Here is a 135,047-nt window from a genome sequence, read left to right on the forward strand (position 1 = left end):
CTGTCGGTCACACTGTTTCAGGACAGGTAGCAGCTTGCCTCGCTGAATAGCTCCGTTTCCTAGCTGATCCTCAGATCCAAAAGCCAGGTTTTAAAGACGATGTTCTCTGTGTTGGGGGGGAGGGGTGGCCTTTTAAAGTTCAGGGCTAACGCTGCCTTCAAGATAAATGTCTTTAGACTCTGTTCTTGGAAAATTGAACTTCTAAAATTCCTAAGACTGGTATTTCCCCTAGAAGAGCTTCATGTCACTTTATTGGAGGAGAGAGAAGGATCCCAATGCCCAGGTAAGGCCCCCCCTTACCCACCCTCTGGCCTCTCCCCCATTAACCGGACTTGGGGCACAGGACTCAGGGAAGGATGGGAAAGGGAGAGGGGAGCACAGGGCAGAGTTCAGACAGGAGCTGTCCAAAGCAAGAAGGGATCCCCCTTGGAACACACAGCAGGGCTGACTCAGAACAATAAAGGGGGCCTTGAATCTGAAAGGCAGGGGCTCCCGCCCTAAGCTCTACCTCAGAGAGGACGGACGAACATGTACACTCAGGCAGGGACTGAAAATCCTCAAGGTGGCCGCTGCTTTGGCTCACCGCCATCTAAATGAAAGATGTGGGCATTTCCTCTGCATCAAAATTACCAAGAACCATATGCCGTCTTCCAGCAGAGCCCACTTTAATTGCCTCTTTTATAGAATCATCTTAAACGGATGCCCTTCCCGCTTCTCTCCTCACTGGCCATTCTCCTGTAACAAAACAGCCCTGCCAATGCAAAGAAAATGCAAGTGAATTGCCGCCAGTGTCCTGGGTTGTCTATTTGCGGGAGGACAAGAAAGAACTGCTATTCTCCCTGAATAAGCAGTGAATTAGCAAACGTCTTTCTCGATCATAAACATTTGCTGAAAACAGCCCCGGGTGATTGCACGAAGGATGCAGAGCAGCTATTTTTAACTAACAAATGAGAACCCTTGTGGCATCTGATGTTGGATGACTGCTCAGTCTTCGCGCCTGGAGCTGACTCTGTGAATGAAGGGAAATGCAGACGGCAATTTCTTTCTAGCCTGGCCCCGGTCAGCGACTATAACACACTCAGAGATGGCCAGTTCTGAGTCGCGGAGCCGTGGTCATTTGTCCCCCTTCCACGAGGTCATCAGTTGGGGCAGCACTGCTATTGAAAAGCCCCCCCCCACCCACCCACCTTGGTCCCCAGGTGACCTGGAAAGGGGAGTACATATTTGAGGAGACCCTGTGTGGAGACAGCCAGATCACGCACAGAAGGGACCCTGCAGGGGAGAAGGGGAAGGGCTAGGAGACCAGACTTCCTGCAAAAAATCCGACAATGAGCCCTATGCGATGAGAAACTAGACCTTCAAAAGGCTTTAACATAATGATCTGACGTTGCTTTAAAAATATAAATAGAGGGCATTGCTAGTGCTGAAAATAATGACAACCATTAGTCCCCAGAGGAAGCCCCCAGGTCAGCAGTTGTCCCAGAAAGCACTGTCAATACACAGCTTATGGCATCAGACAAATGCCTGGCTTCCTCCTTCCGGCTGCATGAAGCCTTTCTCCTTTGCGGAGGAAGCTTCAAGTCCTGGCCGTTTAGTCTCTTCACTGAAGCAAGAGGGACAAGATCAAGAACAGAAGGAACCAAGATCTAGGCTAAAAGAAACACTTTCCAGGATGAGTCCCCTGCTAAATTCCTCTTTTAAAATATTCAGACCACTTCAATGGCATAAGCTCTGTGATCTGCTAACTGCAGACCTAAGAAGAATGTCCTCTGGAATGTGGCAGGACATCTCTCCATGAGCCTCTGCTGTTTCTGCAAATGCTGATGACTTTTCTGGGTCAGTTGTCTGTTCTGCAGACTGGACACCCTTGGAGGATGGAGGCGTGTCTCCTGCCAGAGAAAAGGAGAGGTATGCCTAGGGCTCATTGTTAAAAATTCGGGTTCCCTAAGCTCAGCACTGCTCCCCTTTAATAACACAGCCGACGGTGCGTGCGGGTGTCACTGGGCCCTCTTTACATCCCTCTGTGGGAACTGGGGCTTAGGCATGGGCAAAAGTGCTGATACTCTGACAGTTGAAGAAGAAATTGCCCTTTTTTTTCTGATCCAAAGATTCTATGTCTTTTACCGGCACCCATGATGTCATAACAAACTAACATTTTAGCTTGCAAGTAGAGCCAATGCCAAAGAATGTTCAAATTACCACACAATTGCACTCATCTCACATTCTAGAAAATAATGCTCAAAATTCTCCAAGCTAGGCTTCAACAGTACATGAACCGAGAACTTCCAGATGTTCAAGCTGGATTTAGAAAAGGCAGAGGAACAAGAGGCCAAATCGCCAACATCCATTGGATCATAGGAAAAGCAAGAGAGTTCCAGAAAAATATCTATTTCTGCTTTACTGACTATGCCAAAGCCTTTGACTGTGTGGATCACAATAAACTGTGGAAAATTCTCAAAGAGATGGGAATACCAGACCACCTGACCTTCCTCCTAAGAATCTGTATGCAGGGCAAGAAGCAACAGTTAGAACTGGACATGGAACAATGGACTGGTTCCCAACTGGGAAAGGAGTACATCATGGCTGAATATTGTCAACCTGCTTATTTAACTTATATATAGAGTATATCATGGAAAATGCCAGCCTAGATTAAGCACAAGCTGGAATCAAGATTGCCAGGAGAAATATCAATAACCTCAGATATGCAGATGACATCACCCTTATGGCAGAAAGTGAAGAACTGAAGAACCTCTTGATGAAAGTGAAAGAGGAGAGTGAAAAAACTGGCTTAAAGCTCAACATTCAGAAAATGAAGATCATGGCATCCAGTCCCATCACTTCATGGCAAATTGATGGGGAAACAATGAAAACAGTGACAGACTTGATTTTCTTGGGCTCCAAAATTGCTGCAGATGGTGACTGCAACCATGAAATTAAAAGACGCTTACTCCTTGGAAGGAAAGCTATGACCAACCTAGACAGCATATTAAAAAGCAGAGACATTACTTCAGTGACAAAGGTCTATCTAGTCAAAGCTATGGTTTTTTCAGTGGTCATGTATGGATGTGAGAGTTGGACTATAAAGAAGGCTGAGTGCCAAAGAATTGATGCTTTTGAACTGTGGTGTTGGAGAAGACTCTTGAGAGTCCCTTGGACTGCAAGGAGATCAAACCAGTCAATTCTAAAGGAAATCAGTCCTCAATATTCATTGGAAGAACTGATGCTGAAACTGAAACTCCAGTACTTTGGCCACCTGATGTGAAGAACTGGCTCATTGGAAAAGACCCTGATGCTGGGAAAGATTGAAGGCAGGAGGAGAAGGGGACGACAGAGGATGAGATGGTTGGATGGCATCACTGATTCAATGGAGATGAGTCTGAGCAAGCTCTGGGAGTTGGTGATGGACAGGGAAGCCTGGTGTGCTGCAGTCCACGGGGTTGCAGAGTCGGACACGACTGAGTGACTGTCTCACAAATTGAGCTGACTGAGAGAAAAATCTTGGGCCACAGCAGTGTGGGAGCTTGGACTCGGTAATGGATTGAGCAAAATGTATTCTTACCCCTGAATTTAGATGACTGTGGCTGACAGTTTTGGAGAATATGCTCTCAGGTATGTAAATAATGCTTCAGGCAGAAGGAGGCCACCAGTGGCCCTCCTTCAAATCTGTTTTCTCCTTTTTTCTACAGAAATAGAGTCAGGCATGGGATATCCAGAATAAAAGCTGCATTTTCCAGCCCCCTGTAGATAGGTGTGATCATGTGGCTACAATTTATCCAATGGGATGTAAATGAAGTATTGAGATGCTTCCAGTAGCATTCCTTAGCAGAGTTGGTGCTCCACTGGGCACCTTTTCCAACCACTTTCTCCATCTTTTGGGTTTGACTATGGATGTCATAGATGATGCCACATCGTTGCTCCTGATAATGAAGACCATGTTTGGCAGCATGAAAAAGTAGCAGTCCAGATCTCCAATATCTTAAGGTATCACTTACTTAAGAAAATTTACTTGTGAAATGGAAATGAATCTTGCTCAAGCTGTTACTGAGTCTAAGTTCATACTGCTGGAGCAAGAAACAGCAAGTTTATTTGGAAAGCCAGCAGTTTGAGAAGATGATGGACTACTGTCCCAAAGAACCATCCTATCTGAGTTAGAATTCAGACTTCTCTCATACTAAAAGGAGAGGGCTGTGGTTGGTTGTTGCAAACTTTTGGTGCTGGAGTCCTTTTTCTCACAGCTCTCCACTGAGATGGAGTCAGTGTTCCTATAAACCTCCAACAAGACAAATGTCATTCTCTCTTCCGAAATTTTTTTATCTCTATACAAATGGAAAAGTGTTATACCTTTAAAGGTACAAGCCTTGAGAATGGGCTGTTCTGTATATTTTGAGTGATAGGCAACATTCTTAACATCTAACAAAAGCAGAATAAAAAAGCAGTTAAAGAAACAGATGCAATATGGAATCAAATTTGTTGTTCCCTATTGGTGTACTCAAAGCCACCATCACTTTGAGCCATGCTGACTCATCCCTAACTGATGCAGCCAAAAGTGGATGCTCCAAGGAAAAGACCCGAACAATGGCTCGAACTATAGATGCCATTCAGGCTGACTCAGGCCCAACAGAGAGACATGCAATGTCTTCAAGAGCCCCCAGCCCTGGCACCTGTGCCATCTCTCTCCCAGTGCTCACCCACCTTCTCGCCCCTCCACACAGAGGTCCCTGGACCCCCACGCCTCCCACTATAGGGTTCTCCCCACCCTGCTCCAGCTTCAGGTCCTCCTCCACAGAGACAGCCTCGTCCCCATGAGATTTATTTCAGTGTCCCTTTCCAGAAGACCGGCTCCCAGTTTCGCTTTGCTGCTTTGAGAGGGCCTAAAACTAAACCAATCTAGAGCCCATTTGCATGGGTCTTTTGTTTGTGGCGTGACCCTTAGTAGTGGAAGGTGAAGTATCTGTCATACTTGGGTGGGAGACATGGGTTAGGGTGAGGCCCCCCCAGTGCCTCTCAGAACCCCCACAAAGATAATTAGTAGGCAGCCCATGGCCAACACAGACAGGTACACAAAGGCCTGATGGAGCAACCCCCACCCCAGCACGGTCGCTCCACCTTGGGAAGTAAAATAGGCAATTTATCACCCAAAGGGAAAGTCTAGAGTCTTAGGAGTGAGTTTTATTAGATGATGTCACACTGGTGACATCAGGGTGGGACCTGTCTTCTCACCTACCCACTCACCCACATCACCTGAAGGTGAGGCCGCTTTGCGTTGAAATCCCCTCATTTATTCACTTGTTCACTTAATGCGCTCTTGCTGAGTGCCTGCCCTATGCCAGGCCCTGCCGCACGTGGGAAATGGAAGCTGAATTTAGCGGGAACCACAGCTGCATGCGTGCAGAATTGAGACAGCCGGAACTCCCCCTGGGCAGAGACTCAAACAGGATTATTTGGAGACCATTGTTTACATTGCAGCAAAGAAGGCAGGAGTGAAGGTGAACCCTAATTAATTCAGAGGAGAGATTTCTAAGACTAATAGCTTAGAAACGTCCTGTTCCAGGATATACATATAACATATCCTATGATCTGTGACAACCTTCAAAACAAATCCGTTTCTGTGCTCTGCTGGCCAGGCAGAAACTCCCATCAAATCCTTGAAACAGTCAGCATTCCCAAGTGTCTGTCTGCCGACCAGCCAATCAGAAGATCAAAAATGGTCCATCCACGTGTTTTTATACTTCCAGTTTCATAATGCATCAGCTATGAATGCTTTAGGCTGCAAACTAGAGACAGATTCAACCAACCGTGCTGTTCAAAAATAGAAATTTATGGTGAAAGCTGAATTAGGTTGTAGTTGAGCTGATGGCATTGTGCCAGGGTTGGCTTCCTGTGAGGTTCTGTTGTTACGTAAGGTCATACACATGATAGATGGAAATTTCTGTACTATCTTTGCAACTTCTTGTGAGTCCCATGTGTTTGTCACTCAGTTGTGTCCGATTCTTTGTGATCCTAAGGACTGTAGCCCACCAGGCTCCTCTGTCCATGGAATTCTCCAGGCAAGAATACTGGAGTGGTTTGCCATGCCCTCCTCCAGAAATTGAACTCAGGTCTCCTGCATTGCAGGCAGATTCTTACCATCTGAGTTGTCAGGGAAGTCCCTTGTGAGTCCTAGACCATTTCAAAATAAATGATATTTTTGAAAAAGCTTTCATCATACTCACAATGAGAAAGCCAGAGGTCACCGGTTTGCTGACGTGGGTTCAGATGTTTCACAGCGCTGTCGATGACTGTGGCCCTTTCTACCTTATTACCCCACCTGCAGTTCTTGGCCCTTCATCCCCTCCCTGCGGTCCTGTGGACCTGCATAGCGGCTGCAGCTCCGGCTGCAATCAGCTCGACAGCTAAGAAGGCTGAAGGAGAAGAGCCAAGCACATATGCTGTCTCTGTCAAGAAAGCAAGGGCTTGAAAATGTGCCCATCGATTGTCTGACTCTCTCCCCTTGAAATGTGAAGCCTCATCCCCTCCCTTGCATGCAGGCCAGACTTAGTGGCTCACTCTGCCTGAAAACTGTGGGACTTCCCACGTGGAGCTAGTGGTAAAGAATCCACCTGCCAGTGCAGGTGATGTAAGAGGCCCCGGTTCGATCCCTGGGTGGGGAAGATCTCCCGGAGAAGGGAATGGCAACCCACCCCAGCATTCTTGCCTGGAGAATTCCTTGGACAGAGGAGCCCCTGCGGGCTATAGGGCCGCAGAGTTGGACACGACTGAGCAAGTCAGCATGCACTATGTGAACAGTGTAGAAGGCACAACAGGAGGACGGTGGAGGCAGCCTTCCCACCGCCCCCAGGGCACCCCACAATCCCACCTCCTGACTTTAGTGCCCCTGCACAATCCTCCCCAACTTGCTTCTAACCCCAGGACACGGCAAAGGTGAAGAAGGTCAGCTCTGTGCTTTTGTTACGTAGGATGTTGGCTTCTGTCTGGCTAGAAGACTCTCACTGGACCCTCTCCCCATGACTTTGATAAAGTGACCTTGCTATGAGGCCCACAGGGTAAGGGACGAGGGGCCCAGAGCCGACCGCCGGTGAGGAGCTCAGTCTTGTTGACTGAACTTGGAAGGTCCTTCCCCATCCAGCCTGAAACCCAGGCTGGCTGACACCCTGACTGCAGCCTCCCAAGAGACCTTGAGTCGGGGGAACCCACAAAGAGTCCTGACCCAGAGAAGCTGGGAGATGAGAAGTGTGTTTTCCTAAGCTGCTACATTAGGGGAATTTGTTACAGACCGCCATGTAATAGTACCGCGCTGCTACGGGCCTACGAAGCCAGGTCATAAAATGGGTAGTCTCTCTCTCTCTCTCTCCCTTCTCCCCACCTCTCCCGCTCCCTGACTCACCTTGCCTGCCCTGGGGGAAGCCAAGCGCCATGTCCTAAAGACCCTGTAGAAGAAGCCCAGGGGCAGGGCACGGAAGCCTCCAGCCAACGGCCAGCACCAACTTGAGAATTAGACCCCTGGATCCTACAGCCCCAGCAAGTCCTCAGGGAACCACAGCCCTGGTCAGCATCGGGACTGAAAGCTCTCAAGAGATCCTCAGTCAGGACCCCCACCACCCTCACCCCCCACCCCACCCAGCCACTCTCAGATTCCCTCCCCACAGAAACTGGAAGAATAACGCCCATCATCACTCACACCACCATGGTGTAGGGCGAGTTATCAAGCAGGGATGATGACTAATACAAGTCCACGGGCCAGAACCAGGTCTCATGGCCACAGTCACTGGAAAAGAGGAGGGGGGTGACAATGGCTAGCTTAGGCCAGTCATGGTCCTTCTCCTGGGACCAGCCTTCCCACAGACCAAGGGTCTTCACCCGCTTCAGATTGGGGTTTTATTAGCAGAGGAGAAGTAAGAGGCAGTAGGGAGAAATGGCTTTTGATAGACAAAAACTGTGTATCTGACACTCACAAGCGCTTACTTGAGGGTTAAAAATACAGGTTTAGACACAAATTTGCCCAATAAACTTTAAAAAAATGAAAGCAGAACTCAACAACAAATTCTGGAGGAAGATAAACTTGAGGGGGAAAAAAAGGAGCTTCTGAATTAGGATAAGTTAGAACCATACTCTCCTCCCTAGCTACCACCCCATCCAGGGCACCATGGAAATACAGTCCCTTAAATAAAGTTTAAGAAGGAAGGCTATGACAAACCTGGACAGCATATTAAAAAGCTGAGACATCACTTTGTTGACAACGGTCCATAAAATCAAAGCTATGGTTTTCCCAGTGTCATGTATGGATGTGAGAGTTGGACCATATGGATGGCTGGGCGCCAAAGAATTGATGCTTTTGAAGTGTGGTATTAGAGAAGACTCTTGAGAGTCCCTTGGACTGCAAGGAGATCAAACCAGCCCATCCTAAAGGAAATCAACTCTGAATGTTCATTTGAAGGTCTGATGCTGAAGCTGAAACTCCAATACCTTGGCCACTTGATGCAAAGAGCTGACTCATTGGAAAAGAACTTGTCGCTGGGAATGATTGAAAGCAGGAGGCGAAGGGGACGACAGAGGATGAGATGGTTGGATGGCATCACCGACTCGATGGACATGGTTTGAGTGAGCTCCGGGAATCAGTGAAGGACAGGGGAGCCTGGCATCCTACAGTCCATGGGGTCGCAAAGAGCTGGACACGGCTGAGCGACTGAACAAGAGCAAGAGCAAAATTAAGTTGATGACGTTACTCGGGAGCCTCATCCAGCAGACTAAAACTCGAGCCCATCCTAACGGGATGTCTTGGTTGCTAATAAACATGCCTCTGTTTTGCCATAACTGACTCGGGACCCCAAAAAGCCAGAGTGAAAGGAAAGTGAATCTGCAGAGAGGCCGCCAGGACATGGTCGGGCCCCCCCACTTCGCTCGAGCCACTTGGTGAAAGGCATGAAATAAAACATTAGAGCCACCATTTATAAAGAGTCCATGAAGAATCGCAGTACCCGAGTTTCAATGAAAAAGCTTTTCATAGACTTTTATGTGACAATCTTGGTCACCAAGGCTACAGACAGCTTGGAAAGAGAATGAGGGAAAAAGCTTTCTTTTTCTGAAGTCTGGCTGGCGGGGTGCTAGAACAATGGAAAGGGGCTGAAGTGAGAGACCCCAAGTCTCAGCCCAAACGTGCTTGGAGGATTCAGCTTCGGGGACTGTTCACATCAACTGTTGCCGCATCAGCGATCAAGAGCCCAAGGTCACAGTCAACGTCAGTGAAGAATGTACTTCCAGGCACATTTATTAAAATCCCTCATCACCCCTCCTCACTCACTGCCTTCATCCAAGCCCCTGTGAATGTGAACACACTCCAAATTCCTTCACCAGAGACCAACTCCACTGACTTTTCGCAGCTTTAAGAATACACATCGAATGCAAGTCATACAAATGCTTACTTGAGGATTAAAGATACAGGTTTAGCTACATATTCACCCAATAAACATAGTTTGGGTTCACAAGCATGTTTTTAAGCCTTCTTTATGAAAAAAAAAAAAAAAGAAAAGCTATCTTTAAAAACCAAGTTATTTGATAATGAAAATTATTTTTCAAAAGTTGATAGTATGGTATGATATTTTTTAAAGGCAATTATTTAAAAGGGAGGAAAAATAAAAATCGACCAGCAGAGAACAGATTTAATAAAGTATCTAAAAGCTGAGCTCTTGTGTTTGCTGCTAATCCTAACCCCTTATTCCTAAGAGAAATGAACACTCGGGGACCAATTTTCAGAAAAGTCTTTCTGAACAGTCATTTTGCTGGAGGGTCTGTGTTCATTTTAAGCCAGTGACAGTCATAAAACCACCCCCCACCCTGAGGACCTTTCAGGGTGGGACACAGCTCAGCAGGACCACAGGCAGTGCATTTAATCCTTGCCAACTGCAGCCACGCTAAACCTGGTAAGACTAGCAGCCTTAGGAGCACAAATGTCAGGCTGTGAAAATCCCCAGCTCCCAGAACAAGAGGATTAAATATTTCTTATGCTTTTATCAGCTCTAATTAATAGTGGCTCTTAGCTTCAGTGATTAAGAGTCTTAACACATGAAGAATCTTCATTAGGCAGGAAAGTCAAAACGCTTTTCTTTCAATCCACCCTGAGCCAGCCTGACTCTACCAAGCTGTGTGCATGCAAAGGCACTTCAGTCATGCCCAACTCTCTACGACCCCATGGCCTGGAGCCCACCAGGCTCCTCTGTCCATGGGATTCTCCAGGCAAGAGTACTGGAGGACGGTGCCCTTTCCTACTCCTGGGGGTCTTCCTGGCCCAGGGATTGAACCAACGTCTCTTCTGTCTCCTGCACTGGCAGGCGGGTTCTTTACCACTAGCGCCACCTACCAAGCTGAGCTGCACTGAAATCACAGGGAGACTCAACACACTTTGGCGAGGGCCCCCTTCACCCCCGGCCACCAGCGTGGTGGCCGCTGGAGCTTCTAGAGCTGAGCTGATGCTGCTGGTCACTCCAATGAGTCCCAGAGGCCCTTATACAAGGAAAATATCTCCTTACCACAGAAGGGACCTGGGTCACGAGCAGACATCCAGAACAAGATGAGTGACATCGTTTGGGTCACCTGGGAGACCAGAGATCCTCCTCAGAATGCGGGAGCCTGGAGGACTCCTCTGGGAAGGAATAAATGGCACCCTTGTGGTCTTAGGACATTAACAAGCCTTCTGAGCTGTTTTTTTTTTTTAACGTGAATATAAGTGTTGCCAATTTTCAATTATCTCTGCTAATGCTGGTGAAGAGAGGCACAGATAATACAAAATTGTAGATGCTAAAGATTGTTTGTATTTGTCCTGGAAAATCAACTTGCAGTGACATTTTTAGGAGTTTTTAAAACTTTTTATTGGAATATAGCTGATCGACAATGTTGAATTAGTTTCCGCAGTACAGCAAACTGAATCAGTTATGCATACACACATATCCCCTCTTTTTTAAGATTCCCTTCCCATTTAGGTCCCCACAGAGCACTGAGTAGGTTCTCCCACCTATTTTATACACAGCGGTGTGTATACGTCAATCCCAATCTCCCAGTTCACCCACTCCCCCATCCCCCCTTGGTGTCCACTCTTTTGTTCTCTATATCTGTGACTCTATATCTGCTTTGCAAATAAGTTTATTTGTACTCTCTCTCTAGATTCCCCACATAAGTGATATTATATGTTGTCTTTTTCATACTTCACTCAGTAGGACAGTCCCTAGATCTACCCATGTCATAGCAAATGGCGCTATTTCATTCTTTTTCATGGCTGAGTAGTATTCCATTGTGCACATGTACCACACCTTCTTGTCCATTCTTCTGTCGATGGACATTTAGGTTGCAGTGACATTTGAATGTCACTGAGCTCTTCATCCTGAGCAGTTCAGCGATCCTGATATAATGGCAAAACCCTCGCTGGAGGAGGACAGCCTGCCACCTTGCAGTCCTCAGCTGAGCCCCAGCACAGACAGCCTGGCTGTGGACCACACTGTCCCAGACACATTGTAAGCACTGCTCTGCACATCTGCCCTCTTCTCCCCGTGTCCTTCCCCTCTGCACCCTCTGTTCCCAGCAACCCTCACCCTCTGCCCGCAGAGGTTCGGAGACTTTCAACAAGTGGCTTCCATTCTCCGAGTTTCCCTATGTCATCTGTGAATAAGGGAATGGTTGTAAAACCATTCTTGAAAGTCATTTTCAACTCTGAGGATGGTGTGATTCCATGTGGCACTAAGGAGTTCGTGTTTCACATGTCTAGAAGCTTCTCTTGCTCTGCAGCTGAGACAAAGAGCCTCCCAGGGAACAATATGAGACTTTCCAGATGCCAAGAAGGTTTTCAGTAATTTAGAGACAAGACATAGGGTACAGTCAAGACAGACAGGTGCAACGCCAAAGTCAAGTGGTCAGATTTCTCTTCACGTCACAAATGGATGTAATCACACGAAGCATTTGGAAATCTAAGAAACAGCTAACCATGGTGTTTCAGAATTCTTCAATGAAAGTGAATTCAACTGTACCTTTTTCAGAAGGAAGGAATAACTCGATCCTTTAGCTTTCTCTACATGACGTCTTGCTCGGTCCATTCTTCTCAGCCCATCATGCAGAGACTTGCTCACGGCCAGAAGCGTCTTTGGTCTCACTTAATGGCACCTGCGTCATTGTGCTCTTACGTCTGAGCCCCAGGAAATTGATTTTTAGGTCTAGCGTACTATCACACGTAAAAGGTTAGCTGCAGAGAAGGATGCTTAGAGAAAACAGTGCCCCTGGGGCTCTAGCAATTCGTAAATGAGATTTCACAACATCCCTTTGAAGAAAATCTTCTAGCAGCAGAACAGCCCAGGGACCGCTTATGGAGAAAGCGGCAGGTGAGAAGTTGAGAGCGTTCCAGGGGGTCCAGGGGCCCACGCGAGGCTGCATCCCACAGCATCTTCATCAGGTGATGACGTGGAAGCAGCTCTGTCTATCTCAAGGGATCCTGAAAGACAGTCTCTGAAGGCTATCTTTTGTACAAATGTGGGAAGTCAGGTTCAGGCTGAAATAGCACGCTGAAGTGTCTCCCACCAGGTCTTCGCTTAACAAAGACTCACAGGCAAGGACGCATCACCAGCACTCGGTACCTGGCAGGTACGATCAGTGCAGAAGCCAAGATGTGCCGGTTAAATTCCCTCTCCCTGGTGGCTCAGATGGTAGAGAATCCGCCTGCCGTGCAGGAGACCCAGGTTCAATCCCTGGGTCGGGAAGATCCCCTGGAGAAGGGAATGGTCAGCCCACTCCAGCACTCTTGCCTGGGGAATCCCAGGGACAGAGGAGCCTGACGGGCCATAGTCCTGGTGGCAAAGATTGACATGACCGAGTGACCAACAGAAATATCACAAAGGACATTAAGTGACACTGACAAACAAACTTGACTCATTGAAAGGGAGGAACAGCCAGTTGCAAAAAGAAAAGGAAAAGGTCAGCTTTCCTCTTCTCAAAGCTTAAAGCTTCTGCTCAGAATCGGCTTCATCTTTTCCTGACTCTTGGCAGCCGACCTTGACAGCAGCTGTTGGTAGGAAAAGTTATATGTTGATGTCCCTGGAATGCTGCCATAAATACCCGGACTTCTGGTGAGTGACAGAAACCCAAGATCAACTAGCCAAAGCCACAGAAGGGCCACATCTGCTCAGCTAAGTGGGAAATCTATGGTGCATTTCCAGTGAATCCAGAGAGGCAAACCATGCTGTCAGGACACACTCCCCATCCTTCCTGCCTCACAGCCTTGCTGTCTCCCTTCCATTCTGCATGTCGGTCTCTCTGTTTGCAGTGAGACAGCATCCATGCAGGTGGGAAGATTGCTCTGACAGCCCAGCCTACATGCCTGGGTCACGTTTCTAGGTTAAGGGCTACCCCCGCCCATCCAACCCCAGGAAGTTAGAGAGAGGCTCCAGTGAGTCTGGCTTTGATAGAACACCTACCCAGAGTGAACACTGTGGATGCTGTCATTTTATTTTTCCAGGTTATTGTGCAGTCAGCACAATACTGGAGAGAGGTGGGGTGACTTCCAGTCCCACAGGTCACGTGGGTTAGGATGAGGATTCCCCAAGGAAGGAATTCCAGGTGGACTAAAGCAAGAAATTAAAAGACCATTAAATTAATAGCAGCCACAAAATTAAAAGATGCTTGCTCCTTGGAAGAAAAGTTATGACCAACCTAGACATCATATTAAAAAGCAGAGGCATTTTTTTGCCAACCAAGGTCTGTCTAGTCAAAGCTATGGCTTTTCCACGTATGGATGTGAGAGTTGGACTATAAAGAAAGCTAAGCACCGAAGAATTGATGCTTTTGAACTGTGGTGTTGGAGAAGACTCTTGAGACTCCCTTGGACTGCAAGGAGATCCAACCAGTCCATCCTAAAAGAGATCAGTCCTGGGTGTTCATTGGAAGGACTGATGCTGAAGCTGAAACTCCAATACTTTGGCCACCTCATGGGAAGAGTTGACTCATTAGAAAAGACCCTGATGCTGGGAGGGAATGGGGGCAGGAGAAGAAGGGGATGACGGAGGATGAGATGGGTGGATGGCATCACCAACTCGATGGACATGAGTTTGAGCAAGCTTTGGGAGCTGTTGATGGACAGGGAGGCCTGGCGTGCTGCAGTCCATGGGGTCGCAAAGAGTCGGACACAACAGAGCAACTGGACTGAACTGAAAGCAAGAAAGAGCTTCAGGGTGGGTGTTGCTGGCCTCCAGAGACAGTGAGAATGGACCCAGATGAGCTGGGGACAATACTCGTTGCATTCAGCATGGGAAAGAACTGACCTGGAGAGACGAGCTCTAGAAACTCGTCAGAATCAATGAGGGAAGGTGTGGAAAAGGGGCTTTCACCAGCATGAGCATCAGTGTATAGGGTGGTGCTGGCTGAGCTCTAGCACACAGGTCTTCTAATCAACTTGCCACAAACACACGCGGAGACACACAGAGGCACCCTTAGACACAGACACACAGCCGGGGTCAGAATGGAACAGCTGTGCCTTGAAATCTCAGTGGCTTAGCACAACAAGAATTTATTTATTACTCAAGTAGGCAGAAGGAGAAGGCAGTGGCACCGCACTCCAGTACTCTTGCCTGGAAAATCCCATGGATGGAGGAGCCTGGTAGGCCGCAGTCCATGGGGTAGCGAAGAGTCAGACTGAGCGACTTCACTCTCACTTTTCACTTTCATGCATTGGAGAAGGAAATGGCAACCCACTCCAGCGTTCTTGCCTGGAGAATCCCAGGGATGGGGGAGCCTAGTGGGCTGCCGTCTATGTGGTCACACAGAGTTGGACACGACTGAAGTGACTCAGCAGCAGCGGCACGTAGGCAGAAGACTCCAGGAGGTTCAATCGCGTAATTCTGCTTTGTTCATAATCCCCGATCGCCAAGGCAAGGAAACGGTGACTGAGGAGGAGCGCTGATGCTGACATGCTTCACGTGGAAGAGATGCTTGCTGAACTGCGAGGGGGCTAGGAGACACAGGGGCCCACAGATAGCCAGTGAGCAGGGTCTCTACTGTGGAGTTCCTGGGCTTGCTCTGTGCTCCCAAGCAAGGATATGATGGTTCATTTTACCTGTCAACTTTTCTGACCCAAGGTGCCCAGATATTTGGCCAAACATTATTCTGGATATTTCTCCGAGAGTGTTTATTGGATGAAATTAACATTCAAATCATGGGACGTTGAGTAAAAGCAGATTGCCATCCATAATGTAGGCGGGTCTCATCCGATCAGTTGATGTCCTGACTAGAACAAAGACTGACCTCACCCCAGCAGGGAGGGAATTTTGCCAGCAGATGGCCTGTGGACGTGAACAGCTGGACTGCCACACTCCCCTGATTCTCCAGGAAATCCACAATCCTGTGGCCAAATTTCTTAATAAAAATCACACCATTGGTTCTGTGTCTCTGGAGTATGCTGACCAATACTCAGACGAAGGACAAAAAGGCAATTTTGAGAAGCACCTTTGCTAGAAGTATTCTCATAAGAGCAGAAGAAGTAAGAGCAAATTTTTCCAAAGCTCTCCCTCAAGCTGTGGGTAACATCTTTCTCAAAATCAAGAGCCTGACAGTGGGCAGCCTTTCTTTTTCTTGCTTGTGTCCATCTCGCTGTCACAAGCTAAATGAACCCTGGACCACTTGAGTGAGTCCAGCACATCACTCCAGTCTATACTTCAGGCACCATCTTTGGGTCATTTTTTTTTTCACCACTCCACACTAAACAAATCGACCAGTGTCTTATCTTATGCTTTTTCAAAGAAAAAAAAAAACTTTGATACAAAATTCTTCTCTTTTTAGCCCTCTTCCCACACTCTATTTGTCTAGTTGCATAAAAAGAAATAGTTGATGCCAAGTGAATTTCCTTAAATGGGGACATTAATTTATTCTGCATATACACCAACACAGCTCTAAGAGAGGAAAAGTTGCTACTCTGATTTAATGGCAGGGATCATCACCAGAAACATCAAACCAAAACTAACCCTGGTCTTATCTGGTACATGAAACGGCCATGAATCCTCTGAAATTCAGGAGATTCTAGACAATAAGGAGCACCTGCTGCCAAGACCCAGAGTTTCTTGTTCAGCCAGTTTGTAATGACCCTGCGGCATCCTATGGTGAGTCGATAATAACACCAAGCCTCAAGACAGCTTTGTCTCCACCTCTTTAAAAACTAGGAATAAACCTACCATATGGCCCAGCAATCCCACTACCAGGTATACACCCTGAAAGTGAAAGTCGCTCAGTTGTGTCCAACTCTTTGCAACCCCATGGACTATACAGTCCGTGGAATTCTCCAAGCCAGAATCCTGGAGTGGGTAGCCTTTCCCTTCTCCAGGGGATCTTCCTAACTCAGGAATCGAACCCAACATACCCTGAGAAAACCATAATTCAAAAAGACACAGGTAGCCCAATGTTCATTGCAGCAGTACTTACAATAGCCAGGAGGTGGAAGCACCCTAGATGTCCACAGACAGATGAATGGATAAAAAAGATGTGGTACATATATACAATGGAGTACTCCTCAGTCATAAAGAGGAATGACTCTGAGCCAGTTCTAGTGAGGTGGACGAAGCTAGAAGCTATTATACAGAGTGAAGTAAGTCAGAAAGAGAAAAACAAATATATAGTAACGCATATGACAGAAGACGAGATGGCTGGATGGCATCACCGCCTCGATGGACATGAGTCTGAGTAAACTCCCGGAGTTGGTGATGGACAGGGAGGCCTGGCGAGCTGCGATTCATGGGGTCGCAAAAAGTCAGACATGACTGAGCGACTGAACTGAACTGATAGAATCTAGAAAAATGGTACTAATGAACCTCTTTGCAGGGCAGGAATAGAGATGCAGACAGAAAACAGACTTGTGGACACAGGGGTGGGGGGAGGGGGAGGGACAAGCTGGAAGAGTAACATGGAAACATATGTCACCACGTGTGAGACGGACAGACAGTGGGAGGCTGCTATGTAACACAGGGATGTCAACCTAAAGGGCTGGGACAGGCGGCGGGGAGGATAGGATGGGGTGAGGGGATTGGGAGGTTCAAGAGGGAGGAGATATATGTATATTTATGGTGGATTCATGTTGTTGTATGGCAGAAATCAACACAACATTGTAAAGCAATTATCCTCCAACTTTAAAAAAAAAAAAGGAAAAAAAGAGATAGCTTTGACTTCTATCCTGGCCCATCAAGGCTCAGGTTCCCCATCTTTACATAAACATAAGACAAAATTTTTCTCCAGTTGCTCACAAGGATGGGTGTAAGCAGCTGCAAAGCACTCAGTGTATGCAAAGTGTCTTACATCACATAACACAAAGTCGATAAGCAAAGTCGTCCCAGAGAATGAGCACCTTCACTAACGCGAACTTGCTTCTTACTTTCAGCCGTCCTCTTCCAACTGAGGACCCTGGTGTTTTGCAAAGGCCGCCTGTGGCCCTCTTCCGTTATTACAGCTGAATGCCTTCAGAAACCCTTCTGTGTCACTAAAAATAAAACCCTCGTAGGACCCAGAAGAACCACTGCCAATTCGCTAGAGCCAAATTTGAGATTTCTTTTAGAGGAGGCCTATAAAACCATCTATAAATAGAAAAGTCTTTCCTGTTATTTTTAATTACTGCGTTTTCATGCAAACACACTCTGCTCACCAGGATTGGAGAATCGCGGGTGGGGCTCACAGCCTGGGTCCCACAGATCAGCAAAGGACCCTCCCTTCCTACCAGGGAAGATCCAGGGCAGGAGGAGAAGAGGGCAGCAGAGGATGCAGTGCTTGGATGGCATCACCGACTCGATGGACATGAACTTGGGCGAACTCCGGGAGAGGGTGATGGACAGGGAGGCCTGGCGTGCTGCAGTCCATGGGGTTGCAAAGAATCGGACACGACTGAGCGACTGAGGAACAGCATCAACTCCGTTCCGATGGGAAGCCTGGCTCCAGCTACAGGAATCCTGGGGATGGGGGAGGCGTGGAAGCGCCCCCGAGTGACCTCGGCTGTTTCTCATTCTGGGTCCCGAAGCTGCCTTTGGAGACTTCCCAGAGTGTTTCCAGCCCTTTAAAGCAAGTGCGGATTTCTAGAAATCGAGTGGAGACTTAATGTACGCGTATTTAAGGTAACTGTGGACCACAAAGCGCTTCTCTGTAGCCGGTGGAGGGCACATGTGTGACGGGCACCAGCTGGATGCCCCAGCTCCAGAGTCGGTTGGCAGACTGGGGTCTGAAAGGGGGTGAGCGGGCCCAGCCCCTGAGAGCCGGGGAGGGGGTCTCCTGCTCTACCCCAGCCCCCCAGGCAGAGGGCTGGCTCCCACCTCGTCTCTCCAGGCTCAGAGAGGACGGGCACTGAGACCTGCATGGGATGTTGAGGTCTGGGGGAGTCCTGCCGGGGCCCCCGGGGCTGCCTGGCGACCCCACTTGCTGCAGGAAATAAGCCCACCTCAGGCAGGTGGGGGAGTCAGGCCCGAGGACTCCCTTCTGCTCACTGTTGTGAAACCTTCGCCCCCTGCGAACCCAGCCCCCGTGGCTCCATCCTCCGATGGGAAGGGGGTCCAGTCGCGCCAGCCAACCAGCTGGCCAGCAATTGCACGAGCGCCATCCGTGCCCCCTGCTTCCTGCTGGGTCACTAACGCCCAACGCCCTGAGGGGCAGGAACCGCTGGTCCAGCAGCAGCTGCTCTGCCAGGTGTGGCCGTGGGAGCCGAAGCTGGTTCTTCACTCCTTCTGAGCCTCAGTTTCCTCATCTGTAAGATGGGGAGGGAAGGAATCATACCTACCAGAAGGGCTTTGTGGGGACTAAGTTATGTAAGGTGCCGGAACAGATCCTGATACCTGGTTGATTCTGGGTTTTGTTCTGGAAGCTGTGGGATTGCAGTTCTTGCATCTTCTATCTGCCCTCTAATGGATGAGGATGAGAGGGCTTGTGGAAGCTTCCTGATGGGAGGGACTGTCACCTGCTTCTCCTTATGCTTTCAATCTTGCCCATTCTCAGGGTCTTTTCCAATGAGTGGGCTCGTGGCATCAGATGGCCCAAGTATTGGAGTTTCAGCTTCAGCATCAGTCCTTCCAATGAACATTCAAAGTTGATTTCCTTTAGAATGACTGGCTTCATCTCCTTGCTGTCCAAGGGACTTTCAAGAGTCTTCTCTGGCACCACAATTTGAAAGCATCAGTTATTCGGCCCTCAGTCTTCTTCATGGTCCAACTCTCACATCCATACATGACCACTGGAAAACTCTCTGGGGAAAACTTGCTCCAGTGAGTAAATCTTTAACCCAATTTTCTGCTGACGGGTGGGGCTGTGCTCCCTCCCTGTAGTTTGGTCTGAGGCGGCTCAGTCCTGGAGTCTGCAGCCTCCATGGCAGGGCTACCATATGGTACAGTCTATGGTAGGGCTAATGGCGAGCTCCTCCAAGAGGACTTACACCAACATGCCATGCCTCCCGGGACAGCTGCTGCTAGTGCCTCTGAGCCCAAGGAGGGCCACTGTAAATCCATGCCTCCACGGGAGACTCCCAAACACTCACAGGCAAGTCTGTCTCAGTCTGTTGTGGGGTCACTGATGCTTGGAAAGACTGAAGGCAGGAGGAGAAGGGGACGACAGAGGATAAGACAGTTGGATGGCGTCACCGACTCAACGGACTTGAGTTTGAACAAACTCTGGGAGATGGTGAAGGACAGGGAAGCCTAGCATGCTGCAGTCCATGGGGTTGCAAAGAGTCAGACGTGACTTAGCAACTGATCAACAAAAAGTCAGTCCTGTGTAAGTATTTAACTAATATAGTCATTAGGATACAAATTAAAATAATGGTGACTATCATGGATCCATAGTATTGTTTGATCTACATAAGCTTTATGAATCTACTCTAATCAACTATGCCCCATCCATTATGTTTTCATGTTCACTGCAGCATAAATTATAACAGCTGAGATTCGGAAGCAATCTAAGTGTCCATCAGTGGATGAGTGGATAGAGAAGGTGCAGTATGTATGTACAACAGGATATTATTCAGCCATAAAAAAGGAAGTAAATCTTACCCTTTGAAACAGGGATGAAATTGAGGACATTGTGATAAGTGAAATATTTTGGTTTGGCCAAAACCTGAGCAAACTTTTTGGCCAACCCAACAAGTCAAAAAGAGAAAAACAAGTACCATATGAACTCATTTATAAGTGGAATCTAAACAAGCAAAAATCTCAACCTCATAGGTACACAGAGAATAGACTGGTGGTTGCCAGAGTGGGGCTTAGGGGGTGTGCAACATGGACAATGGTGGTCAAAAGATCCAAAGTTCCTGTTATAAAAGAAGTAAGTCCCGGGGCGGGATGTGCATCACGGTGAGTGTGGTCAGTGACTGTATGGCATGTTGGAACACTGCTGAGGGAGTAGCTCCTACAAGTTCTCACCGTAAAACCATGTGCGAAGACCCTGGTGGCTCAGGCAGTAGAGAACCCGCCTACAATGCCAGGGACCTGGGACCAACCCCTGGGTCGGGAAGATCCCCTGGAGAAGGACATGGCAACCCACTCCAGTATTCTTGCCTGGAGAATCCCAGGGACGGGGGAGCCCGGCGGGCTACAGTCTGCGGGGTTGCAAAGAGTCTGACGTGACTGAGTGACTAACACACAAATGTGTGAAGACTGGCGTTACCTAGGCTTATTGGGGTGATCATTTCACAATAAACAGGTATCAAATCACTATGTTCCACACCTGAAACTAATACAGTGTTACATGTCAAATTATACCGCAGTTAGAAATCAAGTCCTGTTCTGATAGAAACGAGAGGTCAGAGCCTCCACAAAATATAAACGTGTAGACACGTGCATCCCTGTTTACACAGTAAACGTTAAATAACTTTCAAGTATGATGTTTCACTTCATTTGTTCCCAGGATGGTGATTTTATAATTTCCCTGTCTATCTCACAAGAAGCAGGTAACCGAGAGACTCATTGGTTTGTGTGATAAAAGACTTACCAACCACAGGTGTTTCCACTCTCACTCCTTGGGCCATGTGGCTCAATGAAGAAGACTCACTCTGGTTCTCTGCCAGTGGGGAGGGGGAGCTACCCTGGCCACCAGCTCAAAATAAATATTCTGACTAAGATTAACTCTGCAACCCAGCATTTACTTCCAAAGTTTGTACTGCACAAAGAACATTGCTCAGGCGGAAAAAAAAAAAGGAACAGAAAGGAAAAGAAAAAACGCGTCACCAAACAATGACATTCATGTCTGGGTGACATAAAAACATAACTCAAAGGAAGACCGATGAGTAGAATTTCTTAAACATTATGGGCCAGCTGCTCCCAGGTTTGTGTGTTATCTGCTTCAGTTCAGTTCAGTCACTCAGTCGTGTCCAACTCTTTGCGACCCCATGGACTACAGCACACCAGGCCTCCCTGTCCATCACCAACTCCCAGAGTTTACTCAAACTCATGTCCATTGAGTCAGTGATGCCGTCCAACCACCCCATCCTCTGTCATCCCCTTCTCCTCCTGCCCCCAATCCCTCCCAGCATCAGGGACTTTTCCAATGAGTCAGCTCTTTGCATCAGGTGGCCAAAGTATTGGAGTTTCAGCTTCAGCATCAGTCCTTCCAATGAACACCCAGGACTGATCTCCTTTGGGATGGACTGGTTGGATCTCCTTGCAGTCCAAGGGACTCTCAAGAGCCTTCTCCAATACCATAGTTCAAAAGCATCAATTCTTCGGCGCTCAGCTTTCTTTATAGTCCAACTCTCACATCCGTACATGACTATTGGTAAAACCATAGCCTTGACGAGACGGACTGGTTGTCTGCTTAGATGAGAAGAAAAACACTGCGCAGTCCCATTTGGAGTTGTTGCTTTTGTTGTTGCTGAGTCGTGTCCCCTCTGGAGTGCTGACCAGTCATTTTACAAAAAGCAAAATTCTACTCTGAATCAGTCACGGGTGACTCTTTGCTGGAGCGACAGACGCCCTCCTCAGGTTGTCATCTCCCTGCTCTCCTTTTCCAGGTTGAGCTGTTGGAGGAGCGTGTCCTCCTCTGTAAAGCCGTGGGTCAGCACAGCCTGGGACCTGCCCACCTGAGCAGGCAGAGGTGCCACCACTCGGACAGTGTGGCCTTGAGCAGGTCAGTGAACTCCCAGCCCCACAGTGACAGAGTCAGGGCCTTTCTCATGCATTTGCTGTGATGGTTCATTGAACTGATGCTGGGAAGCACCCCAGATAGTCCCAGAACTACAGTGAGTTCTACTCCGTTATTAGCTGGTCTAATTGTGGTCACTGCCAAAACATGCCATCTGACCATCAGGTATACGGTCTTTGCTTGCCTGGGTTGCATGATCCGAGTAAATAGCCCAGGATATTCCAATTAAGGCTTCAACGCTTAAAGACAGAGACGTAGGTTGCTAATCAAAAGTAAAAGTGTTCCCTAAACAAAAGATGAATTTACTTTCCATTTTTGACGATGTACATGTTAGAACTCTCGAGGTACACAGGGTATGATTTCTTACCCCTTCTGTGATGAGGTTATAAAAGACACAGATTTCTTTCTCCATGGCCTCCTCTGCTTTGTCTCAGCCTGCTCGCCTTAATGAAGCGAGCTGCCGTGTGGCAGAGGACCAGAACAGGGAGCAGACTCCAGCCAACGGTCAGCATGGGAGGGTCCGAGACCCGCAAGCCAAGAAGGGTCCAACTGCTGCCAACAGCCTCCAAGTGAGCGTGGCAGCCGGTCCATCCCCAGCAGAGCCTTCGGATGACCACAGACCCCGGGTCAGTGCCAGAACTTCAGCCTCTGGGACCACACGAAACATGTAGCCACCTGCACTCTGCCCACACGCCTGCCCACACAAACCGTGAGATGAGATGACCATGTGCTAAGGCTGGGGTGACCTGTTACAGAGATAACTGAGACTCTGGCTAAGCTACTGCCACGTCAAGAATAAGTAATGCAATCTTCAGGGAAAAGTGAATCAACGCTAAGCATTTTTTTTAACATGGCTAACTTGATTCTTCATAGCAGTATCTGATACCAAAGGAGAATGGAGGGAATGTTTGTAAAGTAATGAGGGAAAGAAAAGGTGAGCCTAGAACAGTAAATCCAGTTAGATGCTGCTCAACACTGTAAAGAAATTTTTAAAAAAACTTATCAAAGTATACAACTGGTAATTTTGTTGTATGCAAACTACACTTCAATAAAGATATTTTTTAAAGAATTGAAAAATAATAAGAAATGTGTTTGAGGGAATGTTAAAGGTAAGCTAGGTCAAGAATGTGATTTTGTACAGAAGTCAGCAAACAATCCAGTCCATCGTCTGTTTTAAGATCCCCTGGAGAAAGGCATGACAACCCACTCCAGTATTCTTGCCTGGATAATCTCATGAACAGGGGAGGCTGGTGAGTTACAGTCCATGGGGCCGCAAAGAGTCAGACATGAGTGAGCAAGTAACACTTCCACTTCATAGGCTGAGAATAGTTCTTACATTTTAAGAGGATTTTAAGAGTCAAACAATGATTAATGTTTCAGGGCATGTGAAAATTACATGAAATTGAAACCTAAAAATAAGGTTTCACTAGCACACAGCCACACCCAATCTTTTACTCCTTGTCTGTGGGGGCTTTTAAAAATCCTTTTAATTGACAAATAAAATTATAAAATATTTAAAATACAGAATGTGATGATTTCATGTACAAATACATTATAAAAGGATTCTTCCTGCTGTCTAGAGTAACAGCAGCAAAGTTGAGAAGGAAAAAGATCATCAGCTTCAAAAAACGAAAAATACTGACTTTCTGGCTCCTTATGCTGACCCCTGATTTGTTCCTTCTTAACCTGATTCTTAATTTTCCTTTCTCCATCTTGCCAACAATTCCATATACTGAAAGGCTGAAGGGTAGACTCAAGAGACGCAGGTATGAGGTGGGAACACTGCGAAATACTAGTTTCCAAAAAAGACATTCAAGCAAACTCATGAACCACACTCACCTAACTTCTCAGAAAAACTGATTTCCAGTGGAAGCCAGAAAGGGAAATATTAAAGTATAAATTTTTCTGAGAAAGAAAAAAAAACATGGACTAAAAGGGACTTCTTTCCTCTACCCTCACCTGTTCTAGGAGTATTTCAGATGTTTAATCTCTTCCATCCAGGTATATACTCATGAAACCTCAGCAAGAGCCATGGTCAAATGTAAAATTTTTAAAAAACATAAAAACGTTCCTTGGATTTGTTATATATTTTTCAAGCCCAGTACCTAGAGGGTTGTTTTGATTTTTCTTTCAATTTGAATTATTGACATCACTCTTCTAAAAGAATATGATCTCCTGCTTCCCTTACTTCAAAACATCCTCTGGAGGAACCACACATGACAAGACAAGCTCTTTATCGTCAAGCCGATTTACATAAAAAATATACAGTGTGCATGTGTTTGCTTTTTTTTTTAATGAATTACTTTACTTGTTTTGGCTGTGCTGGGTCTTTGCTGCTGTGTGTGGGCTTGCTCCGGCCGTGGGCTTGCTCCGGCCGTGGGCTTTGCTGTGTGTGGGCTTGCTCCGGCCATGGGCTTGCTCCGGCCGTGGGCTTCGCTGTGTGTGGGCTCTGCTGTGTGTGGGCTTGCTCCGGCCATGGGCTCTGCTGTGTGTGGGCTTGCTCCGGCCGTGGGCTTGCTCCGGCCGTGGGCTCTGCTGTGTGTGGGCTTGCTCCGGCCGTGGGCTTGCTCTAGCCGTGGCGGTGGCTCCTCCTGCTGCCGAGCAGGGGTTCCAGGGCGCTCCAACTGCAGTAGTGGCCACACGCGGGCTTCGTTGCTCCGCAGCGTGTGGGATCTTCCCAGTCCAGGGATCGAACCCACGTCTCCTGCGTTGGTGGGTGGATTCTTAACCACCGGAGCACCAGGGAAGTCCCATGGGTGTTTTTATACACTGTTTTCCACAGAGTGTGTTGTTTGTGTCACTGCAAACTCCTAGGTCTCTGAACTGCATGAGAAGGGAACGATTCCTACCATAACCTCCAAGAGTCTGCATTCACGCAATGTATCTTGTGGACAAGGAAGTCGTGGCCGGAGGCTCTCGTGGGTGACGGGTAGAACCACAGCCAATATGCACTTGACAACTATCCGTCTCTGAAGGACAGGAGTCGGCAGCCTGGAGGGCGAGGGGACAAGTGGGAGAGTCTGGAGGAGCTCCAGGAGGACGGGACGCCCCGGGGGTGACAGGTACCAGGGGTCAGGCCTGCATCTGTCGCCCAGCCCCAGTGGGAAAAGCTGGCAGATTTCAGTGGGCTGGATTGGAGTGGTGGGGAGGGAGGTTTAGGAAGAGGGGGCGTATGTGTACCTGCGGCTGATTCATGTTGAGGTATGGCAGAAACCAACACAACAATGTAAAGCAATTATGCTCCAATTAAAAATGAACACATTTTTTAAAAAAGCAAGTGGGCTGGGGTCAGCCTATCACATAGCAGAACACGACTGGAAGGCACATAAGAAGAATCTAGTCCTTCCCTCATAGCTCAGTTGGTAAAGAGTCTGCCTGCAATGCAGGAGACCCGGGTTCAATCCCTGGGTCAGGAAGATCCTCTGGAGAAGGAAATGGCAACCCACTGCAGTATTTTTGCCTGGAGAATCCCATGGGCAGAGGAGCCTGGCAGGCTACAGTCCACAGGGTCGCAAGAGTCAGACACGACTGGGAAACTAAACCACCACCAGTCCTTCCAGCTGGGGCAGTGCAGCTGGTGAGGGACTGCGATAGGAATAGGAAACCTAAACGTATCATTTCAGGTCTTCCTGGGTTTCCCATTCAAGCTGGGAATACGATGCTGAGGGCACCAGCGAGCAGGTATAGTTATTCCAGCTCACGGCAGGTGAGTGAGTTGGAAAAGCCGATGTACTTCCTGCCTGATAAACAATGTCCAAGGACTCAAAAGCTGGAGGGGCCAGGGGCATGGAGCTTTTTGCTGGAATTTATCACATTTTAAATGTGATAAAAAACCAATTCACAGGAAAGTAGTAGATCAAAGAGGTGGACTAAATGAGGTACGACTCTCTCTCCTTGCCCTTGCCCCACACACTTAGAAACGACAAAGGAAAAACACATCTCAAAACAGACCAAATTCACTACACCTACAACATGAGAAAGAAACACAGCTTCAAGGACGAAGCCACTCGTCTTTTTAGATTGTTACATCAGCTCACTCTAATTATCCTGATACAAACCTGACTTGAAAGAGAATTCTTGAAATTCAAAAAAGCAATAAAATCTAAAATACATAGCACTGTTTTAGTAACTGGATGGCGAGAGGTAAGAAAACTGATATTCAAGGCTAGAAGATGAGTCAGCATTATCTCACGGCAAGATACTTGGTAAAATTCTTAGCTTTCAGTTTTTGGAAGTCAGGTCACAAGCCAGAGGATCTTGTAGTTCTGAAGATGAAGATGAACAGAGAGCGTTAATGGAGAGTCCTGGCAATAGCTTCACTTGGAAAGCAATTACAAGAAAGAGATGAGTTCAGAAGAGGAGGGGCTGGTGTCCTCACGGTAATCGTAGGAAATAGAGCCCAGAAATCCCCAGCCTTGCATGACTGGAATGGAAAGACCTTGGCGTGCTGAACACTGCTTGGATGAAGGTGACCCGACTTGTATCAGATTGCTCATCAGCAAAAAGCAGAACTTTCTGGTGCTAAATCACTGAAATGTTGGGCTATTTATTACAGCAGCTAGCGTGAATTACCCCCAAGACAATTTTGTATGTACTATCGCAAGCAATTAGAAAGTCTAATAGGGGAGAAAAGATCCCAGTCACAATAACAATAGGGGAAAAAAACCCTACATATGCCTCTAACAAGAAATATGCAAAAGCAGGACTTCCCTGGTGGTGCAGTGAGTAGAAATCTGCCTGCCAATGCAGGGGACACGGGTTCAATCCCGGACTCAGGAAGATTCCATGTGCCTGGGGCGGGGAGGGAACCCTCAAGCCCCATCTGAGGGGGGAAATGGCAATGCTTATGCTTTATTATAAAGTCTCTGTATGTTTTTTTTTAATTATACAGATAAATTTTACATGTATTTATGTTTTAGTAAACTTGATATTTTAGAACACCAAAACTAGTGGGAAGGGCAGTGAGTTTCTATTACCTCCCCTCATCCCCACACATTCACAGGCTTCTGCACTTTCAACATCCCTACCAGAAGGCACATTTGTTCCAACTGATGGACTCACCCTCACACCTCATAATCATGCAAAGTCCCAGGTTTGAATCAAAGTTCACTCTTGTGTTGTACAATCCGTGAAGAAGTTAAGTGAAAGTTGTCCTGCTATGTCCAACTCTTGATGACCTCATGGACTGCAGCCCGCCGGGCTCCTCTGCCCATGCAAGAATACTGGGTAGGCTGCCACGCCCTCCTCCAGGGGGTCTTCCTGACACAGGGATCAAACCAGTGTCTCTTAAGTGTCCTGCATTGGCAGATGGGTTCTTTACCACTAGCGCCACCTGGGAAACCCTTTATTATTATTGTGCTATCACAAAGGAAAAAGTGGCTGACATTCTGTAACTGTGCTTCCATCTTTCTTGTTAAATACTAACAGCTCATTATTTCCTGGACACCAAACTAGGGTGAAAGTGAAAGTGAAATTGAAGTTGCTCAGTCGTGTCCGACTCTTTGCAACCCCATGGACTGTGGCCTACCAGACTCCTCTGTCCATGGGGATTCTCCAGACAAGAATACTGGAGTGGGTTGCCATGCCCTCCTCCAGGAGATCTTCCCGACCCAGGGATTGAACTCTGGTCTCCCACATTGTAGGCAGACGCTTTACCATCTGAGCCACTAGGGAAGTAGTAAGTCCTAAAATGAGGGTAGGTCATCCAACCTCAGTTACTTTTCAAACTTCATCTGCGTCCTTCCGGCACCCTACCCTCAAACATAAGATACTTTCCCATCTGCGCACAGCGCGCCTGGTCCTGCTCACTCTGCGTCGCTGGCTGAGGCAGCTACTTAGGTCCAGCCCCTGTGTTTTCCACCACCAGGAGGCTAAGCCAGCGCACATTTGCGAAGGTGTAGGCTCGTTTTCTCTGCCCAGCAGCCGTTTTCTTGGACCCCTTACCTCTCGATGTGCCATGCTGTCTCCATCACCCAGCCTCTTCACTCAAATCCCGCCTAACACGCCTGGTCACGACACACACACCCTCCTTTGGGACACCACCCGTGTAGCACAATAGCAAACCCCTAGACATCCCTCCGAAAGCTGGTCTTGGGGCACCTTGCACCACGCACGGTGTCTGCGTGTCCCCGTCTTACACGTCAAGGCAAGCACAGCTGTGCGATCAGCTCCCGCGGGCTGATGACAGGGTTTAAGCGGAAGCTGGGGGAAAGCTCGAGGCTGTGTTCCATTCCCAAACCCCCTCACGCTTGATATGATTTGAACCTTTCCAGCACATCCTGCTTCATGCTTCCCTCAGGGCACAGGACAGTCTGCATCCTAACGAGATGCCCCAAGGAGATGAAAACGATAACTCAAGTAATAATCCTGCACCTCTAGAACCCAGGTGAATAGACAACACTTCACTTCTGCAGTTCTCAGCCTCTTAAAAACTTTCTAAAGGAGAGGTCTTACCCCAGAAACACAGCTTTAATGTTCCCCACTGGTGGCTCAGGCGGTAAAGAATCTGCCTGCAATGAGGGAGACCGGGGTTCGATCCCTGGGTTGCGAAGATCCCCGGGAGGGCGGCATGGCAACCCACTCCAGTATTCTCGCCTGGAGAACTCCATGGGCAGAGGAGCCTGGCGGGCTACAGTCCACGGGGTCGCAAAGAGTCAGACACGACTGAGTGACTAAGCACAGCACAGCACTGTTTAAAAGAAGCAAACTTGTTTTGAAATAAACACACATGTACATCATTCATGTGCATGTATCCTAGTTAATGTCAGGATGTTTCAAAGGAACTTTTGAAAAACAAAAAAATTTTATAGCACATGAATATTTGGCAACCTTTACCTCGAAAGTATTTAGCACCCGCGATGCTTGCATCAGGGCTTCCCTGGTGGCTCAGATGGCAAAGAATCTGCCTGCAATGCTGAAGACCCGGGTTCCATCCCTGGGCCAAGAGGATCCACTGGAGAAGGGACTGGCTAACCATTCCAGTATTCTTGCCTGGAAAATTCCATGGACAAAGGAGCCTGGTGGGGTCCTTTGGGGTCGCATGGGGCCCATGGGGTCGCAAATAGTCGTACATGACTGAACGACTAACACAATGCTTGCATAATGAGCAAGAAAATATTCCAAAGTTGCATTAACAAAAGCTGCCTCTGGGAAGTCACCCAACAATTAGTTCCTATTATATTAAGATTTTGGAGAGTCTGCTGAATTCGGAAAACTTAAGGTGAATGAGGCTTATGCTATTAGCATTTGCTTCGCCTTCTTAAATAAATCTACTTCTAAAATGTTGATACAAAAAAGTTATTATACATTTATCAAATGAAGTAGGAAGGTTACCACTCAACAACATTCCGATGCAAATTATTTCCTAAATCATAGTCATTCCCTGATTTGTGTTTTGCAAATACTTTGGGGTTTTGTTGGGAAAGGAAATATCTTACTTTAGAGGAGAATTTAAACTGTATTCTCTAACTTTAATGTTTAAAACTGCTATGTAAAAAAATTATTTCCAGACTGTAAAAATGACAACAACCTCAGATATTCAGGTTCTTTCTATTCAAACAGACGAGTCCTGTAGTCACCCTCACCTATCCAGAGATGCCCAACAACTAAGCTGTACTAGGGTGATGGCGCCCTCTTGAGGCTGTTACAGAGAACTAACTTTAAGTCAGTTCAACATCTCCAGGATCTTTAGAAGCATCATGGATTGTGACTCTGGAACAATAAATTAGACAAGAGATTTTGTTTCCTCTTCTGTTACTGCTTAAACCCAAGGTATTTCCATCTAAGGCAATCATTTCATCACATTTTCATACTCTAGGGAGAATAATTTTTCCTTTCCTCTCTACTTATGAATGAAAATATGAAAATGACTCTAATTATGCTTGGAATCTGCATTGAGGTAAAAAATATTAGAAAATCGTTAGACACTTTTCTAATATGTTAGAAATTTTCAATTGGTTAGACATTTGAAATGAAATCAAACAGCATCAATAACTGCTAGCCCTTGATTCTCCCCTAAGAAACTCCTTCCCAGAAACTTCACAAATTACATTCCCTAAGCACCAGGATTTCAACTTTGTAAATGGTTATTAAATCATTGATCACCTCTTTTGTTTATGCACTATTTCATTTATTAGTTATTGCAGAAAATGTCTTATTTTCTAACATTTGAATGCTTCATATGTGAGCCAGAATTGAGTAGGTTATCATGCCATAATAAGCTAACCTGGAAATCTCACGGGCTTTATATGGAAAGGTTCGTTTGCCTCCCTCACAAAGCCTTCTGTGATTTTGGCCACGTTATATGGACTCTCATTCTGAACAGTAACTCCAAGATCCAGGCAAATTGTTTCTTAGAGCTACATCATCTGGGTCCCTTGGTTTCCATTTCAGTGCATCAGTGAAGAGAAGTGTAGGCTCATACACCCTCCCTCAAATGGCCTAAAGGTCTAGAAGTGATCCTTCATAATTCTGGCCCATTGCCCAGACCTTGTCTCATGGACCCACCTAGCCCCAAGGGGCTGGGAAATGTGGCTATCATAAGGATAATCCCAGAACAGTAAATGTCTCTGCCACATATTTCAAAATTTTTCTAGCTTGATATTTTTGAGGGGCAAGTGGATCTAACCCAGATTTTCAACCCACTTGTACCACGACCCATGAGAAAATGCAACCTTAATCAGTTGTAAACTTCTGTGTTCCTTGAATAAATACAGAAACGGAGAGGGAAAAGCAGCTTCCTTTGAAACCAAGTCCTAGAAAAGTAATGCTTGGTACCACTTCTCAGATAAAGAGATCATTCTGGACATGTGAAGCCAGGGGCAACCCAGAGGAAAAGCAACAGGCTTTAACAATCCAGCAGGCGGGAACCCCAACAGGGCTTCATGAACTGAGAACAGTGTAACAGGCTCATGGACAGAGAGGAGCAAAAGCCAAGAGTCGGATGGCTCAGCCTCTTCCAGGCTCAGTGGAGAAACAGCACCTCCTAGTGATGCTTCCTCAGAAAACTGGCCGTTCCCTTATAAACACGGGAGCCCCGATCTTGGCTTCATTGCAGTGTTTGAACTCTAATACATTTCTGGGCATTTTAGATCGCTTCCAGAAGAACCGGTGAACTGTGATCTTACCTAACTGTCCATCAGAGATGCTTTTCTAAGTAACTTTCGGAGCTAATTGGTGCCACTAAAAAAAAAAGCTGCCATGAAACCATGTGAGAATCTGTACTGTCGAGATACTCCACGGGGGAGCCAAAAGCAGGGCAGAGGACGGAAGGGAGGTGATGGGTGATGCAGAAAGCATAGTTCGTGGGGATGGCTCGGAAGAAAACTGCTCATGTCCAGAGCTGGCTGGTGTCAAGTCAAAGTGTTAGTCGCTCAGTCGTGTCCGATTCTTTGAGACACTGCGGAGTCCAGCCTCTGTCCATGGGATACTCCAGGCAAGAATTCTGGAGTGGGTAGCCATTCCATTCTCCAGGGGACCTTCTGGACCCAGGGATAGAACCCGGGTCTCCTGCATTGCAGGTGGATTCTTTACCATCTGAGCCACCAGGGAAGCCCCCAAAACAGTGAGCAAATGTAAGTGTAATGGAGTGAGTGTGAAGCTTTATCTCCTGGGGGTTTACATGAGACATGAAATGAGTTCTTATTTCCTTCTTTCTTGCAGCTTCTGTAGACATGCACACACACTCACACACACACTACTCGGGAGAGCGGGCATGTATTTGGGAATAAAAAACTGAATTCCACTTCCTGCCTGGTGATTCCTGAGTGCAGGATCTACCAATGTATCCAGCCAGGGCAGGGGAAGGTTGGCAAGGAGTAGAGGAGAGGCAGAAGTAAGGGGGGATGTAAATATGAATGAGGTTAACTCTGGCCCAATGTCGTGGGAAGAACACATCAGAGAGATGGAAAAATGAGTCAAGTTCGCAACACCTCCAGAGGCAGGAAAATGAGGGGAGAGTCCTTTCATCAGAGGCTGCCTCCTGCTGGGAAGAGGCTGTATCCCCTTGGGCTCATTCAAGCCAGGCAGCTGTGAGGGACTGCCTAGATTCCCAGCAAACAGGACTAGTCCCTGGCTTGGTGGAGCCAAGAAAGCAGCTGGGGCAAAGAAAAGAAATGAAAAGAAAAAAAGGAGCCAAGTATTAAGCATAATTGCAGTCACATCAGTGGACTAAGCCCTCCACTCAAAAGGCAGAGATGATCAGAATGACAAGCTGGGTCCAACTCTATACTGTCCACAAGAGACACCAGTTAGACTTAAAGATGCAGATCAAAAGTAAAAAGAGGATCATATGTATGCCATGAAAACAATAACCAATAAAGAGCTCAAGAGGTTATGGTAATATGAGACAAAATAGACTTTAAGATGAGATATATTAGTGGAGCCAAAGAAGGATGTTTCATAAAGAGGTCAGTTCATTAGAAAGATGCAGCAATTAACAACAAAGCCCCCAAAACGGTTGAAGCAAAAACTGTCAGCGTTGAAAGAAAAAACAGGAAATTCTACAATTATAACTGAAGACTTCAACACTTTTTTCAGCAACTGATAAAAAAAAAATTTTTAAACGAAAATTCAGCAAATTTTAGAACTGAATAGCGCCATCAATAATACAGGATAGAATAGAATAAAGAGAAAGCAGAATGTATATCCTTTTGGAAAATACATGATTTCACTTCAAGGATAGACCATAACCTAGGTAAAGAACTAATTTCAGCAATTTAAAAAGATTGAAACTATACAAAACTTTTTCTCCAAACACAATGAAATTAGAAATCAACACACAAAATGTGGGAAGTCCCCAGACTTTTAGAAATCACACAACAAATACCACATCTCCAGGAGGCCAAAGAAAAAAATCATGAAGGAAAATGAAAATATCTTGAACTGAATGAAAATAAAGGATGTAAAGCTCCTTAACGAAAAAGCTACAAACCAAATACAGCAACACACAAAAGGAATCGTATGCTACGACCAAGCGGGGCTTGTTTCAGGAGTGCAAGAATAGTCTGCCATTTGAAAATCACTTAATGTGTTAATAGCAAACTTTATTAAGAGAACAAAGAACAAAAACATGGTCATCTCGATTCATGCTGAAAGAAAATGTTAGAAAAAATTCAACACCATCCATAGTACAAACTCTAAAAACTAGGAATACAAGGGAACTTCCTCAATTTGGTAAGAAGAACCTACAGAAGCCTATAGTTAACAAGGTAGATAAAGATACCTAGTTGTGAAAGACTGAATGCTTCCCCCATAAGCTCAAGAATGAGGCAACAAGATCTGCTCTCACCATTTGCCATCAATATTGTACTGGATACTCTGGCTAGTCCTGAAAGGCAAGAAAAGGAAATTAAATGCATATTGGGAAAAAAGTAAAATTGTCTTTATTCTCAAGACAAGTTGATCTTCTGTGTAGGCAATTCCAAGAAATCTTTAAAAAAACAGAAAACTACTAGATCTCATAAATGAGTTTAACAAGGTCACCGAACACAAGATCAATATATACAAATCAACTGTATTTCTATATACTGGTCACAAACAATAAAAAGTGAAATTAAGAAAACAATACTTCTAGTCAGTTCTTCTAGCTAATTCAATAGCATCAAAAAAAGAATAAGATCTGTGTCTCTTTTTCTGTCTTGCATATAGGGTTATCATTACCATCTTTCTAAATTCCATATATATGTGTTAGTATACTGTAATGTTCTTTATCTTTCTGGCTTACTTCACTCTGTATAATGGGCTCCAGTTTCATCCATCTCATTAGAACTGGTTCAAATGAATTATTTTTAACAGCTGAGTAATATTCCATGGTGTGTATATGTACCATAGCTTCCTTATCCATTCATCTGCTGATGGGCATCTAGGTTGCTTCCATGTCCTGGCTATTATAAACAGTGCTGCGATGAACATTGGGGTGCACGTGTCTCTTTCAGATCTGGTTTCCTCCGTGTGTATGCCCAGAAGTGGGATTGCTGGATCATATGGCAGATCTATTTCCAGTTTTTTAAGGAATCTCCACACTGTTCTCCATAGCGGCTGTACTAGTTTGCATTCCCACCAACAGTGTAAGAGGGTTCCCTTTTCTCCACACTCTCTCCAGTATTTATTGCTTGTAGACTTTTGGATAGCAGCCATCCTGACTGGCATGTAATGGTACCTCATTGTGGTTTTGATTTGCATTTCTCTGATAATGAGTGATGTTGAGCATCTTTTCATGTGTTTGTTAGCCATCTGTATGTCTTCTTTGGAGAAATGTCTGTTTAGATCTTTGGCCCATTTTTTGAAATTTAAAAACAGGAGCAGAAGAACTGTACATTGAGAACTACAAAACACTGTGGACGGAAATTAAAGATCTAGGTATATGTAAAAATATATCCTGTTCATGGATTGAAAGGCTTAATACTGTGAATATGGCAGAGGAACCAGAGATCAAATGGCCAACATCTGTTGGATCATCGAAAAAGCAAGAGAGTTCCAGAACAAACATCTACTTCTGCTTTATTGACTATGTCAAAGCCTTTGACTGTGTGGATCCCAACAAACTGTGGAAAATTCTTCAAGAGACGGGAATACCAGACCACCTGACCTGCCTCCTGAGAAACCTGTATGGACATCAAGAAGCAACAGTTAGAACTGGACATGGAACAACAGACTGGTTCCAAATTGGGAAAGGAGTACGTCAAGGGTATATATTGTCACCCTGCTTATTTAACTTATATGCAGAGTATATCATGTGAAATGCCAGGCTGGGTGAAGCATAAGCTGGGATCAAGATTGCTGGGAGAAATATCAATAACCTCAGATACACAGATGACACCACCCTTAAGGCAGAAAGTGAAGAAGAACTAAAGAGCCTCTTGATGAAAGTGAAAGAGGAAAATGAAAAAGCTGGCTTAAAACCCAACTGCCAAAAAACTAAGATCATGGCATCCGATCCCATCACTTCATGGCAAATAGATGGAGAAACAATGGAAACAGTGTCAGACTTTCTTTTCTTGGGCTCCAAAATCACTGCAGATGGTGACTGCAGCCACGAAATTAAAAGAAGCTTGCTCCTTGGAAGAAAAGCTATGACCAACCTAGACAGTATATTAAAAAGCAGAGAACTGATGGCAATATTTCCCAAAGTAACTTACAAGTATAAAGTCACTCCTATAAAAATTTCACCAGGATTTTTTTCAGAACTAGAAAAAAAGATAAGAAAAATCCTTGATGACCTTAAGTTAGGCAAAGTTTTTTTTAAATATGACACTAACACATGATCTTTGAAAGACAAAACGATAAATTGAACTTTATCAAAATTAAGAACTTTTACTCTTTATAGAGCATATCAATAAGAAAATAAAAAGATGAGCCACAAACTGAGAGAAAGTATTTGCAAATCACATATCTGATAAAGGATTTTTTCAGACTATATAAAGAACTATTTCAACTTAATAATATGATAAGTAGCCCAATTAAAAATGGGCAAAGGTTTGAGTAACATTTCACTGAAGATAACATACACCATTAGTCATTAGAGAGGTCAAAATCACAATGAGATACTACATATAATCACTAGAATGATTGTAATCACTCAGTCATGTCTGACTCTTTATGACCCCATGGACTGTAGCCCCATGCTCCTCTGCCCGTGGAATTTTCCAGGCAAGAATACTGGAGTGAGTCACATTTCCTTCTCCAGGAGACCGAGAGATCAAACCTGAATCTCTGATGTCTCCTGCATTAGCAGTTCCTCCAGGAAACTCAAAACAGGCAAGCCTGTCAAGGAGCACTCACACCCCTTTAGACCTGCGGGCCTCCGGCTCATAGTTCATGAGTAAGATCCATGTGAATCTGTAAGCCTAACCATCATTTACAAAGCTCCCTTTGATATTTTCTCTGGGATTCTGGAGGGCTTCCCGGGTGTCTCAGTGGTAAAGAATCTCCTGTCAATGCAGGAGATGCAGGAGACTCAGGTTTGATCCCTGGGTTGGGACGATCCCCTGGAGATGAGAGTGGCAACCCACTCCAGTGTTCTTGGCTGGGCAGAGGACCTGGTGGGCTATAAGTCCATGGGGTCACAAAGAGTCTGACACAACTGAGCGCAGGCAAGCAAGCAAGCAGGGATCCTGGAGACTCTCTTACAAAGATGCTCTTGGTTTGATTTCCTTGCAGTCAAGGGTAGATAGGATTTTTCCCCATGACTACAGTGACAGCAAGTTTGATACATAAATTCTGCCATGTGCTTCAGGAGTGAAAAAGTGGGAGCAATGTCCGCCAACAGGGCAATCGGAAGATATTGTGATGCTGGGTCATTCACACCAAATGTGAGAGATCTCAGTAAAGGAATCATTTCTGTCTAGTTGGATGGCATGTGCAAAGGACTGGAGATGAAGTCTCAGCACTTGGAACTCCCTCAGTGACCTACAACTGCCTTCCGGTCACGGGGGAGAGCATTCCCTGAGCACCAGCCCCTAACACCGTCTCTTCTATCTCAGAGGAGCTGCGTACTCCTAGTTTGCAGACCTCCGGCCATCTCTCTATACCTCGCTGTCGCCACCACGGAGCATCACACAGACATGGTCCCACTGTAGCTGGCTCCTTTTCTTCTGCCCAAAAGAACCTTCCCTGAAGAGCCCACCTCGTCACTGACAACACTACTGAAAAAGATGAGTCTACACGCTCTTCTGGGTTGTAAAAATAATCCAATAAGGCTTTCGTTGCTTAAGCCTGTAATCCAGGTGGTGAAATCAGTTCTTCTTAAAGTATTTGAGAAAAACATCCAGTGGACCCCAAAGTGAAGAGTGACATATGATGGTGGCTCAGTGAACAGCCAGTAAAACTGAAAAGGAGAAAGGGAACTCCGAATCGACCTGAAACATTTGGGCAGGTTGGAACTAACTCTTGTCTCTACATTCCCTAGGTCAACACTTACTCCTCCAATCTTCATAAATTGCACAGACCAAAAGCGCAAACCCCAGGATGTCCCTGGTGATCCAGTGGCTAAGACTCCGAGCTCCCAATGCAGGGGGCCTGGGTTCCATCCCCATCAGGGAACTAGATCCCACATGCTGCAACTAAGAGTTCACATGCCGCAACTCAAGTTCCCGCATGCTGCAATGAAGATCAAAGATCCTGTGTGTTGCAACTAGGACACAGTGCAGCCAAACTAATTAATTGATTAAGGAAAAAAAGCTCCAAAACTTAGTCAAATCCCTCCTCCATCTTCATGCCTTAAAAGGAAGAACTCCAAAAGGAGATAACTCCAGGCAGTGATCAATCAAAGGGCACAACCCTGATGGGATACTTCAGCCATGTCATGACTTTACAGTGACGTGGAGAATCTTCCACTTCAGGCCCCAATATGAGATAGAGGACTCAAAAGTTCAGAATGATGTCATAATTCTCATAAAGCTAGTTTCAAAGGTTCCAGTCTTTTAAGGACTATTCAGCTTCACAAAGAAAAAAAATCCTAGTCTGTGACCACTGAAAATGCCACCAATGCAGTAATTTTGCAAGTAAAATTACGGAATCTCAGGAATAAGGCAGAGTGTAGAGTGCACTGATCTGTAATCAAGTCACCAAACTATGGAAATTCAAACCTCGTGCCCTAAACTTCCACTTCTAATTAGGATATGGTAGGTCATAGCCAATGCTCCTGCTCTTAACACTTTTCTTTTAAGGGATAAGAAATTAAAAGACGCTTGCTTCTTGGAAGAAAAGCTCTGACCAACCTAGACAGCATATTAAAAAGCAGAGATCTCACTTTGCTGACAAATGTCCCTATTGTCAAAGCTATGGTTTTTCCGGTAGTCATGTATGGATGTGAGAGTTGGACCATAAAGAAGGCTGAGAACCAAAGAACTGATGCTGGAGAAGACTCTTGAGAGTCTCTTGAACTGCAAGGAGATCAAACCACCCAATCCTAAAGGAAATCAACCCTGAATATTCATTGGAAGGACTGATGCTGAAGCTGAAGCTCCAATATTTTGGTCACCTGATGAGAAGAGCTGACTCATTGGAAAAGACCACGATGCTGGGAAAGATTGAGGGCAGGAGGAGAAGGGGGCGACAGAGGATGAGATGGTGGGATGGCATCACTGACTCAATGGACAAGAGTTTGAGCAAACTCCAGGAAATAGTGGAGGACAGGGAAGCCCGGCATGCTATAGTTCATGGAGTCACAAAGAGTCGGACATGACTTAGTGACAAAATAACAAGCTGCAAAAATCATTTTAAAGCATTCAAGAGCTGTGAAATTAATGAGGACTAAATGAACTAAAATTCCAGAGAGAGAAAAGTAGGTGATTGATACCCATTTTTCCCTAGAGGCATCTTCCAGTTCTAGATATAAGCCTGATGATCACACTTAGGCCAAATAGAGGATATGGCTGGGGAGAGAGAAACAGAGAAACTCTTAGAGGTGGTGTAGGACAAGGACCTGAAATGCATGGATGATTTCACCCACGAGACGCTTGCTCACCTTTTGGGCTAAGTGGTCAGGGGAGTAGAACCTAAAGAGCTAGGTAGAAAGATTTTGAAAGAAAGAGTAAATTTCCAACAGTGTCTTGAGGGGTTTAGGATCAAAGATCTTCTAAGGCAAAGGACTTAAAAAGAAAACAGACAGAAGATGAAAGCTTATGGTGAATTGACAGCAGGAACTATAGCTACCTGTCCAATTTGAGTTATCGCTAGAGGCTGAGAATCAAGGTTCAGCCGCTGGCAAAAATCTACTGCTGGGAAACAGGAAAATCAGCAAAAGATTTTTGACATTCAAGAGGGACAAAATTAGAGCCTGGAGGGCACCACACACATAACCATTCTCTCCATCTAGACATCTGTCAAATCATGATGGATCAAACTCGATCTTCCTCTGCAAGAGGGGGGAACGTCTCTGCTTCCTCGGTTCTCATGCACTGTGGGTGCCTTTGAGAAGTTTCAGTTCAGCCCTCTGCACTCTCGACTCCCTCACTTTCAGCCCTGTGGGTGCTCAGTTGCTCAGTTGTGTCTGACTTTTGTGGCCCCCTGGACTACAGCCCTCCAGGCTCCTCTGTCCCTGGAATTTTCCAGGCAGGAATACTGAAGCAGGTTGCCAATTCCTACTCCAAGAGATCCTCCCAGCCCAGGAATCCAACTCACATCTCTCTGCATTGGCAGGCGGATTCTTTACCACTTTGCCACCTGGGAAACCCTGACACAGCTCAAAACCTGATTAGATTTTGGTAACTGAGGACCTCTCCCAATCTACTTTGACAGTATTTTAGAAATTTCTTACTTTGATACCAGCATGCATTTGGAGAGCCCTTCGCACTTCATCAGTTACATTCACAGTCTCATTTCTCCAGGAGGTATTATTAACTCTGTCGGACGAGTAAGGAAATGGGGACTAGAAGAGGTATGATGGAACGCATGCAGGCCAGCAGTGTCCAACAGCTGAAAATCTCCCTCAATGGCAGGAGCAAAACCCACAGAGTGTGTGCACGAACACGGCCTGAGTAGCTCCTCCACCATGGGGTCCTTCCCGGACGCCGGGACTGCACCAGGGCTTTGGTCTCCATCCAGCAGGATCAGCTCACAAATGGCAAGTGTGTTTCTTTATTCTCTTCCAGTTCATGGAGCCTGCTTCTCTTCCACGCAGCCTGAGTGTCCTGCCAGCCTTTGGGATTACTGGGCGAATGGATGGTCTCTGTGCATCTTAGGTCAAATCTTTGGCACAAGAACCAAACTGTAAGCAAGGGCTCGTAGGCTGGATTCCATCCCTTGTCCTACGGGATCATAAGGTCTACCAGGTGAAGTGACTGGCGTGTCTACCCAGGGTTGCCTGAGACACTAAAGACAGAGAGGGTGAACAGAAATTGGTCTCTGCCCAAGTGGGATTTAGAAAGTTTTCTAAAGAGTTAGTCTTGAATTGAGCAGACTTATGGATTTGGTAGGGCTTCTCTGGTGGCTCAGTGGGTAAAGAGTCCACCAGCAAAGCAGGAGACCTGGGTTCAGTCCCTGGGTCGGGAAGATCCCCTGGAGGAAGAAATGGCAACCCACTCCAGTATCCTTGCCTGGAGAATCCCATGGACAGAGGACCTGGTGGGCTACAGTGCATGGGATCACACACACACAACTAAAGCAAGTGAACACGAACCCATGCAAGGATCTGGTGTGAGGCTGTCACACCATGACAGGCAGCCTAGATTAGGAGTAGGCCTGGTTTCCCGGGGTAACATAATTATCAGGCCACCTGGAGCCAGCCAATCAACATGTGCCTAGCAAGAAAAAGGGAACCTATCAGGGGAAAGCTGAAAGCCCACGAAGGATTGGGCCAACAAAAATTGCCTTGCAACTGTGTAACCAATCCGCTTGCGCCAACTACCCGATTGTACCCAATAAATACCTGAGAGAACTGGGGCTCGGGGCCTTTTCGTCCTCACACCCTTGGTGAGGGCAGGAGGCCCTGGCTCGAGTCAGTAATAAATTCCCCTATTGCAAGTTGCATTGTCTCGAGGAGTCTTCTTTCCCGATCGGGGATTCGGACTACGGGCAGAACACTGGTACCTGGGCTGTAGGGTCATCAGGAGATTAAACCAAGAGACAAAATTGAAGAAGGTTTGGATCTCACACATAAGAAGAAAACTTGGGTAAAATCACTTTAAAGAGAAAAGTAGTTTACTTATAAAGATTTGCAAAGCATCCTAGATATGTTAATACAAAGACTGTCTCATTAATTTTAAAAACAATACAAGATCAGATATAAAAAAAGAAGTTATGCCCATAGATAAAGAAGTGCTTTAAAAAAACATAAGAGAATGCCTCAGGCAACCCTGTGTCAAATTTTAACACTGGTCAAATATAAAAATAAAAATTTACTCAGGAAGAATTAAAATACTTAAATAATCCAGGAAAGTTCCATAACGAAAAAACAACTGACTAGAGCTTGATGGTTTTGCAGCTAAGTTCATTCACTTAAACAAGTATTTATTAACTCCTGCTACAGGCCACTTCTATTCTGGACACTAGAGACAGAGCAATAAGCAGAATAAAATCCCTAGTCTTGTATCATTTATAACACATTCATGGGAGGCCAGGTAAAAGGGAATGGAGGCACACCACGGCAGGTGGCCGTAAAGCTTAGAAGGAAAGCAGACACCACGGAGGGGAGGGGCGTGGATGCGGGAAGAACCTCTAATCTCAGCCTTCCGGGGCTATTTGCAGGTCGACCCCCACCCACTCACTAGATGAAGTGACAGAAGGAGCCGCGTGGGTGACTGAGGGAAGGAGTTTCTATGTTATTATCTAAAAACAACAAGGAGCCCAACATTACCCAACTGTTCCAGACCACAGGCAAAAGCGGAAGTCTGCTCAGTTCATTTTATGAGGCCCACGTGACACCAAAAGTGGATAAAGGGGATTCTAAAGAGAAAACAAACACAGGAGAACCTCGCTATAAATGCAGCAGCTCAGGCAGCGGCAGGGCCAAGCCCCGTGGGAGGCCACGTGGATGGCCGGGGGCTGGTCCCTGGGTGCGTCTCAATGAACTTGACCCTGAGGGAATACAGCCTAACACCCTCTGGACTGGAAAAGTCACCACTCAGAGCGACACATGGGCAACTGGACGACTTAAATAACAGTGAAAAGGGAAAGATTATTGATTACTGAATCCTGATTGAAGGATTATAGAGGTCATCGATAGCCAGGACATGGAAGCAACCTAAATGTCCATCCACAGAGGAATGGATGACAAAGACACGGTCCACATATGATGAAATCTCAGCCATAAAAAGAATGAAATAACACCATTCGCAGCAACATGGATGGCCTTAGAGGTGATCATACCGAGCAAAGCAAGTCAGGCAGAGACAAATATTGTATGATATCACTTCCGTGTGGACTCTTAAACACTGACACAAATGAACTTCCTTATAGAACAGAAAGAGGCTCACAAATGTTGCAAACAAACCTTTAGTTACCAAAGAGGAGAAAAAGGGGAGAGGTAAATTAGGAGTTTGGAATTAAAATATATACACTCCTATTTATGAAACAGATAACCAACAATGAGCTATACTACATAGCACAGGGGACCTACTCCATATCTTGTAACAGCTTCTAATGGAAAAGAACCTGAAAAGGAATATATACATATATATATTATATATAACGTACATTACACATGGGCTTCCCCTGGTAGCTCAGCAGTAAAGAACCCGCCTACAGTGCAGGAACCACAGGGGACGTGGGTTCAATCCAGGGTCAGGGTCAGGAGGATCCCCTGGAGGGGGGCATGGCAACCCAATCCAGTGTTCCTGCCCGGAGAATCCCATGGACAGAGGAGCCTGGCGGGCTACAGTTCATGGGGGTTGCAAAGAGTTGGACACAACTGAGCGTGCACACACACATGTACATTATATATATATATGTATGTTATGTACACATATATGCAACTGAATAACTTTGCTGCATACCTAAATGCTGTAAATCAACTGTACTTCAATTGAAATAGAAAAAAAAAAAGGAACACTACATGCAGTATTACCCACAGCAGTTGGCAATGGGCCCAAAACAAAGCAAGCTCCGCTCTCACATCTAACTAGGTTTCCTCACTCTTCCCATTTTCAACAGGTGACTGAGGATTATACAGTAAAAGTCTCTCCACTTTACCTAACGCAGCCATAAGCCTGGAAGATTTCTAGAAAATAGAGTCATTAGCTTTAACTATACGGTCTTCAGAACTCATCTTCAATCCCTCCTGTCATTTGTCAAAAGGCAAGATTTAGCTTGGGCAGGAGGCACAGTCGGAGAGGTGGGGTTGCCCTCTGGCACTGTGAGATGCACGTCCGTATCCATGTGCATTCCAGCAGTGCAATTTATCTTCCACTTTCGCCCCATCTCACCCGTCACTTCAGACTCCATCCCATTCATCCCCAGGTCAGGAGTAGGAAGAAGTCGTAGCAATGACATGGTTACTCCTTGCTCAATACAAACTCCATTCACCCACTTTTTAGGTAATAAAACTGTGGCCAAGCACATCTTTAAAGACAAGCAGCTCTGTCAAATCCGAGGGTGATGATCATTCTTCATTCTGCAATCTGCATCAAAATCAAACTGGTTTCTTGTGTGTTCATTTCCTATACAATCTTCCTTTAATGTCCAGACCAGCTTTTCGAGTTCAAATGGAACAAATCCAAAGTAATACTATTTGTTAAAAGTTAGAGATGAATACAAGAATGTTCCTAGCAGCTTTAAAATAGCTGCAAACTGGAAACAACCCAAATGTACATCAAGACAAAGGCTAGTCCGACAATGTGTGTGTGCTCAGTCATGTCCAACTCTTCGCAATCCTGTGGACTGTAGTCACCAGGCTCCTTTGTCCATGGGATTCTCCAGGCAAGAATACTGGAGTGGGTTTCCATGCCCTCCTCCAGGGGATCTTCCCCACACAGAGATCAAACTCGCGTCTCTTGAATCTCCTGTATTGGCAGGTGGATTCTTTACCACTTCTGCCACCCGGGGAGAGAGTCAGACAATGGAGTGTGGCATAATGTGTTTGTCAGTTCAGGCTAATAACAGAACACTGTAGACCGGGGCTCTTACCCAGCAAACATTCGTTTCTCACAGTTCAGGGGGCTAGCAGTCCGAGATCTAGATGCCAACAGGTCCGATGCCTGGTGAGCGCCCACCTCCTGGTTGGCAGATGGCTGAGTCTCCCTGTGTCCCCACAGGGTGGAGAGAGTGAGAGCTCTGGCCCCCTCATCTCCCTACAGGGGTACTAACCCCTTTCGGGAGGGTTCCACCCTTACCACCTAATCACCCCCAGAGGCCCTACCTCCTCATGCCACCCCTGGGGAATTTAGGCTCTGACATATGAATTCTGGAAGGACACAAATGTGGCCTGCATTTCAGTAGACAAAGGATGTCTCAGCCATCAACAATTGCAGCGTTCCCCACAGTGAGCCCTGAGGGGACTCGGGATGGAAACAAGGAATGCCGGCCCGCTAACAGCCATCAGACTGCAGCCACCCCTGCCCCCTTGAGGAGACTTGGGGAGGCTCTGGATGAGAAAGCACAGGGAACATATCGAAGGAAAGACTTCAGTGAGCCCAGACTCCTGCATCTTTCCATACACAGAACAGTGCTAAATTCCTTGAGATGTCTGATTCTCTTTAATTAACAATATTCTTTTGCCATTCCAAGTATCCGGTCTTTGTTGCAAAAACTCTTATATATCCTGGCTCCCCCTTCACCTCCTCAGAGCAGCAGTCTTGGGGTTAGTTGAGATGCTGCCTCCTGGGCTTGAAGTTCTAAGAATGTCTACTGAATAAAACATAACTCTCAACTGTTAGGTTGTGCAACAGACACATTCAGTCCATAGCACATCGTGGTGATGAAGACTGATGACTGACAGCTACAACGTGGATGAACCTCAAAGACACAGTAAGTGAAAGAAGCCATACAGTTAAAATCTGCTGTATGGTGCCATCGAGGTCAAGTTCAAGAGCTGGCAAAGCTCATCTAAGGTGATAGAGGTCAGGACAGACAGAGGGGCCTAGTGAATGAAGGGAAGTATGAGGAGGAATTCCAGGGGCTGGCAGAGCTCGAGTTTTGTTCTGGCCACTGGATAGGGACAGGGACCCGGTGGGTGTGAGAAAATTCATGGACTGAATGCCGGACGAGAAGGGAAAGAAGAAACAGTGCATAAACGAACTCCCCAGGAGTTTAGACACTCCCCCGCAGGCAGGGGAGGTTGGAGGCAGAGACGGCACAGCCAAGATTACGGTGCCACTCAGGGAAGCCTTGGGGCCTCGAGCACTCCTAGGATTCCCGCAGCGCTTGAACATCAGGGTCATAAAACACTGGGGCTAGCAGAGCCCGGGGGCTTCCCTGGTGGTTCAGATGGTAAAGAATCTGCCCGCAACACGGGAGACCTGGGTTCGATTCCTGGGTTGGGAAGAGCCCCTGGAGGAGGGCATGCAACCCACTCCAGTATTCTTGCCTGGAGAACCCCATGGACAGAGGAGCCTGGTGGGCTACAGTCCTTGGGGTCAGAGTCGGACAAAACTGAGCAACTACCAGTCACTCACAGCAGATCCGGGAGACCACAGGAGCCAAGATTCTTGGTTTGCAGATTGAAATCCGGGTCCGAGGCGTGGATCAGTGAATGTTATCTGGGAAAGAAAGGCCTTGGATCCGTGGGCTCCACCGCAGAAACGGCAAGAGAGCTTTGACACGCTGACCCCCAGGCTCAGCCCCACCCTGTTCAGTCCTGGTCTCCGGCAATGGGGCCTGCAGCAGTCGCTTCACTGGGTGCCCCGGTGAGTGTGATGAGTTGGGGTTGAACACAGAGGCGTCACATTCTTACAGCCTTAACTTAGGTTCGGTTCAGATCCACCTGCTGGCCCCTTGCAGAGCCCAGAAGTAATGGGCCCACGGGGTGAGTGTAGTTGGAAGCAGAAGAACCCCACCCATACGAAGGCCCTGCATTCAGAGACTCCCCAGGTTGGGGGGCAGGGCGGGGCGCCATCACCCCAGCCCCACCGAGCCTGGAGCAGGAGGAAAGCCCCTCTGCTCTGCGCCCACGGTTTCCTGCTGCCTCTTCCCATCTCACATCCAGAGGACGCCACTTACATAACCCCAGGAGCTGTTTTCTTAAAAGTTCAAAGTCGGAGTGGATCTGGCCCAGCAGGAAATTCCGGATAAATTTCGTGGAGATTGCAGAGGCGAGGCGCCAAGGCAGCTGTGCTGTGGAAGCCGACACCCGGCATTCCCAGACTGGAGATTCGCACCCGGATATCCGACGTCAGCCAAAAACAAGCTGTCAGGCAGCCTCTGGGCCGTTTCCACTGCTCCCAGGATGGAAGGATGGGTGTTGCCCCCGCAGGACACGTCTCCGAGATTACCTATCACACCCAGCCTGGAGAGATTCCAGGGCCAGGGAAGCTGCACTAGGCCATCCCTGGACCGGCTCAGGGTCCTCTCCCTGGAGGGTGTTAGGGGCTCTCCCGTGAGACTGCTGTGGAATCTGGCCTCTGGGTTGGGCTGCAGACCCCTTGGGAGTCCCCGCAGAGCCTGCTTGCTCCTGGGGTCCTGCAAGCACCCCCACTCCTCCAGCAACACCGGCCCTGGCAGGGGGCCCAGCATCCTCGCCAGCCCTTCTGTGGAGCCAGGGGCGACGGGGCCTGGAGGAGCTACCCAGTGCCTTCCGGCTCATCCTCACTCCCTGGAAAAGGAGGGGTGCGTGAGACAGGGTGTCTTTGCCTCTCGGCCATCTCTTTGCAGACCCCACCCAGATGATCTCAGGGAGCAAGGGCCCCCGTGATCCTCCCAGTCCAGCCCCAGCTCGCCCCACACTGGGGGTGGTCGTTACAAAAACCGAAGCCTGTTGGCTGCATGATGAAAGGAAGAACGGGCTCTTGTTGGTGAAGTTACAGGTGTTCACCTGCCTGAGGATCTTCTCTAAAGCCTCCCCGGCTCCCACCCCCATCGCCCACCCCCACTGTGTCCATTTCACAGGTAGAGACAGTGACCCCCCACATAGCCTCCTCTCACAGTCACCCCAAAACCACTCTACTTGGCCCGGTGGCCCTGAGGGTTAAAAGTTAGCAACCATTATCCCTTTAAAGGCTTCCTTGATGGCCCAGTGGTAAAGAAGCTACCTGCAATGCAGGAGCCGCAGGAGACAGGGGTTCAATTCCTGGGTCGGGAAGATCCCCTGGGGAAGGGCATAGCAACCCACTCCAGTATTCTTGCCTGGAGAATCCCATGGACAGAGGAGCCTGGTGGGCTACAGTCCACGGGATCACAAAGGGTCAGACACAAGTGAACGGACTTAGTATGCATGCACCCATCCCTTTAGCACTTGAGCTGAAAAAAAAAAAGAAAGAAACAGTTAAAAGTCTCACAACTACCTCATTGCTATTGTTTAGTCACTAAGTTGTGTCCGACTCTTTTGCGACCCTGTGGACTATAGCCCACCAGACCCTTCTGTCCATGGGATTTTCCAGGTGAGAATACTGGAGTGGGTTGCCATTTCCTCCTCCAGGGGATCTTCCTGACCCAGGGACTGAACCCAGGTCTTCTGCATTGGCAGGCAGATTCTTTATCACTGAGCCACCTGGGAAGTCCCCCCACACCACTGCCTCATTAGCTGATCCTAAATTATAAGGCATCCAAAATACTTGCCTTCAGTCCCAGTTTATTTAAATGGAGGGAAACTTTTCATTAAATTCTAAACTAAGTTATTTCCAGTGCCTTTTTAAAATTAAGCATTTGCTACCTAGACTTCTTAAGATACGCATTTGTTTGTCAAACTTCATGCTAAAATACAGATTCACACAAAACTGGGCTGCAACTACTGACTCTGTAAAATGATTTATATTATAGTTTCTCTCCCTAGGGTGTGTGATTTCTTATGCAATTTAAAAATACAGATTTTTGTCTATATGCACATTGATGTAATAGAGCCTCTATGTAAATCACTGGAGAATACCCTGTTGAAATTTTTGCATATATGAAGCAGCATCTTGATCCAAAAACAGGTCTATAAATCACTGAGAAGACTACACTCAGATGGATATTAAGATAATGGAAAAGGAACCTTCCAGTAATGAATGCCACCGTATCAGGGGCTTGGATCATCGAAATTAACTTAGTCTAACGGACAGAATCTTTTACGGGTGGGTTTTTATCCACTGGACACACAACTGCTCAGCACACATTTTTATTCCACAAACACCTGTGGTCTTCCGGTACCTGCTGGCTCCTCCCTACCGTTTCCCCACCTGTGTACCCGGCTCCTCACCCCCGTCCCGCAGGCGTCTCTGGGTAGCACCTGTGAACACACCACTCACTCACCACCTGCTGATTTCCACTCCTGCGGCCCCCGCACCTCAGCTCCATGCCCTTCTCTGCAGCATTTGTCACTGCTGGGGACTCTCTCTTCCTGGGGCCGGGGGTTCCCAGCTCCTTCCTCTCTGACCCTCCCCCAAACAAGAGCAGCTCACTACCTGGAGACCCCAGACCATCCCTTTCACCCTGAAAGTCCATCCTCATTCACGCCCCCAGCTTCCTCCATTACCAAGACCCTCCATCTCTCCTGGACCATGCTCCTCACTCCGCCTGGGAATACCCAGCGCCCCCAGCTCTCTCCCGGGCGCCTCCCTCACACCCATGGCATGGCCAGACTCAGCTCAGATGTGCCAAGAAATCTCGGAACGAGATTGGAGCTAAAGCTCCAATCCCTTGGCCACCTGACTCTTTGGAAAAGACCTTGGTGGTAGGAAAAATTGAGGGCAAAAGGAGAAGGGGGAGACAGAGGATAAGACGGTTAGATAGCTTCACCGACTCAATGGACATGAGTGTAAGCAAACGCAAGGAGATAGTGGAGGACAGGGAAGCCTGGTGAGCTGCAGTCCATGGGGTCGCAGAGTCAGGACAGGACTGGACTGAGCGACAGCATTTTAACCCCATCTGCAAAGTGCCCTTCCCCTTGCGTGGTAACATGAGTAGGTTCTGAGGATCAGGACATGTGCAGTTGTTATGGTCTGAATCATATCCCCTCCCCCAAATCAAGGGTTGAACCCTAACCTCCAGATCCTCAAAACGTGAATTTATTTGGAAATAGAGTCGCTGCAGATGAAACTGATTGGATGAGGTCAGGCTGGAGCTGGACAGGCCTGAATCTGATGCGTGTCCTTATCAAAAAAAAGAAGTTGTCAGACACAGGGACCTGCAGAGAAGGAGGCATCACATGGACACAAAGGCAGACATCCAGGCGATGCTCGAAGCCGAAGGGCTCCAGCAGACGGCCAGAAGCTGGAGAGGGGCCTGGACCAGAGAGGAACTCACCCTGGCCACTCCGGGATCCCGGCCTTCCAGCCTCCAAAACTGGGAGAAGATGAAGCTCTGGGTCCAGGCCACCCGGTCTGCGGTGCTTCGTCACACCTGCCCCAGGAAACGGACACAGCACCTTTGGGCCATTCCCCAGCCCAGCACCCCGCGGGCAGCCCAAGCTGCCAGCCCAGGGTGAACCAGGGCAGACGACCACCTTGCCCCCCACCCTCCAGATTTTACCCCCCACAAGCTGAGAAGCGGGGGCTCTGCTTCTCCAGCATCACAACCCACAGACTGGGCTCTGACTGCCGCCCGGACCCTGCCCGGACCCCGCCCAGTTTAACCCCCTGTGGTCTGTACATGTGAAGTGATGGCTGGGCTTATAACATGATAGAACCTCAGAAGGCTCCTTCTTTGGGTGGAGAAGAAGCTCTCACTCACCCAGGTCCCACGATTAGAACCTTGAACAGCAATGACACGGGTAGGGAAAAGGACACCTGCTTCATGATTTCCACAGCTTCTCTAGCTTTTTTTTTCCCCCACATCAGTTGTAGATTTTTATAATCAAAGCGGAATAAATATAAAGGTAACATAAGAACATCTCTGACGCTGTGAACACAAAATTTACTCTCTGCTAAGGCAGGAATTCTTAATATTAGTGATAACTAGAGTAGGTTTTGAGTTCACAGAGACTAAGACTTTACTGTATTTTTGTAGTTCATTAGGGTAATCTGGAAGGAATCTGCGGCATCTACATGAAGTGTGGCAAAAAAAAAAAAACTATTCTCTTTTGTATATCATCGTGCGTTTACAGTGAAATACAACATATGGAGATAATACTGAGTTTGTGTCGTTTCCAAACAGAACCCTTTACAATGTTTGTAATAGGAAGTGTGAGCAGATTTCTTTAAACCTAACTTTTTATATCTAGCTGTGTGCCTGAAATGGGTGTGTGAAAGTGAATGAAAGTCGCTCAGTCGTGTCTGATTCTTTGTGACCCCATGGACTGTATAGTCCCCTGGAATTCTCCAGGCCAGAATACTGGAGTGGTAGCCTTTCCCTTCTCCAGGGGACCTTCCCAACCCAAGGATCAAACCCAGGTCTCCTGCATTGCAGATGGATTCTTTACCATTTGAGTCACTAGGGAAGCCCCGAAATGGGTGTGTGATCCCTAATTAGGACATTTTAGCCATGATGTCTTCAAATTCTTGCTGACCCCATGGGTGGGAGACTCTGTCAACACAGTTGGGAAGCAGAGCACGGGAACCTACCCACCCACCCTTCAAATGAAGACCACACCTGAAATAAAGGTTAGTGAAAGTGTTAGTTGGCTCAGTCGTGTCTGATTCTTTGTGACCCCACGGACATAGCCCACCAGGCTCCTCTGTCCATGGGATTCTCCAGGCAGGAACACTGGAGTGGGCTGCCATTCGCTTCTCCAGGGGATCTTCCTGACCCAGGGATCAAACCTGGGTCTCCTGAATTGCAGGCAGATTCTTTATCATCTGAGCCACCGGGAAAGACAAAACTAGGAACCTGACAAGTCTTTCTCCCCCTTCACTGACAAGTGTCACGGATTGCCCCTTTGGTGACGATGGTGATCAGGGAGTCCAGAAGTGAGGAAGTGAGGATTTCATGGGGACAAGGCTGCTCTGTCCACCCAGGTTCCTGCTTGGTTAGGACTGTTCCTGAAGCTGGTTTCCGGCCACCATGAAGACATATCTCCCTGCAACCAGGTACAGAAGCGGGATGGGAGCCCTGGGGGTGTGGGACTCTCAGGAGCCTCGGGGTGTTGGGACCCCCAGGAGCCCCTCCTACCCCCTCCCAAACAGAGCCCTGGGGCTGGGCACCAGCCTGGTGGACATCTGCAACTCACCCCCTGTTTGGGATGAGCTCATAGCCCATGGGCACACTGGACCCACGGACCCCACTCTGGACCAACGGACCTCTCGGTCATCCAAGGAGCCCCCCGGTCAAGGGGATCGGGGTCCCCAGGGTGCCAGGCACTTTGGCCACAGGGGAGGAGGCTTAAAAGAAGCTCGGCTCAAAGGGTCAGGCTACACTCACTCCCCCACTGACAGTTAAGCTCTCTCCCCCAGCTCTCCGCTCTCTCCTAGGTCACCTTCCCAAACGCCCGGTGTCCCCCAGGAACCTGGGGGTTGCGCCCACCTTTGTCCTGAACTGGGTGAGGGAGAATGAGCTCCCCCGCCCAGGGCTGTGGGGGAGGCTAGGAGTCCCGCCCACCCCGATTTGTGACTTTGATACCATCACCAACAACAGGGAGACGCTGGACATACGCGAAGGAAAACAGCTTTCAGTTGTCTGCTTCGAACTCAGATAAACTGGACTCTGGGATGAGCTGGTTTTCTGAGAATGAAAAGCAGGACTTTCTGGAATCCCTCTGGTGGACGTGGATGGGGGCCAAGTCCTCTGGGGAGGGGGGACCTGGCCCCACCTCTGAGGGGAGGGGGGCCCAGGTGTTCGGGAAGAGGGCCGCCAACCTGCCCCAGGACCTAACTAGGCAGAGGAGGGTCACAGTCCTAGAAGGAAATGCAGAGAGAGTAGGAAGCCCTTCTTCCATAAATGGTACTGATGAACCTGTTTGCAGAGCAGAAACAGAGACACAGACAGGAAAAAAAGTATGGACACCAAGCGGGGAAGAAGGGGTGGGATGAGTGGGGAGACTGGGATTGACAGAAATACACTATTGATCCTTGTATAACGTAGATAGCTAATGAGAACCTGCTTTATAGCACGGGGACTCTACTCAATGCTCTGTGGCGACCTAAATGGGAAGGAAATACAAAAAAGAGGGGATATATGTATACATGGGCTTCCCCGGTGGCTCAGTGCTAAAGATTCTCCCTGCCGAGGAAGGAGAGGTGGGTTTGATCCCTGGTTTGGGAAGATCCCCTGGAGAAGGGAATGGCAACCCACTCCAGTACTCTTGCCTGGAGAATCCCATGGACAGAGGAGCCTGGTTGGCTACAGTCCATGGGGTCACAGAGTTGGACACGACTTCCTGCCTAAACAACAACAATACGTATACACAGAGCTGATCCACTTTGCTGTACGCAGAGATGAACACAACACGGAAAAGCAACTGGGAAAAGTTTCTTCCACCAGCCTGGGCTCTGCGTGTCCATTAGAAGAGTATTTTCCACCCTTGCTGTTCTCAGAACAGAACTTGGCCTCAGCCTAAGGACCCGTGGAGTCACCAGCCCACCCCCTCCCATCCTCCCCTGGCAGGCGGGGGCCACGAGCAGCCCCTCCCCTGGGGCTGCGGAGCCGACCCCGTCCCCGAGGTGGGGGCGGCAGCTCCAGGGACCTCGTCCACCCGCACTGTCCACGGGCCCCCAGGACCAGGCCCCTGCCGGGCGGGCCAGCGTCCCCTCCCCGGAGAGGCCTCTTCTTTCCCGCAGGAGATGCTCCCCCGAACCCTCTGCTCCCAACCAAGTGCTGCTGTCCCAGCTGTGGCTTCCCACCGCCCCAGACCTCCCAGCACGTTCTTGCGGACCTGACCCCAGCAGGACCACCGACCCCAGGCCCCACACGGCGGCAGGTCTGCAGGGACGAAGTCTGACTGCAGTGAGTCGGGCGCCCCCTGTCGGCTGCGGCGGGCATCCCCTGGGCGGGGCGGCAGGAACGGCCCGGGCCCTCCTCCAAGGTCACTCCCAGGAGGGGACGTCACCAGTCTCTCTGGTTTTCAACAGCACTTTTCTAAAACCTGGGCACGGGGTTTCTTTTCAGATACTGACTGACCTCGCAGGCCTCCTAAGGGGTCACCTCCCTCGTACACTGCCCTCCTGCCCCGCGATGACTGCAGGGGGCCTGCCCCTCGGGCGGAGGGAGGGAGGGGGTCCTTGGCGGGGAGGGGGCGCGGTGGGGGTCCCCGGCGGGGAGCGGGTCCCCTCGCTGCTCCGCGGGGCGCGGGCCGCAGACAGGGCTCCTCAGGGGCCTGAGAAGAAGCCTCTACAGAAAGGGGGCAGAGGGCAATGCCCACCCCAGAGCCCGGTCACCGCACAGCAGTCTCTCCACGGGCAGGGGCAGCAGACGGCAGGAGGCCTGGACCAGAGACTCGCCAGTAGACACGGCCACCCGGGAACGGGAGATGGGACGGGTGGGGATGGGGTGACGTGGGGTGGGGATGGGGTGTGGGGTGTGGATGGGGTGTGGGGTGTGGATGCGGTGTGGATGGGGTGTGGATGGGGGTGGGGTGTGGATGGGGTATGGATGGGGTGTGGATGGGGTGTGGGGTGTGGATGGGGTATGGGGTGTGGATGGGGGTGGGGTGTGGATGGGGTGTGGATGGGGTGTGGATGGGGTGGGGTGTGGATGGGGGGTGGGGTGTGGATGGGGTGGGGTGTGGATGGGGGGTGGGGTGTGGATGGCGTAGGGTGTGGATGAGGTGTGGTTGGGGTGTGGATGGGGTGTGGGGTGTGGATGGGGGGTGGATGGGGGGTGGGGTGTGGATGGGGTGTGGATGGGGGTGGGGTATGGATGGGGTATGGATGGGGTGTGGATGGGGGTTGGATGGGGGGTGGGGTGTGGATGGGGTGTGGATGGGGTGGGGTGTGGATGGGGGGTGGATGGGGGGTGGGGTGTGGATGGGGTGTGGGGTGTGGATGGGGTGTGGATGGGGGGTGGGGTGTGGATGGGATGTGAGTGGGGTGTGAGGTGTGGGGAGGCGGCAGGGAGGGGTGCCATGGGGTGGGGGTCCAGGTTGTTCCCAGTTATGTAGCTTCACCTGTGGCCCACCCCTTCGCCCAGCACTGACTGCAGCCTCGCTGTCAAAGAACCAAACGAGCCTCAGGACAGGTGGCTCTGCAGTGAGAAGCAGCTCCAAGGAGGACCTGACATTCTTTTGAATCTTAATGTGTATCTAGATTGCAGTTTTCCTACAAAATGTACCTGGAATCTTACTATTTCCTGCTGCATTTTTTCACATAAAAACATTTTTTTTTTTAATTCACCTAAGCTTTGCTCTTTGCTCCTGACTTCTTTACCCCTATGGCTTCCCATGGAGCTCAGTTGGTAAAGAATCTGCCTGCAATGCAGGAGACCAGCGTTCGATCCCTGGGTCAGGAAGATCCCCTGAAGAAGGGAATGGCAACCCACTCCAGTATGTCAGACATGACTTAGCACTCTTTTTCTTTGCCCATGGAACAAAGGAAGAATGTGCACCCGCCCATAAACCAGTGAGATCTCAGCAAAGGATTTCAGGGTGTCTGGAGTGGCACTGAGCCACTGAAGGACACACACAAGCCCCTTAACTCTCTTTCTCTCTCTCTCTCTCACACACACACGCCTCAGAAAGCTCACAATCTCCTGAGTAAAGAAGATAAACTTGAAAAAGTCAAACAACACAGAAGAAAATACTACCTTCTTGTGTGTGTGCGCGCATGTTAGTCGCTCAGTCGTCTCTGACTCTTGCAGCCCCATGGACTGTAGCCCGCCAGGCTCCTCTCTCCATGGGGATTTTCTAGGCAAGAACACTGGAGTGGGTTGCCATGCCCTTCTCCAGGGGATCTTCCTGACCCAGGGATCGAACCCAGGTCTCCTGCATTGCAGGCGGACTCTTTCCCCTCTGAGCCACCAGGGAAGCCCCTACCTTCGGATCACAGTATAGTACATACCAGAAAGAAAGGTGACAGGCTGAGCAGTGGCGATTCCGGGAGCAGCACGGAGGGGACAGGCAGCCCTTGACCCTCTGGGAAGTTCTGACGGGAGGGGGCCCCTCTGGACATGGACTTAGGAGCGGCTCCCAACCATGGCCGACACTGTCCTGCCCCTGTGCCCGAGAGGGGCCCAGGACACCAGGGGGAGGCCAGGGGAGTCAGGGCCCCCTCCGTGGGGAAGGACCCCTGCTCGGCACCAGATCTACCGTCTTCCATACCTTCACCACCAGGTGGAAATTCCGGACCTGAGGAAGCAGGGAGGCCAAGAAAACCTCCCAACCGATCTTTGTTTTACACCTGAAACAGCATTCAGTACTTAGCCTGTGACCACGCAGTTGTCAGCTCCAGCCGGCAAGCCCCTTGGCGCCCACCCTGCCGGCTTGTTTTGAAAGCTGCGGAGGACACTGGTCTGGCCCCAGGAACCCCAGGAAGCAGCTGCACTCGGGCCCACGTCCCACCCTCCTCGTCTGAGGCCGTTCTCCTCCTCTCCGGGCTCCAGAGCTGGGCTTCAGATGACGGTCCAGACCATCACGGGTGTGAGAGGGATGCGGCTTGTGAGCCACCGGCGTTCCGCTTTTTAAAGAAATAGAGCAGGAGAGAATAGAACAGAACAGATCCCACGTGTAAGAGTGGGCAGTGGTTCATCTAACATGTGGAGTCATACGGACATGGCGGCAAAGGAACCTTGTTCCTTTTGGCGAGGTGGTCGAAGGAATGGGACACGGGATGCTTTGGGCCATGGTTCTCACCCCTGGCCTCATGGGAGAATCCCGTGGCTTAAAGCCGGTGGGCGGAAGCTCCATCTACACGGTTAATGCCAGTCTCTGCAGGTGGGGCCCCGGCATCGTCTCCTTCGAGATGCCCAGCAAAGGTGTTTGAATCACTTTGTCCAGAGCAGTGACACTAAAGTGGGCACCATTGGCCACCCACAAGAAGGAATCATTGCAAAAGATGTGTCAAGTGTCACAGGCCTTCCCAAAGGATAAATGCTCCCTGAGAAGGCCACGGGGAGATTCGGAGAATGGGTGGGAGCTGCCATTCGGAGGTGAGGGGCCAGATGGGGTCCCTGCCAGGGCCACGTGGGAGCTGAGACCACCGCTGGGAGCACTTGGATGCCTGAACTCCCGACAGCATGGCTCATGTCTGTCAGGTCCAGTAACTAACCACATGAGCGTGTGTGTTTACATTATCCAGGGAGACAGAAGTGGGGGTCTGACAGAGGACAAGCGGAACCCAGCAAAGGCCGGGCCGTGCCTCCTGTGTCTGTTTACCACCTGGGGAAGGAGCAGGCCAGGCCATGTCTGCGAGGGGAGGTGGGGTGTGAACGTGAGCTGTGTTGGGGGGGTTGAGACCCTCATCTCTGGGAAGGGGGCAAGGAGCCCTGAGGCCACGGGAAGTTGCCTCCCCCTCAGTCCACTCCTGTTAAATGACTCTGGCCGAGTTCCTTGACCTCTGTGCTTCCCCCGACTCACTAGAGGGATGCAAGACACCTGTGCCCGGCGTGGACATGGGCTCAGCCACAGTGCTGGTGGTGTCATGGGTATCGCAGGGGCCCAGTAAGTGCCTAGAGCCTCAGCCTCGTCTCTGCGGGCCCCTGCCCGGCCTCGGCTGCCTCCCCCCAACCCCACTCCCATGATCCTCACCCTCGGAGCAGTGAGGGACCACCCGTCTTACCAGGAGGGCCTGTGCCCGTGAGAAAGCAGATGCAGGGGAAGACCAAGGAGTCAGGCTGGGAGGAGCACGCTTTTCTAGCATCGCCTTTATGAAGGTCAGCATCTTGCAGTACAAACACTGGCAGAGAAAACCAGGGCCAGCTGGTTTGCTCATCACCGGGTGAACATCCACCCAGGTGGCTCCCGGCCAGCCCCCGACACCAGGGGTACGGCGAAGGGGTTCAGCCTGAGCTCAGCAGTGTCTCCAGGGATCACAGGAAACCTGAAGGAGCTGCAGGCTGGCCCGCAGAGGCCGGGATGGCCGCCGAGCAGCTTCCCTGCAGGCGGAACTCGCCTCTCTTCCTGAGAGCCCATTACCACCAGGTTCATCCAGTTCATCCGCCTTGCTCCAGGGTTCAGCCTGCCGCTGCTGCTGCTGCTTAGTCGTGTCCGGCTCTTGCAACCCCCTGGACTGTAGCCCACCGGGCTCCTCTGTCCATGGGGACTCTCCAGGCAAGAATACTGGAGTGGGTTGCCATGCCCTCTCCTGACCCAGGAATCTTCCTGACTCAGGGAGCGATCAAACCCAGGTCTCCCGTGTTGCAAGTGGAGTCTTTACCCTCTGAGCCGCCAGGGAAGCCCCAGAATTCACCCTGGGGCCTTTGAATCACAAATTGGTCCTTCTCCAGGGCCCAGGGATCCTGGGAGATGGACAGTGAAGGACACCACCAGGGGTGGCCTAGGGCTTCCTCATCATTACTGGGGGACTGTCCCATCCCCACGGAGCTATGGAAACACAGTAAGGAAACCTTTTCTTGAGCAGCTCGTAGACGGTGGGAGTTAGCCTCGGGTGTGAGGTCTTTGGGACAGTGTGTGTTTCATGGTAGCCAGTATCCCTTTTAAGTCAGCTTCCTTTGGTCATCTAAATCACTTGAGGATTGGCAGGAGCTTTGCAAATTCTAAAGTGTAAGGATATAAGCATCTCACCCTCCTCAAAGCTTCATCAGGTCATCACACGGTGAATATAGGCAGTATTTCAGAATGACTTTCAGTGGAGCGGGCTTCCCTGGTGGCTCAGATGGTAAAGAATCTACTTGCAATGCAGGAGACCTGGGTTCTGTACCTGGGTCGGGAAGATTCCTGGGCTGGGAGGAGAGCGTGGAAACCCAGTCCATATAAGCTATACAAATACTGAAGTATAATGTTGTGTGTGTGTGGCAGCCACTCAGTTGTGCCTGACTCTTTGTCAACCCCACCGACTGTAGCCTGCCAGGCTCCTGTGTCCTTGGGATTCTCCGGGCAAGAATACTGGAGTGGGTTGCCATGTGCTCCTCCAAGAGATCTTCCCAACCCAGGGATGGAACCCAGGTCTCCTGCATTGCAGGCAGATGCTTTAGCATCTGAGCCACAGGGAAGCCAAGGTGACCTGCATGCCTGAAATTAATATGTCAACTATACTTTAAAAAAATAAAATTTTTAAAAACCCATCACAGTGTGACAACCAAAAACATACACTGGCTTCTGGATTACCAATGTCACTGACCCCGTGCACACAGGCAGCTTGGGGCCCAGGTACAGGTCCCTGGAATGGGCTAAGACAGGACACTTGAGATCCCAAAGCAACTCAGAGACAAAATCCTGGAGCCCCGGCTGTGGGTGTGGGGCACGGGGGTGTCTGGGAGCCTGTGTGTCTGTGCTGACCGGCCCGAGACAACGAGGTGAGCCGACAGAGGGTCAAACTGAGGCCGCGGAGCTGGGCCGCGGGGGCGGCAGGCTGAGGGGCCCCTCCAGACAGCGGCCGCCGCATGCCACGTCCCAGTAGGATGCAGGGCCCCGCCGCGCAGCACTGGCACCCTCTCGCTTCCCTGAGCCCCCCCGAGGCCCAGCGCACACTTGAGGAGACCACAGTCTCTACAGCCCACCCCCCAGGCTCCCAGCATGGCTTACCTACTGAGCCCCTGCCCCCCCCCCGGAGGCCTCGGGCATCTGGAATCCCGCTGTCCAAGCTGGTGCAGAGTGCTGTGGGCAAAGACCCACTTCTGCCCCCGAGTCTTCCAGGTGGCCCTACAGCTCCACCTGCGGGCCATCCCTAGATCCTAAACCCAGCAGCGGTCCTCTCAGCTGGACCACCCAACGCCCTCCTCCAGCCCGCCCTCCAGAGGTGGCCACAGGGTCAGGGGGGCCCTCCCTCTGCTCCTCCAGCCAGATCCTGCACCCCACCCAGGCCGCCTCCTGGGTCCCCAACGCACCCAGCCCCCCCAGGCCACTCAAGTCCTGGCCCAAGGCCACCCCAGGCTCTCTGCTCAGAAAAATGCACCCATCATCTCCAGTGTTCTCGCCCGGAGAGGGCCCCCAGCAGGAGCCTGGTGGGGTCACACGGAGCGGGACACGACTCCAGCGGCTTGGCACACACTCTGCACCCCCAGCCCCGGCTCCCTTCTTCGCTGAGGTCGTGGGCCGTCAGCTGCCCTCGGAGGCTTTCTGCGACCTCCTGGCAATGAGGGTCCCTGAGGAGCCGGGCCTGGCATCTGCAGGCTCCGGTCAGGGCATCTTCGCAAGAAGCCTCCTGGGGAAGGACGTGAAGGCACGCCGGGCCCACAGCACCAGCCCCACAGCGCCGGGCTCCACACACGGCGGCTCTGGGGCATCTGGCTAGAGGCCTCGCGGCCAAGCCAGCAGCTCAGTAACTCAGGGGAGTGGGAGTTTTCATAAATTTCCTTATACGTTCTAATCTAAATGTAAGCTACATTTTAAGCCATGCTATGATTTTCGGTGGTTTCAAACGTGCTATTTTGAAGTCATATAATGCTGGCCCAAGAGAGAGGTGGAACAAAGGATTCTGATGGGAAGTTAAGCGCCGTGTGACATCGGCTTGTCAGAAACAACACACGAAAAGCGTCAATAAACAGCTCTGACGCATCCTGTCACCTAGCCTAGGACAGGGCTCACTCTCCCATGCCCAGCCTGCAACCTCACCAGGTTCCAAGTTCATGAACCAATGACAACATGATCACTGGCTGTCCGGCCTTGGCCAAGGCAAGAACGAAACCCGCAGAGGGCAGTCCGCCCCTGCCTTGAAAGGAAAAGGTACACACACAAATTACACAGCCACCACCTGGTTTCCAAAGTTTATTAAAAATCAAAGAATAGAAAAACTTTACATAAAAATATGTCAATTTTAGCTTCCACATTGTTGTCCACGCACAAAAAAAATCGAAACATGATATATCTTGTTGTCAGCCTGCGGTGTGTGGCCACAGGGAGCCAGGCCAATTCATTCGTTCACCGTGTGGGCTGGAGCCTGGCGCCCCAGTCTGGGACTGCGTCCCGGGCCCACCCGCGGTGCTCCCAGTCCCCGCCGTGTTTCTTTAGTGGAGGGTTACAGTCAATATTGCTAATGCGGAGAGATTAGTACAGGCCTACGTATCAGTTTTTATAAATAATTCTTTATCAATAGGTTCACAATTTAAATATCTTTAAATATTTTTGATAACCTTGGATCATCACGAACCGCAGACAAACTGTGCTACTCGGCTCGGGCGCCCCCAGGGAGCCCGCAGGCAGGTCAGCCTCTCTCCGCACGGGCGGGCCGGGCCTGCCTTCCGGGGCCCGCAGACACGGCGGGGTGTGTGGCGCTCAGAGCCCTCAAGGACGCCCCGCTTCTGCACGCCCCGGGTCACAGCAGTAAGCTTCCCGTCCCGTCTCTCACTAGTGGACTTCAAAGACCATCCCGCCTGTAGTGTGGCAGGGTCAGAACCCTGTCTTAAAAATGGGAGCCGGACAACCTAGGAGAGGCGCCCACCTCCCGGGACACCTGCGGCGCTCAGGAAACTCAGGGTGAGGCAGGGTGGCTGCGTCAGTGTTCGGGATGGGTAACAGAAGACAGTGGTTGTCGTGGCAGAACGCACTTGCAGAGGATGCTTCTCGGGTCGGGCGCCGGCCGCGCGGCCGACCCTGGACTGTGCTCCCCTGCGATGTGTTAACCCCCACGGCGCGCCAAGCAGCTCAAATACTTCTCCTATAGTTGCTCTTAACAGAACGAATGCATACGCTACAGATTCCACAATGGAATCAACATAACTCCTTTCTCCACATTCCTAAAACTGGGTACCATTGTCTGTGCTCCCAGACCCGTCATGACAGGCTGCGTGACTAAAACTGCAGCGTTTCACGGTTCACGCTTGTTTAAGATCTTACCATGTGACAACATTTTTTCCCTGTAGAAAGTTATACTCTGGCACTTTAAATGCTGGGTCTGTTGTCTACAGTTTAAAATAACCAAACCCAAAACATTAAAACTCCGAGGTCAGAGCAGGACCACAGACAGGCCGGACGGCAGAGCCGGCAGGCAGCTGGTCAGAATGTTTAGGAGCCGAACCCCTCAGGGAGCCCACTGGGGGACTCGGCTCCTTCACCGCAGGCTAAGAGGCCTCACGTCTGACCTGAAGAAGGAACATAAAAATAACCCAAGCCCCTCATTCGTGGTGTTCACAACGACGCTCATCAACCAGCCGACACGATGAACCCAACTTAGAAAATGCAACTCGGGAAAGGATCTAAGCTTGTTTAAAAAAATTCCCTCCTCCCTTCAATATAACTTATGTGAAAATATGAAATTAAATAAAAAATATCTGAGTTATTGCACAAATCATAAGTTTTCAATATTTACATAGAAAAACAGTTCTGAAATTCAAAACAAAATGTGAGGGCAGTAAAACAATGATAACCTCCCAACAAATACTGGGGTTCGCACTCCGCTGCTCCGACAACGTGAAATGAAAGTACCCAACCCGCAGGGCAGCACGGTGCCGAGAGGCGGCCCAACCCCGCCGGCCCCGGGTCCCGCGCAGACCCGCTCCCTGCAGGCAGTGCCTGGGCAGCAGCAGACAGCGTCCACGTCTAAGGCTTCACAGACGACACAGCGAGCTGCTCTCGAGGACGTGACCACACACGGGGCATGCAGCGTGGCCGGCCGGGCCTGGTCTCCGGGCCGGGCCCCGCGGCCACCCCTGCTGTCTGCGAGGCGGGCGGCAGCCGCCGGAGCATTACCTGCTGAGGCTGACGGGCAGGCTGTCCCTCGTGTGCGCGTGTTTTTTCCTCCTCCAGCCAGTGCGGTTGTACTGGTGGTGGCCCCGGTTGCCCACGGGAGGCCGCACACCGCCAGTGCCCACCGAGCCGTAGCTGCCGCCCTGGCTGTGGCCGTGGGAGCCCTTCATGGACAGCTTCATGCCGCTGTGCTGCTGAGGAGACCCAGAGGGACATGGCTCGAGGCCGGCATGGACAGACGCCCACCGCAGCCCCGCGCCCCACCGTGGGCCGAGAGCCTGGACCCTGGCCATGGCTCTTCCCAACCTCCCGGCCTTTTTTCCGAACCATGTTTCTAACGTGTAGGGAAGACTCAGAGCAGCCCCACGGCAGTGGACCCACGCCCCCCAGGGCCCCGGACACCAGAAAGCCCAGCCCAGTGCAGCCGGCCCCCCGCCCAGGGCGCCTGCAGCAAGAGCGGGGGCAGTGCAGTGGTAGGAGGGGCGACGCCGCGTGCGGCGTCATCATTCCTGCTTCATCGTTTGCTTCCTGAGAACCAAAGCTTACCGTGCGAATTAACAGAAAAACAGGAGTTAGATATTCTTCACTTCGAACTTTTATGCTAACAAATTCAATTAAAAAAAAAAAGATGCTTACAGGTGAATTAAACTATACTAAATTTTAAAATAATTTAACACTTATAAAGCTTTGCTTGTTACAGGGAAAGCAAACATGAAGCTGAATGATCAAACTGCCCCTGGAGAACAAAGAACGTGTGTGGATTCCCTCTGGGGCGGAGCAGGTGCTCAGGGCGGGCTGGCCGCCAGCGTGCGGGGGTGGGGGGGAACCAGCGCCTGGGCCCCGGGGCCGTACCTTGTGATACAGGTGGGGGCTGGAGAGCGGGTTGGGGGACGCAGAAGGGATGGCTGGGGAGGACACATGGTGGACAGCCTTCAGCGCCGGGGCGGCTTCGACGCCCGCCTGTCTACAGGGCACGGGGGCCACGCCGAGCGTCGGGGCAGGAATAGTAAACCTGGTCTGGGGGAGAGGACCAGAGACGGCGTGAGTGCCCGCGAGACAAAGCTCTTACCAGGAGCCCCAAGAAGGGCGCTCACAACCGGCTCCTCAGTGGGTCTGCCTGCAGCCTCACAACAGGCCCCTCAGTCTGTGTGACTACAGCCTCACAACAGGCCCCTCAGTCTGTGTGACTACAGCCTCACAACAGGCCCCTCAGTCTGTGTCTGACTACAACCTCACAACAGGCCCCTCAGTCTGTGTCTGCCTGCAGCCTCACAACAGGCCCCTCAGTCTGTCTGACTACAACCTCACAACAGTCTGCTTGGAAGCACAATGACAATGTGAAGGATGTCCAGTCACCCAAGCCATAAGGTTTTGGTGACCAAAAACTTCAAGAGGACTACAATTATCAGAGAAACTGTCCCCTGGGTCTCCAGGTAGCGCCCTGGGTTGAGCAGCATGAGAGGCCCCAGGCCAGGTGGACTGAAGGCCTGCAGACGGACGACCCCCACCTCCGCCCCCCTCCCATTTCCGCACCACCTTCCCATCAGGGCAGAGGTGCTGGCTCGGGACCCCCTCCCCTGCTTTTCCAGACCCTCACTGCTCTCACCTTAGAACTGTCCGCATTCGCCCCCGAGACCTCAGGAGGGTAGCTGTGGCCTCCTGAGCCACAGCTGTGGCAGGAGCTGGCCTCAAGGAAGGCACCCCTTCCTCACGCTTCCTCCCACCCAGGACCTCTCTTCAGTGGGGGCTCTGTGCCCCCAGGGGTGCAGAGAAGAGCGCAATCCTGGGGTCTCTGACAGCTTTGTGCCCTGGCTGTTAAGTCTCCACTGCATCCTGATGAGGGAGACTTCACCACAAGTGGGGCACTCAAGAGACTGTGCACGTGAAGGTTTACAAGTGGGATTTCCCTCAGTGACTCCACTGGAAGTGACATTTGCAGTTTGGCAATAAAATGACAAAGTGGGCTTTGAGCTTTTTGTCTCAAACCTTGAATGACGACTTCCCAGGTTGCCCAGTGGCTCAAACTCCACGCTCCCAATATAGGGGGCCCAGGTTCAATCCTTGGTCAGGGAGCTAGGTCCCACATGCCACAACTAAGACCCAGGCCAGCCAAGTAAAATAAATAAACATGCTTTTAAAAAAGAAAAGAAAAACTTGAGTGGCCTTACCTTCTGCCTATCTGCGCAGGTGACAGAGGGACCAGAGGCAGCACGTGGTCCTGACGCCACCCGGGAGAGGCAGCGCGGGCAGCGCCTGCACACGGCTCTGGGGGGAGCCAGGCCTGAGGAGCCGTCAAAGCCAGTTCTGTCTGTGGCGGTTCTCGTCCACATGCAGGCACTGCCTCCGTGCTCCTCGCTTATTAATGTGCCGGGACAAGATTCCCGGGGGGCTGTGCTGACGGCCACCACTGCGCATCCCACGCCTGCTGCCTCCATACCCTCTTAGCCTGGGGTGTGTCCTGAGAACGCCCCACCTGTGTGGGGAGCCCAGCAACACAGAGACACGTGGGGACAAGCAGGAATCCCCATCACCTTCTGCTCAGATTACAACTGCTTGTGAAAGCCGACTCTACTTCAGAAGTGCATTAATGTGATGAGTTTCATACACATGGAGTTGATGTATATTTGGGAAGAAGCTACAAATTTAAAGCACCAAAAATTACCTCTAAAAATCTATCTTTTAGACTAATTTTGTCTAAATTTTTTGAAAAAGGATTATATTATAGAATTTCTTCTATGAGAGTATGTAGTGAATAACGTGGAGAAGTCAGTGTTGGTATCAAATCTGAGAACAGTGCAAACAATGGGATTCTTTGAGGAAATCAGGGACGGCATCCTTCTTGGCCAAGGGACAGCAAGCACCAAGGGCCCTCTCAGCATCATCCCAGGATGGTGGCCACCTGCTGAGCATCATCATTACTTGCAGAAAGACCATGTGAACCTTGTCAAGAGCCAGCTCTAGGCTCAGACACCCAGAGTCCCCTCGTGCAAACACAGCATATGGTGAAGCTCAAGAACACGGACTTCTATAGAATGACAGGACCATATTCTATCAACCCACCAAGGATGAGAATGTCCTACAGGACAGACATGTCTGTTCCAAGAACTTCTAAGGGTTCTCTCTCTAATCTAACGTGTCAGTCAATCCTACCATGCACAGCACCTTGGACCTGGTCCCAGGCCGTCACTGGGAAGGGCCCAGCCAGCTGCGTACCTGGGTGTTCGTTGTCATGACCAACGTCCTGGACGTGGCGGACTGAGGTTTGCCACTCGGCATGGGCAGGGCAGCAGGCAGGCTGGCCAGCAGAGGGGTGGGCGCCTGAAGGCTGAACTGGTACACGCTGGGTGTCGTACAGGGAGGCGTGTCCGAATCCTGGGGGAGGACGAGAGGAGGGCTGCACTTGAGGCTTGTGCCCCTCAGAACAACAGGAGCAGCCAGGGGTGAGCCCCAGGGGCTCCCAGGATCAGCTGCCCCCTCTGCCCAGGCCTTCTCCCTGTCAGGTCAAAACTGAAGAACATCACAGAATCACAACTGAGACGCCCAGACTGCTGGTCTCATCTCCACATAAATTTGTACACCACGACCCGCAGCAGCCCCAGGGCTCAGAGGGGGCCACTCACGATGTCGCTGCCGGAGAGTGAGGACACGGAGGAGGCGGAGGAGCCAGACGACCGGAGCTGGGGGCCGGGCAGGGACAGGGTCAGGCGTGGGCCGAAGGGAGACTCAGGGTCTCGTCGAGGAGGCTGGTCCCCCTCGCATGCGCCCATCCGCTCTGCGATCTTGATCCTGTTGTCTGTGGGAGGAAGGTGAGCCATCACACACTTCAGCCCAAGGTCCCACTGTGCCTCTAACACTGCGCATGAGGCTGACAAAGCCAATTCCTAATTTCACTTCATTTCAATTAATATTTTAAGTCACATTTCAGCTATTGGAACAAACTTAACTATGTTCGAAACAACGTGGATGTATAGTTTCAACTCTGCATTACACAAACCGTGATCCTGATGCATTTCAGGTATAAACACACACAGCACTTGGGAGGACATGGTAGAAGAAACTCAGTAACTTTGGATGTTGACTACCTGTTCAGATGATGATATTTTGAGTGCGAAGTTGAATAAAACAGACTACTAAAACTAATTTCACCTGCTTCCTTCCACTTACAACGCAGTTCCTGGGAACTTCAGAACTGCCATGTGTGGACAGCACTGGCCTGAACCTTACAGCTTTAAATTCTTACAGGAAACGAGTTGCTTTCTTAGTGTGAACAGTTTGTTACTAAAAGCAGACGCTCCTGCGCGAGCGCGTCAGGACATGCAGAGCCACGGGAGGGTGGCCTCTCACCGGGGTCCGGCGCCGCGTGGACCCTGCCGCCCCACTTCTCCTTGATCCACGTCCGGTAGTCGATCACCTCCTGGGTCACCTTGATGATCCTCCCTAAGGTGCTGCGGAAGGGCAAGGGCACGCGGGCGTGAGCACAGCACAGAGCGTGCCGCGGAGCCGGCCACACTATCCAGGGGCCGCCTTACATCCTAACACAGAGCTCTGCTAAAGCAAAGGTGGGAAAAGCGAAGGTAATCTTACGACTGACTTCTGCTGTTTGCATCCAAACCCACACGGTACAGAAAAAGTGGGGGTATGGATGCAGAAGTCCTGGAACCTCCATCTGTCCACCAAGGACCGCTGAAGTCCATGCCAGGTAGGGAAGCCCGCCTCCAGTCCCAGTGACCACAGGGGCCCCGTTTCCCACCACATGGGGGAGACTGAGTGCCCAGAACGGGCCCAAAGCTTTGCCCACAAACACCCAGGGACGGAGGCCACAGAGCCCTGTGCCCCAACCACTGTGCTGCCCTCCATAACCTCTGAGGACAGAGGTACCGGCCCAGCTTCAGCAACCTCCTGCGACAGTCATCACTCCTGCCTCTCACTTCCCCTCAGCTCCTCCATGATCTGCAGTCAGAAACACTTCTCACCAGTAAAAGCGCACACCAGAAAAGTGAGTGCTCAAAACGGGGCACAAAAGACAGGTGTGCAGGGAAGGGGGCTGGGGGTGGGATGCACCCCTCAGGGCTGGACACCCACCTCTTGAGGGCAGCCGGAGAAAAAACATCACACTCTACAGCTTTAAAAGCCAGAAATGACCTCCCCAAAACTAATACCCTGGGAAAATCCTAGCTCTCCAAATGAAAACCTTTCACCTCTTGACCACCAGGACCACCCTGAACTCCCAAAAGGCATTCCTTTCCCAGAATTCTCAGGTTCTCCTACAACAGGGTGGCAAACTCCGTGAAGACAAACGACAGGGGCCGCGGCCCCCATGGGTACCTTTCCGAGTCTCTGTTGGGGTAGGACCGGGCGAGTGGCGACACAGCATGGCTGAGGACGATGTAGGCATAGTCGAACACCTGCTTCACCTGCATGGCCCCGTAGGAGCTCCGGCCCACGTCGTTCCCTGAGACAGAGAGCCATCATCAGAGATACAACCTCTCACATTTGCAGACAGCAAATAAAATGAAGCGCCACCGAAGTCACTAGGGGAGTCCAGGTAAGGGGTGGACTTGGTTGGAACAGCAGCCTTTCCAAGTTCAATTTACATGTAATTCATTCCTCAAGTTCAGGTTGGGATGTTTTTCTTAGGAAACGTATCCTTAAGCACCAAAATTTTCTCTTTTCCAGGTTTAATCATGTAGCCGCTCTGTAACTGTGCAGGTTTTCCTTTTCAATTACATTTCAGCAAACTCTGAAGACAAAGGAACTGCCGGCCACTTAGCTGACCCAACGCAGACACGCCAGGGCTGGAGGCCTGTCCTGGGAGGAGGGAGATGCACCACTGAGGAAGTGCCACACAGACCACTCAGACCACAGAGGAGAGTTTCAGAAGACTTTTAAGAAATAAATTTCATACCCCAGGAGCCACAAAACAAAAACCATAAATCTAAGGGTGTTGAAAAACATATACAGGAGCTAAACACTAAAAAAACACCAAATATAATGCAACAGACAAAAGGCTTCCCAGGTGGCGCTAGTGTTAAACAACCTGTCAGCCAATAGAGGAGATGAAAGAGATGCGGGTTTGATCCCTGGGTCAGGAAGATCCCCTGAAGGAGGGCATGGCAACCCACTCCAGTATTCCTGCCTAGAGAACCCCATGGATGGAGGGGCCTGGCAGGTTACAGTCCATAGAGTCAGAAGGAGTCAGACATGACTGAAACGACTTAGCACATACACACACACAGAAACAATAAAAAATACCAAATACAGATGCAAGAGACAGAAGTACAACATGTCAACAAAGAAAGGCTTCCCTGACGGCAGAGGACCTTACAAAACCAGGGAAGACAGTGCAGCGGACGGACGGACAAAGCGCATAAGCTCACACAAAAAACCATGAAGGGGCACTGCACCCGGAGCTGACCATCTCACCACCTGGTCTGTCGCCTGTCTGCCTCTGATTTTATCACCCACAGTAAGAGCGGTGTGTCACCCAATAAACCCTCCATAAACACCTGTGGGGCTGACCAGTAACCATCTGTTTAACCTCAGCCATCATTAGAGAAAAGCACAGTAATTGAAAAGGGACATGCCTGGCCTTATCAGGTGGGCAAAGATCTCAAAGACAGTCAGCAAAGGTGTGGGAAACACACCCTAACCTGCCAGGATCTGCAAGGCAGCCAGCCTCACACCAGAACCTCCCTCCACACACAGGAGAGGAGTCTCAGGTTTACTGTCAAGTAAAACCACAAGCAGCAAAGCTGTCTGTATTATGTGATGCCATCCAATTAACTGGAGCAGGTGATGGCAACCGTTCCAGTATCCTTGCCTGGAGAACCCCGTGAACAGGGGAGCCTGGTGGGCTGCAGTCCATGGGATCACAAAGAGCTGGAGAGGACCGAGCACACACCCAGTTAACAGGGAAGCGACGCTCGATGTCAACACCCACACGTGGGAACCCGGAGAGGCGCGCACAGAAGCGGGGCGGGCCGTGGCACGCTTCACTCTCCTGTGCCACGGACTCCTGGGAAACAGATGGCTTATGACGGACAAGGAATACATTTCTATTCAGGAAAAATGAAATTTATTTCTTAATTCACACGTTCTACATTTTTCTGATTACAGAAAGTAAACGAAGTTGCAACTTTACAGTAAGTTATTCAGAAGTATTAACAAGGAATTCTGACGTGCCACCCCTGACCCTGGTAGAGCAGCAGGACCCTACATGAGATCCAGTGACTGCCCGTGGCTGGGCACCTGTGAATGCTCCCCGCTGGCATCGGCGGCCGGAGCCCAGTGCCTGCAGCTGGGGGCCCGCGCAGAGCAAGGGTCCTTACCAGGCAGCAGGGGGTCCTCAATGCACAGCATCGACGGTCTGTACCCGCTGGTCATGGCTTTCATGATCTCCTCTTTGGCGATATAGGCACCTCCTTCTTTTATTCTAATACCAGTTTTCAAGTAATTAAAATTTCTTCCGTAGAGTTCAAAAAATTCCACGAGCAGCATCCCTAGGTTCTCGTCCGCTCTCCGGGCGTCGATTCTCGGATGCAGCTGTGAAAGTGAGGCACCCCAGTTTGTATGGATTCTGGGCACTCGAGACACCGCACACGCGGCGGGGTCAGGCGGCCAGCCCAGGACGCAGTCAGGGGCCCTCGTCCACCCACCACCCTGGCAGCCAGGAGGCACCAGCAGAGCCTGGATCGCTTGTCAACCAAGACTGTTCAAGAGGAAGAAAAGCTTCTCATCTGAATCTTTACATTATACTTCAATCCTATGAAATTCAGAAGCCACACATTTCTACACAGACATCTGATTAATCCCAAATTCCCAAATACTGGTGAGTGAGTGGACCATATTCTGTACAATTCAGTCACCGAGATGGTGGCGGCAGTTTTCTAGATTCCAGTATTAATCCTGTCATTCTCACGTGCAGCCAGCAGGGGGCAGTGCGAGACCGCAGTGTCACCGTGCTGACTGAAGGGCTGACTCTAACCAGAGCGGCCCCCAGCGCCGCACCAGGATTCAGAGCACTCACCTCACCGCCTGGCAGACAGCTCAGCCTCAGCCTCAGCCTCAGCTCCACCCCACCTGCTCCTGCAGCAGCTAATGGATTTATTCTGAAGCTGAGCCCGTCTACTGACCCTCCCGAGTGTCACTAAAAGGCTCAGGAATCTGAGTGCATGGCCCACTGTGACGGCCTTGAGCCGTGAATTTAAACAAGTTTAAAGAAACCAAACATTCAGCTTGCCAGTCCTGCCAGCGCCCCGCGGGCGCATGCGGCCATCCCACCAGACCGCTGGACAGTGACGGTCGGGAAGAAGACCATCGAGTCCAAGTCCCGGCAGAAGCACGGCAGGTGAAAGCGCTCGCAGCGCAGTGTCCGTGGAGGAAGCGTGGCTCCTCCAGGCTGCAGGCGTGTCCGGGCTCAGGAGACCTCACACAGGCTCAGCGCCGCGGTCCTGCTGCTGTCTGGCCTTCTCCCTCCTCTGTCTTCCTGCCTGAGCGTTACCCAGGGCAAGCAACTGAGCCACGACCTCTGTGAGTCCAGCATGGATCAGACGATGCAGCGGGCACAGTGCGGAGGTGGGAAGGGCCGGGCACCCAGGGGGTGGAGCTGACAGTGGCCGCCCCACCCAGGCCCGGGTGGCCTCTGCAGGGTCACTGAACCGGGCACCAGGAGAGTGGGCAGTAGTCACACTGCAAGGCTGCCAGGAAAGTTCAGGAAAGTGGGAGGAAATAAATTGAGGACACAGCTCACGCTTAGTTCTAAAAACAAAAAAAAAGGTCAAAAAGGTCTGACACCTCGGGCAGAAGGGCTCTAAGGGCAGCGTGAGGGAGGCGCAGCAAGGACACGGCAGAGAGAGCCCCACCTGCCCGCGGGCCCTCACGGGGCCTCCCCAGAGGCGTGCCGAGGAGACCCCGGGGTGTAGGGCGAGCAGCTCCACCATCAGCAGTGCCAACGGAGCCAAGAAAAATGGCCCAAGTCTTGATACAAAACCCTCAGCGCCACCACAGACAGAGCAGAGCAGCAGCGCCGTGCGGCCAGAACACAGCAGAGGGCTGACAAGTGCAAATGGCACGATCGTGCCTCAATTCACAAAGAGACCTTACGTTAAAAACGCGGCGTAAGGACAGGTCATCAGCACAGCACAGCACGTAACACTCAGCTAGGTTTTCTGATAGGTTTTTTCATGCTACTCAACAAAATATGGGCAACAGATAAAGAAAAAATACCGGCTTCTCATCACTCAGGGAAAAGCTTATTTTTTTTTTTTTACCATGTGTGAGACTTGACTTTTTTCCTGAGACAAATTTTTCAGTATAAATGACAGTCAAGAACCAAGGAAAGGTTTTCACTGTCTTTCAAGGCATGAAAATTTTCTAAACATAATGGTTCTTCAGGGTTAGGTCAATATATACCTGATTGATAAAAATGAGATAAACCCTCTAACAGTTACAACAGACACACAAAAAAAAACAGGAGCAAAGGAAAAAAGTATTGATCAAAGCAGTTTCATCATCAAGATTAGAAGTCAGTTTCTACTACATCAAAACAGACCTGTGCAGGGACAGCAAGGAGCTGGAAGCCGAGGAGCGCCCGGTCAGAAGACCGGGAACAACGACACCCACGGCAGCCTCAGGGTCAAGAGTTCCTGAGACAAAGCATACTCACCTGCAGAAAACTGATGGCCATTAAAATGAGGCTGTACGAGCTAATCCCGCCTGTAAAAACTTCATTCAGGTCCCTCTGCAGGAGGAACTGTTTCAGTACTAAAATCAAGTAAGGCAGCAACGAATACTTCTGCAAATTCCAAAAGAAAGACAGCATCTGGTTAGTTACCGTGGCTCTGAAGAGTCCGCACTGGGCAGACTCCACGTGCAGACAGGAAGCTCACTTCCTCGTCCTGCTCCTTGGGACGCTCAAGGCCAGGCCTCCTCACCCCATAGGGGTTTGAGAAGAGATCCATGAGGGGCTCACTAGGGCCCTCCTGGGGGCCCCTCCTCAGATTATGGTTTAGCACGGCTGAGGCAGGGGGCATGCATGGAGACCCCAGGCCCAGGGGCGTGGGGAGTGAACAGGTGCTTCCTCCAAGTTTTGGCCCCCTCTCAGGCGCTGAGCAGAGGGCTCTGTGGGTGCAGCTGTGGGCGAGGGAAGGTCCCAGAACCAGGGGACAAAACGCCCACACTCAAGAGGCACCCATGAGACAAGCGAGGGGTGGGCAGCTCACGACGAGGCAGGAGGTCAGCAGGATGCAACACTGCCAAATGCAGGACAAGGGTGGAGAGCAGGGCGTGGGAACAAGGAGCCATGGGGCAACCGGCGCTGAGAAGGGGTGCAGGGGCCCGGCTGCCTTCACTGGGCTTCCAGCTCTGCTGCGGCAGAGGGGACTCTGAGAACAAGCCTGACTGCAGAGTGAGCGGCTCCCGAGGAGCAAGGCCTCAAACTGGGAGCAGAGGCAGGGTCCAGACAACGCAGCTCTCTGAACAGGGAAGGGCGCGCCGTTTAACTGCACCACAAACCTGGTCAGAGTCCAGAGTCCCTCAGCTCAAGGAACACCTTCCATCCTGAGGCACTGAGACCGCCGCCGCTGCCCTCCCACCCCCCGCCCCCAGAGAAAGCAAATCTACGCTCCACTGTGATGTACTCAACTTGCAAATCAGGCACAAGGAGCTGCAGGGATGGTCACTGTGTAATAACTAGAAAGATCTCTATAATGATGTGCAAGTATCTAAATTAGGAAAAGGAAGGCAAAGCTGCGAAACAGCTATGTAACTTCAATGAAATAACACTCTAAGGTAAATCCATCTGTAACCATCTTTCTCATTAAAGATTATCATCAGTTTAATGGTTTCAACATTTATAAGGCAAAGGTCAGTCAACTTAACAAGCCCCTTATCTGCACCGTGCTAACTTGCGGTGACAGCACCTTCATGTAATTCTTGATGAACTCTGCTGCCCGCACCCCGGTCTCCATGTTAAAGCTGATGTCGACTTTAACTTCCGTCTCCTGGTCTGTGAGTTTTATAATTGGTACCTGCAAAGATTTAATTTAGGAAACTTGCTTTAATAGGCAACATTGTTTATGGTCAGGTATCCAAATGTTTCCCAAGTTATACAGAGGGTTTTCTCCTTAAACACAAAAGGAGTTTAGACACACATACCCCATACTCCTGTGAGTGTGAACCCCCGATCCTGGGAACTAGTAGGAACACTGCCAAACTCCCATTCTGAGGGCCGCTCAGGACAGTCAGGCTGAGCCCCTAGGCTGCTCTGCATGTAAACACCAGTGCCTGCCCAGAGGCCAGCAGCCACCCGGCACCAGGGACAGAGAAACGGAGGGGGCGTGGCCGGAGGGGCGGGGCCACGGAGGGGCGGGGCCAAGGCTGAGGAGCATCCCGGAGCAGGCCGTGGACACAGGGCTCCTGGGCTGTGCAGAGCTCTGGGCTTGGACAGGCCCTGACATACACAACAGAGAGGCCTGATCATCCACCTTCTGCCTGAGGGAAGTATGTTTTTTCATATGTGGAAATTTCTGGAACAGGAGAGGACCAGGCAAGTTTTTCTTTCTGAAGTGTAACTTGGCAAACAGTAACTTTTTCTATGTAATAAACACCACGGTTTGATCACTGGGCTCCACTCTCCACAGAGGGCAGTCTCTGAGTGTGCCCTGCCTCGGGTATGATCATCCCCTCCTTGCACGGCTTCACAAAGGACGACCTAGTCGTGTATTCTAGTGCAGGAAGAGTTCAGTGTTTGCAGTACAACGTGTACTTCAGACGGTGTCTAAACATATTGTCAGCTAGAAACCCTAACTACAGAACAACACAAGCACATTCACACAAGAAGTGGAGCGGTCTTCAAACAGAACCAGTATCCGCCGTAAACCACGTCAGCTAATCCCACAGGCTGCTCGGGTGGGGCGCCCAGCAGCGGCACTCACCGTCGCCTTGTCCAGGACCTTGATGGAGCCCGGCTCGGCCACATTGTGCTTCCGCAGGGCCTGCTCCAGCAGCTGCAGCGGGGGGCGCTCCCACTTCCCGAAGACCACCAGGTCGATGTCACTGGACAGGAGAGAAGCGAGCGTGAACCCCTGCCCTCCTGTCTGCACTGTAACACGCCTGCTGCAGGCCCGCAGTGCTTCCAGGGCCATCACCACCCCACCAGCCCCTCCCTCTCAGTGAGAGAAAATGAAGTCTGTGAACTGCTTGTAACACAGGTGGAGAGCAGATGCTGACTGAGTCGCGGGGACCACAGAAGCCTGGTCCTCCCGTCTGCGTGGCCCTGGATGCCCGGACACCTGCGGTGGACCCAGCTCCCCACCGGCCTTGCCAATGCCACCCCAAAACTCCTGAGGCTGCAGTCTCTTTAGTCTCTGAGGATTAAACTGGCTTAGCAGAATGTAAGTTTTTAATAAAATGATACACATAAAACTAGACATTAAAAAGCCCTTTATGAGGAAACTCTGAAGAAGGACTCTAAAATGCAAACACCTGTTTGATGTTTTTCTATCAATTAAAAATCCTCACAAAATACTATTCAAATGCAACTTTGCTTGAAATTTCATTAAAATGTAAAAGCAACTTTTCAAAAATATCCAAAGAGCTCAGACTGTTTCTGCTGCACTTACTCCACGGCTCCCATCTTCCTCACGCCCCCTCCTCTCTCATCTTCTCTGAAGTGCAAGAGGAAACAGGCAAAGCAATCAATGACCCTAACAGTAAATTAAATGTCTGCTTCCCGCAATTTGGCCCCGGTGCTCTGTGGTCTTTTCCTTTAGCTTACATTTTTCCAGCCTCAGATTTGCACACAAGGAACCTGCTTTCAGCCTTCAGCATGCACACAGACACCGCCCCTCACCCCCAGCTTCGTCCACCACGCCCTCATCTGTGCGGAGTGGGCACTCACCTGGTGGGAAGGTAGAGGCCAGTGCTGAAGCTGCCGAATATCTGCACCTGCAAATGAGAGCACGCGGCTCAGACCTGCCACTGCTCATTCGGCTCCTGCCTGGGGCCCCACTGACCAGCAGCATCCTCTCAAGCCTTAAGTTAAAAGCCTGCCCCAAAAGGAATTCTCCAAAACTCAGAATCAAAGGACAAAACAGCTCCTGGCGGCACCCACAGCCACACAGCGCTGGTGCCCAGGCTGTGGACAGCACAGGGCTCTGTCCCAGGGCACCCAAGGGCAAGGATGAAACTGCTGCGGTGGGGGCGGGGGTGCCAGGGCACCAGAGGGCCTTCTCTCACTGCACTCCTCCGTGAGCACACATGGTTCACTCACTGGGGACGCGGTTTGCGAGCAAACACTTCCAGGGTTCATGGAATGGAACCCTGCAATGCAGTGTGGCGCGGGAAGGGGTAACCTTATATTAGGGTAAATTACAAACAAGGAAAATAATCACAAGATTCCAAAAAAGAATTCTCCAAGGCAGACGGTCCTCACACTTGAAGATGTCAGAAGCTCAGAACCACCGGTGGGGCGGGGGGGGGTGGGGGGGGGTGGCGAGCTGAGCACAGAGCCCTGCCCCCAGCCCAGGTTCCCAGGGTCTCCCTCGGCAGGGCTGGCAGGGGCACACGCGTCTCTAACAAGCTCCAACTGAGGCCACCGCCCTGCCAGCACCACAGCGGGGCCCAGCCTGCCGGCTCTGCACAGGCCCGCAGACACAGGGCGCCCGCCGCGCGGTGGCGCACAGCGCAGATACGCACGTCGGCCGTCGGCCAGAGGTCCTTCACCACCGTCTCGATCCTCCTCACCACTTCTCTCCTCATGGCGGCTTCTTCAGGACAAGGGGACATGAAGTTATAAAAGTCAATTATTTCCTCATGCAGCCTAGCGGACAAAAGAGAAACACACCAGAGTCACCGTTAGATGTAACCATATGCCTCGTTCTGGTATGAGATCAGCATGACACTAAAGCGTACCTCCAGCCGCTTCAAACCCAGTTTCTCATTTCCTCTGAGCATACAGGGTGAGGTGACCCCTCTGTGGGAATGCAACCCCACAGCACAGTTTAGCACCCCAGAGTAACAGGAACGCGTTTCACCAAAACTTTCGACTGATGTTTAAAGTCTTATCCAAAAGAAACATCTCAGTGACCTGACATTAAGAAACTGAGAAAATGCCATCCATCAAAGTTGAAGGGAGCTCCCAACAGAGGTGGAGCAGGGAGGGACCCCATTACCCAGGGGCCTTACCTCAGGTGGGTGTGCTCCAGGCCCAGGGGCGCCCTCACTGTGGGGTCTGAGACAGGCCAGGCCAGAAGACTCCTGACCTCAGGAGCCTGGCAGGCCCGAGTCTCAGCGGCCAGATCTGCCTGACCCACTGAGACAACGCCCCGGATCAGCAACAAGGGCCCAGCGACCAAGGTGTGAGGAACACCAGTCAGTTCAGCCCTCCCCTGCTCCACTGTTTCTAACAAAGATATAAAATAAAAAGCAGTGGCTTCAGGAGAGACCGGTGGGCTCTGAAAGCCACCTCACACCCCAGCCCCCAGAGTCACTTCTCTGCCAGTCCCCTGGGGGTGGCAACGTAGGGTCACCGTTCTGCTGGAAGGAAGGACACATCACCCTCAGGTACTTGGCAGGATTAAAGATAAGGGAGCAAATAACCTACTCCCAGAAATTATGTATCAAGTCAAATCTACCTGGTTCCATTCCAAGTTTGATTACTAGTAAGGAAAAGAAGATAAAGTGAAATTCGTTCAATAATAATATCAACATCAAAAAAAATACTACTATCAACATCAGCTCAACAGTGAGTCCACCTGAGAGCAGGCACGACCTGACAGGACCACCTGATGCCTAGCCATGAAGGTGAGGCCAGACCGCTGACGTCCCATCCCACACCGACTCCAGCCCACGGCCCGCTATGACTCCCCTGCAGGACCGCCTCTCCACAGCTCACCCGCGCTGACAGTCCTAGGGCTCAGTCTACAAGCGAGTGAAGCCACTGAAAGCCCAGATGGGATGGAGGAGACAAACCCTCAACACCCTGTTCACAGCGCATCAGCAGTGTCAGCGAGGCCACCATCGATTTTTCAAACAAAACATCACCCCAAGCCTGCTACTGCTTAAGCCGTGAGCCCAGTTTTTAGTTAATCAGAAGAGATAGTAAGTCATACCACACTGAAATGCAGTAATTTTACCAAAATAGCTATCAAATTCCCAAGACTTAGAGGGTAAAGCTTCTCTCATCTCGACGATGACTGAGAGCCAACGACATCCCGAGCCTTTTCCCACACCCCTTCCAGGGGCTCAGATGGCACATCGTGAGAGCCACGAGCCACACTTCCCCGAGCTTAGCACGGTCGTCAGCAGGACCAGACGTGCCAGGTGAGTGACCACACCAGGGACCCTCCTGCTAGCGAGGACATCAGCCCCTGCCCCCAGCACCTGCCGGGAGGCCCACGCACCCCTGGGTCAGCCGTCTGTTGGTGAGCAGTCAGCACACCCACGCACCAGGAGCACACGCTCCCCTGCAGCTCAGCGCTGTTGATAACAGAGCACAGAGGTGCAGAGATGCTGAGTGAGGACACAGGCCTGGAGGAGCCAGGCAACTGGCCGGAAGACTTGGAAGAAGAGCAGCCGAGCCGATGTGGTCAAATCCAAGCTCACGTTCCACACATCCAACACGTGAAAGCATCAGGGGACAGGCACTCCAACCCCCCAGACGCCACTGCAGAGTGGAAAGGATGGCCATGTGAGACACACCCCTCCGCTTCCCGGGGTCTGCCCTCCGGGCCGCATGTGACCGGTGGGGAGTCGGATGGCTGCTGACTTGCCTTGTCCTGTTCCGCCGGTGAGACGCACCAATGACATGCGTGCCTGAGACACGGAATAAACCGCATCTATAATTTCACAACTGCTGTAGCACATGTTAGGAGGAGGACGCTTGCTGGATCCTGCTGGAGGCCTGGCTGGACAAGGAGGCTCCAGTGCACCCTGGAGCTCTTCCTCTGGGCAGGCAGGGCCCCTCGAGGTACCGCTGTGGCTCTGGAATGGGAGGCCCCGTCAGTGCGGAACGACACGACAAGTCTGACAACCGTCTGGGCAGATTCAGAAAACCCTGCAGCTGGCTCCTCTGGCTCGGGCTCTTGGAGGAACCCTGACAGGAAGGAAGCTCCGAGGGCAGGAGAGGGCTGGGGGCCAGGCAGAGCCACTAGACAGGGCCTGTGGGCGGGAGGAGCAGTGCCCCCCGCCCCCTACTAGGCATGGGGATGACCGGAGTCCAGCTGGAGGACAGGGTGCCTGCTCACAGCCTGGTCTCAGGGCCGGCTTGTGGCAGGCACTCCATCAATACGTGTGGGATCAATCAAGTTTTGATCAAATAGTTTGCTGATGACCTCGTCACTAAAGACCTGGCCTTCCCTATACAAACATCATCAAAAATGAGCATCCAGAAGGTGTTTGACCCCTGCGCTGGATAACTCAATGTGTGAGCACAAGTCTTAAACGGCCAAGTAACCTAGAAAAGGTACACAGTCCTAAATAAAAGAGCTGGGATGCTGTTATTCAATACGGACATGAGTTTGAGTAGGCTCCGGGAATTGATGATGGACAGGGAAGCCTGGCATGCTGAAGTCCACGGGGTCGCAGAGTCGGACACGACTGAGCGACTGACTGACTGATATCACAAGAAGAATCATCACTCTGTGAAACAACCTATGATGGTCGGGATAGCATACTTTCACACCAGCATCAGACACACGGCAGGGCCTTCTGTCGATCACCGCTTCCGAGAGTGAACACGCACCTGCCTTCACTTCTCCAAAGGGGTTTACAGAACGATGTCGAGGAAGAGGTTTGATCTGTTCTACTCAAGAATGAAAATGAGGATGGTTGCTCTTCTCACGCAGCAAAACCTCTAAGGAATCTCACAGCTGACAAGACCTCTGCATATTAAAACCACACTCGAGTCTCGCGTCAGCATGCAATTTAGTCATCGTATCTCCCAGGGCCCACATCACCCGTTCCCACATCTCTCAAGGAAATTTCTACGCTGTGACCGTCATGGTACGACATCCTCTGTCGTGAATCAGAGAAGAGGGATCACAAAACCAACTGCAGCGACAGTGACCTGAGGGCCCAGGTGCTTAAAAGATCATGGACCTCCTGCGCTTACAGGCACCAGCGAGCCATGACAGAAGCCACGGGGACCTTCTCAGAGTTTAAGGGCGGTGCACCCACAGCCCTTTTGCCCGCCCCTTCCCCAGTCCTGGCACACTGGGGTCAGGGAACCATCACGCTGTGACTTTCCCTCTCTGCAAACAGAATCCTGACACAGTAGCTAAAAAAACAAGGAAGGCAGATTCCTGCCTCTTTCAACATTTGAAAACGTAATACAGAGGCAGAGCTAAAGTTTCAAATGAAAATATCAAACAGAAGAAAAATCAAAAGGAGCCATCTCAGACTTCCAGACTCCAACACAAACACGACAATCACAAAGACTGAGACAGCAGAGGAATCACAAAGAAGTTCTATCCAAAAACACGTGGCGTGTAAACTGTCAGCTGCACGTGGCAGAAACAGGAAGGATTTGTTCAGAGAGACCAAGGCACTCTCAGGTTGAACCTCACGCTTTGGGGTCAGCTGACCACGGGTCTGACTGAACGAAGGTTCCCTCACTGAGCCCGAAATACCTGGGCTCCGGCACACACGCACGCTCCGTGTGCACGTAGCTCAGGGAAAGGTCCAAGAGGCCACAAGCCAAGGCCACTGGGCTTCCTCCTCCAGGTGATCGACAAGCTGCTAAGTGACCACTTCCTACTCTATAGACAGCTGGGCGCCGCTAGAATTTTGGGTTTTTATTAGAATGTACTCATCTATGTATAAATTAAAAAGTGAAAAGGACTTCCTTGGTGTCCAGTGGTTAAGACTCTTAAGTTTCCACTGCAGGGGGCGTGGGTTTGGGTCCCTGATTGGGGAACAAAGATCCCGCATGCCACATGGTGTGGCCAAAAAATAATTTAAATTGTGTATAATTTAAAAAAAATAATGTTTAAAAAGTGACAAGGAAAAAAGATGCATTTTAGAGGAAACACAACTGAGGAAGCACATACAAGTTCACCCATGAGTGTGCTCATTACACCACTAATTGTATTTAACATATGGAAATACTAAATACAACACAAAAAGTGGAATAGGAAATGGCAACCCACTTCAGTATTCTTGCCTGGGAAATCCCATGGACAGAGAAGCCTGGCTGGCTACAGTCCTTGGGGTCGCCAAGAGTCAGACACAACTGAACAACAACTGTTAAGTGTTACGGTTCTTGATACAATTTATATACATACATACTGCTACATTCACAAAACTCTGACTTAGCTCAACAAGACCCTGGTAAACAATGGTGCCTGATTAGAGCATTTTCCAAGTAACTGATGTAACTTGTAATTGGGAAAAGACTATTATTCTTCCATCATCACGAAAATGTACTCTTTTTTCCCCTAACATTTCAATGTGTCTAAAATTGGGATGCGTCTTTCAATCAATGGCTGAGCATCAAACCAATTCAGAATTAAGTATTTTTCTTTCTTCACAGCACATTTTGTAACAGTACACCTCTAAGCTGGCTGATGAACAAAAAGTTATCTATATGAAGTTTATATTTCAATTTCAAATGGGTAGAGTTCCTGCAAGTAACAGCACCTCAGATCCAAAGGAACACGTGAATTAGAAGCTGGCCACAAGGCACTGTGGGGAGGCAGTAAGAGCCACAGAGGATCACAGGGTGTGAGGCCTGACCGTGACTCTGCAGACACGAGGTGGAGAATCAACTCCAGAAACCTCCGCACAACACAGACCTCACCCTCAGCTGAGGAGACCCGGTGGTCCCTGCCACCCACTCCAGAGCCTACAGGGGTCGCCCACAAGGAGCGGCGCCCGGGATGGCTGTGTGTGGGGGCGGCCCGAGCCCCTGGAGAGGTGCCGTCAGTTGGGACATGGTGGGGAAGTCTCGCTGGCAGGTGCTCAGGAGGAACTAGAGGGCAGCCTTGCGCCGCGTCTGAGAGGCGGGCTCCGACACACTCCAGCCCTGGGGACCGGCCATGCAGACCACACGCAGCTTCAGCAGTCAGGGCGGAAGAGTCTCAAACTGACACAACACAACGGCGCAAGTCCTGAATTGATGCCCTTCCTGGCTATTTTAAGAAAGATAAAAATGGTGAGACCAGAGTTTTCAGTGAATTTTAATCAAGGAACTACTGGAAAACGTCTGAAGCATTATTTTAAAATGTACTTTTAATCTAAGTATCAGAAAATAAGGTTCACTGAAAAATGAGAAAAGACATTTCTTACAATCACTTTCTTGTAAGAGTTCAAACCCACTCAAAAGGTAATGACTTAAAAATTTTTAGTACCTTTAGTACCTTAATTAGTCAAATTAATTTTTGCATTTGTTTCAGCATCTGTTTTAGTAAATACTTGGTATATGGCTGCTGTACATACTTATGAAATCCAAGTCAATGAGCTTTTCAAATAGCACAAGACAGATTATTAAGTTAGGTACCGAACTGTGTCATTTCACAGCTAATACAGCTATTCACGAGAACAGATGCCCCATTCCAGGAGGTGGATTTTCAACTGCAGAAGCTGAGCTGGCAGGGTTACATGGCTTCCGACATTGTCTAAATCTGAACCAAAGCCAGAGAGGGCTGGCTGGTTCTGAAGGGGGCGCCTGGCAGCAGCACCTCCCCAGCCCGGGGCCCTGGCACCCAGCCCCAGGCAGAGAGGCTCCTTCTCCCGCTGCCAGCGCGGCACAGTCTGTGGGTTGTTCCGTGGAGACATCTCTGCACTCAAACAAGAGGACAGGCATATGCACTACAGCAGGTAGGAGACACGATTACACAAGGGACCAGAAGCGAGGACAATGAAATGTACTTAAAACAGTGTGGGCAGAAGCGGGGCAAACAGGAAGGCCAAGCTGATGCAGGTCTGCGAGGGGGAAGCACAGAGGGCCGCCTGTTCCCCTATATTTGAAATCTCCATGGCTTTTTCTAAGGAAAGCCAGTCAGAGGTCAGACTTCATTCATCACTTCGCGGGAGAAGAAAAACCAGATGAATGGACATAACCTCCTCTAGCTCGGTTACAGGACATTTCAGCGCCCAAGCCCACGAGCGCGGTGCTCCTGGGCATTCAGTCGTCACCCCCCTTCCCCACCCCGCAGTCCCGACGCCCCGGCCCCCACTACTGCTGACCATGAGTCACCCTCCCTTTCACACCCTCCATGAACCTGGTCAATTCCAAATGCCTGTGGAAAGCCAGGCTTTTCGATTACAGTGAAAAAGGCAAAAGAACTTACTAGAAACCCTCTTGCACTGTTCACACATTCTCATTCTCTCCCTCTCCCACTCCCTCCAGCTCTCCTCACAAGCCTTGATAATCAGTGGTTTCTCAGAAACCAGAGCGCCCTCCTGCAGCTCCGCGATGCTCACGGTCTCCACCTCCGCCACCAACAGGAGCTTGGTGAGAATATCTGGATGAACCACTGCAGGCCTAGAGGGGACTTTCAGGCCACCTGAATGCTCTTGCAGCGAGAGCCCGAAGCCCGAGAGCACGAAGCCCGACTGCCCAAGGCACAGACAGGCCTGCACCCCCTCGCAGCTGCAAAGCATGGGCTCCTGGACAGACAGACCAGCAGGGGATGACCAAATGACTTCTCTTTTGGGGGTGTACAATCCTTTCTTAACATGGTTAGTGATTAATTACAAATCATTTGTATTTATTTTTAAATAATTAAGACCAAACCCAACTGCTGAGAGTGTGCTCTCTCTCATTATGACCAGCAAGGGGCTATTCCCTTGTGGAGAACTGGCTCTCGGGTGCCTGGGCTGCAGTCATTGTGACTGACAATGACAATTAAGAGCAAACCCAAGCATACTGCACACACCAAGCAAAGGCCCTGGGGCCTCCGAGTGGCCCAAGAACAACCACCATCTCCTCTTCCTCACAGAAAAAAAGAGGTCAGACACCAGAAGCTCTTAATTAACCATGGCAAAGGCAGTTAATTTAAGAAAGACCAATTACTATCTCTACCAACGATTTAGAAAACCGTGACTGAGGCCGCCAAAGGTTAACTTTTCAACCTAAGCTCAAAAGTGTGAGGAGACTGAAACCGCAAGGTCGAAAGCCCGTGTGCCTCCAGAGCACGCCTGCCCATCGCCGAGCCAGGGCCTGCGGGGCCGCACCTTGGCCTTGCTGCATCTGCCAGCACCCACCTGTGCACGGGGCTCCTGAGCGCCGCCCTGCAGGAAGCTGCGGGGCCTCCAGAGTGCAGAGAGAGGCCCTCTGGAGAAGCTGCTGCCAGGGGAGGGTCCTGACGGCTGAGTGACTGGAGGAGGAGGATGTGGTGACGGATGGGGAGCCCTGGGGCGCAAGGCCAAGGCCAACCCAGGACAAAAGAGGGCCAGGACAGAGGGCTCTGCAGCTCAGGAATCGTCAACTCAGTCACCCTGATCCATGCAAACTCAGCTCTTGGCAGAAGCAAGCTTTCGGACTCTCCTGGTGGGGTCCAGTGGTAAAGAATCTGCCTGCTGATGCAGGGGACACAGGTTTGACCCCTGGTCCAGGAAGATCCTACATGCTGCGGGGCCACTAAGCCTGCAGGCCACAATGACTGATGCCCAGGCACCCGAAAGCCAGTGCTCCACAAGGGAGTAGCCCCTCCTGGCCACAACGAGAAAGCACATTCTCAGCAACGAAGATCCAGCATGGCAAAAAATAAAAATTTGTTTTTTTAAGAAAAGTAAGCTTTCTCTCCTGTCCTCTCCCGAGATCCATCCTGGGATGACTCAGACAGAACTGGATGCAGCGATGTCCAAGCACTGGAGCTGAAGGGGAGCAGAGGTGCCGCTGGGCGGGTCAGGGGAAGTGCCTCTTCACCCCGGCAGAGCAAACCCAGCCACACTGCACGCGCCGCGCCAAGCCAAGGCCCTGGGGCCTCCGAGTGGCACAAGAGCCACAACCATCTCCTCTTCCTCACAGAGGACAGCAAGAGGTCAGGTATCAGAGCTCTTAAATAACCATGGCAGAGGCAGTTAATTTAAGGTGTGTCTTCTAAACACACTTCGAGAACAGATAGGACATGCTAACACGGGTTTCTACACAGAGAACGCTGGTGAGATACCTGAGCGCTTCCCACAGACCAGGACGAAGCCAACTTCAGCATTTCACAGACATGCGAGCAGAGATTCTGCTGGTTATAACTGCTCAGAACCATCACTCTGCCGGGGTGCATCATGACCCGCCACAACCACCAGCTGGAGCAAGCCAGCAGGGAGCTCCCACTCACCAAGCAAGTCCTCAACTTGTCACGGGGCACAAACGACCAGTGGGGCTCAGCCTCCTGACACTGGGGTCCTGAGGAGCCCGCATGACCTCCAGAACCCACAGTCTGGAGGAGCTCACAGCCACTGCCAGGGCAAAGGGTGCCAAGAAGGCCCCTGGCTGAGCCACACGCAACGGCTCAGGACGCCGCCACCCAGCCCTGCATGGCAGCCGCAGCACAGGCCCTTCAGGCCGCAGGGCTCAGAGGGAACCGCCCAGCCATGCTCCTGGCTCCAGGAGCTGGATCATTTCTCAGATGGAGACAGCTACATCTTCTGCCCTATTTCCAGATGTGCTCACACTCACAAAGGAAGCTGGGTAATCTTCTGGGCAGCAATCTGGTTAAGAGTCTGAAAAGAGGACTATCCTGAGAGACTGCAAAATACTGTGCACAGACAGCACTTTCACTAGTGTCTCCCAAATCGTCTTTGTTGCTGCTCAGCTGCTAAGTCGTGTTCAACTCACTCTTTGCGACCCCATGGACCACAGCACGCCAGGCTTCCCTGTCCATCACCAACTCCCAGAGGTTGCTCAAACTCACGTCCCTCGAGTCAGTGATGCCATCCAACCATCTCATCCTGCCTTCAATCTGTCCCAGCATCAGAGTCTTTTCCAATGAGTCCACCCTTCTCATCAGGTAGCCAAAGTATTGGAGCTTCAGCATCAGTTCTTCCAGTGAATATTCAGGTCTGATTTCCTTTAGGATTGACTGGTTTGATCTCCATGCAGTCCTAGGGACTCTCAAGAGTCTTTTCCAGCACCACAATTCGAAAGCATCAATTCTTTGGCGCTCAGCCTTCTTTATGGTGGAACTCTCACATCCGTACATGACAACTGGAAAAACCAAAGCTTTGATTATATGAACCTTTGTCAGCAAAGTGATGTCTCTGCTTTTTCACACACTATCCAGGTTTGTTATAGCTTTTCTTCCAAGGGGCAAGCATCTTTTAATTTCATACCTCCAGTCACTGTACACAGTGATTGTGGAGCCTAAGAAAATAAAATCTACCACTGCTTCCCCTCTTTTGCCATGTATTTGCCAAAAAGTGATGAGACAGGATGCCATTATAGTCTTTCAGGAAAGTATTATTTGATCAGGACTCAATCTTGCAGCTGTGCAGCTCATGATCCTGACCTTCAGCCACAGGCTGGGAAGTCACGCTCAGCAAGTCGCCCAACACACAGACACAAACAGATATATGCACGACAGGCCTTTATTAAAAGTGAAAAGTTGTATGTATCTATTCCTAGTTATTTGAGAAACAATGTACATCAATTCCATCCTTAAAATTCATTTAAAGGAGATTTTCGAGACAGGAGGAGCCATTTATCTAGAGTTAGATTTAAACAAACATACAAAATGACCCATTTGTGACACATTTAAAGCAGCATTAAAAAATAAGAGAGAACAGCAAAGTAGCATGGGTCGTTTCTTTTCCTTATTTTCCAAATTTCTTCAGTAAGTACTATACTGCTTTTATAAACAAAGCCAAGAGAAAGCGTCCTCACGCAGGGTTAGTGACTGACTTTACTCCAAATACCAAAGGCAGACACTGCTGAGCTTCACTCCTCTTCAGGCAGGCCGCCTTCAGCAAAACCCACACACTCGCTCCCTCTGGCTGGGCCCCTGCCCGCACCCTGGAGCCCAGGGGCCTCCTCCTGAGCTCATCTCCAACATCGTGCAGCCCTAGAGCTCTGGCTTATTAGCAAAGAGCTCTGACCCCAGGTCACTGGCTTATTAGCAAAGAGACAGGGCTTCTAAGAAAGCCACCCTACAAGCCCAGAACCACCTCTGCAGACGTGGATGACTGACCGGAGGGGACCAGTGAGGAAGGGGATGTCCCCACCCCTGCTGGTCTTTCTGGTCGGCTCCTGTCAACAGTGCTGCTGGCAGAGGGCTGTGCCCGGGTGACTCTGAGGCTACGTGCAGACGTCGCATGTGTACTCTGTCCTGTCTGGGTCTATGGGACCCCGTGGACTGCAGCCCACCAGGCTCCTGTGTCCATGGGATTTCCCAGGCAAGAGTATTGGAGCAGGTTGCCATTTCCTCCTCCAGAGGATCTTCCCGAGTTAGAAACTACTAAAATTCACTAGCAATGTGATCATATCCGTATTCTTACTATGCAGACGAGTAACTGGCACGCACACCTGCCCACTGGGTCCAATCGCCTGTGACACGTCACGAGCACGACCCTCAGAACCCCTCCCCCTCCCACGTTACAGATGCTCAGAGGCTGGCACGCAGCCTGAGCCTCACGTCCCACACGGAACCTGCTGGCGTGAACTCAAGGTTCACATGTCTCTGCTCATACTGCTGCAAGAGCCCCCTGGAGCCTCCGCGCACCCTGCCTCCTGCAGACCCCCACCCAGCCGGCTGCTCCATCCTTGGCCCCGACTGCTGGGCAGTGACGCCAGACGTCGTGTGCACCTCTCCCCAGAGAACGCTGTGTGCCGCACCTGATGGAGGGCGTTGCCAACTACCATCCACGCTCCCGGGACCCAGGGGGGCACGCAGTGAGCCTGAGCCTGCTTCGGGCAGACCACAGACGTGACCAGGTGGGCGCTCGTCACCGCCAGGCGCCCGTGCGCTGCTGGCCACACTAGAGCCAAGTCTCCCCACACGCCCGTGTGTCAGCATTTCTGAAAGTCCACTGTAATTAAAGCCACTTAACTTCACGGTATCCAATATCTGTGTATACATCAAAGTCAAGTGTGATCTATGATACCAGAAGAATAAAAACATAATTTAATTATCAAATGTTTACTTTTCATCCAATCTGCAAAAGGTCTCCACGTGTATAGAGCAGGGAGTAAATCATCTGCTCCAGTTCTGCCTGGCATGACTGAGACATGTCCACCTCCTGAGTCTCAGGGCCAGACCCGGGGTTCTGGCTCAAGACAGCAGCAAAAGCACACGCCAACCTCCGAAGGCCCCCCCGGATGATTGGGAAAATATTTTAAGGAAAAGGGGGACAACACGACAGTGCTGGAAAACTGGTAAAAACAGGCAGGGAGGACGGACAAAGCACAGCACTCACTGGACCCGAAGGTTTAAGTCGGCACTGAAGACCAGAAAGCAGACGCGAGTCATCGTCTGGCTCCTTACAGCAAACCCCGGCAGGGCAGGCTCTGACCCCGGCTACGGAGAGCGCCAGACAGAGGAAAGCAGGCCCTCATCTCGCGGAGCTGGGAGCAAAGCAGGCAACCAAAAGCAACCCGAAGCACGGCACGGCCTGCAGCGATTCCAAATGGTGGCCAAGGCCAACGTCACAGTTACTCCACGGCGTGGGGTCAGGGGCGGCCTCCCAATGAGGTGGTTCGAGAGCCACGACAGAGGGCAAGACGCACGCAGCCAGACGTTCAAAGATCAGGGCAGCCCTGGAGGCCAGAGGAACCCGGCACCGCCTGGAGCACAGAGAGCCTAGGGCCAACACAGCGGCAGCGAGGGCCGGCCACCCCTGGGCTGAGCTCAGAGCAGACGAGCGCCAGGCCTGGAGACCCTGAGTCCATGAAAGGACGGGAGCTGGGTCCCAAGAAGCCGAGCTCTTCGGGGACAGGCTTCAAGCCCCAAAAGGCGGTCCACAGACTCGCCCCAAGACTCTCCTCTCCACCCAGGGGCCCACGGGTCCCAGAGGGCCCACCGAAGACACAGCAGCCCCTGTGGCCTGCAGCTGGCTGGAAAGGGAACATTCCAGGGGAGTGAGAGGGCTCGGACACCCTCACGCCCCATCTTCGGAGACTGCAACCCAGGACCACAGCAGAGCAAATCAAGAGGCAGAGACCAGGACGCCGAAGGTCATGAGGACAACCCGGTGCAGGAGTGGATGCCAGCTGGGGTCAGGAAAGCCCACTCCCGTTCCTCATGCTATGGAACACCTAGCTAAGAATATGTCCATAAGCACGGGGTGGAAAGAGGGTGAGGAGCACAGGGAGCCACTGCACCGACAGCCTGGGAAGAGCCAGTTTAAGGAGGGGGGACAGAGAGGATAAAGAAGGCAGCTGTCCACGCAGAGAAGGTGGGAGACTCCCAGCGACAGGAAGATGAACACAACAAACGCCTGGCCCCGAAAGTCAAGGCAGAGCCTGCTCTGCATATGGCAGGGCGGCTGCAAGAAGGCCTGAGGCGGGGTCCATACCACGGAAAGGACCAGGTAAGGATGGGAGGCAGGCTCGGACAGGCGGGCATCCAGAAGCAACCAGCGTCCCTGAGAGGAGCTCTGTCCTGCTTCAGATCTCTGACAGCAGCTAGCGATGGTGGACAGCAAACCGAGGTCACGATGTTGGCCCCTGGCAGGCTTCGGGGAGCATGCGCCCACGAGCTCTCCTGTACACCAGACAAGTGGACCCAGGCCCGTGGAGCGGCCAGGGGCTGCGGACCAGGGGGGTCAGGGGCTCAGAGCCCACAGGGCCAGCGCTCACGTGCGGGGCAGCCCCACAAAGACACCCGACCCAGGCCCCTGGAGTGGCCAGGGGCTGCGGACCAGGGGGATCGAGGGCTCAGAGCCCACAGGGCCAGCGCTCACGTGTGCGGCAGCCCCACAAAGACACCGGCCAGAACCTGGAAAGCTGGTGGCGTCCGGGGACAGCCTGGCGCCCAGCACAACATCTGCGCAAGTACAGAACCGAGGCTGAGCGACTGCAGACTGTGGGGTCGGGGCAGGAGGGCGGGACCCCTGCCGCTCTGTGCCTCTGTTTCCCCCCAGGAAACACAGGGCTGCTGACAGCACCCCCACACAGCGTCACTGTGAGGATTCAACAAGTTCACAGTGTTCAGAACAGGGCCTGGCACTCAGAAGGAGCTCAATAAACGTAGGTAGTGATCACAGTGACGGAATAAGACACCAACGTCTGAGGCGCGGTGACAGACAACGGATCCCGTGTCAGGAATTGGAGACGGATGGGGGCCGTGTAGTGGCCCCGCAGATGGGCGCCTTATACGTCTCCGGGCGCTGCAAGCCCAGCACCTGCTTCCTGCACGGCCGGGTGACGGTGAGAGCCTCGTCCGGGCGTGCAGACTACCAACTCTCCGTGTCCACGCACAGTGAAGACAGAAGGCGGGAACACGGCCCTCTTCCCAGGAGGGAGGGCACTCGTCCAACGATGAGGCCCCACCCTCCCTCGTCGAAGCCCACCACCCGCAAAGACCCCACCTCCTGCCACCACCGCGCTGTAGGCACAAGGGCTTCAGCAGCTGAGTCTGGCGGAGGTAACTCCCCAGTCAGGGCTCAGGTCTCTTATGTGGCAGCAAGCAAACTGAAGGGATTGTATTAAAGCGTTTTACTCTGGGGCTTTCCTGGTGGCCCAATGGTGAAGAATCCACCTGCCAACACAGGGAACATGGGTTCGATCCCTGACCAGTGAAGATCCCACGTGCCCGTGCTTCAGAGCAACGATGCCCACACACCACAACCACAAATCCCACAGACCACAGCCACGAAGCCAGCGCTCTCAGAGCCCACAACGAGAAGCCCACATGCATCGCAACTAGAGCCCCGCCAGGCACAACTAAAGAAAAATCCCGTAGCAACGAAGAGCCAGCACAGACAAAATTCAACAATTAAAAAAAGAAAACAAAGCTTTTCTTTACACTTACCCTCATAAGGTTTTCTTCATCTTTTTTATATTCTTGGTCTCTGCAAGAGCTCTTAGAAACTATTTTTCTATTTGATAGTGAATACTACTTTTGCTTTCAAGCAAAATTAATAATTCAGTAAACTGTATTTAAGGAGCACTGAAGTACGTCTGCTGATAATGCCACGTGTCCATCCAAATGGGCTTAGAGAGATGTCCACAGAAGCAGTCACCTGAGGGCCTGTGGTTACTTCCTGGTGGTAGGCTTAAGTGATCTTAAGCTTTCTACTTTTTACCAAAAAAAAAACGCAGAAGTCTGTTTTATAAAAATACCGTTATTTAAGTCAGCCTATAGCATGCTCAGATTCAGCGGCTTGAGCCTCACGCCCTCTCCTCCTCCTGGACTGGCAGGGGCTTGGGAGGCCCATGACGATTAATAAATACCACAACATGCACTGAGGACCACTGCCATGCCAGCAGCAAAGGCTCAACTGCCCCGTCATGGAACCGTCTTCCCCAGCACCGCCCTCTACTTACTTCCCACGGGCTTACTCTAAAACCCATCCTGAGAGGCCAATTCTGCAAGCTTTCCCTCCCTCCAGCCCTTAACCTGTGACAATGCTCACAGGCCCCGTTCTCTGGAACTTGGGCTCGGCTCTGTATCCTTATCTCTGTCCTTCATCTTGTACTGAGGTTTGCATGTCAGTCCCTCGTAGTCAGTCTTCGAGAGAGACACCAACTCTTTAGACAGATTCATCATCCACTTTCTTTCATGAGATAACCTTTAACAATACTTCGGAATCCCTTTGCGTTTCACAAGCCACGCAAAGTATCCTCTTTTCTATATTTCAGTCATTTCCAGAGTTACACTTCAAGTTTTTAACCTGTCTGCTTAAACTCAGAGGAGATGCCAGTAACAGAATACTCTCTGTGCTCTGCACCAACGTTCCCCCTGACCGTTCACCACTTTCCTTCTGGGCCTTCCCGAGGGCACCAACCCGTCCCCAGCAGGCAGTGGGGAAGAGGGGTTTCTTGTCCAGCAGGCCTGGGCTGAGGCGCTTGTGCTTTGGCTTTCTAGCTGCAGCCTGGGCAAGACGCATCATCTACCAAGACTTAATCTGCTCTTCACAACGAGCTCCTGCTCAAGGACCTGGGAGGAAGCAGGATACAGCCCCGACACAAGGCCGCCGGAGGCACACGCTCGCCAGCCCTGCTTTTCCGTCTCTCGGTTGTCTTCCAGCAGAACCCAAGTCAGCAGCTTGTCAAACCCTTCACTGTTCATAAACCCCAACTTCTAAGAACAATCCTGATGGCCGGAGTCCTGCTGCCTTCACCACAGCTTCCCCAGGCAGTTCCAGAATGCCTGGGGGAGGGGGAACTCCTAGGACCTCAGCAGCCGGATGAGTGCCCCCAGCTCTGTCACTGGTCATCGGACCTTCAAAGTCCTGAGAGAGGGGAGGGCCCGGGTCCCCCTCCCCTAGTCTGCTCTCTCCAGGAAAGCGAAACAGCAGGTGACCCTCAACAGACACACCACAGCCAGGTCTGCAGAGCTGCAAGCTCCAGCCCAGTCTCCGACCGTCTCCCCGGGGTCAGCACCAGACTGACATTCCCACGGGCAGCACCTCTGGCCAGATCACGTCGGCCTGGCCTGGCTGTGCTTTTCTGTCTACACAGCAGGAGAAGGCGTACTCGCGTCGCAGGCCTGCTCTGAGGACTCAGGGAGAAACCTCGTGCAGGGCGGCAGGGAGACCACCCAGCGGAAGAGGCTGGGATGTGGGAGCCCGCCGCCCACCTGCTGGCGCAGACACCCGGCCGGCAGGGTCCTCTGCCAGGAACCCGGTTTACGCTTCGTGTGCTCCGCAGACAGCAGCCCTGGGAAAGGAATTCCACTAGAAACTCAGAAACACCGTTTCCGGGGCTTTCCGGTAGTAACTTGGTAAGCAGCATGGCCTCTGCTGGTGTGAGGGTTTGGATTTATTTAGGCAGCAGTTACTGAATCAAGCACTGTGTTTTGAGTAAAAAATCTGAAATTACTGCAGTTCAGTGCTGTCCAACATAAGACTGTTTAAATTTTAACTTAAGCACGATGAAAACCCAGCTCCTGAGTCCTGGGAGTGTCAGTGGCCCCCACACTGGGCAGCACAGAACCAGGCCCCGTCCTCACAAACGTCCTGCGGGCGGCGCAGCCCTAGTTCTGACCCGCCCGAACCCTCGCTCCCGTTTCCTGCACAATACACAGCTGTTCAGTCGTGAGTCGTGACATGACCCAGAGCACATGCTGAAGGCTGAACGAGCTCAGAGAAACAGCGTTTAACACCCGCTCCTCCTACTCAAGACAGGACCAAAATCCCAAAGGCTTCCAAGCAAGTTACACAGGGCAGCCCCCACACACCTGTAAACACACAGAGGACCCTAGAAGCTCTGGGAAAACAGGATGCTTAAACCTAGAGGACAAAAGACTCCGGGCACTATTTAAATTTTTAAAAGCAGAAAAGTTTGTTTGGGGTCAAAGGGAGAAAGCGTTTCCCGGCCTCGGTGGGTCTGCCCAGCTGAGCCCGCGGCCCGCCCAGCGCTCTGCAGCCGTCTCTCCAACACAAAGGCTCTGGCCTGAGAGGGAACGCTGCCACTATCCGGCTGGCAACAAGAACCACCTAACTTTTGGTTTCGATTTCTCCAGAGAAGAGGGAGGAACGAAACCAGTGGCCTTCCTAACGCCCCCATGTGACAAGTCACCCCACGAGCCTGCTCGCCTTCAAGTGACAGGCCCGGCGAGGGAGCAGGCCCCCCTCCACAGTGGGAAACTGAGGCTCAGAAGTCAGGACCGTCGAGGAAGCCAGTCACATCCAGACAGGAAAACCAGGCTACCCGAGATGGGGCTAACCCAGTGAGCACAAGGCCTCGCACACGCGTCCCCACGCAGCCATCACCACCACACAAATGGTCCGATTTTTCATTTCCCTTTAACTCCTCCACCCTAGTCATTCCTTCAGATTCCCAGGATTCCGGAAATGTTAAGATCATCTGAGATGCCTTTCAAGGGCTTCCCAGGTGGTGCCAGTGGTAAAGAACCCGCCCACCAATGCAGGAGATAAAAGAGACACCAGGTTCAATCCCTGGGTTGGAAAGATCCCCTGCAGGAGAGCAGAGCAATTCACTCCAGTATTCTTGCCTGAAGAATGCCATGGACAGAGGAGCCTGGCGGGCCACAGTCCATGGGGTTATAAAGAGTCAGACACAACTGACAGCGTCCGAGCAAGCAAGCAAGCAATGTCAGTGCGATGGTATTTCTAGCGAAATCCCTTCCAAACGTGAAAAGATAGAAACTGCCTACAATCCACCTGTTATCACTTAAGAAATTCACTCTGATCTCCAACCACACAGAGCTGAAATGGTTATGCACAGCAGCTGACTTGGGAGTTAAAAGGAGCACAGACCCACAAGAGAAAGACATGGTGCTGATAACCGAAGCCACTCCCCGCCGAGGGGAACCTCAGCGCCGTCCACCTGTGAGTGCGGAGAAGGACAAACCTCCGTGCAGAACCGCACCAGGCCGACGTGGGTCCAGCCTCCGCGCCTCCTCCCCACAGCAAAGGGAGTCCAGGCCTCGGAAGCCCAGGTCACAGGACACCCACCGGGCACCAAGCTTTCTACCTCCTCATGTTAGGTATTAGTTCCATAATAAGACAGACCAGTTAAAAACTAAATGGAGATGCCTTTCTAACACCGAACAGAATTTTTGTTGAACGTTCTGTTTTTTACATTCTGGGTTGCAAAGCGTAAACCTGACTTCACCACTTTTCAGGAAGGGAGGCAGATACACTGTGATAGATTTTACTTCATTCTGCACTTAAATAACCTCAGAATTAGCAATCAAATCTTCAGAAATTCTAAGACAAACAGTGGAAGTTATTTTTAGCATTTGGTTTATTTCAACTCTGCAGACTTACCACACCTGCCAGACTCTCTCTTCTTCTCTCTCACTCATTTGCTCACTCACCCACCAGACACTTACACAGCAGTGGCTAGAGTGTGCCTGGCGCTGGGAATGCAGGCTAGGACACAGCCCACCTTGCCCTGAAAGGACACAGGAGAGCCGGCGCCAGTTCTCAAGAGGGGCAGTAACTCCACAGGAAGGGGGAGAGCCCTGGGGCGGGGCTTCTGAGCAAGGCACCAGTCCCCAGGCCTGGGCTGGGTCTTCTGCAAGCACGGAGGGACCTCGGGGTATCCAGAGGTTACCAGGCGAGTCACCGGCCACCCTCCCCTGGCACAGGAAGGGCACCTCCCCTAAGCGAGCCTAGGCAAGACACCTCACACACGGGACTTTTCCATCACTGAGATTTTCGTCTGTCCACGGCACTCACATGAACTCCGCTCAGATGACATGTTTTAAGGACAGTCCACATAACAGAGGCACAGACAGGCACTCAGAGCTATGGCCGCTCTGGCTGCCCGAGTTCAGTGGTGACAAACCAGAGGACAGACAATCTGCCAGAGTCATAGTGATGGGCTAGTGTCCAGTCAAAGGAGACCAGTGCTGGAAAAGAAAAGCGCAGCCCGTGTTCCCAGGCAGACAGGTCTACCTACAAGAAAACACCTCCCCACCCCTACCCCAGAAGATCCAGAACCTGCGGCCATAAGGAAATGTTCATGGCTCCTGGGATCACGCTGTATTACTGTGAGCCCTTAACACAGTCCCCTGGTGGGCCTGACCCAACTCCACGAGGCCTTAAAGCAGAAGGCTTTCTGCAGCTGGTAGAGACTGCCAGAGATTCAAAGCCTGGCAGGCCTGAAGACAGAAGGACCAGGAACAAAAGACACGGGTGGTTTAAAGGAGCTGAGAGAGGCCCCAGCTGGCGGCCAGCAAGAAATCAGGGACCTCAGTCCTACAACCACGAGGGCGAATCACGCCATAACAGGAATGAGCTCGCAGAGGGCTCCTAAGCCCCAGCAGACGATGCAATGGGCAACCCAGGACTTCAGCCCAGCGAGCGCCCGAGTGGAGAAGCCAGCCCCCAGCCCAACCTCCGACCCACAGAGCCTGTGAGACAGTCAGCGAGAGCGGCTGGGAAGCCGGGAGCCCGCGGCTGTTTGTCACACAGCAGCAGTAAGTACACTCGCCTAAGACGTCTCACTTGCAGGGCACTGTGGGCGGGTGTCTCGGGCACCTGTCCCGACTATGGAGCCTGCCCACCTCCCCTTCCAAACGCCCGCAGCAGCCTTCTGAGCGGAGGAACCCTGACGGGCCGGCTGGAGCCTTCGAGACAGGCCGGTGGCCGTTCCCAGCAGGCACTGTGGCTTCCAACGACCGGGGGGCTCCCGGGAGGGATTCAGTCAGCCCTCCTCCCACACCCCGTGAGCCGACGTTCTGGCTGCGTCATCACAAACCAGGTTTCTGGACTCGAACATCACAGGTTTCTGTCTGCCTGTTTACTACAACTCTTATTCCACAACCAAAAAAACCAAAGCTTAAACCAGAATGACCTTAACGACGACGGCATTTTTCAAGGATGACTGCTACCTCTCCTTCCATTCGTTATGAACCCACTTAAAACAGGGACCAAGATTTTAAATTAAATGGCAAACAAAAGCAAAGTCTGACACTTTACTTTGACAAACAAATCTTCAATTATGAAATTTTTTTTAACTTCATAACACTGAAGACTTAACTTTTAGGAGCACACGTCCCCACCACACGCTGTGTCTCAGCAGCCGGCCTTGGTGTGGCTTTTCCACCCTACCCTACCCTCCACACAGGAGCAGTCGAGAAGCCTTCTTTACAAAACCAGCTGAGGGCCCCCATCTCACAGGCCCCCTCGCCAGCCGGTGTAACCAGCTGCCCCTCCCCCCTCCTCCTTGGCAGCCCCTTCCCTGAGGGCCAGCCCGTCCTGGTTTACCAGGGACCAGGCACCACTCTCCCTGAGCGTCGCAGCCAGCACCCTGAGTGAGATTTCCAATTTCACTCTGCAGACAGACCAGCCGTGGTGCGAGGGGCAGGAACAGCTACGTGACTGGCTCGCAGGTGAGTGTCTCCGTGGGAGCGGATTTCATGAATGGTCCAGGCAGCAGCAAACGCGTGCCCAGCACATCACCCTTGCTGCCCTCCACAACCAAGGGCCTTTGGGGATGAACACCGGAAAAAAACAAGGCCCAGGTGTGCCACCTTTCAAGGCAGATCTCCAAATAGCATTCCTGCGAATCCCAGCACATTCAGAGGACGACATCAGGATGAGACGAAGGCAGGAGAGTGGAGACAGCCCAGGGTCCACGGCAGTTGCGCTGGGCCTTCCCCTGTGCCCTCCCACCGGTCCCCTGAGGACACGCCAGGGGAGGCCACTTGCTGGACCGCGGGCAGGGCCACAGGGGAGAGGCGAGGTCGTGATCTCCTCCAGGCGCTGACTCAGGAGAACAGGGAGGGGAGAACAGGCCGGGGGCAGAATGAACCCAGGCCAAGCCCTGAGGGGACTGGCTGGACAGTCCTATGAATGACACCTGTCTGCGTCTCGTAGGCTCAGGCTGAGTGAATTCTCTTTGGGGGAATAGAAGACCTTTAAACATGAAATCTCAAGGGACCTGTGGGGAGGGTGCTGGGCGACTCCGCACACACGGGCAGGCCTGAGAGGGCAAACTCGGAACTAAGCCTGGGCAGGGCCCAACAGCAAGCCTCGCCAGGCCTCCTCTCTCTTATCCCAGGACCTCCTTCCTGGGGGCCCACAGGGCATCAGGGAGGATGTGAGAGCGGAACCGGGGCCCATACCCTCACCTGCTATGCAGGACTTTTCTTTACCTTGAAACAGGTTTCTGAAGCTGCTGAGGCTGACCCGGGCAAAGTAACAGAGCTCGGCGGGGTCAGAGGCAAGGGCCAGGTCACAGGGGCCCTGAGCCTGTCTGCCGCCTGCCTGCAGCTCCAGGTCAGCAGCCCCAGCAGGGAGCACCCCTCCCACTGCCCACACAGCTTCCCAAAGACTTGAGATTCAACCAAAGAAACAGACTAAGAACTAGAGGCAACGGCAGCTGCAAAAGAAGCATTTGACGACCGCCACGCTGAGTTCTCACCCTCACTCCCATCTGCTTTCACCTGCTTTTTCTTCATCTTCCTCGAGGATGAAGACAGGCTGGCCATCTCTCAAGGCAGCCATCAGGCTGAGTTCCCAAGGGCAGAAAGCTCCCCAAGAAAGAAGGGATGGTGCCGGCTGCTACAGGGGCTGCCAGGAAGAGTCCCAGTGGGGTTCCATGGATGCCACTCAAACTCCCGCCACACCAGCAAGTGTGAGCCCTTTCTGGAGGACTGCGGACACCATCCTTCCAGAAATGCTGTCCGGAGACCACACGGGCTGAGCAACTTCTCATCAACAAGAGTCTTGTCTGCTGGGTGGACTAGCGGCTCTCTGATCTCAGTTCCTTCCCTTTCTAAGCCACAAGGAAGAGATCTTCTGGTGGCCTTCCTCATCACTCCAGAGAAGCTGGTGACCAGGAGCAAGTTCCAGACATAGTTCTTTCTCCATACCCAAAGGTGAGTTCCCAGAAGCCCAGCAGGCCCGCAGACATGACTGACCATCGGGGAGGCCTCCCTCCTCCCCCCACAGGCAAACCCACCAGCTGGACCACTGCTGGGGTGCACTCCGCCTCCTCTCTGCCCTTCTGAAGCGGCAGGCCACTAGGATTCAGAGCAGGGAACCAGGCGCTGGACACTCGCCCTTCCAGGCACAGAGTGGGCAATCTGAGCAGTCTTCTCCCCTAAGCAGGGATGGAAGAGAGTGGACAGACCCAGGCCCACCCACGGAGACGGTAAAGGAAGGGGAGACAACAAAGAGGAAAAAACCCCACCTATTTAAGGGGCTGAAAGGCAGAGCACCTGGCGGCTTTGGAGCCCACTCTTCAGCTCTGCATCATGCGGAGCTGAGCTCCAACGGGCTGGTGGGGGTGGAGGAGGCAGGCCCCCGACAGCGGGATCGGAGATCCCAGGCTAGGCCCGGAGTGGCAAGCAAGGTGTCAGCTCGGCCTCTAACCTAAGCGGGGCGAGGGAGGTCCGTGGGGTGGGCCCTGACCAAACCTCACTAGAGAGGACGGCAGCCCGAGAGGGTGCCCCCGAGTCAGCGTCACAAGGCTGTGTCCCACGCCGACCCCTCCCCGAGATGCCAGCACAGCACCTGGCAGGTCGTGGGCTCCTTAAGAAAAGCGACAGCAACCCGTGTGCCCAAGCTTACTAGAAACTACAGGCGAGGACACCGCTTGCAGAGCCTGAGCAAGTCCCACAAGAGCATCACACCTGGAGCTCTACAGGTGAAGACCACACACCCTCCTGTTTTCCTAGGGCTCAGACACAGTCAATTCCGGGGAGGAGACAGGCTGGAAACCTACAGCCACCCCCACCACCTCTGCGCAGAAAGTTCCCCGAGTAACAACCGGAGGGAGAGAGGAAGAGGAGGTGGGACTCCTACGTGGAGCTGAAGTACTAGCTCAAACTGAAAGTCGATCAGTCGTGTCAGACTCTTTGCCACTCTGTGGACTATACAGTCCATGGAATTCTCCAGGCCAGAATACTGGAGTGGGTAGCCTTTCCCTTCTCCAGCGGATCTTCCCAACCCAGGGATCCAACCCAGGTCTCCAGTATGGTAGGCGATTCTTTACCAGCTGAGCCACCAGGGAAACTCAAGAGTACTCAAGTGTGTAGCCTATCCCTTCTCCAGTGGATCTTCCTGACCCAGAAATCGAACCAGGGTCTCCTGCACTGCAGGCAGATTCTTTACCAGCTGAAATACCAGGGAAGCCCTAGCTCAAAAGGCTTCAGGAATTCCTGCAAATAATTTGCTTCCAACCCACACCCGGTGAAACAAGTTGCAGAAAGAGCAGCTATTACTGTGTATCACACATGCTTTAAAGTAGTATCAACTTAGGTTTCACAACACACTTCAGAAGAGAATAAACAGACCGAAGAGATAAACAGTTACTCTCACAAATAACCCCAATACCAAGCAACTGTGGGATTTATAAAACTAATGTTTTACAACCATAACACCCTGAAAGATCCTTAGGTGACCCCCAAATCAGCTCCCAACTGTACAAGAAAGTTTAGAACTTAAATCCTAAAATGCTGAGGGAAAAAAAAAAAACCTGCCTATGGATACCTTGTTTCCAGGTGCTCAGAAAAGCACAGGGCTGGGTAAGTAGCACTCACACCTGAGACAGCCTCACCTGGGACAGCTCCCACACACACCCCCACCTTCCTCACAGGTCCTGGCCTCTGTAATTGCTCTTACTGTAAAAGGAACCTCTAATCCCCATTAGGCTGATGTGGAAATACTTCTTTTTTTTCCCCACAGCTAAGTCTTGGACTCTTTATTTTTTTTTCCATTTATTTTTATTAGTTGAAGGCTAATTACTTTACAGTGGGAATACTTAAAATAGAGATGACACTTCCCGGAGAATAACCAGTTGCTACAAACGTTTTTTACCTTTTCTGAACACTACTAACATTAAAAAAAAAACTGCAGATGACGCTATCTGGCAATTTTGGCACAAAATTAAACCACAATATGCAAGCCCCTTCACCAGAAAGTCGTTTCTAAATTCGTTGTTGGTTAAACTGTATCGTTACCGAAAAAAATCTAGTCCTGTTCTAAATGGATTTCCGCGGGGGGTAAAAAAGTTAACATTTAACCAACATTTGCCTTCAACTCGATTCAAGTTCCCGACAATACTAAAAAGCCTCTGCAAGTTAACATAAAACACCCCTCTGCATCCCATTTGACAAAAGGTTCCTAACCTGGCGGGGCTGGGGTTGGAGGGTGGGGTATATTGGAAAGTATGCGACCTCCTTTCCAGTTTGTTTGCTAAGTGGCTTCAATCGTGTCCGACTCTTTGCGACCCCATGGACTATAGCCCGCCAAGCTCCTCTGTCCAGCAAGAATACTGTAGTGGATTGCTGTTTCCTTCTCCCCCTTTCCAGTTTAGCCAGCGAGAAAAGAAAAACACCTGCACGCGCAGAACGCAGCGGACCCTTTCCTGCACCGTTAGTTCTAGAATCTCGACACACCGCCCGTTTATACTTTGAATATGAAAATAAGAAACTAAAAAGGCTCCTCGTAGAGTCGGACGTCAGCCTCCGACACCCACCTTCCAAACGACGTGGGAGCCCCGGGTGGGGACGTTCGATCGCCCAAGGCGCAGCCCCGGGAGACCCCTCGCGGCCGAGGCTGCCCCCCCCCACCCCCGCCCCGGCGCCCCGCCGCGCGCACTCACCCCTGGATGCCCGGGCTGTACGCGCGGCTCTTCCACGGCGTGCCGGGCCGCGGCGCCTGGGGCCCGGGGCCGCCCCCTCCGCTGAGAGCGGCGGCGCGGCTGCCGGACAGCAGATAGTTGAGGCCGTACGTGCTGGCCTTGTTCTCGCGTTTCCGGCGGCCCGGGTGGAACTGGTGCTGCGGCGGCGGGGAGCCGGCGGGCGCGGGCCCGCGTGGCCCGGCGTGCCCGTTGGGGGCGCTCGGGGGGCCGTCCGCGAAGTGGAAGAAGGCGCCGCCGCGGCCGCCGCCCGCCCGGCCGAGCGACGCGCTGCTGGAGGACGAGGAGGAGCAGCCGGGGCTCTCGGTGCCCGACTCGGCGTTGGACGAGGAGGACGACGACGAGGACGACGAGGACGAGGACGACAGCGACGGCGATTTGTGCAGACGCCGGGCACCCTCGGCCGCGGGCCCGAGCGCCGTCAGCAGCGCGGGGGGCAGTGCGGCCGTGCCGGGTATGGGCGGCGGTGGGGGCGGCGGGGGCGACGCGGCGGGCAGCGCTGGCCCCCCCAGGCCGCCGCCGCCGCCCGGCCCGGCCGCCCCCGTCCCCGCCGCGGCCGCGGCCGCCGTGTCCAGCGCCGGCGAGTTGAGGCAGAAGTAGGGCGCGAAGCCCGAGCCGCCGCCGCGGCCCACGCCCTGCGAGGTCTCCCAGATCTGCATCCACAGGGCATTGGCCGGCCCCTTCTGCTCCGGCTGGATCCAGGCCACGCGCGGATCCATCCACGCGCCCGCCCCGCGGGCCCGCGCGCCCGCCCGCCCCGCCCCCGGGCCGCGCCGCGCCGCGCACGGACGGACGGACGGACGGGGGGACGGACGCACGGGCGGGCGGGCCTGCGCCGCGCTTCGGGCCGGCTCGCGGCGGCGGCGGCTCCCGTCGGGGTCCCGGCTCGCGGCGGCGGTCTCTGAGGAGAGGGGGAGCGCCCCGGGCAGGCGGCGGCGGTGCTGCTAAGGCCTGTCAGGCTCCCTTCAGGCGGCGCGGGGGCCGCGGCGGCGGCGGCGTTCCACACGGGCTGGCGGCGGAGGCCATCGGAGGGGGGCGGGCCCAGGCGCCGCGCGGCCCGGGACCCGCGGGAGGGCGGCCGCCGCCGCGAGCCGAGCCCTCAGGCGAGCTCGCGCCGCTAGCTCCGCGTCCCTGCCAGCAGCACCGGCGGCGGCGGAGGCGGCGGCGAAAAGACACGCTCGGCGGCGACGGGGCGCGGGGGAAGGAGGGGGCGCCGCCGCCGCCTCCGCTCCAATGAGGGGCGGGGAGGGAGCCGGGTGGGGGGCGGGGGCGGGCGGGCGGGCAGGAAGCGCGGCCTCCCGTGCCCGGGCCCGGACGCCAGTGCGCACGCGCGGCCGATTTCAAATCCTCACTAGACACCGCCGCCTGGGTTACCGCGCCTGCGCGCTGGCGTTCCCTTCCATCTGTGGAGAGGGAGTGGGGCGAGAGAAGGAGATAGGGGCGGGGCACCGCGTCGGAAGGATACGCGACGGGGGAGGGGCTGGAAAGAGGGGGGCGCCGGCTTCGTGGGCCTTTCTAGACCAGACTGGGGCTGCGGCGGGGGGCGATGCACCGCCCTCGGCCCCGTCTGCATCCGCCGGCCGCACCTCCCTCCACCACGCGCAGGCCGAGGCGTGGAGACATGCGTGTTGGGTGCCCGGCGGCCTTCAGGCCGCGCAGCGCATGCGCAGGAGCCCGAGTCCGGTGCCGCCCGTGGGGGACGTTTCCGCGTCCTCGCCCTCAGTAGGCCAGCCCGCCGGCCATACGTAGGGAGCTGACCGGCCTCTCGGCGGGGCGGTCGCTGCACCAGGGGCAGAACAGAGATGCCCCAAAGACCCCCTCGCGTCCATCAGGGTCCCGCGGGCGGCCGGTCACGCTGCGGTCACTGGTGTCGGCGCCGCCCACGTGCTCGCCGGCGTCCTTCTGTGGAGCCGGTCCCACACCCTGCGGGGGGTGGGGGGGGGACCCTCGTCTGCTGGTTTCCTCACAGGCTTTTTTTTTTAATTTTTAATATTATAATTAAATACATCTAGATTCTCCCCGCGCCCCCCCCCCAAATTTTAGGAGACATAAAAAGAGCTACATAGTAATAAATCATAGCAAAAGTAATGAAGCATGAATCTCATAACAACGCAAACAATGCTATGGACTGCCGGGGTGGGCTAAGGCCAGCGTCCCTGTGAGGTAGGCATTGTTATCCTCATTTCGTTATCCTCATTTCGTAGTTGAAGAGATAAATGTTAAGTCGTTTCTCACCCTCACAGAAGCCTTAGGTGTTAACATTGAATTTCTGTTGTGACTGTAACGCCTAAAGCGCATACCCGTGGTGCTAAGCCTTCTCTGAATTCAAAAACTCATACGAGTTGTAGGTTTTTCATACCCCATCTTACTAACCAGGAATCGTTTTGAATATTCACAGCTTCTCTCTTCCACTCTGTTTCCAAAGAAAGATACACAACCCGTCTCACAGGCTTATTTTGTTTGTTTGTTTGCCGTTGTTATGCTTTTAAAAATGATTTTCTGTGGGGAAAGAGAAAGCTTAAGCTTGCAGCTTAGCTCCCTTGTGCGATTTCCCGAGGCCGGCCCGGCGGCGCTGCCCATCAGGGAAGCAGGCCGCGGTGGCCTGGGATTTCCAAGCTGGGCCGGGGTCCGCAGGCTTCATCAGCGACTCGCCCAGCCGTCTGCCCTGTGCGTTCCCGTGTCCACAGGGTGCTCTGAGCCCGGCGCTCTGACGCTGGCGGTGTTTGGCACACACCGCTGACCACACACGTTCGGTGAGGTCCAGAGCGAGTCTGCTTGTGCCAGGGGAGCTAAAACTGCCTGCCGGACCCGGCGGCCCCACCCGGCCTGGCCCGACCCGGGGAGGGCGTTCCTGGGCCAGGCGACTTCACTGGCCGAGCCAGGGCCCTAAGGCTGTTCGCCTCCTTCAACCCCGCAGCCTGGACGCCTTTCCCGTCAAACCTGTCGGAACAAAGCAGATTTTAAATGGTCTCGTATTCGTTGGTATCTCAGATGAGTAGACTGCGCTAAATGCTTGACACTGGAAGCCTCCTACCAACATGAAAAAGTCCGTATATTGCATACCGAGGTTTTTGGGGTTTTTTTTTTTTTTCCTTCCCTCAAATGATGTTACTTGATAAAAGTGGCTATTTCTGTTCAGACATTGCTCAGTACCTGTATATGGTACATGTGGAAATTATGATCAAGGATTAGAACATGTCCAGTTAAATAAACCACAGAAAATACACAAAACAAGTCAGTTGTTATTCTGGAACTCTTTGCTTCCAGTGACTCAGGCCAAAGCCCTCAGAGTCATCCCAGCCTCCTCTTTCCAGAGCCAATACACCCTCTAGTCTTCACCTGCCAAACGGCCAAAAGCCTCCATCCACCCCACCCTCCACCCACAGCCCCTTCAAACTTCCATGTGTTATGCTAAGTTGCTTCAGTTGTGTCCGGCTCTGTGACCCCATGGACCACAGCCCGCCGGGTTCCTCTGTCCCCTGTCCATGGGATTCTCCAGGCAAGAATACTGGAGTGGGTTACCATGACCTCCTCCAGGGGGTCTTCCCAACCCAGTGGTCAAAGGGGGCATCTCCTGTGCCTCCTGCGTTGGCAGGCCAGTTCTTTACGGCTAGTACCACCTGGGAAGCCCCAAGCTTCCATAGGTTTAACCTAAACAGTCCCTTCTAGCTGGCTTTCCCCAACCCATTCTTTCCCCCTTTGGCATTGTCTCCCCACAGCCACCCAAGTGAGCCTTAAAAAAGAGAAACTGCTGATTTTAAATAAATAAGAATCATGCCACTTTTCTGCTCCAAACCCTCTGGGGGCTCTGCTTCTCACTTAGCCGTACTATGACCTGCATGTCCCTGCCTTGTCTGGTCACCTCGTCTACTCCACCACAAGCAGTGGACACACCGCCTTTGCACTTACAGTTCCATCTGCCCGGGACGCTCCTACCACAGACGTCCCGCCCTGCTTTCAGGTCTCAGGGAGGACTTCCAAGTGGCTCTGTTTAAACTGCAAACCTGACCCACAGCATTCTCTTCTTCCCTTCCTTGCTCTGTTTTCCTTAGCATTTATCTCCATTAGTTTCCTTGACCACATAACAAAATACCACAAACCAGATGGCTTGAAACAACGGAAATTCATTCTCTCACAATCCCAGAGGCTAAAAATCAGAAATCAAGGTGTCGCCAGGGCCATGCCTTTCTTGGGGGGCTCTAGGGGAGAAACTTCTGAAGTGTGTGCCTGTGCTCAGTCGCGTCTGACTCTTTGCGACCCCCAGGGACTGCAGTCCCCCAGACTCAGCTGTCCATGGAATTTTCCAGACAAGAATGCCAGACAGGTTGCCACTTCCTACTCCAGGAGATCTTCCCAACCCAGGGATCAAACCCTCGTCCCTTGCATCTCCTGCATTGGCAGGCTAATTCTTTACCGCTGTGCCACCTAGATGTTGCTGGCAATTCTGGGTGTTCCTCAGGCTGTGGATACATCTCTCCAGTGTCTACCTCCAGCATTCCATGAAGTTTTCTCTGTGTGTCTTTTCCTTTCTTACAAAGACACCGTTTACCTTGGATTAGGGCTCACGCTTCACCTCATCTTAACTTGACTACCTCTGTGGTGACCCTATCTTCAAATAAGGTCGCATGCTACTGGTACCCAGGGGGAGAGCTTGACCAGATCTTTTTTTGAGAGGGAGGGGGCAGGGAACACAAATCAACCCACTATGCCATCTGATGTAAATTTTCTTTACGATGTTTGTCATCTGTGTCCCCTCACCCCATAGGAATGTAAGCTCCACAAGGAGAAGAATATTTGTCCTTCTCCCTGGTGGGGGCCAGCTTCAGGACTGTGTCTGGCACACGATGGGCCCTTAATGAACTGGTGGGATGACCAGTAGTCACCTCACTGACCCAATGGGAATGAAAGCAGGCAGTCGCATTGCCGAGCTTCCAGGATCTATTATACAGCTTGTCATTGTTTACTTGTTTTCTACATTTTAAGCTCCCCCCCCCCCGACCTTGACCTCCCACTCCGTCTTTGCTGTTTACCTCTAGCTAATCCCTCTTTGCCTGATTCCTCAGCCACCAGTCAACTTCTTGTAATTATATCCAGATTTTGTTATTTATGCATTTGATCATAAACCTCTTATATGATTTAGAAGAAACATTTCCTTATGTAAATGAAGAAACAATACTGGGGCTTCCCTGGTGGTCCAGTGGTTAAGAATTCACGTTGCAATGCAGGGGACCTGGGTTCCATCCTTGGTTGGGGAACTAAAATCCCACATGCCCTGGAGCAACTAAGCCCGTGCACCAGAGCTGCTGAGCACAGGCGCTCTGGAGAGAGTCCATGTGCGGCAACAAAAGGTCTCGAATGACGCAGCTGAGACCCAATACAGCCAAATAAAAATAAATAAATATTAAAAAAAAAAAAAAAAAAGAAATAGTACTGACAGCAAAATGCAGTCTCAGACACCAGGGAGGGGAACATCTTTCTCTTTACATAACAGACAAAGCATTTACCCTTCTTTGGCCAAAATCCACTCTCTCTCTTTCCTGATATTAAGGAGAGGTAATATTTGTGATTACATCACAGTTTTAGTGTTCTCCAGAGCAAATGGTTTCCAATATGTGTTTCATGAATGATCTGTACCAAAATCAGACATGCTGGTCAAAATGCAGATGTCAGGGGCTCATTTTATCTGCTTAATCTTTCTAGAAGTTAGGCCCAGGATCAGTATTTTAAGTAAACTCTCTGGACAATTCTTAAGCACAGTAAAGTTTGAAAACCTCTATCTAATTCAAGGTTCCTAACTCAGTTGCTCACAGGAACTAAATAGTTGATATAAGCAACTGACAAAAATCAGATCGTGCATGTGTTTGTATTAGTCAGCTGCTGCTGAGTAACAAACCACCCCCAAACTCAGTGGCTTAAAATAAGTGTTCAGTATTGCTCACAGTTCTTCAGTGCTCACCTTTCTTTATGATCCAACTCTCACATCCCTACAGGACTACTGGAAAAACCATATATTTGACTATATGGACCTTTGTCAGCAAAGTGATGTCTCTGTTTTTTAATACAATGTCTAGGTTTGTCATAGCCTTCCCTCCGAGGAGCAAGGATCTTTTTTGAGGTGTGTTGCTGGAGCAGGCTCTTAAGAGTCTCCTGGACAGCAAGGAGATCAAACCAGTCCATCCAAAAGGAAATCAACCCTGAATATTCATTGGAAGGACTGATGCTGAAGCTCCAATACTTTGGCCACCTGATATGAAGACCCAACTCATTGGAAAAGGACCCTGATGCTGGGAAATAATGAAGACAAAAGAAGAGGGTGAAGAGGATGAACTGATTAGATAGCATCACCGACTCAATGGACATGAGTTTGAGCAAACTCCTGGAGGTAACAAAGGACAGGGAAGCCCGGCGTGCTGCAGTCCATGGGGTCGCAAAGAGTCAGGCACAACTGAGCAACTGAACAACAACTGCAGCCAGTGATTCAGAACATGCTACCACACAGAGAGAGCCAGACAGGAAGAGTCAGCAGGTCCCTGTGGCTTGTGGATAATCTCTGGTCGCTGGGAAGCAGATAATACAATGAGGAAAAAAGAGAGAGAAGGCGAGAGCCACCTACCTGAGCTGTGCCTCAGGGATTCTTGTCCATGAAGACAGGTGTCCTTCAAAGAGCTCTGTTCCTAAAGAGGTGGAGGCTGAACTTTCTGAAAATTTCAAGTGCTGGGGCCACTACTTAAAGGAAATCTAGAATGTATATGTATAATATATGTTTAATTGAATCACTTTGCTGTACAGCAGAAATTAACACATCATTGTAAATCGATTTAATAAATGTTTAAAAAAAGAGTAAACCTTGGGGGTGAGCATTTCTATAAAATGAGGGATCATCCTCATCATTGATTATGGACATTTTCAAATCTATAAAACAGTAGCAAGAATGTATATAATGAAACCCTTTATACTCATTACCCAGATTCAGTTATTATCAACTCATGGTCAAATGTGTCCACTAACATCCTTACCCACTTTCTCTCCTTCCAAATATGTTGAAGCAAATCCCAGATAATATTTCATCCATAAATATCCCAGTATGTATTTCTGAGTTATAAGCACTCTTGTTTTAAAACATAACTATGGTATTAATCACATCAATGTATTAGCGATAATGTCTTACTTAATATCATCAAATATCTGATCCATAACCAATATCCGTTGTTGTTGTTCAGTTGATAAGTTGTGTCCAACTCTTTGCGATTGTGTTTGACTCTTTGTGACTCCCATGGAGTGTAGTACGCCATGCTTCCCTGTCCCACTGTCTCCTGGAGTTTGCTTAAATTCGTGTCCATTGAGTCAGTGATGCCATCCAACCATCTCATCCTCTGTCATCCCCTTCTCCTCCTACCCTCAATCTTTCCCAGCATCAGGGTCTTTTCCAATGAGTCTGTTCTTCACATCAAGTGGCCAAACTATTGGCGCTTCAGCTTCAGCATCAGTCCTTCCAATGAATATTCAGGGTTGATTTCTTCTAGGATTGACTTGTTTGATCTCTTTGCTGTCCAGAGCACTCTCAAGAGTCTTCTCGAGCACCACAGTTTGAAAGCATAACGCTTTCTTTATGGGCCTTCTTTATGGACCAACTCTCACATCTGTACACGACTACTGGATCATTGATATCTGATTACCTTATAAAATTTTAATTGGTTGTTTTTTCCCCATAAGCTCTATAATTGCAATGGTTGGTTTGAATCTTCCCAGGTTTTTAATCTGTGATTTCTCCCTCATCTTTTTCTCTTTTGGGGGTCGAGAGGGTGGCAATCTTTTGTTGAAAAATAAGGCTCCTTTGTCCCACAGTCTGTTTTGCAGGTACATCTCCCTGTGGTATCACTTGACATGTTCGTTGTCATCTCTATTTTTTTTTCCCTTCTTTTAAAATCTTGACCCCACTTATTGATTTATTTTTGATTTTTGGCTGTGGCATGTAGGATCTTAGTTCCCCAACCAGGGATCAAACCCATGCTCCCTGCAGTGGAAGCGTGGAGTCTTAACCCTTGGACCTCCAAGGAAGTCTCCTCTGTTTTCTGTAAATTGGTCTGTTGGATCTAGACTCTCAGTTGAATTCAGGGTTGGCCTTTTCTGAGAAGTGTGACAACCATGGAGATGGGTCTGTGTCCTCAAGCACCTTTGGTGTGAGCATCACCGAAGACCCTCCACCCTGTTCCTCCAGGGCAGGGCTCGCCACATTTCAGCAGCACAGCCATCCCAAGACATCCCTTCCTATCTAACCTGAGATGCAGGAGATGCCATGCAGACAGACTGTCTGGTCTAACTCCTCACCGCCCCAGATGAGGGGACAGGGAAGTCAGCCAACAGAGGGAGGGAGAGGTGTGCAGAGGAAGGATGTTCTAGACCTGGTGAGAGAAACATCCCTGCGGACAGGAGCGCCGCACTCCCCGACTCCAGGTCCAGGGGTGGCCACAGAAATCTCACCCGAGGCTGGCACTGTAGACCGAGGCCCGGCCTGGGAAGGCCATATCCTACCCGACGGCATGTGAGATGCATCGGAGGCCCATGAGAAGATTTGCACTGAGGAGCGACAGGATCTGAGTTGTTTAAGGTGACTCACTCTGCCTCAGCGGGCTTCTCTCATAGCTCAGTTGGTAAAGAATCCGCCTGCAATGCAGGAGACCCCATTTCGATTTTTGGGTCAGGAAGATCCCCTGGAGAAGGGATAGGCTGCTGCTGCTGCTGCTGCTAAGTCATTTCAGTCGTGTCTGACTCTGCGACCCCATAGATGGCAGCCCACCAGGCTCAGCCATCCCTGGCATTCTCCAGGCAAGAACACTGGAGTGGGTTGCCATTTCCTTCTCCAATGCATGAAAGTGAAAGTGAAAGTGAAGTCGCTCAGTTGTGTTCAACTCTCTGTGACTCCATGGACTGCAGCCTACCAGGGTCCTCCGTCCAAGGGATTTTCTAGGCGAGAGTACTGGAGTGGGGTGCCATTGAAGGGATAGGCTACCCACTGCAGTATTCTTGGGCTTCCCTTGTGGCTCAGTTGGTAAAGATCTGCCTGCATTGCAGGAGACCTGGGTTCGATCCCTGGGTTGAGAAGATCCCCTGGAGAAGTGAAAGGCCACCCACTCCAGTATTCTGCGCTGGAGAATTCCATGGACTATATAGTCCATGGGTTCTCAAAGAGTCGGACAGGACTGAGCGACTTTCACTTTCACTCTGCCTCAGGAGATAGAGTTGTGATGCACAAGGCTGGATGAGGGTGGTGATAGTGGCTGAGGACCCAGGGCTTGAGGAGAGAACTGTAAAGTCAGTAACGAGCACGGTGTTAGGTTTGCAAAGGAAAATTTAACTGAAGATAAACTTGCTCAGGTCAGGGGCTGTGCCTCTTGGAGGAAACACCCTCAGATCTCAGCAGCAGGCCGTATGAGTTTGTCGCTCATTCATACTTGCGTCCAGCTGGGCCTGATGGGGCCTGGGTGTAGGCAGGGAGGGCATGTGAAGGTCCTTCAGGGATGCAGACTACCCCGTCCAGGGGTCCTGGCTTCCCTGGGCCCAGCAGGCTCCCCCTGTACCCTGCCGAGGACCAGCAGGGGAGGGAAGGAGCAGGATGATGGGTCCGGCGGGAGGTTGGGGTCGGGCCTGGCATGGTCCACATCTGCAGCGGGCAGCCCGGTGGCCAGAACTCAGACTCTCAGCCCCACCTAACCGGGGGCGTCTATAACGTGTAGTCGAGCCGGGAGCCCAGCAGAAAGGAAATGTGTCTGGCAGACACATAGCACTGACGCTGCTGCAGGATGTTTGGGAGGTAAAATCATCGGGCCCCGTAATTGATTCCACGTGGAGGAAGGGAAGAGGGAGGAGCTGGGAGCTTCCCTCGAGGAGCCCGGGGCAGGACCCCCGGATGGAGGACACACAGGAGCCCCCGCCTGGGCAAGCGGACCAGGGGCTCCTCTAAACACTGAGCGGTCACCACTACCACCTGTAGGACTCCGCATCCGGTCAAAGGAGAACCATAGATGCCAGCGGATGTAAATCTCCAACATAAACCGGCAACCTGAAGCTGAAACAGGAGAATTCTTGTTTGCCGGCCTCTCATTGTCGCCTCGCAGAGGCTCCCTGGCTTCAGCATTTCTCCCGCTCCCTGGAGAAGCCTCCACAACCAGAAGCTCTTCCTGAGTGTCTACACATTACATCCCAGAGTCTCAGACGCTTCCTGCAGCCCCAGGCTCGGTCCCCCTCTGACGGAGGTCACCTGCAGCCAGGTCCAAACCCTTCTGCCACTGCCCGAGGCAATCCGTAAGCCACTGCCCTGCGCAGGGAAGCTGTGCCAGCTACACGGACCCAGGCTCTCGTCTCAGGAGTTTGCTGAAACTTCCCTCTGCCTTAGCACTTGACTGGGACAGACAGCCCGTTCTCAAACAAAGACCAGTTTCCTTGGTTAAGAACAGGGCCTGTGGGAGCCCGTTCACCCTGCAATCACTCTCCTGTTTGTTTCCTGACTGTGGGGCCTCGGGCAAGCTGATTAAGCTGGGTGGCCCGAGTCTCCTTCTTTGGCAGAACGGTGACAATGATTCGAACTTATGCATAGGATGGCTCTCGTGGTGAAGAACCCGCCTGCCAATGCAGGAGACTTAAGAGATGCGGTTCGATCCCCAGGTTGGGAAGATCCCCTGGGGGAGGACATGTCTACCCACTACAGTATTCGTGCCTGGAGAATCCCATGGACAGAGGAGCCTGGTGGGCTACGGTCCACAGGGTCACAAAGAGTCGGACACGGTTGAAGGGACTTAGCATGCACACACGTGCATAGGACTGTGTGAAGATTAAAAGAATCGATACCTGTGGAGTGCTTACCAGAGTGACGGGCACAGAGCACCTGTCCTACACGTGTATTCGTGATGTTATTTCTCAGAGGTTCTTCTTAAAATATTTTATTTGTTTGGCTGTACTGGGTCTTAGTTGCCAGATGCAGGATTTTTTGTTGCAATGCACAGACTCTGGTCATGATGCCTGGGTTTAGCTGCTTTGCCATATGGGGGATCTTAGTTCCCCGACCAGGGATTAAACCCACTTCCCCTGCATTGCGAGGCAGACTCTTAACCCCTGGATCACGAGGGAAGTCCCTCAGAGGTTCTTAGAGAAACTAGAATTTTCTTTACATCCTCAGTTTCCTAGTTTTTTCATGCTCTCAGTGGAAAGACGCACTCAAGGGCCCTGCTTCCTGCTTTTTCACTCTTGGTCAGGCTCCAACTTCCCTGGTGACAAAAGAGAATAGCTCACGGCTCCACAGGTCTGATGAACTCATTCATTTTTCTATTTCTCTAATAGATCTTCATCCCCAGACAAACCCTCGGGGGGTCTGTTTTGTTCTGTTGTGCAAACCGATCCCCTGGGCGCGTGGGCCGGAACATGCCTATTTCCAGTCGCTGCTGAACTGTCCCTCGGGTCAAGAACGTCTGTGAGTGACACTGAATGACCAGAGACAAGGAGCCTCAAGACCCACAGACACGTGTCCCCTTCACGGGCCAGGACGAGAGGATGCTGAGCCCAGGCGTGGAGGCAGTCTACGTTCCCAACAGACCACCCTGAGTGGAGGGAACCGGGAGGAGGGAGGGAGCCAGACAGGGGACCAGTCTGGGGCCGTGGCCGTCCTGCCGAAGAGATGTGGATGCTGGCACCATGGTGGTGGGTGGTGAGGGGGCCCGGGTGCAGTCTGAAGGCAGAATCATTCGGATTGACCGAGGAGTGAGGCAGAGGGGAGAATAAAGGGACCCCCGGGTGGTGCCCGGAGGAACTGAGAGCCTTCCTCTTCCAGATGGAGACATAAGGCAGCGGGAAGCAGCTCTTTTGGAAACATTAGGTTTGCGATGTCCTGGCCTGACATCCCGAGGAGATACCCAGGAGGCAGCCGGCCACAGAAGTGATGCATTTGGACGAGGAGCTGGTCTGGAGAGGCGCGTCTGGGAGGGAACCCTTCCCTGCTGGCATGGAGTGCGGGCGGTGAGCTCACCCGGGTGGGTGTGGGTGAGCAGAACAGACAAATGGAGACAGGACCAGCCTGATGGTGCGGGGCAAGCAGACCCGTCACCGTCTGTGTGAATCCACTGCGTGGCATTTTTCAACCCGTTTGAATGTCTGAGTGGAGTTAGGATGTGTGCTGTCATTTTTCAAGGCTCTGTTCAATAAAATAGCTGAGTAATTACTACACTCGGGGAACTGGCTGAAGTCCACTCAGGCCTAAAAATAGCGAGTTGACAGAGCTGTGGGTTCTTTTCTCACGACAGTGAGACCTTGCAGGCCCAGCCAAGCAGCCCTGGAGTTGGAAGCAGGGCTGGACGCAGAGACTAGCTGGGGAGACATTGCTAGTGGATTCCACGCAGCCACAAGGGCAGATGGAGACGGGGCCAGGGCGGCCTTGTCCACCAAATCGGCTGTTTGCTGAGAAAAATCCTCATCCTCACGTTGCCTTCCTTCTGAATTTGAGCCAGGCCAGGCGTCCCAAGTGTCTCTAGAGTGGTAAAGAACTCACCTGCCAATGTAGGGAGACACAAGAGACACGGGTTCGATCCCTGGGTTGGGCAGATCCCCTGGAGGGAGGAAATGGCAACCCACTCCAGTACTCTTGCCTGGAGAATCCCGTGGACAGACAGCCTGGTGGGCTACAGTCCATGGGGTCACAAAGAGTCGGACACGACTGAGTGCACACACACACACCCCACACAGGTCGATGGTTAGAGCCCCACCATGAACAGCAGTGACAGCAGAAAGAAAACAGCAGCTGGGAGAAACACAAGGATGTCGTATTCTCCAAAGCACAGGGCAGCCCCCCTGGAAGTGACCAAGCGATCGAGAGGGAACCTGTTTCTGAAACTTCAAGCCAGTACCTGATGCCACAGGGCTTCCTTAACAAACTGCTGGTTGTGATTAAGATGTGGGTATTACCGCCAGCAAAGAAAAGATGAAAGCTTTCACTTTCCCTTGGCATTTGAAGGGAGTGGGTTCAGTTCAGTTCAGTCGCTCAGTCGTGTCCGACTCTTTGCAACCCCATGGACTGCAGCACACCAGGCCTCTCTGTCCATCACCAACTCCCGGAGTTTACTCAAACTCATGTCCATTGAGTCGGTGATGCCATCCAACCATCTCATCCTCTCTCGTCCCCTTCTCCTCCCACCTTCAATCTTTCCCAGCATCAGGGTCTTTTCAAAGGAATCAGCTCTTTGCATCAGGTGGCCAAAGTATTGGAGTTTCAGCTTCAGCATCAGTCCTTCCAATGAATATTCAGGACTGATTTCCTTTACGATGGACTGGTTGGATCTCCTTGCAGTCCAAAGGACTCTCAAGAGTCTTCTGAGTAGGTGGGGTCAGCAAATCCCCCTGCCGGAAGGGGCTGGAAGGAAGGTGCTCCTGGGGGGCTCTGTATGCTGCATTTGCCTGTCCTGGCCCAGATGTCTTGCAGGAGGCAGAAGTAGAGACAGGCCAGAAGCACCGAGACCACATCAGCCTTCCTGCCAGGGAGGGTGTGGGCATTGTGTTTCAAAGAACACGCTGGCCTGACACACGCTTCCTTTGGCCTACTCTGTGTAGTTTAACAGTTTAAAATACAAATCGCGAGAACTCCCTGGCAGTACAGTGGTTAGGACTCTGAGCTCTCACTGCCTGGGCCCAGGGTTCAATCCCTGGTCAGGGAACTAAGATCCCACAAGTCGAGCAGCATGGCCAAAAACTGAACTAAATTAAATTTTAAAACTCCTTCATTAGTCAGCTTTGCTCATGTATGCTGCAGTAACAACCCAGGGTCCCATCTCAACAGCTTCTAGGAATAACATGGGCAACACCTCCCCTGAACTATCTGCATCATGCTTTCACCATTCAGGGCCCCTCACAGGAGGAGCAGCCCCTCTCAGCCCCATGGCGAGGGAAAAGGGAGACCAAGCCAAGCCACAGGTGGCCCTCAGGGTTCTGCTCAGGTGAGGCGATGCTACATACAGTCGCATTCTGCCGGCTGAAGCCATGCCTGAGGGAGAAGATGTGACGGGTGGACCTCTGATAGAAGATGGAGAACAACCAGGAGGAATGATGCTCCAATAATCAGCGCCTGCAACACCTCTGGATGAAGGATGCTACCTTGCAGGTGCCAAGTCTCACCAGCGATCCACCCACTCACAGATGATGCCGCTGTGGCCCAAGCTGCTTCTGGGATTTGCAGGCTCTGGGCTAGTAAAGGGAAGGCTGTGTATCGCCTCAATCTGGCTAAGTTTAAAAACAGCCATTAACAAGTCCATTTCTTTGTATCTTAAAAATATTTAAGACTCGTGGGTGTTCTGACCTCAGGATGTCTGGAAATAAGAAGCCACGTCAAACAGTGAAGATTTTGCTTTGTCTTCATGGTTGTGTCTTTCTCGGTTCTTCTGTAAATAAATTCATGCCCTTGCACGTTCATGATGCAATTACTACACAAACCTGTGTGGAGTCCCTCCCACATGACGGGTGCAGGATGGACAGCAGGGAACACTTTAGGGACCGTCTATGTGACTCCTCCCATCAGAAAGTCAGAATGAGGGATTGGGTTCAAACGCCTACCTCAGTCCCAGGGAAGGTCCTGCCCCATGAGCAAAAAAGGTCAAGGCTTGGAAGCAAGTGCTAAAAGTTCTGGGCAGAAAGTCTCTATGGGACCAACCATGGGCCATGAACCAGGAGCCAGCTCAGAGTGAGGTGACCTTGGTGACGTCCCCGTCCCCTGCCCCTGCCCCACCCTTCAACAGAGCTCAACAGGGCGTCCCGTACAGAGTTGTTCACTGACTAAAAGAACCGACATTCAAGATCCTCTCAAACTGGACCTCAGTCTCCAGACCAGCCTTCCCCCAAACCACTCCCCCACTTGCTGGATCCCAGGGTCTCAGAGTTCTTTGCTCACAGCCTCTCAGTCAAGCGAGCTACCAGCTTTCTCGTCTCTCTGACCTGCGTTCAGGGTTTGCCGAGTACCTGAAAGTTTCTCTCAACCTCGTCTTTGCCTCTCCCAGTGTAACCCGAACCTCCCAGACCCGGGTGCAGCCAAAATCTTCGCAGGACTTCTCCTGGCCACAGTGTGATGGAACTGGGAAGTGGAGACTGACGGTCATTCTGAACATCACCCAAGTAACTTGAAAAGGAGCGGTGGGCTTCTCCCATTGCCTGGGATGAAGTGACTCTGGTATCACTTGAGTATGACCCTTTTACTAGGTGCTCCAGGTGGACCACCTGAGGATTCATCACAGCAGGAATCTTGGCTCCTGAGACGCTGAGCCCCGCACCGGCCCCAGCTCCGCAGCTGGCCGGCAGGAGGCGCTCAATGCACGCGGGTGTGGCGTCTTTCCCGCGGCTCCTCCCCTTTATCCTGATTGACAGGGAGGGCACGGGGCCGTCTCACAGGGGCCAGAGATAACGCAGCATCTCAGGGGAGGAAACATCCCTAAACGCAACTGGGTCCAGATCTTTTAAAAGAACCACAGAAGTTTCAAACAAGCAGCAGACAAGACATGGTTCATCTCCCGCTGCAGGCAGCAGAAAAAGGAATCTGAAGACAAGAAACACATTTGAATCTGTAAATATTTAAGAAGCAACCACCCCACGCCAGGGTGCCAGGCTCTGAGCTGCCGCTATCCAGAAGAACTCAACTTAGGGGACAAGAGAGAAACTTTTCCACGCTGGTTTGAAAACATAAGTCCTCACCAAGTAAAAGGGCTTCCCCAGTGGCTCAGCAGTAAAGAATCTGCCCTCAATGCAAGAGACTTATAGGAGACGCGTGTTTGATCCCTGGGTGGGGAAGATCCCCTGGAGAAGGAAATGGAAACCCACTCCAGCAATCTTGTCTGGAGAAGGCCATGGACAGAGGAGCCTGGTGGGCTATAGTCCATCGGGTCGCAGAGAGACACGACTAAGCAACGGAACAAAAAAAAGCAAAAACCGTAGGATTGAAATGGGTCACTTGATCCGTCAAGTGGTGTTCAGTGAATTTAACACAATTGCTGACATGGATTATCTGGTGCTAAAAGTTCCCCAAAATGTCACTTAGAGGAAAAGTGAAGTGAAATTCACTCAGTCGTGTCTAACTCTTTGCGACCCCATGAACTAGCCCATGGCATTCTCCAGGCCAGAATACTGGAGTGGGTAGCCTTTCTCTTCTCCAGGGGAACTTCCCAACCCAGGGATCCAGCCCAGGTCTCCCTCAGTGCAGGTGGATTCTTTACCAGCTGAGCCACAAAGGAAGCCCAAGAATACTAGAGTAGGTTCAGTTCATTTCAGTTCAGTCACTCAGTCATGTCCAACTCTTTGTGACCCCATGAACCGCAGCACACCAGGCCTCCCTGTCCATCACCAACTCCTGGAGTCCACCCAAACCCATGTCCATCGAGTCGATGATGCCATCCAACCATCTCATCCTCTGTCGTCCCCTTCTCCTCCTGCCCTCAATCTTTCCAGCATCAGGGTCTTTTCCAATGAGTCAGCTCTTCGCATCAGGTGGCTGAAATATTGGAGTTTCAGCTTCAACACCAGTCCTTCCAATGAACACCCAGGACTGATCTTTAGGATGGACTGGTTGGACTAGAGTGGGTAGCCTATCCCTTCGCCAGGGGATCTTCCTGACTCAGGGATGAAACCGGGGTTTCCTGCATTGCAGGTGGATTCTTTACCAGATGAGCTATCAGGGAAGCCCAAAAGGAGATGTTCAATTTATTTTGTCTTTATCTTTGGCTCAATCAAATAATATTCCTAAAACTCACTTCCAGAAGGGAATGATATCACTTGTATGTGGAATCCAAAGGAAAAAAGATTTTAAAAGTCAACCCTGAATATTCATTGGAAGGACTTATGCTGACACTGAAGCTCCAATACTTTGGCCACCTGATGCAAAGAGCTGACTCATTGGAAAAGACCCTGATGCTGGGAAAGACTGAAGGCAGGAGGAGAGGGGGGTGACAGAGGATGAGATGGTTGGATGGCATCACTGACTCAATGGACACGAATTTGAGCAGACTCTGGGAGACAGTGAAGGATGGGGAAGCCTGGTGTGCTGCAGTCCACGGGGTCACAAAGAGTGGGACACAACTGAGCAATCGAACAACAACAGCAACAAAAAAAGACAAAAAGGAACTTATTTCCAAAGCAGGAGACTCAGGGACACAAAAACAAATTTATGGTTCCCAAAGGGGAAACGGGGGAGGATCAGTTAGGAGATAGGGATTAACAGATACACACTATTATATATAAGACAGGTAACCAACAAGGACCTACTGTATAGCGCAGGGGACTCTGCTCAGTATCTTGTAATAACCTATAAGGGGAAAGAATCTGAAGGATACGTATGTATAACTGAATCACTTTGCTGCATACCTGAAACCAACACCACATTGTAAATCAACTACACTTCAATAAAAACTTTAAAAATTATTTCCCTTCCTTTTGAAATGGTGGTTTAGTCACTAAGTCGTGTCCAACTCTTGCGATCCCATGGACCACACCCACCATGGGAACTTCTCTGTCCATGGGATTTTCCAGGCAAGAGTGCTGGAGTGGGTTGCATGTGCTTTATAATGAAACCCTGCATTTCATCCTGCAGCTCACATGGGATCTTGGCTAAGTTGTTTCCCAAAGAACTGGCTCTTTCTCAGGACAATGGGCTAGGCTTGTTTTAGAGGCACAAATCACAGCGTGTGCTCTCCCCCAGACACAAAGCTGTTGGAGGGAGGTGAGAGACACTTTCATCTTCTTTCTTAACCACTAACCTCTAAGAATGAGTTTGTAAAATTAGAAGTATCCTAGGAAATATATGCAGAAATCTCTGCAATTAGGTCATTACTTAACAAAGGCTTGTCTAGTAGCAGGTAGATGAATTCGTTTCATTTCTAAACAATAAAATGAAGAAACATTCCCCCGCTCCCCTGGGGAGTTAGAAAGTTTTGTTTCAAAAGCATCTTGTTTGCAAAATGCCTAAAGCAAAACAAACACGCTGTGGAGGCAAAGGCATTTCCAGAATGCAAGCATTTAAAGTAGCTGTGAACAATTACTGCCCACACAGGCGCACCATTTATAGTTGCTAGTTAAAATTTCTGAAAGCTAGACATGTTTAAATTCAAGTCTAGACCACTCAGGACCCAGTCTCCTAGTGTCTAAAAGGTGATGTGTAATTTCATGGCAGAAAAAATACTCATGGTAAACTTAGGCCCAATACTGGAAAATATCCTCCACATTTATGATTTTTGTGTGTGTGAGAAAATAATTCCAGAGAAGAACATGTATACTGTTTTCAACTGGTGGATCATGAAACATGAAACAATATTTCATTGGGTTAGTATAATATTTTGAGAGTAATGATCAACCACAGTGAAGGCATGAACTATTCATAGAATACTTTTTTCTGACTGTGAGTCACGCTTAGACATCCCTCAACCAGTTGAATACATGTGTTTATTTCCACCATATAGGTCTGCTTTATATATATATTATGCATCTACAGTGCAAATAAGTATATGCGTTTATATCTCAAATTTAAAACAATGCATTTTGGGACTTCCCTGGTGGTTCAGTGGTTGAGAATCTGCCTTCCAATGCTGGGGACGCAAGTTCCCTCCCTGATCTGAAAACTAGGATCTCACATGCCAAGGGGCAACTAAACCCCTGTGTCACAACTGCTGCGCCCCGGCGCCGAAGCTAAGACCTTATGCAGTCAAAAAAAAAAAAACCTTAATGCATTTGACTTGATTGTATGTATGTAAACTGTGAGATAGGAAATCTGATTTAGTTTTTCCAAATAATTAGCCATCCAGTCCAATGTTTCTCTGACTATTGTGATGTATGTTTCTGAAGTTTCTTTCTATTCTGTTCATTACTCTGTCCATTCTTCAACCAGAAAAATACCATTTTAATTATTAGATTGTAAATTGGCATGTTTAATGTCCTATAAGGTGGTGGTAGGGGGAGTGGATTCCTCTCTTAAATGTTAAGTTACTTTACAAGAAACAAATTATCTTGAATATTTCAATAAAGGTATTTATTGTTCCAGGTAAATCTTAGAATAACTTTGCCAAGGTCAAGAAAGACCCAATGGGATTCCATAAATTTAAATGTATTAAATTATATTACATTTTTAGATCTTATAAACTAATTATATTAAATTGTATTAATATAAGAATTAATCTAAATCTTTCTACCTAGGAGAATGTTATGTCTATTCACTTATTCAAGAACTTCATGTCTTGAAGTAAAGTGCTAATAGTGACTTCACAGTGACTCTGCACATTTTTATTTTTTAGCTACATGGCTTGCAAGGTCTTCGTTCTCTGGTCAGGGACTGAACCCAGGCCATGGCAGTGGAAGTGCTAACCACTGGACCACCAGGAAACTTCCTGAACATTTACTTATTTGTTTGTTTGGTTGGGGTTTTTTTTGCCTTTTTAATTTATTTTTTTAAATTTTTTTTCCCAATTATTTTTATTAGTTGGAGGCTAATTACTTTACAATATCGTAGTGGTTTTTGCCATACATTGACATGAATCAGCCATGGGTTTACATGTGTTCCCCATCCTGATCCCCTCTCCCACCTCCCTCCCCATCCCATCCCTCTGGGTCTTCCCAGTGCACCAGCCCTGAGCACTTGTCTCATGCATCCACCCTGGGCTGGGGATCTGTTTCAGTCTTGATAATATATATGTTTCGATGCTGTTCTCTCAGATCATCCCACCCTCGCCTTCTCCCATAGAGTCCAAAAGTCTGTTCTATACATCTGTGTCTCTTTTTCCATCTTGCATATAGGGTTATTGTTACCATCTTTTTAAATTCCATATATATGCGTTAGTATCCTGTATTGGTCTTTATCCTTCTGGCTTACTTCACTCTGTATAATGGGCTCCAGTTTCATCCATCTCATTAGAACTGATTCAAATGCATTCTTTTTAATGGCTGAGCAATATTCCATTGTGTATATGTAGCACAGCTTTCTTATCCATTCGTCTGCTGGTGGGCACCTAGGCCTCCCAGAATATTATTTGTTTTTAAAATTTACTTACGTGACTGCACCAGGTCTTCGCGGCAGCATTTGAAGTCTAAGCTGTGATGTGGGATCTAGTTCCCTGACCAGCACCTTGCGCTGGGAGCACAGAGTCGTAGCCACGGGCCACTAGGGAAGCCCTTGCACTTTTGTTTTATGTTTCCTGCTAGTATCTTTATTTTTCAATTGGAATTATGTGATGGTTTTTTAAGTTTACTGCTATTGCTGCAATGTCAGAAAGATGTTGATCTTTGTATTGCTAACCAGCCACTCAATTTGAGTTTGTTGTTAATTAAAATATTTTTATAAGTTGATTTCCTTGGGCTTTTTGGGCAGACAATCAAATTACCTGTAAAAAAAGAAAGTATTGTCTCCTACTTTGCAGGATGCAGCCTCATGGTTTTTTCACCTTACTTCATTGTCTAAAATTTTCAAATCAGTGATTAACCATACCAGTGATTGCAGGCACTTGTCTTATTTTTTTATTTTAATGGGAGTGCCATATTTTTCATTGCTAAATATACTTTACCTGCTTATTTCCAATAAGTTGTTAGACTTTTAAGAAAATGGCATTCTATTTCTAGTTCTAGAAGCTTTTTTTAAAAAATTAGAAATGAATGTTATCAAACACCTTTTTGATGTTTATAAAAAAATCATAAAGCCTTTCTACTTTGACCTATTTATTCATTCAAGAATTATAGAACAGTTTCATTTATGTTAAATCATCTTTACATTTCAGCAATAAAATATACATAGACATTGTGGATTATTACTAGAATAGACCACTAAACAATAGATGCTAATATTTTATTAAAGTTTCAGCATCTGTGAGACTCACATGATTTAAATATGGTGAAATTGGCTCCTTAAAGACTTCAGGATAATGATTTGTAAAATTATCTTGCAATGTTATTGACAGATTTTTGGTAACTTTTAATATTTCAAGAATTATTTACTGGTATTCTAATTCTCATCAAATCCATTTGAGTTATTTGCATCTTTCTAGCAAAACATCAACTGCTTTCATATTTATATAGCCTAAAGTTGTGTTTCTATCAACCTATTTTTGTATTTCTAAATAGTTGTGACCTTGTTTTTAAAGCTCTGTTGTTAATGAAAAGTCATTACAGTTACAGATTCATTCTGAACTGTATAATCTCACAATACAAAATAACTTCCCCGGCTCTGTTCAATCCTCTTCTTCTCATTGGTGAGTCAGCATTCTATCAGAAAATCAGAGTCACTGGGAGCATTGTGATTATGGAGGTCTAATGTTAGGAATCAGGGCTGATGGGTGTGGGAGGGACTCAGGGGGACAGCTGATCCGAGAGGCAGTCCCTCACCAGCGCATGGGAAGCTGGTGGACATACGGACTCTGCAGGTCCCAGCTTCAAGGCGAGACCACAAAGGGCACCCTTGGAGAGGGTCAGGGGGACTTCTGCCTCAAGAGACACGGTGCCCCTGGGCGCAGCCACCGTGCAGGTCCAAGTGGTGGTGGCCTGGACACACAGCTGGGCAGCAGCACCAGCGGTCCAGAGGATGAGTTGGACCCAGAGCCAAGATTTAGCAACGTTTAAGTCTGGTGATGTGGTTGTTGTTCAGTCGCTAAGTCCTGTCCCATCATTGCGACCCCGTGGACAGCAGCACGCCAGGCTTCCCTGTCCTCCACTATCTCCCGGAGTTTGCTCAAATTCATGTCCATGGAGTCAGTGACGCTCTCTAAGTATGGTGATACATAAAGGCAAATTTGGGTTAATTATAACAGAAGGTTTAACATCTGAAATCAATCTACCTCCTTTGCTACATGAATATAAGAAGGAGAAAAGGCATATCATCCTCTAGATAGATTCAGGAAAAAAAGATGTGAGATTTAACACCCTTTCATGATGATAGCTCAGCTGGTAAAGAATCCACCTGCAATGCAGGAGACTACCCACTCCAGTATTCTGGCCTGGAGAATGTCCATGGGGTTGCAAAAAGTTGGACACAACTGAGCAAATTTCACTTTGACTTATGATTTAGAAATCCGAACACTTGAAAACCAGGGAGAGAATGGGCCATCCTTATTCTAATAAGAAGCATAAACAAAAACATTGAAGTAAACCTCTTGATGGTAAAATATTGAAACTTACCATGAGATCAGGAGTGAGACGAGGATATCCACTGTTACACAATTCACCACCATATGGAAGGTCTTCTGTTTGTAACAAACTATGAAAAAAAAAAGGCAAAAGAAGACTTTGGCATAGTCAATAAAGCAGAAATAGATGTTTTTCTGGAACTCTCTTGATTTTTTGATGATCCAATGTATGTTGGCAATTTGATCTCTGGTTCCTCTGCCTTTTCTAAAACCAGCTTGAACATCTGGAAGTTTACGGTTCACATACTGTTGAAGCCTGGCTTGGACTGTGTGGATCACAACAAATTGTGGAAAATTCTTCAAGAGATGGGAATACCAGACCACCTTACCTGCCTCCTGAGTAACCTGTATGCAGGTCAAGAAGCAACAACTGTTTCGGACATGGAAAAGTGGGCTGGTTCCAAATAGGGAAAGGAGTACATCAGTGTTGTACACTGTCACCCTGTTTATTTAACCTCTATGCAGAGTACATCTTGCTAAATGTCAGGCTGGATGAAGCACAATCTGGAATCAAGATTGCCGGGAGAAATATCAATTATATCAGATATGCAGATGACACCACCCTAATGGAAGAAAACAAAGAGGAACAAAAGAGCCTCTTGATGAAACTGAAAGAAGAGAGTGAACAAGCTGACTTAAAACTCAACATTCAGAAAACTAAGATCATGGCATCTGGTCCCATCACTTCATGGCAAATAGATGGGGAAACAATGGAAACAGTGACAGACTTTATTTTCTTAGGCTCCAAAATCACTGCAGATGGTGACTGCAGCCATGAAATAAAAAGGCGCTTTCTCCTTGTAAGGAAAGCTATGACAAACCTAGACAGCATGTTAAAAAGCAGAGACATTACTTTGCCGACAAAGGTCCATCTAGTCAAAGCTATGGTTTTTCCAGTGGTCATGTATGGATGTGAGAGTTGGACCATAAAGAAAGCTGAGTCTGAAGAATTGGTGCTTTCAAACTGTGGTGTTGGAGAAGACTCTTGAGAGTCCCTTGGACTGCAAGGATATCAAACCAGTCAATCCTTAAGGAAATCAGTCCTGGATGTTCATTGGAAGGACTGATGCTGAAGCTGAAGCTTCAATCCTTCGGCCAACCCTGATGCTGGGAAAGATTGAGGGCAGGAGGAGAAGGGGCAGACAGAGGATGAGAGGGTTGGATGGCATCACTGACTCAACGGACATGAGTTTGAGTAAACTCCGGGAGATGGTGAAGGACAGGGAAGCCTGGTGTGCTACAGTCCATGGGCATAGAGTCGGACATGACTGAGCTACTGAACAACAAAATACCCAGAAGCAGACATATCAAAATATGTGCAAGACTTTCACATTGAAAACAATGAAGCATTTTTTAATTGATTTATTTTTAATGGAAGGACAATTACTTTACAGTATTGTGTTGGTTCCTGCCACACATCAACATGGATCGATGCTGGGTATCCATATGTCCCCTCCCTCGCAAACCTCCCTCCCACTTCCCGCCCCTTCCTCCCCCTCCCTTTTGGCACAGAGTTCTGGTTAGAGTTTCCCGAGTCACATAGCAAATTCCCAATGGCTAACTAGTTCACATGTGGTAGTGTATATGTCCACGTTACCCTTGTTGTTGGCTCCCCCCTCTCCTTCCTCCCCTGACCCTGTGTCTACCCCCATGTCCCTGTATTCTATGTCTGCATCTCCACTGCTGCCCAGAAAATAGGCTCATCAGTACTGTCTTCATAGATTCCATATATGTGCATTAATAGACAATATTTGTGTTTCTCTTCCTGACTTACTTCACTCTGTATAACAGACACTAGGTTCATCCACCTCATTAGAACTGACTCATATATGTTGCTTTCTATGGCTGAGTAATATTCCATTGTGTATATGCACCACAGCTTCTTCATCGATTCATCTGTGGATGGACGTCTAGGTTGCTTCCATGTCCTAGCACTATTGTATAGAGTGCTGCAATGAACTGTACATGGGGTATATGTGTCTTTTTCAGCTTTGGTTTCCTCAGGGTATATGCCCAGTAGTAGGATTGTTGGGGCATATATGGTAGTTTTATTCCTGTTTTGGTGTGTGTTTTTTTTTTAAAGGAATCTTTACACTGTTTTCCACAGTGGCTGTCTCAATTTACATTCTCACCAGTAGTGCAAGAGGTTTCCCTTTTCTCCTTACCCTCTCCAGCATTTATTGTTCGTAGATGTTTTGATGGCCATTCTGACCGGTGTGAGTGGATATCTCCTTGTAGTTTTGGTTTGCACTTCTCTAATAATAAACCATGCGAAGCGTCTTTTCGTGTGTTTACCAGCTGTCTGTATGTCTTCTTTGGAGAAATGTCTGTTTAGGTCTTTTGCCCACTTTTTGATTGGGTTGAAAATGATGAAACACTTCTGAAAGAAGTTAGAGCAGAACTACATGAGTGAAAGGGTACGACTTTTCCATAGATGAGAAAAACCTATACAGTGAGGATGCCAGTTCTCTCTAATCGATCTGCAGGTTGAACCCAATCCGAAGTAAAATTCCAGCAAGTTTACTTTTGTGAAACTTAGAACGTTTTGTCCTTCAAGACAGCAAACAGCACTGTTAGGGTACAGTGTCCCAAAAGTCTTGTGACTGGGACATTAATAAGCCAAGTCGAGATGGCCCAAAACAGGCCCACGTAAATCCGGAATATAAGAAATGAAAAGAGGCGGTATTTCAAAAGCCCGAGGAAAAGATATATTGACCTTTTCCACAGGAATAAAGATACCAACCTGGCCCTGAGGCAGAGGGTTCTGAAAGCTCAGATGCTCTGATCTCAGGCTTCCAGCCTCCAGAAGTGTGAGAACATGGGTTTCCGTTGAAGCCACCCCACGTGCGGTATTTTGTGAGGGCAGCCGGAGCTAAGACAGCGAGTCCTTGCTGTTACCTCCACCGCTGGGCCCCGGGCACTTCAGTCCCGCCTGAACTAGACATGGGTGCAAACCACACGTGTGTTTGCATGTGTTCTGACTCATTTAACAGCTCCACAAGCAGGGGCCTCCACTACTGACTCAGCGGAGACGGCTCTCAACAGATGACAGTTTCCAGAGTGCTGAGTCATTCATTCTCCCTGGAATAAAAAGGCTCAGACCTTAAACATGCAAAGACATCCCTGTGAGTCCTCTGATTCCTAAACACATCTTGATTGTCTTCTTAAAGACCCTCAGCTAATTCCAGTGGTGTTGGACCTGCTGGACGTCCATAATGGTGATTTTCATCCTTTTCAGAAATGTTAAATACATGCTGCTTGATTTTTAATCACTTCCCCCAACTTGCTCAGTTTTAAGTGGCCTTGCAATACTACCATGAAATGAGTTTCCATTGTTCTGAAGAGATTTCTATGACCTTCCTAAAGATGATGTCTGCTAACCCCAAGTCAAAAGCACAGAAATGGGGGGATTCCCTGGAAGTTCAGTGGTTAGGACTCAGCCGTTTCACTGCTGTGGGACTGGGTTCGATTCCTGGTTGGGAAACTAAAATCCCACAAGTCAAGTGGCCAAAAAGAAGGACGGGAATGGGAAAAGGGTAAGCAACTGCGATTGGAAGTTTTGCCCCTCAGCTGGAGCTCTTTATGTGATCCATGTTACAGAAAAATTCTTTGCTCTTTCCTATAGTCATTTTGAACCTTAGCCAACAGAGTTAGGTTAATTGTGGTTTGATCTTTATGAAATTGCTAGAGGATTCTCAAGTCTGTCCAGAGGTCACCTCCTGCGTGTAGGAACATCCCTGTCCCCCCGACTCTGGAGCTCCCACAGCACCCCGAGGCTCCCCTGTCCCTGCCCTCAGCCCCTGGTGGTGGTTGTGGCTTCCCTGGCAGCCTCTCCATTCTGACTGTGGGTCTGGCTTCCTGGTCCCTGGGGCCCACTGCAGGGCCTGCCCCAGCAGGGACTCAGTGAATACGAAGGATGGACTAATCCACTGTGAAAGGAAGAGTAACACAGGTGGGGGTTTGCAGAGCAGGAATCTGCCATCCTAACTTGGAGCCCCTCTGCTCTGACCCCAGGTACAGGCCAGCAGGCAGGAACCCGGTAAGCCTGTGTGATTGATGGCAGCCCCCCTGAGGAGGGATGTGGGGTGAAGGAGGGAGACCACCCTATACCTCCAGGTTTCCCTTCGAAGCACCCCTTTCTCCCTGGGCCGCTTCCACTGCCCTTACGTCAGCCTTTGTGCAATTCCCAAAGCCTCAGATCTGCCCAGGAATGTTATCAACCTCCTTATGAATTCCTTCGGATTAAAATTTCATAATTTTCTTTTGCATGTATGCGATCTTTTCAAGATCTGAATTCTTTAAGAAGAGAAGGACTCTTGCTTGTGAAGGTTGCTGGGATGGTTAATTTTATGTGTTGACTTGGCTAGGCCATGGTGCCCAGTTGTTCAGTGGTCCTCGTAGGTGTTTTGTAGATGTCGCCAACATTTGCAGTCAGTTAACTTGAAATAAACATTCCCCTTGATACTGTGGGTGGGACTCATCCAATCAGCTGAAGATCTTAAGAGCAAAACCTAGTCCTCCAGAGATTAAGGAAATTTTGCCTCTAGACGCAGCCACTCCTGTCTGTGTTTCTAGCCTGACCTTCCTGCTGGCCTGCTTGATGGAAATTTCAGGCTTGTCAGCCCTACAACTTCATGAGCTCATTCATTCATTAAAATAAATCTTTTTATATCTATCTATTTGTCTATCTGGGCTTCCCTGGTGGCTTAGATGGTAAAGAATCTGCCTGCAAAACAGAAGACCTGGGTTCAGTCCCTGGGCCAGGAAGATCCCCTGGAGAAGGGAATGTCACCCCACTCCAGTATTCTCGCCTGGAGAATCCCAGGGACAGAGGAGTCTGGTGGGTTACAGTCCACGGGGTCGCACAGAGTCAGACACGGCTGAAGCTGCTCAGCATGCATGCGTGCACACACGTAGAAGCTGTATGCAGCAACTTTCTCAATCCTCCAAAAAAATTCCTTCAAACAATATCCAGGACTTCCTTGGTGGTCTGGTGTTTAACAATCCACCTTTCAATGCAAGGGACATGGGTTTGATCCCTGGTAGGGGAACTAAGATCCCACATGCTGCAGAGCAACTACGCCCACACGCCACAACTACTGAGCTCACGCACCACAGTGAAAGATCCTGCATGATGCAGTGAAGATCCTGCATGATGCAGTGAAGATCCTGCATGCCATAAGTAAGACCAAATACATATATGGATAAACTAAGACAAATTTCCTGATGTGCTCTAGACTGCTAGATGCCTAGGAACCTTATCAAGATAATGGGCCCATGAATTTTCCTTGTCTTTATCTCTCATGCTCTGCTATTGATCTTAGTAAGACATCTTATACACTTATACATCTTATACACTGAACTATGTCCCCCATATTCACATGCTGAGGCCCTAACCCCCAATATTACTATATTTGGATATGGGGTCTTTAATTACTGAGGTTAAATGAGGTCATATAGATGGAGTTCTAATTATATATAACTGGTGTCCTTATAAAAGGAAGAGATATTAGTGCTCACACTCTCCGTGAGCACGAAGGGAAGACTGGGTGAGGATGCAGGGCAAAGGCAGCTATATGCAAACCAGAAGAACAGATCTCGCCGGAAACTAACCCTGCTGGCCCCTTGATCTTGGACTTGCAGCTTGCAGAAGTGAGACAATAAATTTCTGGCAGTTTACTGCCCAGGTGCGGTGTTTTGTTATGGCAGACTAAGATATTATCGAAGGTATTGGTTACTTCTTGATCAGATGCAATCTGTGTAATTCCAGAAATATACAGGGTCAATGTAACATCCTGCAAGAAATCCACATAACCATTCCACAGACTAGACTATGGCAGAGAAGACAAGTGAATACAACTCTGAGGCAAGACTGTGAAGGTATCTTGTTGGCTCTGCCAAGTAAAAGCAAACAGCTGCTATTGGAGTCACTGTATAATTAAGTTTATAGTGACCCATAGTCTGGGACCTTCCATAAAGCCTGAAGCTTTTACTGAAAGTACTAGATGTATCAAATCGATGTGGCCAAGCTTGTGCATCTGTCATCCAGCTGAACAAGATCAGACCCTAAGTGTTCAGAATACTGAATCTTGTCCACTTCTCAGTCGTTTTCTTGGCTATTTACCTAGCCTGTTAGCTCATGTCTCAGCTTCAAGGGTAAATCGTGGCTGAACACAATAAGGATTAAAGAAACACTAGACCGATCTCTGAGATTCCATTTGAGTCTGGCTTCATGCGCCATGCATGTTCATGGCCATCTAGTCTAGGATCTGAGGTCTGGACTTAATAACCTGGCAACAGTTTTATGGCTAAGATTCTACTTACCTTTCACCCTTGCCAGGGACTTTTGTGACAGAACTCACTAATACTGATTTAGATATTCAACCTGATATCATGTCCTGTAATGTATTTCCTAATTCTTCTATTTTGCAATAAATTTAGATGATTATAAGATAGTTGCAAAATAGTAGAGCATTCCCGTATATCCTTTGTGCAATTATCAAACCAGGAGATAAACACTGGTTGAGCACTCTTAACTAAACCATATATAGATCTTGTTAGACTGTCACCATTTTGCCTATGGATTTTTAAAAACTGTTCCAGGATGGAAGTCAGGGTCCCACATCTTGTATAATTGTGTTGTCTCCTTGGTCCCCTCCTCTCTAGAACAGCTCCTTGGTCTTTCTAGCCCTTCATAACCTTGACATATTTGAAGAATACATTAAGCGTTTCAGAGAGGCTCTCAATTTATGTCTTGTGGTGTATTTTAAAAGGTGATATTACATCACATTATTTCTGCCTTAAAATTTCTGTTTCCACATCGCTTGCAGAATAATACCTTAAACTTCCCTTTTGCACATATAGATTCTGTCTTTTGATTTTGCTGTCTTCCCATTGTCTTTCCTATATGACCGAGTTCTGCGTCCATCTGGACCTCTTCTAATAAACATGTGCCAGCACCTATGTCCTCACTGCACTGGAAATACTTTTTTTCCTTCCTCTTTATTTACCATGTGAACTTCTAATCATTATTCAAGGCAATATTACTCAGGCAAGTAATTCTAGAAGCTACAACAACCCCAAGTCTTAGTGACTTAACAAAATAACCAGTCATTTCTCACTCTCTCAAGTTCTCATGTGGCTGACCCTGGTTAGATGGCCCTTCTGGGAAGTTCTCCTCCAGTTGGTGGGGAACGGCCATCCTTAAAAAACAATAGCCTCAAAAAACAAAACAAAACAAAACAATAGCCTCTAAGAGCACCATGAAAGGGAAGAAAAAGTACAAGCGGTGGAAGGGTTTGGTTTTGATTCTTTTAACAGCACAAGTCGCTTCATGCTCACACCATTCTGACTCATATTATATCAGTTGAAACTAACTGTATGATCATACCCATTTGCAAAAAGAATAAGGAAATGTCTCCTGGATTCCAGGAGGAAAATAAAGCAGTGTAATACAATTTTAGCATTATTTCTGCTGGGGGCCACCCTTCTGGTTACTGAAATGCTTTATTTTAAATTCCACGTAATACAACTTGCTCTCCTTCCCAAGAACTCAGACACCCACCCAGTTTCAGCATCCAACTCAGAGCCCAGCATCTCAGAATGGTCCCAGCCACTCCCTGAAGAGCAGGGGAAGCTCCTTTAGGTGTGGCCCCTGTGATTTGAGGATTATTTATCACCCGCTCCCCTGATTTGAATCGACAGTGCTGAATCAGAACAGAATTGCATGAAACCCTCCCATTTGTGAAGAAAGGAAGAAAGGAAGAAGAAAGGAAGTGTCGTGGCCATTGCTGATGGGAAGCCGTTGCCTCAGCCCAGCAGGACAGGCGTGGTGGTGATGCCTCCCTGCACTCTGGCCTCTGGGAAACTCTGGCTGGAACCAGCTTTTGCTCTCCAGGACTCCCTGGTTCAGCCCCAGACATCACCCACTCTCTGGGAGTTCCTCTTTCCTCCTACTTCTTTGGCCACATGAGTGGATTTCAGATGTGTTCTTCTTGGAGCAGTACATCTTCAGGAACTGACTTTCTGTTTAGGAAAGATTGGGGGCTCAAAGTTTTCTACGTCCCCCAATAATCAAAAGATTCTTTATTCCAGACTCAAGGTATTCCTGGGCTTCCCAGGTGGTGCTAGAGGTTAGGAACTCGCTTGCCAATATAGTAGGCTCAAGAGACACAGGTTCAAATCCCTGGGTCAGAAAGATCCCCTGGAGGAGTATATGGCAACCCACTCCAGTGTTCTTGCCTGGAGATCCCCATGGACAGAGGAGCCTAGCGGGCGGTGGTCCACAGGGTCCACAGGGACACGACTGAAGCGACTTAGCGCGCGCACACACACACACACACACACACACACATGCACATGGTATTCCTGGCACAGCCATCATCTCAGAAATTTAGTGATACTGTGTACCTGTAGCGACTTAGCACGCACACACACACACACACACACACGCACACACACACGGTATTCCTGGCAGAGCCATCATCTCAGAAATTTAGTGACACTGTGTACCTGTGTGAGTCAGTTCCCTGTCCCTGTAACTGCACCAAGAGATCTTTCCTAAACACTGTTTTGAATCTCCTCTGCTTCCTGGCCTCCTCCCTGCTGTGGCTTTCTCTCATGCAGCAGCCCCTTAGAGGACATTGGGCTTGAGGGGCAGTCTACATACTTATGCACACCCTGGCCTTGGGTCATGTTATTTCACTCAGAAAGTTTACCACAACATGGTCAGCTCAAATTATACATTCCTCCCATATTTTACTGTCTGCGGACTAGAAACAGTTACCTTTTCAGTTCTTGAATTTCTAGACTCTCTAGTGTTGTTGTTTAGCCGCTGAGTTGTGTTTGACTCTTTGCAACCCCATGGACTTTAGCCCACCAGGCTCCTCTGTCCATGGGATTCTCCAGGCAAGAATACTAGGGCAGGTTGCCATGTCCTCCTCCAGGGGATCTTCCTGACTCGGGGATCGAACCTGGGTCTCCCACACTGGCAAGTGGATTTTTTTTACCCCTGAGCCACCAGAGAAGCTCTCTATTACCTTTCATTTTCTGCTTACAAAACAGCCATCTACTCCTGAGCTCATCTCTTTCTTGGATCACCTTCACAAACAGAGCCAATTCCAGTGAAAGCACATTTCTAACTTCTCATTTTCCAGTGATGCCCTGTAGAGCCGATCATGATGGAGTCTGCCCTCCAAGTTTCTGCGGGTGACCCTTTTGTCAAATGTTTTACCAGGTGGATGGCCAGCCACCCAGCACGCTGTTTCCTCACCCTCTATTGCCCAACTGCTAGACAAGTGAAAATTTCTCACGCGCTTGATATCTGATGCAGGGATTCCCGTCAGGGCACCTCTCTCAGGCAGTGACTCAGCAATCCAGGCTCCTTGCATCTTGAGGTGCTACCAGTTCCAACATGTGGCTCCAGATTTGGCACAGGAGAAGAGGAGAATGGATTCGGTGTAGAAAATATCTTACAGACCAGCCTGGAAATGTCATCCATCAGAGCTGCCTACCTTCCTCTAGCTGGAACGAGTTTCAGGGCCCCCCTTGCATTGATGGTGCTGGTAAATGTTATCCTTCTGGGTGCCCAAGAAGAGAAGTAATTGGATGATAAGAATGAAAATGATTTCTGCTGAAGACCAATCTGAAATGTCACCTGATGTCTTTTGCAGAATCAAGCACGTCCCCTTCCACTTAGACATGTCTTGAAAACAATTTGTACCACCTTGTGTTAGACATCGCTTTATTGACTCATCAGGTATTGAGTGTCTCGCGGTTAGGAACTGTGACATATTCCTCCCTGCAGCACCTGCCTGGCACTCAGAAGAGCTGAATGAATGATTGTCAAGAAGATGTTGAGACGGGAGGAAGGCTAAGCTAAGAGGGGACGTTTAGTCATCCTTGCGGCAGGGGAAGATGGGATTTCTCTACTATGTGAACTAAATATGCCATTCCTTGGTGGCTCAGATGGTAAAGAATCTGCCTGTAATGCAGGAGACCTGGGTTTGATCCCTGGGTCAGGAAGATCCCTTGGAGGAGGGCATGGCAACCCACTCCAGTAATCTTGCCTGGAGAATTCCATGGACAGAGGAGCCTGGTGGGCTACAGTCCATGGGATCAGAAAGAACTGGACATGACTGAGTGACTTTCGCTTTCACTAACATATCAGTAAACAAAGGATGTTGTCGACATCAATCACGGCAGCCACCCTGACAGTACCCCTGAGGAGACTCAGGATGAGGAAACATGGGACACTGGCCCCAGACACTGAGGTGCCCAGACTCCTGCCTCTTCCCATACTTAGAAAACACTAAATTCCTTGAGATATCTGGTTTTCTTTAATTAGCAGGAATCATTTGATGTTCCCACCCCTTGGTCTCTGTTGTAAAAATTCCTATGTATCCTGGCTCCCCACCTTGCCGTTTCAGGACAATCTTTCACAGTGATCCGAAATGCTGTGTCCTGGTCTTAAGTCCTCAGTTTTGTCCACTGAATAAAGTATAACTCTCAGGTTGTGCATTTTTTTCCATCAACAGTTTGAAAGAGAGACATTGGGAGATATTCACCAGATGGTCAACACCAAAATCAGATTGATTATATTGTTTGCAGTCAAAGATGGAGAAGCTCTACACAGTCAGCAAAAACATGACTGGGAGCTGACTGTAACTCAGATTATGAAATCCTTATTGCCAAATTCAGACTTAAAGTGAAGAAAGTAGGGAAAACCACTAGACCATTCAGGTATGACCTAAATCAAGCCCCTTACAATTATACAGTGGAAGTGAGAAATAGATCCAAGGGATTAGATCTGATAGACAGGGTGCCTGATGAACCATGGACGGAGGTTCGTGATGATGTAAAGGAGACAGGGATCAAGACCATCCCCAAGAAAAAGAAATGCAAAAAAGCAAAATGGCTGTCTGAGGAAGGCTTACAAATAGCTGTGAAAGGAAGAGAAGCAAAAAGCAAAGGAGGAAAGGAAAGATATTCCCATTTGAATGCAGAGTTCCAAAGAATAGCCAGGAGAGATAACAAAGCCTTCCTCAGTGATCAATGCAAAGAAATAGAGAAAAACAACAGAATGGGAAAGACTAGAGATCTCTTCAAGAAAATTAGAGGTACCAAGGGAATATTTCATGCAAAGGTGGGCTCAATAAAAGACAGAAATTGTATGGAGCACAAGATATTAAGAAGAGGTGGCAAAAGTACAGAGAAAAACTGTTCAAGAAGGATCTTCACGACCCAAATAATCACGATGGTGTGATCACTCACCTAGAGCCATACATCCTGGAATATGAAGTCAAGTGGGTCTTAAAAGCTAAGTTGATGTGATGGAATTCCAGTTGGTCTATTTCAAATCCTAAAAGATGATGCTGTGAAAGTGCTGCACTCAATATGCCAGCAAATTTGGAAAGCTCAGCAGTGGCCACAGGACTGGAAAAGGTCAGTTTTCATTCCAATCGCAAAGAAAGGCAATCTCAAAGAGTGTTCAAACTACCGCATAATTGCACTCATCTCACATGCTAGTAAAGTAATGCTCAAAATTCTCCAAGCCAGGCTTCAACAATATGTGAACCGTGAACTTCCAGATGTTCAAGTTGGTTTTAGAAAAGGCAGAGGAACCAGAGATCAAATTGCCAACATCCGCTAGATCATCGAAAAAGCAATAGAGTTCCAGAACTCTATTTCTGCTTTATTGACTATGCCAAAGCCTTTGACTGTGTGAATCACAACAAACTGTGGAAAATTCTTAAAGAGATGGGAATACTAGACCACCTGATCTGCCTCTTGAGAAATCTGTATGCAGGTCAGGAAACAACAGTTAGAACTAGACATGGAACAACAGACTGGTTCCAAATAGGAAAAGAAGTACATCAAGGCTGTATATTGTCACCCTGATTATTTAACTTATATGCAGAGTACATCATGAGAAACACTGGGCTGGAAGAAGCACAAGCTGGAATCAAGATTGCTGGGAGAAATATCTGGGAGAAACCTCAGATATGCAGATGACACCACTCTTATGGCAGAAAGTGAAGAGGAACTAAAGAGCCTCTTGATGAAAGTGAAAGAGGAGAGTGAAAATGGTGGCTTAAAGCTCAACATTCAGAAAACTAAGATCATGGCATCTGGTTCCATCATATCATGGCAAATAGATGGGGAAACAGTGGCTGACTTTATCTTTCTGGGCTCCAAAATCACTGCAGATGGTGATTGCAGCCATGAAATTAAAAGACACTTTCTCCTTGGAAGGAAAGTTATGACCATCCTAGATAGCATATTAAAAAGCAGAGACATTACTTTGCCAACAAAGGTCCATCTAGTCAAGGCCAAGGTTTTTCCAGTAGTCATGTATGGATGTGAGAGTTGGACTATAAAGAAAGCTGAGCATCGAAGATGCTTTGGAACTGTGGTGTTGGAGAAGACTCTTGAGAGTCCCTTGGACTGTAAGGAGATCCAACCAGTCCATCCTAAAGGAGATCAGTCCTGGGTGTTCATTGGAAGGACTGACGCTGAGGCTGAGACTCCAATACTTTGGCCACCTGATGCGAAGAGCTGGCTCATTGGAAAAGATCCTGGTGCTGGGAAAGATTGAAGGCAGAAAGAGAAGGGGATGACAGAGGATGAAATGGTTGGATGGCATCACCGACTCGATGGGCATGAGTTTGAGGAAACTCTGGGAGTTGGTGATGGACAGGGAGGCCTGGCGTGCTGCAGTCCATGGGGTCGCAAAGAGTTGGATACAACTGAGTGACTGAACTGTACTGATAAGGCATATTTTCTTAAAAAAATGAAAGCAATAGTATGTTCCTTTTCACTCATTCAAGAGGGAAAATTGTCCTCCACCCCCACCATCCTTGGCATTCACTTAGCAAATCTTGCATCTCCCAGTACATTCTTTTCAACCCAATGAAAATTCCTAGTAGAGACTATTATTTATATGTCTCTTGCCCTGAATTACATTGTTACTTATAATGGGAACAAAGCCTGTAAATTATGGGCATTGGACATTCTCAGGACCCACACTGCACTCAGTACTGTGAGGGGGATGGACGGGGAGACTGATCCTGAAGTTTAGGACTGTGTCCCAAGGCTTCTCTTCTCCAGGAGCCCAGGATAGACAGAAAACCTTCCTATTCAGGCAGAACCGAGTCCCGTTCACTGGTGGAAATGCATAGAAATGTGGAACAATAGTCCATTTGTGTGCTATTAACCAGGAAACAAAGGGCTGCTGATGAAGTGGCTTAAAGGGATTCTGGGTGTCATCTGTGATGTCTCCTGTCCCCCAAGCAGGGGCGACTGAGTGTGGAGGAGGACGCTTCCCTAGGGTCAGAGGAAGTCAGCCACCAGGAGCTGTTAGGTAGTTACTGGGGCACCACGTCTGGGGGGCATCGTCAGAGGTTTGGATGGTGCAGGTTTGTATTTATATCGA

At 50.1% G+C, this 135,047-nt stretch overlaps 2 protein-coding genes and 2 long non-coding RNA genes across 5 annotated transcripts; 2 read left to right on the plus strand and 2 right to left on the minus strand.

Moving 5' to 3' along the window:
- The first annotated feature begins 19,119 nt into the window (after positions 1 to 19,119).
- Positions 19,120 to 23,573, plus strand: LOC122683728. Its single transcript, XR_006337799.1, has 3 exons — positions 19,120 to 19,250; positions 21,986 to 22,101; positions 22,551 to 23,573. It is a non-coding gene; the product is annotated as an uncharacterized LOC122683728 (long non-coding RNA).
- Positions 23,574 to 59,357: 35,784 nt separating this feature from the next.
- On the minus strand, positions 59,358 to 100,419 carry TENT4A (terminal nucleotidyltransferase 4A). Of its 2 annotated transcripts, none has more exons than XM_043887833.1 (13): positions 99,411 to 100,419; positions 74,984 to 75,107; positions 74,187 to 74,233; positions 73,222 to 73,342; positions 72,208 to 72,315; positions 70,953 to 71,081; positions 68,617 to 68,830; positions 66,614 to 66,740; positions 65,633 to 65,733; positions 64,909 to 65,081; positions 64,502 to 64,660; positions 62,141 to 62,305; positions 59,358 to 61,479 (listed from the first exon to the last, which is right to left on the minus strand). In XM_043887833.1, the coding sequence occupies exons 1-13, from the start codon at positions 100,163 to 100,165 to the stop codon at positions 61,288 to 61,290; spliced, it is 2,415 nt and encodes an 804-aa protein (XP_043743768.1). In that variant the 5' UTR covers positions 100,166 to 100,419; the 3' UTR covers positions 59,358 to 61,287. The 2 variants fall into 2 exon arrangements, with proteins under 2 accessions (XP_043743768.1, XP_043743767.1); XM_043887832.1 differs by having other exon boundaries at positions 59,358 to 61,482.
- LOC122683912 lies at positions 74,393 to 96,109 on the plus strand. The gene is made up of 4 exons (XR_006337871.1): positions 74,393 to 74,535; positions 74,809 to 74,822; positions 95,317 to 95,322; positions 96,097 to 96,109. It is a non-coding gene; the product is annotated as an uncharacterized LOC122683912 (long non-coding RNA).
- Positions 100,412 to 109,495, minus strand: LOC122683667 (testis-specific gene A8 protein-like). Its single transcript, XM_043887446.1, has 6 exons — positions 109,429 to 109,495; positions 109,025 to 109,107; positions 101,205 to 101,369; positions 101,033 to 101,090; positions 100,775 to 100,849; positions 100,412 to 100,674 (listed from the first exon to the last, which is right to left on the minus strand). The coding sequence occupies exons 1-6, from the start codon at positions 109,493 to 109,495 to the stop codon at positions 100,412 to 100,414; spliced, it is 711 nt and encodes a 236-aa protein (XP_043743381.1).
- Between the last annotated feature and the right edge of the window lie 25,552 nt (positions 109,496 to 135,047).

Source organism: Cervus elaphus, chromosome 25 (genome assembly GCF_910594005.1).
Source record: "Cervus elaphus chromosome 25, mCerEla1.1, whole genome shotgun sequence".
NCBI lineage: Eukaryota > Metazoa > Chordata > Mammalia > Artiodactyla > Cervidae > Cervus > Cervus elaphus.

Excerpts from the sequence above, each read along its gene's own strand:
- TENT4A (XM_043887832.1), bottom strand. The coding sequence starts at position 100,165 with ATGGATCCGCGCGTGGCCTGGATCCAGCCGGAGCAGAAGGGGCCGGCC. Across the intron at positions 73,343-74,186 it reads GGCCTCTACCTTCCCACCAG|TGACATCGACCTGGTGGTCT; the intron begins GTGAGTGCCCAC and ends TCTCCTGTCCAG. Across the intron at positions 62,306-64,501 it reads TCATGACAACGAACACCCAG|ACCAGGTTTACTATTCCTGC; the intron begins GTACGCAGCTGG and ends CCTCTCCCCCAG.
- LOC122683667 (XM_043887446.1), bottom strand. The coding sequence starts at position 109,495 with ATGTTGGAGATTTACATCCGCTGGCATCTATGGTTCTCCTTTGACCGG. Across the intron at positions 109,108-109,428 it reads GATGCGGAGTCCTACAGGTG|ATGTGGACCATGCCAGGCCC; the intron begins GTAGTGGTGACC and ends TGCCCGCTGCAG. Across the intron at positions 100,675-100,774 it reads GGATTTGAAATCGGCCGCGC|CGGAGGCGGCGGCGGCGCCC; the intron begins GTGCGCACTGGC and ends CCCTCATTGGAG.